This window comes from Leptosomus discolor, chromosome 5, assembly GCF_034619465.1.
Source record: "Leptosomus discolor isolate bLepDis1 chromosome 5, bLepDis1.hap2, whole genome shotgun sequence".
In the NCBI taxonomy this organism is placed as follows: Eukaryota; Metazoa; Chordata; class Aves; order Leptosomiformes; family Leptosomidae; genus Leptosomus; species Leptosomus discolor.
The window spans coordinates 35074176-35218354 of record NC_141395.1 but is presented as its reverse complement, the minus strand read 5'-3'; the positions used below and the strand labels follow the sequence as shown (position 1 = coordinate 35218354).

The 144179-nt window shown below is 39.7% G+C and overlaps 6 protein-coding genes across 7 annotated transcripts; 3 read left to right on the top strand and 3 right to left on the bottom strand.

The window, feature by feature from the left end:
* Window positions 1–8682: 8682 nt before the first annotated feature.
* Window positions 8683–26809, top strand: WDR75 (WD repeat domain 75). The gene is made up of 21 exons (XM_086465057.1): window positions 8683–8768; window positions 8941–9070; window positions 9862–9927; window positions 10622–10715; window positions 11407–11531; window positions 11858–11928; window positions 12459–12575; window positions 13130–13218; window positions 14086–14244; window positions 14590–14649; window positions 14739–14854; window positions 15309–15481; window positions 16308–16471; window positions 18651–18834; window positions 21072–21166; window positions 21599–21694; window positions 22288–22457; window positions 23054–23113; window positions 24203–24346; window positions 24427–24518; window positions 26518–26809. Exons 1-21 carry the CDS (start codon window positions 8683–8685, stop codon window positions 26723–26725), a joined length of 2499 nt encoding a protein of 832 aa, XP_086321183.1. The 3' UTR covers window positions 26726–26809.
* A 36897-nt stretch (window positions 26810–63706) lies between these two features.
* SLC40A1 (solute carrier family 40 member 1) lies at window positions 63707–80499 on the bottom strand. Its single transcript, XM_086465505.1, has 8 exons — window positions 80457–80499; window positions 80120–80187; window positions 75478–75637; window positions 74487–74602; window positions 74027–74153; window positions 70569–70811; window positions 68018–68683; window positions 63707–66905 (listed from the first exon to the last, which is right to left on the bottom strand). The coding sequence occupies exons 1-8, from the start codon at window positions 80497–80499 to the stop codon at window positions 66586–66588; spliced, it is 1743 nt and encodes a 580-aa protein (XP_086321631.1). The 3' UTR covers window positions 63707–66585.
* A 30632-nt stretch (window positions 80500–111131) lies between these two features.
* Window positions 111132–115311, top strand: ASDURF (ASNSD1 upstream open reading frame). Its single transcript, XM_086465186.1, has 4 exons — window positions 111132–111218; window positions 112743–112796; window positions 113334–113409; window positions 115241–115311. Exons 1-4 carry the CDS (start codon window positions 111132–111134, stop codon window positions 115309–115311), a joined length of 288 nt encoding a protein of 95 aa, XP_086321312.1.
* A 22-nt stretch (window positions 115312–115333) lies between these two features.
* ASNSD1 (asparagine synthetase domain containing 1) lies at window positions 115334–120090 on the top strand. Its single transcript, XM_009959766.2, has 3 exons — window positions 115334–116797; window positions 118415–118596; window positions 119731–120090. Exons 1-3 carry the CDS (start codon window positions 115334–115336, stop codon window positions 119984–119986), a joined length of 1902 nt encoding a protein of 633 aa, XP_009958068.1. The 3' UTR covers window positions 119987–120090.
* An 8337-nt stretch (window positions 120091–128427) lies between these two features.
* OSGEPL1 (O-sialoglycoprotein endopeptidase like 1) lies at window positions 128428–133269 on the bottom strand. Of its 2 annotated transcripts, none has more exons than XM_009959767.2 (7): window positions 132782–133269; window positions 131756–132143; window positions 130689–130893; window positions 130457–130605; window positions 129829–129959; window positions 129609–129680; window positions 128428–128585 (listed from the first exon to the last, which is right to left on the bottom strand). In XM_009959767.2, exons 1-7 carry the CDS (start codon window positions 132991–132993, stop codon window positions 128492–128494), a joined length of 1251 nt encoding a protein of 416 aa, XP_009958069.1. In that variant the 5' UTR covers window positions 132994–133269; the 3' UTR covers window positions 128428–128491. The 2 variants fall into 2 exon arrangements, with proteins under 2 accessions (XP_009958069.1, XP_086322311.1); XM_086466185.1 differs by having other exon boundaries at window positions 131756–132138; window positions 132782–132882.
* A 1383-nt stretch (window positions 133270–134652) lies between these two features.
* ORMDL1 (ORMDL sphingolipid biosynthesis regulator 1) lies at window positions 134653–140277 on the bottom strand. The gene is made up of 3 exons (XM_009960537.2): window positions 140084–140277; window positions 136976–137127; window positions 134653–135503 (listed from the first exon to the last, which is right to left on the bottom strand). The coding sequence occupies exons 1-3, from the start codon at window positions 140255–140257 to the stop codon at window positions 135368–135370; spliced, it is 462 nt and encodes a 153-aa protein (XP_009958839.1). The 5' UTR covers window positions 140258–140277; the 3' UTR covers window positions 134653–135367.
* Between the last annotated feature and the right edge of the window lie 3902 nt (window positions 140278–144179).

Genomic DNA, 144179 nt, shown 5'->3' with positions numbered 1-144179 from the left:
GAAGTTCATGCAAGTACTCATGCTAGGATCCTTCAATAAGACCTGCCATCATTTGAAGACAGGAAAGATGTTGCTACTTCTGCCTGCAAAAATATGGTGCTGTCCTTATTAGTTCATTGGAACAATACCTTCCTCCTAAGTCACAAATTCAGCTAGAGTTCATTACTATGAACGCTTTACTCTGCCAGTGCCCTGCAAGTACACTGTGTGGACCAGAAGCACACTGTGCCAATATAACATGCAGTCTCCAGAAAAACTAGGCCAATAAAAGCTACAAAACCTTAGCAACATGAACAAGAACAACAATTGCTCAAGGCAAAATGAACCTAAACCCAAAGACAATCTTTGGTCCACCAGCTATCAAGTTCTAGTAAACTTTGGGAAAGGGTTTGTAAAGTATGTAATGGATGAATATGTGCATTCTATTTTGTAAGATCCTTTAGTTAGAATTAGTGCCTATGAATTAAGACCGTGAAAAGAGCAGGCATGCAGCAGTACAACTGAACAACTTTGGTTTAGGCAGGAGAGAATTTGGAGGGTGTCATGTCTAAACCACACCTCACACATTGGCATAACCTGTTACTTCAACAGAAGCTAGGAGATACTATCCTGTTAACTTATGCTTGTCAGTCCAATAGACTTTAAAATACAAAGTTATTTCATGAGGACTGACTGTTGTATCTAATAGCTAAAAAGCCCCAGTTCAGAATACATCATGGTCTGAAGTGTTTATGTCGCTTTTCTCCTGCTACTTAAAGCAGCAGCATTTACTCACAATAATAAAAATGTGCATTAAAAGACACCACACAACTCTGAAACAAACAGTAAATTTGGACTCACTCCCTCAGAGATCATGGTAACAAACACTTGGCAACAAAAGTTTTCCCTCCTATGAAACTCAATACAACTGTTCAAAAAATCCACTCCACAGCTGCTGCAAGAGAAAAACCCAAACCTTACCAATAGGCATCTGGACTTGGCCCTTGGAAATAATTCAGGAAATGAGTTTTAACTCAACTTGAATACACTTACAAACTAGAGTTCTGTTGGCATTGTTTGTCTCAGAGGAGACCTGGATATAGGAAAGGGTACACACCCTTCAGCAAGCATCAGCCCATGTGCGTCAGACAAAAGCCAAGGCATGAAAGAAACATCAGTGTAAAATATAGGAAGAAAGCAGAAGATATATTTCTTATGAGAAATAGGTGTGTGAGGAAAAAAAAAAAAAAAAAAAAAGGTAAACTGTACTAGCTGCAACATTAGAAAAGGGGAAGTGGGTCATGACCCATTACACTACGTTACTTGGGACAGGACACACAGACCAGTTCTAAAGCATCACTCCCACGGATCTTATCTATGAACCTTTGAGGCCCCTCTCAGAGTTCTCTCCCATTAAAGTTAACCACCTCTCTTCAGTAATATTTTTTAAAGTAATTAACAAAAATACTGAAAAAATAAGAGTTCATGCTTGCCTTCTGAATTGCTTCTCAAATAGTGCAGACAGTTAAACCTAATGAACTACTGCAATCAAGCACCTTTCTTCTCCATGAGTTCCAAGTTTTTACAATGAGACTTTTCACAAAGACACTAAAAGCTGCATGAAGACCCCAGTTCTCTTTGGCCTGCTTCCTCACAGTCACTGGGCATGTGATCCACTGCTGGGCCCTGTTCTTGCTGGTTTCAACAGGAATGGGACAGGATTCAAAAAACTGAGTGATTATCAGCAGTAGGGAAGTAACACGAGTCAGATGAAAAGAGAACAGTAAAGCTTACAATCTGTTGCCTTGTGGTTGGAAACAGTAAGAGCAGGAGAACACTGTTTACACACAGCAATGCATAGTTACAGCTGGTTTATATCAGAGGAAAGGCCACGAACATTTGTTAGACTATAAGCACAGAGTTTCTCCAAGACTGAGAGTCTCTCTTTTTAATCCAGAATCTTTTTGTAAATACTGCAGTGCTCGCCTTCCCTAGCTGGACAAAGCTTGGCCTCCTTTGCTAGTGGTAAGGAAAAAAAAAAACCACAAACCAACCTTCAAAGACATTATGGAACAGGAAACACAAGAGATTCAGCAGCTGCTTGAAATAAACAAACTGAGGAGTCTCATTTGATCCCCACTCCTCTCAGACTGTACTCTTGCTTACTAACAGCCACTATTGAAAGAGAACAAAACCTTGAAGCAAGATCTTCACACAAAGAAATACATTCTTAAAGTATGTCTGTCTTTTTACAACAGACTCTGCACAGAACAGTTTCAGTTCATAAAGAAGTTAAAGATGCAGGCTCTATTTTGCTTACTGGAGTCAACACCTGGTAAGTTCGGAAGTTATTGCTCCATTTTCATTTTGTGGCAAGCCAGCAAGAAGCCAATGCCTCATCAATAAAGTAACTTAAAGTCATTTAGTGTCATGCCTAATTATGAAGTACTTATTCTCATTTATTTTAGAGCTTCTTTTCGTTACCAGAATAGTGGAGAGACAGCAGAACATAAAGCCAGCATTGCACCTCTACATCTGGCAGATAGTAATAAGCAGTTCACGGGATTTGACTGGCATCGCCATCACAGAAGTCTACAACACATCTCTTTTTCAATGAGCAAAAATGAGCTGTAAAATGCATGTGGATTAACACTCTGGCTCCACTCTATTGGGTCAATCTAGAAGATACTCCTGGCACTGTATCTACCAGGCACTTGCTTGCCCAGTTGAAGCCCTGACTCTTCTGATCGCACACGCAGATACAGTATAAGGCACAGGCAGATGCATAAAATGCAGATGATGCATTTAAAAACAGCTTTTAAAAACTGCCACATGGGACAACACATTCATAGGACCATACACAGGTCCCACGCACAGGCTAGCAGACTATTCACAACCTGCACACAGCAGCACACCTGTACTTGTATGGAGTTCAGCTGGTACCGCATCTCCACAGAATGTCCTTTCCAAAGGGAAATGCACAATCCAGTGAACGAAGAAAAGGTCAAGCACATCCGCACCACCATAAAAGGGAGCTTCTGTTGGCCTTTGACGTTAGGGTTTTTTTTCTATTTCCATAAAAGGAATATATTATTAAGTACTAGAAATGGCCAGAAAGCAAAGCCTATTCCCTTTTTCCCCTCCCATTTAACAAATAAATAAATATATCCAGAAATTCATGAAATGGAAAGAAGTTTCAGTGAAATCCATGCTGGCAAATTCTCACACAAATTCTCGATTTTGCTTACTTGCAAGGCTTCTCACCGTGTCATTACCTCCCTGCTAGGGAACTGGTATCTCCTTACCACAAAAGGTTCATAACAAAAATTCCAAACAGCTCCATTGTCAAACTAAATATACTTCAAAAATTTGCATACTTACTGGCCAACATTTCCAAGATGCTTAAAGAACTTATAAAATCAAACTATTACAGGATGACATTATAATCAAAAACTCTGCAGTAGTAAATATTCTTATAACCGCTGAAAGAGAACAGTACATTCAAAATTAACTATCTAAAATTAAACTGAAAGTATACTAATTACTGTTTCACAATATACCAGAGACTAAAGCATTCAAATAATTCCATTTTATTGTAAGGCCAACTGCAGAATCTCTATCAAAATTCAAAGTTCCATTTACAAAGCCTGCCTCTAACTCATTCTTGCCACGTGCTAACTTAATCTCTCAATTTAGAGATATCTCAAAACAAAACTTTTTGGAAAAAATTATTCGTTTAAATGATTTAGATACATTTAAATAAAAAATACCAGCTCAAATATTTTTATTATGATATTTTGCACCAGGAGGTGCCAGTCCATTATGATCTCAGTAAGAAAGGTTCTCAGACTTTGTAAATTAGGGTTTAAAATGCTATTTTTAAGGGCTAACATTATAAGGAGAGCACAGTACAGATAATCTTAGGTCCCTTTAGACAGTGGCAGTACAGCAGCAAACAGGCCTCCGGTCCCCATGCAGCATGCTGGGCAAACCTCCTCCGTAGAAGAGATTCTGCCTTTCCAGGCATGAAGATCCTACCACAGGATTTTCTTACAGGAAACCCACTCTGTTGGCCATTTCCACCATCAAACAGAAGGTTTGTTCACATGAGAACTTCTTGCTGCATTCTTAAAGACAAGGCCACGCAGGCAGCACAACCACAGGCACAGAGTGGGAGCTGCCTGCAGGCTCCTCTGTCACAAGCTGGCTGAGCCCCTCCCGTGCCCAAGGGACCTGTGCAGCCCAGCGCAGGCCCCGAGGCCAGGCTGCATACGCACCAGTGTGCCGCACAGCACAGGCCTGGGCACGCTGCTCAAGTGAACTGTGCCATGGATCACTGACTCCTCGATCTACATGGTCTTCCAGTCAGGACCACCACTACCTATGGCAACAGCTATTAAGATAAGCATTTACAGTTTAATTCTTCTTATGCTTTTACTTTTGATGACATGTTAGTGTTTTCATGGTCTCATACAAGATGCTATCCGCCTTCCCTCTGACTGTAGCAGATGCAGGAGCAGAACAGGAGTGTGTCATTTATGGCAAGACTGGGTTAAAACAGAGAGCTCTAAGGGACATCACAGCTCAAGCAAGTTCCACTTTCCTGGTATACTGGGCTTTAAATACCAAGTTCTGAACGTTGCAGTCATGCTTCTAGCACCCTCTCGTGTTCACAGCAGCTACAAATCATTGTTATAACAGGGATGTGATCGCATTGTAAACCAATCTTCCTCTCCAGGAAGAGCTGCTTTCCCAATTTGAAAAAGAAAACTACCGATGTGCCCCACTGTAGGAGCTTCCCATAGCAGCATGTATCGCTGTCACATACCAAGTTGTAATTTCTGTCATGCTAGATTTTCTTTCAATAATTAAATGAGATGCTAGTTTTCATGTACCACAGAACAGAAAACAAAAAAAAGTAATTTCCCTTCAAATAAATATATTCCTTAAACAGGAAATTAACATATGAATTCACTGCCTTTGCTTTAAGCAAGTTTACAGACAAAACAGTAATCAGTGATCTGAGTCAGTCACACCACCTCCTAAATGACAGAGTTATAAAAACGAGTAGCCTTTCTTACCTTTTATTTCATTACAGAAGACTGCAAGGCATAAATGTTAGAACCACCTTCCACTTTTTGCAACACACAAGCTAGTTGAGAAAAAAAAAATTAAAAATGTAAGATGTCACTATCAGTGATTTTTTTTCCTATTATTTTGATTTATAATAACAGAAAGACATTCAAGACCAACACTGGAGTTTACAACCAGACCAAACTTTGAAATACACCAGATATCTTGCCCTCATGCTGAAATTTCAGCTAGCTGGGATCTCCATGTTAAAGTCACATGCAGTGGACAGCAAGGGAGCTGACCACAGCTCTCTTTGAGCAGCCTTCAGAACAGACAGTCATAGCTGGATGTGCTATTAAGGCGCAAGGCTGAGATGAAATAAGGCCCAAGAAAGTAAGAAATCTGATTAAAAGGAAGTCGAACGTAAAATCTAATTAGCATTTCAAAACATTTTGTCCTAAATGGTGGTACTGACTTCATGAATTACAACGGTACAGTTGTGTATCACACCCTGCCTTAAGGGACTGTCATTCTGCTATGTCAGAGCTGTGGCTTTTTCCTGAGCACTCTCACTGTATTATGTGTGTCAGCTTTCACTAATGTTTTAACAGCTAAGAAACTCACAACCTAGACACACAGTACATAAACCTAACTAGTAATGCTTGTTTAGAAAGAACTCACCTCTTTGCCTGGAAGGACTTCCTTCTAAGATGGTAACATATTAAAAAGTCATTTTTAATGTTGTAGATTAAAATAGAATAAGTGTTTCAGAACTACAAATGCATTCTCCTCAACTAGTTTACCTAGAGTTACTTACACCATCAGTCACACAGTGAATTGTAAATGCAAACAAATCTTTAGCCAATACATGGACTTGATTCATTGCAATACATTAAAAAAAAAGTTGTAAAAATTGCACCTTGTCGTACTTACAATCACTTCTGAAAGAGTCACAAATTAATTCCTCCTAAATAACCATCAGGCTGAACGCACTAGAAATCTTACTGAATCAAAACATTACAAAGCATTACTTTGGGAGAGACAAAGGCAAATTTCTTCACAATCATATTAAATTCATATACTGGAAACGTAAATTTAAACAAATAAATCAGAAAACCATACAAATCCCCCACTTCAACTAACTGAAAACAAACAAGAGGTTAGATTAGCTTTGCTCTTCCTCATTTGAATACCACAAAACAGATACTTTCAGAATCTCCTCCTACCTCAACCCCCCAAAAACTGCTACAGGTTAAGTTTTGGTTCTTTATATACCTGTGCACCAGCCACATTTTCCCACTTAAAAATACAGGTTATGACACTGAACTAAAAGGCTAAGTGCATTTAAAAAAACAACATTTTTAAAATTTTTAATTTTTTTTTTTTTTTAAACACACACAGGACTGCTAGCAAATTTATGACAAACATTCTAACTTTGAATACAAAAATATTTTAGGCTTTTTTAAAAAGAAACTCTGGGAAAGTACTATCTGTTACTTTACAAAGTGAGACCTGACTGTAAGTTGTACACATAACCTTACATCCATTAAATATGAGAAAGTTTTCAGGATCAAATTTCTTTATTCATAACGTCGCAGTAGAAAGACACTCAAATGGATGAAAAATACAGCAGTACAAAGTTTAAATAAATAAATAAATAAGAGAGAAAGGAGTAGAAAAGGAAGATATACCATAGGGTAGAAGCAAAGACAGATAAAATAAAATATATGCCACCACTACCAGTGCAGAACATTGCTCCCCCACAGGAAAGTCGCTGCTTCCAGCAGCACAACTTAGTTCATATTTTCCTTCCCACACTTAAGCACTAGAACCCAGTAACGCAGCCACAATTGATGTGATTTCAGTAGCAAAAGACCATTTGGTAGTTACGGTATACAGCATTTTTTCATCTGTTGGTGCACTATCTGATTGTTCTAAGTAGTGCTGTCCAAAGATACTAGTAGTGCTACTATAAATACAGAACATTACAGTGAACTGGATGGTGTCACTATAACAGACCTAATATTTACCCTCCTAGTCTGGGGGGTAGTCTTGAGTTCTACATGGTTTATTATCTTCAAAGCTTATGACTGACTTCTTGAAATGATAAAATTAAATGTGCATTACAACAGCATAACAAAAAGATATACATTAAGATACACAAGGATTTGCCTTTCTCCATCAAGCAGAAAGCAAAGCAGGCCACATTTCTGGGTTTTAACTAATCTTGACTAGATTTAGTGTAGACTCGGATGAAAGGGATAATAAGACTCTTCCCAGCCACATAATTAATGGGGATTAAATTAAAGGGACTACCTTTTCCTAGAGACCTTGCTTTCTCCCCCATGACAGAATGCTGGCTTTACTCAGTATGTGTGGCTCACAACTTGGTCATGTTGTATGGTCCCACATAGGAAGAGCGTTAAGAGTGTGCCTGTCTTCACTTTCTAAAACACTCAACAGAATGCATGACACAGCTGTTAAGCCCAACAACTGCAATTACACAGAACTTGTAAATTCTGCTCTCAGCTCCAGAAAGTGCATACTGTTTAATTGTTAAAGCATTTGAGATGAGGAGCCAAGTTTCTGGATGCATTATGGTCTCACACTCACACCCAGCTCCCTATAACCACAACACTCTAATATGTGCACTGCTCTCCCTGTATGATCCTCACTTAACCTCCAAACTAGAATTAAGTCAGCAATTAAAAAAGGGACATAAGTTGTCCTACAGCAGGGTAATGAAACTAGCCCTCCAGAACGCACCTGTTACTGTTATTGTTATTTTTACTGGGACTGTTTAAAAAACAATCACAAGCATACCAGAGATTGCTTCGATAGTGTAAGCAGCAGCCAAAAACACACAGCTGTGCAAGAACTGTAACTACTATTCTAAAGCAGAAGCGAAGGGCCCAGACACCATAAATTACTTCTTATTCCAGGCATTCAGATCACTTCTGACAGATTTTCTTCAGACAGGAGAACATTATGTCCTTAGTAACTCAACAAACACACAATTCGCCCAAGTCGGTGAACAACTGGGGTTTTAACAAAACATGTCTATCTATTAGAAGGCTGCTCAGCCTTTCTGCCTACTGAAACAAGGGAGTTCGGCGCCTTTACCCCCTAGACGACGGCACCCGCGCACTTCCAGACCCAGCCAGAGCCCTTTCCCTGGCCGTCGCCTGGCAGCCTGTGCAACCCCCTGCGGCACCGGCTCAGCAGCCGCCCCTGGGGATCGTAACAGACCCGTGCCCTCAGGCGAGTCCGAGCGAACGGCAGGCGCCGCTCACCTGCAGGCTCCTCCCGGGCCGGCGGATGCCCGCGCAAGCGCTTCCCTCCGCCCCTCCAGCGCGGGAAGAGGGCGGGGCTGGACTCGCAGCCGGCCGGGCTCTCCGCCACGGCCGCCCCACTCACGGCCTCTGAGGGGAAGGTCCGGCGCAGCCGCTAACGGGCGGCGGACAGCCCGCCCTCGGTACGTCACAGCTGGGGAGCCAACCAGCTCCCGCGCGAGACTGCCCCAGCCGCCATGTCGGCGGCGGGCGGAACTTGATGAGGAGCCCGGGCACCATAGAGTCATGGAGGAGGGCGGGGCGAGGGGTGAAAGGTCGGCGGTTCCGCCGAGGGAAGATGGTGGCGCCCGCGACGCTACGCGTGGTGCGATGCGGCGGCAGCACCCTCCACGGTGCCAGGGCCGTCTTCTCCGCCGATTCTAGGCAAGAGGGGCCGGAGCCTGGGCCTTTCACCCTTGGGAGGGCTCCTGAGCTCGGCGGTGGCGGCAGCTGCCGGCAGCCACCGGCTGGTGTCACCGCGGCCTGCTGCTCCCCGGGGGGTACTAGGGTCCCCTGTCCCGCGGGAGGCGGGATGACGCCTTTCCTCCTCCTCCAGGTACCTGCTATGCGCCTCCGGAGACTTCGTGAAGATGTATAGCGTGGCCACCGAGGAGACGCTGCGGCTGATGGGGGGCCACGCCGACCTGGTGACGGGCATTCAGCTCAACCCTCACAACCACATGCAGGTTTGGGGCGGGAAGGTCTGGTTGCGGGGGTGCTCCTGCTCCCTCGGCCGAGCTTATGTGCCAGTGCGGGAGCTGTCCCGGGTGTTTGGGGGTTGGCTGGAACTTGGGAACGAGCTGTAAGCAATTATAGCATTTCTGAGCTAATGTTTCTTGCAAATCTGCCTGGAAGGGTAGACGTTAAATTCGTTTTCCACAAATAAAAATGTGAAACATCATATGGATTATGTTTGTTGAATGGAACGACAGCAGAATAGAAGTATCAGCAACGTTTGCTATGTTTGGTGTTTGCCCCTCTATCTGCTGATACAGATGCAGATTTGACTAAATCCTTTTAATTTATGGCTCTCTGCCTACTGGCAGCCTGCTTTCCCTGTTTGCTGCTCTGACCCTCAATTTGCTTGGGGTTTTTTGGTACGTATATATAAACGAGAATTATTTGTTAAGATGGACTGCATCTGCATATTATCTATGCAAATCTAATGGAAATGTTAATAGATGTTTACATAGTGGATATCTGTGCATACTCTAGTCTCAAGTGATTAAACAGAAGTACCTCTTGTTTCTTTCACGCTTCGTGAAAATGTACATTTCAAACTAGAATAATAGTGGTGTATTTCCATTGCACTTTCTTTAAAGGCAGCACAGAGCTGGTCTGCGTCCTGTGTGTTTGATGATTCAGCCACTCTGTATCGTGGTTCCGTTGCTTAGTCTTTCAATTTTTAAGCTATGATTTTATGTAAAAGCTGGCTTTGATATATTACTTCGACTTTTTTTTTTTTTTTTTTCCTCAGCTATATTCTTCCTCTCTTGATGGCAGCATTAAGCTGTGGGACTTCATGGATGGGATTCCCATTAAAGTATGTTGAGTTATTCCCGTTGAGCACATGTCAAAATTATTCTTGATCCGTTGATAACAGAATAAGGATTTCTGCAGCTGTTACTACAAATGGGCACTAATCAGTCTGAGATGTGTTGTTCTGCCATGGACACAGCCTGAAAACCATTTCTTTATGGCAGTAATAGAATGCGGTAGTGGACGTGCATGTCATTGCAGAAAGTCATGATGATGTAGAATCCTTTGGGGAAAAAGGTGGGATATGTACTGACAAACTAACTTTGCTCCTTGCTGCAGTTCAGAGTTCAGCGTAGCTCTTAGGGAGTGCGCTGTGGTTTCTGACATGCCAGTAGGAATTGATACAATGGTTTGAAAACGTGGGCTGCAAACTGTCCTGTTGCTCCTGTTTTCTTCTAAATAGAGGCACTTTCCTATAGATGGGCTTTCTGCTTTGAATTAGGGATAAGGTACCTCCAGGTTTTGCAGTAAATCTGATGTCTCATCTTTTATTAGTACTGTTTTAACATTTGTGTTAGTCCTTAGTAGAATAAAGGTCTTTTTATTTGTCTTAGAATTAGAAATTTTAATTAATACATCAAAGTTTCTTTAAAGCACATGTGTTTTCCTTACTGTAAAAACTTAGCATTATGCACTGTTGAAAACTATATGCACAAGTGTAATAACTGACCTCCTTCTTTTTTTTTTTTTTTCTTCAGACTTTCACTGTAGGATCCAAACTTCTGGCACTGTACGCGCTGGCTAGTTCTGAGGACTCAGTATTTGTTATAATTCCAAAGAGTGGTGAAAGAGGTACAGTATGATTAGCGTCATCCTTGTCATCTAAGTCATTCTATGTCTAATCTACTGTCCTGTCAGTGAACAGTATGCTGCAGGAATGTGCTTTAATATATTAATTTTGAAAACATTTCTTAAATCCCGTGACAGGTATCTGCAGTTCTGCATTTTGTACCTTTTTTCTGTTTTCATTTTATGACATCTATTTTTTTAGTATTTGTTTAGATGAGTGCTTATCTTCACTTTCGAAGCATATACTGCATGTGTCTGATGTTGTAGATGCAATAAATCTTTAAGCAGTGCTTCCCATGATACTGGGTATGCTACAGGACTTAGAGACTACTCTTCCACCTTAAGCAGTATTAACATAAATTGACTTACCCTATTTAACAGGTTGCTTAGATATTTTTTCCTAGAATTTTGTCTGAAATATAAATATAGCTTGACCTTACTCTTAACTATGTTGCTACAAAGGTCACTTCAAAGCAAGAGCAAATACTACACATTATACTCTTGTTTGAATCAAAATATATGGAACAATTATTTTTTGAAAGGCATTACAAATTTATTCAAACCTGCAAAAAATATTGGAAAGTACTAACTAAACAGGTTAGTTTTAAGGTAGAGGGGAGTAAATCCGTTTTGTAAGGGGTGTACATAAACTTTTCCGTAAAAGCCTTTTAATAACAGTTTTTTCTTTGGTCAGATACATTCCAGCTGGTCTCAGTTAAGCTGACAAAAGCAGCAGGCCAAGATGTGGAAGCCAAGGAATTGTCGGTGGTTTTGGATGGTGTGGATGTGTCCCCGAAGCATATTGCCTTTGGAAGAGAAGTATATTCATCTTTTGGAATTGCTTCTTCTGTTGGGTGTTGGTTGGGGCTTTTTTTGCCCCCTCTCAAGTGAACAATGTGCTGTTTAGGCTTTTGTACAAGCACAGCAGCACTGAAACAAAACTGAAGTTAAATACATCTGTGTAAGACCTGTGCTTTCTTTTATTAAAAAAAAGAAAGAACACTTAAAATAGGAAAATATTTACTTAACATCAGCTTATATGTCTCTCCAATTTTAAGTACTTTGTAGTGAAACATAGGGGGTTTTTTTGTTTCATGTGTAAGAACATAATCTGTATGTCCTAAGTTGTTGTTTTACTATAACAGGGTGAATATGTGGCATCAGTGAGGAAGGTTAATCTCCAAGTTTATTTTTTTAAACAGAAACAGTTGAACAGGTAAGAAGGAAAATGTCAGGTATTGATTCAGTTTGATATATAATAAATGTTTGTGAACTGGTGATGCATGCGCACGTGATTTTGTATTTGTCAGCAGCCATTTGGTTTTTGCTGGAGGGGATGTAGTCACTATATAAGAAACTTCCCATAGAGGCAAACGGTGAGGTGCTGCAGTGGCGTTGGTAGCTTATCTTTTCAGCTCAGGCATGTACTTTTCTCAGTTAAATGCTTAGGCTAATGTTGGACTGAAACAAGTGACATAGTTTGGTCAGGGCCAAAACAGGCAGGGGGTGGAAAAAGAGAGAGAGAGAAGAAAGGAAAACTTTTCAGCTTGGCTGAAGGCAAAGAACCTGTGAAATAAAGAGAAAAATAAGTCTGTCACTATTTTTTTGAGAGTACATGTAACTATGACAACTTGGAGATGTTTAATTTTGCTAGTCAGAATTATTTTTATGTGCATTAACTGATCCTTTTGAAGCTTTGTTTAAAAAAAACCCCCATAATTAAAGTTACTTTCTTAACTCTTCAAGGTTTTCTCTAAGTGCAACAAAGACAAAAGGTGGGAATAATCACTTCACTTGTATAGCATGCCATCCTACGGAGGACTGTATTGCAACTGGTCATGCTGATGGAAAGATTCGCCTCTGGTACGCACATTGTGATTCAGCTGTGTACCCCATAAACTGATGTGACAATGAAACCTGAGCAAAGCAGTCTAATGAGTCCTTAGCGATGCCATTTTCAGAAGTCCTAATGAGCAAAGAATTGCAAGCCCTGCGAAGCTGCGGTACTGACACTGACTTCAGGGCACAGCTTCCGTTTAATGTCAAGTAGGAAAATATTCCTGTTAAGCTGTGCTTCAGGAATCTAATCTGTATTCAAAAAAGGTAATGGGGGAACACCTGAAATAACTCTTTACAGGCAAGCAGAGCCCTAGGGAGAGCACACTAGTGGAACTGGATGGTTAAGTGCAATATGCTTTCCCAGTTGCTCTGCAGCGCTGAGTTGCTCAGTGTGTCTAAGATGTGCAGTGTGCACCAGGAAGCTAGCGTGGTTCCTTCCCTCCCTTTGCATCACTTGAGCATACCAGAAACTAGTCTAGAAGTGAAAGAGGATGGTATGCTCGATTCAGTTCAGTATTTCCTTTCATTTGCTCTATTGTTGTTGTGCTTAAAGAACTGTTGTATTCCTCCCCATGTAGGAGGAATTTCTACCACAAGAAAGAGTACACATTTTCCACACTGCACTGGCATCATGATACTGTCATGGATCTAGCTTTTTCTATGGAGGGTGAGTAAAAAAGGACAAAAAACCACCACCAAACAAACAAAAAACCTTTCAAAGCTGAAGAGTTGCAACAGGGAGGGAAAAATCAATAGAAGTTTGAGTTTGTCCACTTAGTAACAAATTAATTTCTAGAGTTTAAAGTATATCCAGGAAGGATCTGAAATAAAAATAGAAGCAGTTGTTGGTTTTTGATTTTGATTGGCATTCATAATGGTAAATATCTGCCACCTTTAGTAGAATGTAAAATCCAACTCCTCTTTTTTAACCTGCTTTAGCAGGGGGTTGGACTAGATGATCTCCAGAGGTCCCTTCCAACCCCTGCCATTCTGTGATTCTCTTACCTCTTCTTTTTCCCCCACCTCCACTCTCCGCCTCGCCTTTCATCAGTAATAATGATGAGTTCTTGCCAGAGTCTATTTGCACCCAGATAAAACAAGCCAGTCTTGTTCAAGCTCAAACATAGTGGGAAAAATATAGTTATCTTTTATCTGAACTCTGTGATCTGAACTGTTCTCCTTAGGATATTTCTTACTGCAAAGCACTTCTGATAGAAGGAGAACGATTCAGATATATTTTAACACAAAGCTGATTCAGAAAGTAATGGAATCTACTACTCCCAAAGCATTGTTTAAATTTTACTGTAGGCACAAGTTCTTGTTACTTAATCCAAGTTTCTCTAGCAATTTAATGTGGGATAATGAGAAACATATCTATGTGTGTTGCCCAGGCTAGATATGAGGAAAAACTGCTTTGTATGTGACAATTTAAGAAAGTATTTTGAGAAACCTGTTTGGCTGTCATTGCAAACATGTATGCTGATGATATTTTTTTTAAGCAAAATCTATAACGGCATTTTTATTACCGGAAAAGGAACCAGCTTGCTGAGTGGTGGAGTTGAATCTGTTCTAGTTCTGTGGCACAATGAATCAGACTGTCAGAAGGATTTCCTTCCTCGTTTGGGATCTGCTATTGAGTACATCTCCATGTCATCTGATGGCGCACTCTGTTGCACCTTGCATACAGACAACAGTAAGCCAAGACATATTTTAACTGTCACTTAATGCAAAATGGAATGCAAATCCGTATGACTTTTATTTTGTTAATTTAAGATGAATTAACTAGATATTACATAAAAGCTCAATATTGATCTGAAAGAACAGATGCTTGAAGTGATCCTTTGCTCTTTCATCAGTCCTGTGGATTTGCCTGGCGACTGCTGTAACTTGGCTTTCCACCTTCATGTAGGGGTGTCATAAATTGCGAAAAGATACATTTGTTGGACTAAGTACAGTTGGTTAAGGTCCCTTCCCCACCGTGAGAGGTGGTTACATTGCAGAAGCCTTTTGCAAGAATTTTATCTGGTTTTCCTTTCAGGAATTACAATAATCAACAGCAACCTAAGATTTTCCAAAAGTATTCAAGGGCTAATTAAAAGTAAGTACAATGAGATTTATCTTCCACTTAGAGGTCATAATGTGACGCTTCCCATCTTGGGTCATTTGTCATCTGATTTTTGTTTCCAGGTCCAGGTGTCAAGACTGGTCTAGTGGTTGATCCTAGAACCAAAGCTTTGGTCTTGAATGGAGAGCCTGGCCACTTGCAGTTCTATTGTCTCCAGAGTGACCAACAGCTGTTCAGTGTAAGTTGGATGGGCTTGCATGAAAACTTTTAGCTTAATCAAGTATGTTATGCGTCAGAATTTATTTGAAGACTTAATATGGCAAACAGGAAAAAAGCCAGCAGCTATACCGCGAGACTGGATTCCAAGCGGAGATATCTTCAGCTTTGTCACAAACTTCTTTTACTTGTTAAGCATAGATAAATATTGATAGTTGAACAAATGCTTCAAAACAGTGTGCTGCTCCTCTTAAATGTAAAAAATTTCTAGGTAAAATCCCTCTACTTTTTTTTTCCTTCTTTCCTACACTTCGCATTATTGTGGAATGTACATGCCCCACATTTTTTTTTTATGTCACAGCCCAGTCAGTTTTAATTGGTGCTTTCAGAACATCCTTTCTCCATGGTTTTATGAATGATATCTCTCAGTGTACACTTGAATTTTGAAATGTAATTTTGGCCTTGTTGTTTTGCAGTTGGATATTGTGCAACGACAATACATTCATCAGGCAGGTTTAAACCAAGCTGACTTGGTAAAAGTTGCATTTAGTGCACAAGGCAAGTGGTTGGCAACAGTAGAAGAGAGAGAAGAAGTAACTGACCCTGAGTTACAGCTGAAGCTGTGGTTTTATGATGAAGAAACACAAAGGTAATGATAATAGAGCTAGCCTTCTGGGTGTCAAAATCTAAAGTATCACACAAATACCTACACAGGCTTTGTCTTGCAAAGGTGGAGTTTTTCCAGATCAACTAATAAAATTCTAGGGAAGACCCTAAGGAGAGTTTACGATGCATGCTACACGCATCTGAAACAAAGCTGAAGTAAATACAGGTTGGAAATAATTGCTCTGAATCTAATTTACTTATATTAGCCAGACAGGCTATTTTAACCATGGGACTTCACATATTTACTTAGTATTAATCATGGACTTGATGGAATGGTTCTGCAGCTTGTTCAGTGTTCTCACTCCTGTCTAATCCATCATTAATTGATTAGTCCTTGTAGGGTACAGAAGATTATGACTTTATTGTTGGGTTTTTGTTTGTTTTTTTTTTCTTTAGCTGGCATACATCTGGTTCATACACTTTCCCTGATTTTCTTATTTACAAATAAAAATCTATTTTGACTATAAATTGTTGTTTTCTTAAATAAGAAAGCAAAATAAAGCTGATCTGTATAGTAGCTATGTGACTGGTTTTCTGAGTACTGGAAAGACTGCCCAGAGTTCAGGCTGGATGTTGGAGAGTGATGCTTGCTTAGAGACAATCCTTTCTCAGTGCTGGGCTGCAACCTTGCTATATGGAAGTGAGTAGAGGAATCTGATCTCTAAGCACGATACCATTTAGCTGTCTGACTAGACAGAAGTTTCTTTAATTCCTCTTCTCCCTGCTTCTTCCAGAATCATCTTAAACTGAAATCTTCCCCAAGTTCCAAATGAAATAAAATGACAAGCTTTTGTTTTCTTTTCCTATAGCTTTAAGCTGAATACTAGAATAAATACGCCCCATGAGGACCACATAACAGACCTGTGCTTTCGTGACATGGATGAGTTGGAAGATGACTCTCTGGTACTGGTAACAACTGGCAGAGACTGTGTGTTTAAAGTGTGGGTGATGGTAGAAGACACTGATCCGGAAGGTAAGTATGGTCAAAACGTGACTTACTCTTACTTGCCACCTTGTAACATGCTATAGAAATTCTGACCCTATCTTCAGCCTTTCAGAACTAGGCCCTTGAATCCCGTGCATTTATCTGTTTCTGCTGCTGCATGGATTACCGTGATCTCCTGAGCATTCTCTGTGATGGAGTTCTCTCACAGTTTTGCAGTATTATGGATTGATACAGAGGGTCCTGAAATAGCAAAGACTTTGCCGAGCCTGCTGCAGAAGGGAATGGCAGCCTGGGTTGATTGTGTAAACAATTGTTTGTGGTAATGATTTCTTGATGCTGGCAAAATGGATTTTTGTCGTTCCTCTGGTAGTCTTTTTATTTGAGATTTCTGCTCAAGGAAGTGGGATGCAGAAATGTGTTAGTCTGGTTTAGTTGACTTAGTAGTGTAAAATAATAGCACTCTGCCGTCCTGTATCTCCACCGCTTCAGAGTTCATTTTTTGAACATCCTTCTTTCCCATTAGAATCTAAATGTCACAGAATGGATATTTAGGATCCACTTCTAACATGCTTAAGTAACCAAACTTCACCTCTCAAAATGCATGCTGGTGTTCACCTGTTCCAAACACAACTCCTGAGGGATGTGTATTACCTTGTATGCCTTGGCATACAAATACAGAAGATTTCTTGCTTCTTAATTTCCTCTTACTCAAATGTTATTACGGTGCCAGGCACACTTAAGTGAGCTGGAACTTTCTTACCACTTGGGGGTCTTATCTTTTCGTGTTCCCAAATAGATGTGGTAGTGGTCTTGCTGAACTGCTTGCAGTTTGGTTTGTGTTTCACAGGCAGGTGAGAACACCTTTAAAAGTACTTTTGAACTACTAAGGTTTCCATTTGGCAAACTTTCTTTGCCAAATTGACTTTCCAAGCCGTTTGCTCCTCAACAGTGGCTGCTCATGAGAAAAAAAGCAAAGGCTTGTATCCATTTACTAGGATTTTTGTGTATGTTTACTTAATAGCAACTCCCTCAATGGTATCTGAAAAGGGGGGATTCTTTTGTTTGTTTGTTTGTTTGTAAATGATTCTAAGCCTGAATTACATCTTATTGAGCAGATACTTTGATCTTCGGTACAGTGTGGGCTGGGGATGAAACCTGGTGGAGTCTGTTCCCTTCAACGAGATAGTTTTGTACCTGCTGACTGGCCTTATCAGGGGTTTTTTGCGTGTATTTGGTTTTTAAGTGACTGTACAGAGTCCTGTTTCATGTCATGTATAAAAGTACAAATTAGTGCTGACTTCTGTGGTGTATTTGCCCAGCAGGGGCAGAGTAGGAATGCTCAGGTAGAAAGATTCAACATGCTGCAGCTTCTATGCAGCAAATATTAATTAGTTCGTAAGTAGACATACACTCTGGCATGTTTTTACTTGCAGCAGATCTCTCACTGTGCCTCTAGATGGTGCTGTGCAGTTCAAAGTAGGGAATTGTTTCTGGCTTCTTTACAGGCAGGTCTTTTAATCATCAACTCGTAGCCATTATATAAAGGCTATCTTAGCATAGGGTGACCTTGTTCTCCTTTTTTTCCTCATTCTACTCATATGTTTCAAAAGCATACTGTGTGAATTTTTTTTATACTGGGAAATGTGTGTTATGTGGTAAGTACATCACTTTGCTTCTGTTTATGTTGTGGTAATTACCAAGAGCGGGAAAGGTGTCCCAACTGAACGTGCTGTCAGGTTATCCACCACAAGGACGCATGCTGATGGGTCACTTTATGATCCTCAAATTTTATGTAAATGGACCACGAGCTTTGTTGGACTCAAATGCAAATGTTTTCAAATTCTTAGTAAGGCTCATGTTCTTGCTACAGTTTTGAAAGAACAATGTGTTTCAGAGCAGTAAATGTTGAATATACTTCAGTATCTTTATTTCTTTTATCTGACATCTGCCTGTTTGAGAGCACAGTTGATGTAGTTGGCAAAGTAAATGTAAATGTTGTGCCATGTCAAGTGCAAAACGGAGGAAAAAATGGAAAACCTACTAGATGTTTCCTGTACTAGAACAGGAAAGATTATCTGTGCTCTTCAAAAATGTAAACCTTCTGAAACAAAACTGTCTTGCTCTTGAGCCTATTTTACAGCCCTAATGCTCGAATTCTTCTTTCCTTGTGTATAGACTTGTTAACTAGCTTGTTTATTCAATGCAGCACAGCAAAGTGTGAACTGGAGCTGTGACTTCGTAGGCAGCTACCACAACTACCAAGCAACTAACTGCTGTTTCTCAGAAGATGGCTCTTTGCTTGCTGTTAGCTTTGAAGAAACTGTCACTGTATGGGATTCAGTTACTTGGGATCTTAAGTGTACGTTTTGCCATCCACCTGGAAAAATAAGGTACGTTTTTCATCTGGCTTATTTTATGTCTTACTTGAATTCTTGGAACAGAAGGAATCAATTCACATTAGTCCAAGACCTTGTATATGTTCATATAAACATTGAATTTAAACAGTCTTAAGTTCATATATAGAAAATACTCTAAAATAGCTTTAGGTGGTTGGTAACTTACTGTTAAAAATAAGATGATCAAGCTTTGCAGTTTCATCTTCTTGCTTATGATTCCTGTACCTCCCATACTCAAATATGTTTAATTGGGCACACAGTAGGATGTTAATAGCCCTCTTTTTTTTTTTCCCTATTAATTTAAGGATGAATCAAAGTACTGAAAAAGTATAAATATAAGAAGTTTGTTCTTTATTCGTGTACACATGCGTACAAGTAGAGATTATATATTCTTGTGGCCGAGAAGGCCAATGGCATCCTGCATTAAGAAGAGTGTTGGCAGCAGGTCAAGGGAGGTTCTCCTCCCCCTCTACTGTGCCCTGGTGAGGCCACATCTGCAGTACTGTGTCCAGTTCTGGGCCCCCCGTTTCAAGAGGGACAGGGAGCTACTGGGGAGAGTCCAGTGGAGGGCTGCGAAGATGATGAGGGGACTGGAGCATCTCTCCTACAAGGAAAGGCTGAGAGACCTGGGGCTCTTTAGCCTGAAGAAGAGAAGACTGAGAGGGGACCTTATCAATGCTTATAAATATCTAAAGGGAGGGTGGCAAGAGGATGGATCCAGGCTCTTCTCAGTGGTGCCCAGTGACAGGACAAGGGGCAACAGGCACAAACTGGAGCACAGGAAGCTCCACCTGAACATGAGGAAAAACTTCTTTACTCTGAGGTTGACAGAGCACTGGAACAGACTGCCCAGGGAGGTTGTGGAGTCTCCTTCCCTGGAGATATTCAAAACCCACCTGGACATAGTCCTGTGTGACTTGCTGTAGGTGAACCTGCTTTAGCAGGAGGGCTGGACTAGATAATCTCCAGAGGTCCCTTCCATCCCCTAACATTCTCTGATTCTGTGGTATCAATAAACCATAAAGGCATATTGACCTTATTATCTGTATTATAAAAGACATATCTTGATCCTTTCTAACCTTTGTGGGAAAATGCGTGTTTGCCTGGCAGACTATCCCACCCAGCATTGTGTGCTGTCATGATAAAAGAGATCCTGAAGGTCTAGATACTGTTCTGTTGTGTAAGGATAACGAGGAATGGCGTAAGTGGATTAGTAGAGATGAAAGTTAGAGATTTAAAGAATAGGACAGCCTTAATATTGAGCTTCCTGGACTGTACAAATACACAGCAGTATCTTATGCAGGTAAAGTATCATGTCTTATAATAGTCTTGAAAAAATAGGGCAATAAGTGACTTCACTGGTTCATCTACTTAATCTCTGTGCGAGATCTCTGTATCTAAACAATTGCTGAAACAGGAAGATGGTACAAACCTACTGTAGCATTCTCTTTCAGTGCTAATGCTTTTCTGACTGCTTCTCAAACTTGCTTTTCAAAGTCATTACTGCAGTAATGTTAGAGGTATTTCATATACCCGCTTCCAGGAAGCGCCTAAAATGGAAAGAAAAACATTGCATGGACACAATGTTTTGAAGACTGACAAAGAATCATAGAAAGATAAAGAGATTTCTCGCTTCGATGTTTTTGTGTGTATGTTTGTAAGCTTTTATTTTGTGTGATCAAGTCTGTTATGTTTATAATGGTCCTCTAAGATTAGAAGTTGAGAAACAGAATTCCAAAACTGGTGTGCAGGAAAATTGCGGGAGGCATGTAAGCCCCATCTTTACAGTATCTACGGAGAAAACTTCTCTTGACAGCTTGGTACAGTGGCAAGCTTTTCCCAGGCCAGCTGCTCCTTCTGTAGCATTTTCTATATGCTATATTAAAAGGAAATAAATTACTCTAGGACTATATTAAATGACTGTATTAATTGTATAAGTTCAAAGGACTACGTTTTAATAGAGAAATTCTGTCCCTTATTAGCTTTTTTGAAAATGTTCTATAGCGTTAGAAATCAAAAGGCTTTTCTATTATTCACAAACAAGAGAATGAGAGATTAAAATAAGTGAAAACAAATCACACACTTTCTTCAGTTGGAGCAGCCTATAAGAAAACTTTTTTTTTTTACTACTTCTCTCTTTCTAGTGCTTAGAGCAATAGTAAGAATTCTTTAAATACGGAATTTCTTGTTTTAAATACAGAATAACTTGTTTTGACTTTTTACTTCTTTAGGAACATCTGCTTTGGGAGACTAACATGTTCCAAGTACCTTATTGGTGCCACTGATCATGGCTTTCTGTGTTGCTGGAACCTGCTCAGTTGTGCATGTAAGATCAGCTTAAATGTGTGCTGGAGTGGTAACATTTAACACTTGAATTTACAATGAAACCTTAAAATAATTCTAGTTTGAATCCACATTGACCCACTACAAAATGTCCTGTGGAAGCGCAATGATTTTCATACTTCAGTCGAGATACTATCCTGTCCAGTGTGCATGTGCTTTGTGTTCATGTGCATAGTAAAGTCTGAGTTAGATGATTAGCTAATTCTAAGTTAGATAGCTAGTATTTCCTACATTTGTGTAGAAGTTGATAGTATTTGTGTATTTTTATTCATCTGGGAATAAGTGAAGTTACATGCCTCTTCCAGAGGTTAAAGCCCTGTGTGTCATTCCCATTTGACCTTTTGTTTGGCAGAGTAGTAGGACAGAACTGAATGCCGCCTTTTCATGTCTGGCTGTTGCTGTGTTTGCTTTTCAGTGGAATGGAGTGCCCACCTCAACGTCTTAGTTCTGCAACCTGATCCCCTTTCAGAACACATTGCTGCTGTCTCATGGCTCTCAAAAGAGTCCAGCTGTAAGTACAAAGGCTTCTTTGACAAGTAATAGTCAGTGGAATCTAAAACTGTGAAAGTGTAATTTCTAGAAAAGGTTTTCTTAGAATTCAGCCCCATGAAAGCCATAAGACAGACATGAGTCTGTGTTTGCTAGCTGTGGAAAACTGAGCCATGTCTGACAGCAGCAGTCAAGTAAAGTGTGTTGGCTCCCCATCTTCTCTTCCAGCAGTTTGTTTCTGCTCCAGGATATAGTACAACATTAACCATGCTCTCTGGGTGAGGGTCTCAAATGATCTTGACCCTCTCCTGTAAATGCAAAACTCTGGTTGAACTGTACAGCTACATTTTAGAGCTTTGACCATAAATTATGATTACTTTTTCCTAGAGCTATGGTTCTACAGAAATGTTAATTTCCAAGTATGTTCTCTGGATTGGAATACTGTGGAAAGTACCTTCTATTATGCAGTAAGGTTATCCAATTATAATTCCTGCAAACTAGTGTTTAAAGGCAATCCCCTCCAGCCCTTACTGGCTGTGATACGTAGGGCTTTGACAGTTATCGAGGAGGGTAAGAATGTCACGATTTAAAGACAAGATATTCTTGGTTTTGCAGTGTTTGTGTTTAAACCAAATGAGCCACTGCCAGTCTATATCCAGAGAAACCTTTGTAAAGAAAAGATCCAGCTTGCTGCCTTTGTTCCAAGAGACAAACCTGAAACGATTGGCTCGGAAAAATACCTTTGGCTAAGAAGATCCCAACTATTTTTTCTTACGGATGCACAAGTAAGAAGTAGTGATTGGCAGTGGTTCCTGGGGAAAAAGTATTTTCCGGAATGTGGATTGATATAAATTCAGAGTTCTGCTGTAGAGTGTAAGAGTTTCTTTTTGTGATTTCAAGGCAGTGTAAGCCATGCTTTGTTCTTTATCAAAAGCTTTCAACTGCTAAAACAGCTTAAGTTCAGAATTGATTTTTTACTGGTCTGCTGCTGCTAATAGTTTCTGCTGCCTCGTTCATACAGGAAACTAGATAGTTTGGGAACATTGCCTATACTGTTTAACTTAAAGAACCATTGTTCTTTAAGAACTGTGAAGCTGTATTATTGCTGATTATCCGAAGGTTTCATATAATACTCACTATTCCCTGTAATTTGTGGGTGGGTGGTTTTTTTTTTATTTTCCCAAAAAGTCTATATAGAGCCCTTAGGTCCATTCCTGCTTCCTTTCAGTTTCTTTATAAAATAAAGAGGAAAAGATGTGTTTGCCTCTTCTACTTTGCTGACAAAAGCTTTTGGCCAGTCAGGAGCCACTGCAGGGGAAGTATGGAAATAGGGAAAGCAGTTTCACATGCTATAATTCTGCTACATCACTCTGTATTTTAGGAGCTAATGACGCTTAGCATGAAGTCTCTAGAAGAAAGGCTTACGCCGTCAAGCAAACAGGTACCTCTTACAGAAGTTCTGACAGAGATGTACAGAGTAGTTCAAAATTCTGTTGGTATTCAGTTTGTCAGATTCAAATTTCCTTGTCGTGAAAATGCATGCCAGATGTTTAGATGGAGTCATAGGCACATAGCTGAAGGGGCAGTGATCTGTATTTGCTTATTTTTTTAACAGAGTTGCTGTTCTTAAAAAAAAAACTTTTTAAAAAGTAGTATTAGTAAGGTACTCCCTCCTTTTCTCATTTCCTCTGAAGAAAAAAATGATACTTTTCTAAGAGGATTCAGGTTATATGATGATGCAAAAACACTTTGTTTGAATAAGCTCTTTCCTTATCTTGGTTTCTGTAACTCTTGGAACCTTGAGTGTGGCCTGAACTGTGCTTTCTGATGAGGATGAACAGTTGTCAGTCATTTGTGACTTTTCAGCGAGAAGGAATTTCAAAATTACATTCCAGTAGGTACTTCTGTGGAGAAGTACTCTAGGAAATTCGATCTTTTAAATTCACATTGAAGAATAAACCAGTAGCACTTAATTGATTTGGTTGGTTAGATATGAGATCAAAGGAGAAGTTAGTATCTTTCTAATACAAAATCCAATGGAAATATCATTATAAGCATTCTGTTTCTTTGGAGGGTGGGGGAATAATTCAGTACTCAGATTCAAGTATATTCATCTAGGAAAATGCTAGAAGGGAAGTTGCCATGTTTTGCTTCCAGTTACGTAATTAAATCTCTCAGCAGATGATGCTGGGTATAAATGATCTTTTAGTCTTAAGTGAAATCTGAAAGCCATACTTAATTTTTCTGGCACACACACCAGCTTCTTTATTGGGAAGTTAACTGGTACATCCATCAGCCAACTAAAGTCTAGTGTTCTTGAATCCAGATCCTGGAGATTTTTACTGCCTCTGTGTAGGAGTCTCAGGATGCCCGACTGAAAATGAGTACGAAGAGCCATATGGCTCAGTTGAGTTAAATTTGAGCGTAGAGTTTGTCACCTAGGTTGATTTTGAATTTTGGTAACTCAAAATGAGGTAGAACTTAAACTTGTGACACTAAAATTCTACTTAAAACTTTCACCTTTTTCAAGCTGGCAGTAGAAGAAAGTCTTCCCGTGACCCCATTTAGCTTGCTATTGGGAAAGCACAGACATCAGCAATCACAAGAGGATATAGACCTTGGAAAACTTGTAGTTTGGAATAAGCATGAGGAAGATTCACCTGCTGTCAAAGAGGTAAGAGTAATTACAATAAGTGTACAAATAAAATCATGACAAATGAAAGCTTTCATAAAGCTTCTGTTTTATCTTTTCAGCTTTTGCACACTCCAGCACATGTTTTGCCGTCTGCTTCCTTTCTCTGTCCTATATTTATTAATTCATTGCTCATCTCCAAAGAGAACAAGAGGTAAGAAAAATTGAATAACTTTCCTTAGTCATTGACATTATTTTAAATCATGTGCATCTTTGTTTAAAGCACAAAAGCAGTTTTCCAACACTCTTCATTCTTCTGTTGACCCAAGTGGAACACTTTATTGTGACAAGATTTTTTTAGAACAAATCAGTTTTTGGGAGATATGCAGATGGGCTGTTTAGTCTATTGGCTCTTTTGTTGCTGTTATTCTTGCTGTTGTTCGGTGTAATGTGCTCCTAGGCAAAATAATGCCTTTGGTACTCAAATGTTCTGTATGAATTTAACTTTATGCCAGGGATTTAGTGGTTTTAGTGGTATTTTTGGATAAATGTTAGATTCGCAGCTTTATTGGATATTATGACGACTTCCTGCATAATTCCTGGTTTCAGTTTCTACATACACCAAGAAGTTAGTCCTTAGCTTTAATCTTAACGGTTTGTTTAGAACTCAGATTTCTTTAAGCTACAAAATGAGTGTATACTGTGAACACAGTTAGCTAAGCTTGTCTTACAATGCATTAATCCCAATTTAATGGAGTAGTTTGATAGGTACTTAAAATGTATTGTAGCTTGCTCCTCCAAGATCGATGTATGCTGCTGGAAGATGAATGCACAGGGGTTATGACTGTAGTCTTGTATTAGGATTAATGTCTTGTCACTTACACTGAAGCCAATTAAATGCTTCCATTTTTTTGTGCAATCTGTTCTTTGACGTGTTTAATGAAACTCTGCCAAGCCAGAGATGAAACCGTATCGTTGGTATCAGCTGCCATTCTGAATTTGCAAAGACCAGGGAGAGGATGGTTTACCCTGCCAGGCTTTGCCCAGGAAAAAACCCACCAGTTTGAGTAGTTCTTGCATGTGTGTTATATTCTGCCATAACCAGTATAATCGGTTCTGCTACGTGGTGTTGGCCAGCATTGCTAGCTTTCTCGATGGATGACACAAGTAAAAGCCTTTTTGCCACATCAGCAAAACACTGGCAAAAATCTAATACAAAGAATATGTAGAAACCTGCATGTAGTTTCAGTACTGAGGAATTTGGGAGTTCAGTGGCCTGTGTAAATATTTGCACATGTAGAGCTTGTACTTTGACACTGGTGATTAGTATGACTGTGCATTTAAGTCACATGTAAGGGCTGCAGGATTGGGCTCTTGAAGAATGATAAGAATATATCACGCTATAGATCAATTTTCTTATTAATGTAAATACTTTCATTTTCCCTGGCAATATAATATTAATGTATTATACGTATTTCGCCATGTACATTTTGTGAGTGATAAAGCATTTGTATTAGAACAGATGATTTTTAGACCAGTACTGTTCTGCCATGCAGGTCATTCCTAATGAGATACAAAATATTTATACAACAGACACTTGAATTAATACTATTAATTACCACATTATAAATGATAACTGTTCTATATAATTCTTTGGAAGTGTGCTTTCTACTGTAGCACAAGTTTAACTCTTGAAGTTAGAAGGGAGCAGCCACTTTAAGCACCACCCTATGTTTTTTTTTTAAAAAAAAAAGGCACCAAAAGACCCCAAACTCTTGTCTTTCCTAGTAACACGCTAGGTATTGTAGTAATTTTTAAGGCCAAGTGACCTTTTGCAGATTTGAAAGAGCAGAATGGCCGCCTTGAATATTGTCTCATCTTCCAGTTTATCCAATGTTTCTAATCCTGTAGGAGTGTGAGATTATAACTTTTTACATAACGATGATCTGCCTGTTCTGACATTATGTATTAGATTTGGAGAAAGAAAAATATCTTGTCAAGTTTACTTAAAACAGAGGACAGCTGTTTGGAAAATGACTTGTAATTGAGATGGCAAGAGAAGTATAGTCCATTTGTAAGTAGCCTGAGATGAAAAAAAATAAAGAAAATCTAATGTTTACTTAGTTATTTGCATGGTAACTTACTTCTATAGTATATGAAAGGACCCATTAATTTCATTAATTGGGTTGTTTCCAATCATCATACTCTTCTAGTGCTGAAGAAGTTGCTGATGAAGTAGAAATGGAAAGTGAAAGAACAGAGGATGATTCAGATGAGGAAAGAGATGTTACTGAAATGGAACAAGAAGATACAAGTCCTTTGGAATTATTAGGAGAGATGACATGTAAACTGTCTAAATCCCAGGAAAAAGAGCTACGAAAAATAAGAAAAATGGACTACAGTTGGATGTCAGCTTTCTAAATGAGGCATCTGGTTTTTATACTGTAAACTGAAGCTTTGTGGATTAAATATTCTTAAAAAAAGTCTTTCAAGTCCTTTGGCTGTAAATTTTAGCAGCCTCTATTTCCATAAAAAAGGAGAACTGGAGGGAGGGATTAAAGTTTGGAAAAGCTGGTTCTGGTCCTAGTTTATTACTGATTCTCTGTGACCTTAGAAAACGTTTAACTTGAGGGGGGGGCGGGGGGGGGGGGGCAGTTTCCCCTTTCGAAGTCTAATAGCAAAGCTGAGTTTGTTATCTGACTTGTGATCAGATAGCAAAGTGACAGCTAAGCTGCTGAAAATCTCCCCCACTGAGGCTGGGCTACTGCTGCCAAAGCAATGGCAGCAAACAGCTTCAGTTAATAAGATTCAAGATCTGGTACAGGAAGTCAGGATAGTTGTTAGTAGTGCTGTGTACAGGTAAGTAGCAAGTCTCCTCCTCAGAAGTTTTGCTTTAGCTGTTGAGACAGATGACAAATGGCTTAATATGCCTGATTCAAGAATATAGATACCTATGTGCTGGTGTTCATAGAGTATGGAGGTCCTTGGGCATAGGGTACTTATCGTTTATCAGAGCTTGATGAAACCTTTCCAAATACCAACAAAACTGCACCATATAGAAGGAGATGTGTCTGTTTTCCTGACAGCCATCTTAGGCCTCTCATGCATGAGCTATAGTTTCTATATATTACTTAACTGTACACTCTGAGATGTACAGTTAGTTTGGAGTAGTATATTTGAAGGCCTAAAAGTGAATACAGTTCCTGTGGTGTTGCAGTATGAAGGGGAGCTGATGGAAATTGCACAGGTCACTGAAAGCTCTGAGAAAGTAGTATATTGCTACAAGTGAGATTAAAAATGTTTGAAACTGCAATGATACTTCAACTCTTGTCAGTGAAAACCATGCTCCCCCAGCTTCATACTGCCTTGAAAACAAAGTGGAGAACCCTTTCCTCCCTTTCCTTTTCTGACATCATGTATTGGAAGGCAATTAGCAGCAACACATTCTACTCTTTTTGGGGGGTGTATCCTACAACAGGCAAAATCTATCCCTTCCATCCATGTATAGAAAACATTGAAATTCATCCTTAGGCATCAAAGAAAGCACCTCAGAATGATTTGGCTGGAAAGTTTAGTTCTCACATTCTAACATAAATGCAAATGTTTGTAGTAAGCAGTGCTGACCCTTGACATACTGGCAAGTCAACCATCCTTCACCTCTGTATTGAGCAGTTCACAGACTGAAAGATGAGTGTTGTAGCATTACCTGCAACATGACACAGCAATGACTTCATGTTTAGCAATAAGGTACTTTGTATGTTGCGGCAGCCATTGTCAGGGTGTGGGGCGAGTACTCTGCTCTGAACTCAGTTTTACTAAGAGGACAAACAAACTTTAAACATGCTAGTAACCAAGTACTGCGTAATGCATCTCCCACCTGTGCAGCCTCTCACAGAAGACGGGAAGGTAGAGCTATACCTGCAGCCACCCATCCTGCTCACAGGCAGACTGACCCCAGGTGAAGTCAGTCAGACACCCCCATGCACCCCAAGGTCTTAATCACAGAGAAATGGAAAACCCACTTTTTAGCCAGGGGCACTCCTTCCCCTGAGAGGACACAGGTTCTGTAAGGGTCAAAAGAAAGCTAGAGCCTCATGGTCCACCCCACTCCTGCACTGCTGGGTCAGGAGCAACAACGTAACCCCTCACTGTCAGCTGATGTACAGATATGGCTGTTCCCTGAACCCTGGCAAGCCTTGCATGCTGACTTTGATCTACTGAGCTTGTCTTTGTGACAGCGGAGGACCGAGCTATTAGCAAGACCATATGATCTTTGTGTATAATTGTCATGGGCAAGAAACTTCCAGAAATAAAGCACCTTATATGCATATCTACATACAGTAAATGAAGTAACACCTACCAAACAAAAACACAAACTTGAACAGGGACAGGGTGCTCATTTCAAAGCGGACGAAGACCACACACTCTAGAACACAGCAGTGGTTTGAAAATAGCCACTGCGCTGAAAAGAACTACTAAAAATAAGTATCAATAGGTCTGAGTGCTGGCTGAATCGAAGCCAAAAATTAGTTTAAAACTCATTATTATAGAAAAGTGGAAAAACGAGTGCACTTTTTTTTTTTCCTGTAAATTTAGAATCTGTTGGACGTCAATATATAAACACACTTCAACATGCATAGTTTTATGTAAAAGGCCTTACTTAGAATTTGTTCTACGCAACTTAGACTGAACCATCCAATGAAAGTGCATAGCACATTCTTTATATTTCCTTCTAATCAGGCATTAATATGAAAAAAACATAATTCATTGTTACCGTTTCAGACTAAACCAGATAAGGTTAACTTTGTTATTTGGCAGCCAAGGGCTTCTGCAGCTTCTCATACAATAGGTACATACTGTAGCTCTTCGGACTATTACTTATGACTGTGAGGGACAACATTTTCTTCTATTATAGATTACTTTCATAGGACTAATATTACTATGAAATTTTGAGGAAAGGGTTTCACATTTTAGGCAATTTCTTTTGTTGTTTATAGATCTTACGAAAGAAAAATAACATATTTTAAAACCTGTACAGTTTTTTTAAAATTTGTTTGCCTGAAAGGTCATGTATTTTTAATTTCTCTCTCTCAAACTTACAGGGAGAGAAGAACACAATAACAGTTGTAACTACAGCCAGTTTTCTGCTTTTGTAATTTTTTCCCATTTTATATCAGCTGTTTAGATACGCAGGTGAAAAGAAAAATCACAGCTCCCCAAATATTATGCAATTTTTACTTCCATCCTTCTTATCTACAGATCTAGAACTGATTAGCCTTTTCAGAACCTTGGACCCAGTAGATTTTTTTCCCCTAAATGAAAAGCTTCAACAGAAAAATTTGGGGAAATGTGTTAAGATTGTAACTGACAAATGACAGGTTTTGAAAATAGAGGTTTTAAAAAATAGGAAGCACAGGGGAAAAAAAAAAGAATCAGTAAACAGATTCCTCCCTCCCCCTCAAAACATGTACTACCCTAGGAAAGACATGCTGAAAGGCTTTTGTCTTTTTTTTCTTAAATAACATCAGACTTCAGCTCTGTGGAAAAACAAGTGCAACTTGAGTAGAGATCTATGTGCATGTTGTTTCAAAACCACGGGCTGCATCAAACCCTGTTACTGTGATATTGTGTCAGCAACATTTAAGTGCAGCTTTAAAGATAAGAAGGAAATCTCAGTATTTATTAACATGGGGTTTTTTTTACACTTCATGTGTTCTTGTGAAAGTAAAGTTCTTTACTGGAAAATAACCACGTATGAACAAGAGACAATTCAGATGCAATTCAGCATCTAAAGATGCAACTTAGTTTTGTGTTCAGGCAGTAGAGAAGCATGTTAGGGATCTTCATCAAGAAAAGGCTGAGTTGTTAGAGTTGTTTCCTAACCTTTGTCTTCACTATATTTGTTTTGCTTTGCACAGTAGATTGAACATACTGGGATAACAAAGAGAGTCCTCACTTTGTAGTTTTGGGTGTATGTTTTTTCTTCTCAAGAAGGAAATACATTTCTGGTTAGACTTATACTGCATCTAGTAGGCACACTTTTGACCAAACTTTTTGAAAACATATTCTGAAAGATGTTGCAATTACAACAATTGAGAATTCAGAGGCAGGGTTGCAACTCATCTGTCTGTCTGCTTTGGAATGCTTTATTTTTAAAACAGTTGTTTTCTGCTGTTCCTCAATATTTTATGGGGTTTTTTTAAACCTCATGTATCTCAGTGGCCATGAAAGCTCTCCATATTTACCACAATGCCCTAAGTAAAATTTTAATTTGATTTTTTGGCTTCTGCTTCTTCCTTCTAAAGGCTACTTTATAAGGATTTTTTTTTTTATTCGTTATCAGAAAGATGCAACACAAAAGACAATAGAGAAAGAGATTGAACTTCATCTCGTGATTCCGGTTGTGTGATAAATACAACAGGTAATAAAATACTCTGCAACATGTAGAGGTCAATGTTCAATAACTATGGGTGCCTCATGCATCACCACAGGACAGCGATTTTCACAGAAGCAGTTACAGCTTTATTTAGGCTGAGGGACAGACCATGCAAGGGCGGCAGGAGCCTAGAAGGGGAATTGCTTACTTCCTAAATTTTCCACTCAGAGAAGTGGTCAGATAAACATGAGGACCTGAAACCAGCAACTGTGGAAAGCATTGTAAAAAATAAGTAGATAGGCAAGGCCTTATGAAGTACAACATGGCAATGGGATTTCACTGCAATGCTGTTTCCCTGTGACACTGCTCAGATGCTGCTCTAAATGCAGAGGAGAGATGACCAGTAATTTTAACTCACTGGTTCCAGTCAAGTTTAGTTGCACAGAGACTGAAAATCACTGCTGTGCACTGGTATTTTGTGGCCCCAGACTGGTTACTAGTAAACAGCAGCTCCAAAACACACCCTGGTCCTTGGATGGGCCGACTTGGAAGGAAAGCTACATTAAAGGCTGGTATTACTTGACCTGGGCAAGCTTGAGAAGTGGGCCCAGGCCATACTCATGAGGTTCAACAGGCCAAGTGCAAGGTCCTGTACCTGGGTCGGGGCAATCCCAAGCACAAATACAGGCTGGGGGATGAAGGGATTGAGAGCAGCCCTGCGGAGAAGGGCTTGGGGGTGCTGGTGGATGAAAGACTGAGTGCAAGCCAGCAATGTGCGCTTGCAACCCAGGCGGCCAACCGTATCCTGGGCTGCATCAGAAGCAGCGTGGCCAGCAGGTCAAGGGAGGTAATTCTCCCCTTCTACACTGCTCTGGTGAGACCCCACCTGCAGTGCTGTGTCCAGCTCTGGGGCCCCCAGCACAAGAAAGACATGGACCAGTTGGAGCGGGTCCGGAGGAGGCCATGAAGATGATCAGAGGGCTGGAGCACCTCCCCTGTAAGGACAGGCTGAGAGGGTTGGGCTTCTTCAGCCTGGAGAAAAGAAGGCTCTGGGGAGACCTTAGAGCAGCCTTCCAGTACTTAAAGGGGGCCTGCAGGAAAGGTGGGGGCAATATTTTTAGCAGGGTCTGTTGTGATACAACAAGGGGTAATGGTTTTAAACTAAAATAGGGCAGATTTAGGCTAGATATAAGGAAGAAATTTTTTACAATGAGGGTGGAGAAACACTAGAACAGGCTGCCCAGAGAGGAAGCCCCATCCCTGGAGACATTGAAGGTCAGGTTGGATGGGGCTCTGAGCAACCTGATCCAGCTAAAGGTGTCCCTGCTCACTGCAGGGCCTTTAAGATTCCTTCCAACCCAAACTATTCTACAATTCTACGATTACTGAACAGTGCTGGCTATATTTTTCAGTTGTTCAAGAATAGGGAAAAAATAAGAACCGCAAATTGTGCAGCGTGTTTTAGGATCACCTGGATCTTTGTATTTCACATGTATTTCTGCCTAAATCACTTGGCTGTCTAACCTTGGGGGAGCCTCTTTCAGATACCTCAAATCTGTCAAATCCTAGTCTGCAAGGAGCCTTTTAAAGCATATGGTAACAGCTAGAATTAGATTCATCAGAGAATAGGACAGAGGAAGACAACTTGAAATATAACTCAGGCAGACTTCAATAGACCTTCTAAGCCTACTCTTCTGCCCTGAAGCAGAGTAACAGAGGTATACTTATGCCTGACAGATACTTGTCTAATTTCACAAACTTCAGATAAAAGTCATGCTATGATCTATGTAATCTGTTCAGTGCTTACCTATTCTGAGTTAGTCTTTTCTAATAAAAATAATCTTTCTTTCCTGTGAAATTTCTATTCTATTCTTCCATGTTTGTTCTAAACTTCTTTGATAATAATTAGAAAAAAAAATGAAAGCATGCTACTCTGCTTCCTTTAAACAAAAAATCATGTCCTTTAACCTTTCATTTTAGCTTTTTTCTAGGCCCTTAGAAGCATCAGAATTATCCTCCAGACCTTCTCTAGGCTAATTTCTTACAGGTCAAATATTGTTCTGACTAATTTAATGTAATTTCAAGGGTGAATTTTTTCAGGGTCATTTAATACTGGTAAATGTTTCTGGATAGTCCTAAAGCCTGTTCTTTCTCTGTTCTGGCTTGTATTCCTCAATGATTATCTTTAGTATCTGCCACAGCCTTTTTTGGTGATGTCAGCAGCAAAGGCAGCAATTTATACCTCAGCTAACACCACAGCATTACACAGCAAACACCACTTCAGATGGGGAATTTCTGCAGGGCACCATTCTCCGTGGATACCCCAGTTTGGATTGAATGGTGTGGGCATTAGGTTTGGCCTCTCCACAGCATTTCTTCAGGGAGTTAAGTAGTAGATTATAATTATGTAAACTGGAATTTAGCCAGGAGAGCAGGGTCACTCACCTCTAAGGTTGCAAAAGACATTTAAATAATACTCTGAACAGCTCAGGATTTTAACTACTTTACTAGCTTAGCATATAAAGGGGAGTACTTGTCACAACAGAGTATCTTCACAAGGAGAAATCATTATTGGATGGCAGAAATCATGAATGAAACGTGTGTTACTGTAAATCAACTCAGCATGAAATCCTGACTCTTCAGAAATCATTGACAAAGCACCCTCTGACTTTATAGTCCGGTGTCACAAAGACATAACACCAACAAGAAGATAAAGCACTACATCTTAAAATACTGCTATAAACAGTGTTCTGAGTGGTATCTTTGGTTTGAAAGTGAATGTAGTCCAAGCTACTTATAAAGAACTTCTTAATATTGCTCATAATACCAGATGAAGCCCTTTAGGTAAATAACACAATGTGGCTGTAAGGAAGAGTTACCACACAGCTCTTGAAACATGCATATCAGCAGTTTCTGAGGTTGCAGGTTTCTCAAATGCTTTGAACATGTAAGCAGCCACCATGGTAAGAAGCATTCCCACCTTCCAGCTAACATCTGCTGCTCCCTTCTGCATCACCTGGGCCAATACAAACTGCCATTGCCTTTGTGGGGAACTAGGCTGGGGGAAAAAAAATCTGGCTTACTAAGAAACCAGATAACACACAAATAAATAGTTTAAGATGTCCACAGAACTACAGCCAAGTTCCACGGCGAACAGGGAAGGACTTTTCTTCAAAAGGTTTTTGTATGCTCAGGAGATGTGATTTTTATGTCATATACCTAAAATCCCACTCTTTTCTCACAGAGCCTGACCCTTGCTCTAGGAGAGCTGCAACCACACCTACAGCATTCCTGAGAGGCATTTGTTTGATGTGCTGTACGAGACACCTCAGCTTTTATGCAGCAACTCCTGCTTTCCCCTTATACCCTCTTCTTCCTCTCCCAAACTAAGGGGCTAAATAAACAAACTTCAAATAAGGCAGTGGCCAGCAGTTCAAAGGAAATACTTTTAGGTTGATGCTAGCATAGAATTAAACTGTTGAGGGGGAATCTTTTCTTAGCTTCTAACATGAAATCAGTTAAAGAATTACAAGTTTTGTAACATTGTAATGAAGTATTATTGGAGCCATGACCTTCGTCCTCTGTTGACCTTCACAGATACAGCTGTGTTGCTAAGAATTAGGCTTATCTTTCAAGAACAGACACTGCAGCCATAAACTCGTCTAATTTTTTCATGAGAGCAGGAACAAAAGAATAGGTTTTTGAGACAGAAGGTACTACCCAGAAAAGCAAGATTTTTTTTTTTTTTGCTTTCTTATACTGCTAAATCCTTTCTTTTAAAATGGCACAGAATTTAAATTACCTCAGCCATAAAGCTGATTATCATTTCTGTTATTGATGCCTCAACTTCTGTTTGCAGTGCTACTTAGTTTATTATATTTTTAGATTTGAGATTGTCATCAAAGCTTCAGGTATCTTGGCTAATTTATTTCCTTTAGTGACCAAAGGAGTTTTTGTTTCTTCCTCAGACTGGAAAAACAAGCCAACAAACAAACAAACTCTCCAACATTATCTGAGATGTCATCTCTCTCATTTTTAGCCACCTACTTCACAAATAATAAAGAAAAAGTAAGTGGCACTCTTGTAAAGCTTGTTACTCAATTTCACCAAAGAAGTGGGACGCTTCTGCAATGAAAGGTTTTGTTCAAGTTTCCTCTGCACTTTGAGCTTCCCTGGGCCCTGTTCCTCTCCTGCTTTCGGTCATAGCTCTTCTAAGGAAGAAATACAGGGAAAAGCAGAGAGATCTTTCACAGCCCTCATACTTTTCCACTTTGAAAATTAAGCTTAATGTAGCAAGAAGTACAGAGCATTCATTAAAATTATGTTAAAGATGACTTTTCAGTATGAAATACAACTAAAAAACCAAAAATAATCAAAGTCTTGACTTGGAAGAAGAATCGGACTGGGTTTGTCACCTTCTTCTGTATGCACTGTGACTGACGAGGAGCACACATTCTGCTGCGATCATGACTGTGAAGACAATTAAGTGCAAGTCCCAAAGTGCATTGCTTTAGTCTCCTTATTTTTCACATGAACTGACAGAGGCTGCAGATTGCTCTGTTTCCCACATCATTTCAAAATCATAGAAGGAAAAGTACTAAAAAAATAAACAAAAGTAAAAAGCAGGTCATATACTCTTAGTACAAAGAGACTATTTGAACCCTGAAATATCTCATATTGAAAAGAGCACTTCTTTGCTTGGCATAGTGCAAACAAAAGCTGAATTTCTGAGAACTATCATATATGCTAGGAAAGGAAAATTTTCTTAGTGCTTGCCCCATCAGTCAGTACAGTATGTTATTTCTGGACTGCATCTTCTGTGAGTAGATTGAGGATACAGTGACAGTTTATCTTTCCTTTTCTATGTGAAATCCACTAGCTGATCTCAAGGATTAAATGGAAAGAAAAACTCACATCACTTGCAAAATAAAAAACCACTTCTAAATCAACTGGTTTAGATGAAGCCAGAAAACCACCCTCAATGCACATCAGCGCAAATCACCTGGAAGCAATAAATAATAGCTTTACAGTTAACCAGCAAAGAATGTTCAAAAAACATTTCAACTTTGAATAATGCATTGTAAGTAGAACTACTCACAAAGCAATTAAAGATGGGCTGAGATATACAATTAGTAGAGGTTTCCTGATGCCTTTCTCAGACCAGTAATAAATCAAGCCACTTACATAGTTGACATAAAACAATCCTGTAGACCCCACAACAATGCTGCAAATGTGTCTGTGTGTGTATATAATCACACACACATATGACACAACCACACTTGAGACCTCAACTTAAAGGTGGGTACCAGTTCAAACACAAACATTTCAAAAAAAGAGGGCTGCCTATTTACAATAAAATTTTTAAAAATTCAGAAACTCTCAAGCAGTTTTTCAGAGAAATATACAACTTTGTGATGTATAACGGCGAACACCTACATCCAGAGAAAAATATATCTTAAGCACGCTTAGCTCTTTGTTACTCGAGAAAGAATGAATCTGCAGAGACTCACAGGTACCTGCTCAGATTGCAAGAGTAGTGTCAGCAAGAAAAGGAACAGCAAAGGGGAACTGGCAAAAAAAAAAAAAAAAAAAAAAAAAGGAACATGCCTTAAAGCTTTAGGAAAAAGAAAACCAAAAAAGTTCTATGCACAGCTCAGTGTTGTTAGTTTTCCCATAATTTTGTGGCTTTGTGTTCCACTTGATCTCCAATGGCTACTTTACATCTGCCTGGAGCACTCAGGTCTTTTCCATCTGAATTCTCTGATGCCAAGCCACAGACTCTTCTTCAGCGGGATGCTCATGGCGACTCTCTCCTCTTACCAACTGCTCATCTCAATTAACTTTCTGTAGTGTAAGCTCTCAGTCCAACAGAGTTAAAACTGACCAACGGGTTCAAAAGTTATTTGGAAGGGGAGGGGAGGCAACGGAGACACACACAGAGACATTGAAGGAAGTTTTATTTTTCTAACGGAACCAACCTAGAAATCAATTCTCTCCTTTTGTGTAACTCTACTAGTCAATCATGCCAAGTCAGAGAGACAGCTGCTCTGCCTTTTCCCTGCACTCATGCACTTGGCCACCTGTGGTACTGGGTGATGGAAAGCGATCCAGGTGATCACACACCAGTGCACAGGGACCAGATCCCACATCAAGGCCCCACTGACCTACGGACTTTGAAATACATTCAACAAAAAGAAATTATAACAAATTCAGCCTAGATCATAGTTTCTAAGTAAGAATAATTAGAAAAAGCAGAAAGGTGGCTTCCTGCAGCTGTGCCACGTGGACTTGAAAAGTTACTAAAATTTTGTAATCATTTTATTACAGTAAATCAGATTAATATAAAGATGTTCAACCAGAGAAAACCCAAAAACTTTACAAGTGCAACTCAGCAGATCACATGATAGAAAACAACACTGTATAACAGATTACGTTTGGCTGTGAGCAACAATCACCCTTTCTTTTTTTAAAAAAAAAAGGAAAAATTCTATTGGTGAGGCTCTAGGTTCTGTGACTTTGGAGCAAGCCATTAAGAAGATAATTAAAATAACAACAACAGAGATCAAAACGGATGAAAGTAACTGGACAGTAGATGCTAAAGATCACTCTTACAGAAGAAATTCATGAGACTTCAGTAAATCTTCAGGAAATAACTGTCAGGTCTGTAATCCTCCAGCTCCGACAATCACAGGAATAAAAATGAAAACAAACAAGCTTCTTCAAAAAACGAAGAGCTCTACAGAGAAGTAAAGGTTCTCCAAAGGAAGAAATAGATAGCATCTGGGAACGGTTGTTTTTTGTTACTGTTTTAATTTCCTCAAATAATCAAGCTCTGGCCATCGTGTCTGTGCTACTCACAACTGAAGTGCAGTTTGCTTTTGCACAAGCAAAGCTCTGGTGGGAATAGTGTACTTGTGTTGTTTTCAGAGCACGCACACTTTTCCTATTCACAAGTACTTGCTGGTCAAACAAAATGCTATAGACATGATGCATTCACAGCTACTTGGTACTGGATATCCTCATGAAATGTGGACCAAGCAATTGTGCTCTGTTTAATCTGCTAAATATCCATTAACAAGAATGTAGGCTATTTTCATTAAGGAATCTAAACCATACCATTGTTTGAGACATGTTTTTAAAAAAGATTCAAGAGTTACTAAGAAACCACATCTAGACTAATGCAAACGTGGCTCTGATCTAAATAAGTTATAAAACATGAACAGCTTGACAGACGTCAGTAAACTAAATCTTTTTATGAGTCACTTGTTATATTTTTTTTCTCCATAGGAAAAAAAGTTCTGTCCACTTAACAATAGGGATTAGGTTAATTTTCTTAACATTTTACTGAAATAATCACTTTAATTGTCATTTTCTTTTAAGTTTCATAATAGCTGTAGGCTCAGATCTATACAATTTAGTAAGAATGAAATCAGCAGGGTTCCACAGAAATGATCTCAGAATCTTTAGGTGCTGTTATTTCTCAAGAAGTTAGAAGAATAAGGAATTTCATACTAAACATTTCATTTTAAATTATAAATTGAAAAGTCTACCTTTTTGTTAGATCCAGTCAACATTAATTATTTCTTAAGTAGAATCTCAGAGGTACAAAGCAGCTTTTTTTTAATCCTGTGTTCATTTTCCAAATTCAATTTGACTATTAATTAATGAGAACACACTGCAAAGAAAGAGATGTGAACCAACCCATTGTGCAAGTTTGCTAATCCTGTATTTACTACTTGCTCAAACTATCAAAAAGGTTAAGCGTTTCATGTTCCTAGAGAAAAAATAGCATAAAATGAAGGAAATATATATTTAAAGAAATAAAAACTAGAATATTAGAAATCTTTGGAATAACTTGAACAATTGGGAAATACTGAAGTGCCCTGTAGGAAGGTGTTATTGAGAAAGAGTGGAAAGAAGTGAGTATTTCTGGTGCTATTTTCTGCTAAGCAACAGTGAAATAGGGCTACACTGTGCACACTTCAGATCAGTGGGGTTGAAAGGCACAGATAAATACTATGTTGGTCCAAGTTTTTCCAGGGAAAAAGGTTGCCATTGCTTCTTCTGTCTAGATGACACCCGTCTCATGCTCTGGGGGTTGGCTGCTGCTTAAATACAGCCCAAATATCGCCTGGGGTGAAACAGGGTTTGTGCACGGTCACCAACACAAGCAGAGACAAGAGTCAAAAGCAAATTTGTTGGGGTTTCACACTCAGGTCCTGTAAGGCCAAATACATATTCCAGATACAGTGCTGATGGAACCCTGTGAACATATTTGTCTGTGCATTTTACTGTCACACTGACAAAGACAAGATCCATCTTAAAAGCAATTAGTGGAAGCTCAGTTTTGTTAGTTTCATGGCATCAAATCAGGAGGCAAAAACTTCAGGGAAAAAAACCAACCAAAACCCAAGCCAATTTCCCACCCATCTCCTTCCTCACCCCACACCCCCCGTTTGAAGACCAAGAATATTTGTCATTTGAGATTACGGGCTTTGAAGAACTAAAGTTTGTTAACCCAATGTATTTCATTTGCTCACTTCATGACTCTCATGAGAGGAGTAAAAACCAAACAAACATACGGAACAGCTGTGTTTACATTTAAACAAACATTAATTGATTGCAATAATGAGTAACCTCAAAAATAGTTTAGAAAGTTCATAGCATCCTTCAAATATTTGTAGACTATTAGAATTTAACTAATTTAATTATGCAAGTCATTTTTTGTTACAGCAGTATCTGGAAACAAGGAAGGGAAGGTGCACCACATTTGTACATCTAAGAATAATGGATAGAAATAAAAGACGAAATGTGAATTAAATACTTCAAAAAGTTGTCTTGACAGTAAGTCTACCTTCAGCCTCAAGTTTCCAGAGGACACAGGTCAGTTTTAGTTACACTTCTGGTCTTTCAAGAGAAAAGAGAGGAAAAATATTGTAGAAGTAACCTGACAGCTGTGCCTCTGACTTACTCCATTACTCCACCTCCTGCAAATCTACCAATACATTCAATAGATATGTGAGCAGATGTTACTATTTACAGCATATTCTCATTAGAGAAACATGAAAAGTCCTAACCAATAGCTTAGAGAAGGTATGCACTGTCTGGAGCCCCAACAATGGTTGAGAAGAAAACACAGCACCCATTACTGTTATAATACTACCCCATGGCTGTGCTCAACTGGAGAAAATGAAAAGATTCAAAGAAAGAACACATTTTAGACCCGTATAGTACCTCTTTAAAGGAATTTGACAAATCAATGGTTTATTCCATAGAACAAGACAATAATTTCTTACCATATCCTTTATCAAGTGTCATTCCTGGGATGTCAGATATCACTGCTTAGACAGATTTTCATAGAATAGTTTAGGCTGGAAGGGTTCTTTAAAGGTCACCTAGTCCAACTCCCCTGCAGGGAGCAGGGACACTTTTAGCTGGATCAGGTTGCTCAGAGCCCCGTCCAACCTGACCTTCAATGTCTCCAGGGATGGGGCTTTTACCACCTCTCTGGGCAGCCTGTGCCAGTGTTTCACCATCCTCACTGCAAAAAATTTCTTCCTTGTATCTAATCTAAATCTACCCTCTTTTAGTTTAAAACCATTACCTCTTGTCCTATTGCAAGAGGTCCTGCTAAAAAGATTGCCCCCACCTTTCCTGCAGGCCCCCTTTAAGTACTGGAAGGCCTTTATAAGGTCTCCCCAGAGCCTTCTCTTCTCCAGGCTGAACAACCCCAACTCTCTCAGCCTGTCCTCATCGGGGAGGTGCTGCAGCCCCCTGATCATTTTCGTCGCCCTTTTTTCACTAACCACTTGTTCCATAAAACTCTTTCAATAGCATACACTGTTGCACTCTGAGAACCACTGGTCATTTTGAAAGAGGTAATGCAACTTTTAGGACTTTTTTTTAAAAATTCATCTACTTTTCTGAACACGTTAGCCAAAAGAAGTTACTAGGAAACTGTCTTCTATTTATTTACCTTAAATTTCATGCCTATAATTAATTTATATTCCTGTAATACTTGAGCTGCTTATTTCTGAGTTCCTTCTACAGAAATCATAATTAATATAAAAGGATCCTTTAAGCACTGCACAAATACAATACAGGGCACTGTTCCATAGCAAAGAATCTATTTCCTTTCAGTATTTTGCCTTGTCTGTAGTTTAAGCAATATCAACTCCCAACTGTGTGCTAACAGGAAAGATCAGGGAACTCTCTGTAGTGCACCAATATGCCCAGAAACCACTGAGCTATATGGCAGGCAGATCCAAAACACGTATGTCATTAAACAATACCATGTTTCGGGACGGTACACTTATTTGCTAAATAAGTTCCACTGCTATTTAGAAAACAAATCAGAACCAGATATAGACAAAAAATTAGATTTTTTTAAAAATTATTTTTTCTAACTCTAGAGCAGATGCTGTTATTTAAAAGGATAAAAAGAAAGCAATCCTAATCAACTTAGCTTGCAGTGATGGTAGTTTAGCACACTAAATAAACCCCACAAATCAAGCCTTGACTGTAGACACAAAGCTGTACATGCAAGGAATGCACAGCAGTAGACTGAGGGACATTGCAAATTAACTAAATCTAGGCAGAGAAACTAGTCACTTTGCCAGACATTTAAAGTTGTTCCTACAATACTAGATGCAGATCTAGTGCGTTGATTTTTATCAATCCAAATAAGATCTAAAGCTTTCTCAGTCTGTCTCTGTTCAGAACTTTAATATCATTAAAGTTACAAAAGACCTGGTCCTTCCACATGAGTTAGAGCACATAAAGTTAGACTAATTTAATTCATTGGGACAATTCAGATGTATTAGAAATAACTTACATGTTTGTGAAAATCACGGACTTCTAGAGCCCTTCAGAGAGTGAGAAATGGAGGTAGGAGAGGAGGCAGAAATTTCATGTCAAGGAAGTAGGCTCCACATCCTCTTAACGAGCTTCTGGTTTTCCAACACCACTTAAGTTAAAGAGGTTCCAAAAGATTAAGCATGTGCTACCAGACTATTAAGTTTAATGACATTCTTTATCTCCCCACAGACCTGAGTTCCTAGATCTACAAAAAAAAAAAAAAAAAAAAAGCTTACTTGGACAGCAGTTCAGCTACTTGTGCATACCTTAATGTTTAAGATTACAAACGAACCCCATTGTAGCCCATAAGGTCAATCAGATGGAAAAGTTGGGCAGATAGTACCCTTTTGCTAAGCAAAAGTCTCAACTGAACAAACACATAGATGATCTTTCTCTGTTCATGCTTGTAGCCTATAATAGCAATTCAAGGTAATCAGGCATGTAATTATATTTGCACTTTGTGTCTTTGTATTTCCTAAGGTTGCGTGGCTTAAAAGAATTTACAGCTTTGAGATAACACTGCATATCTATAGATGCTTTGTCACATTTTCCATTATAAGTACACCTCTCTGTCTCTATGCATATCAAATAAGTCCTGGTGTGGTAACATTTAAAGCCAGTTCTGAGAGTCATGAAAGATACAGCTTACCTCATGTCCCTGGGCTGCACTATCTCCAAATAACATGCACGTTATCTAACATCCTCACTCAGCACGAACAGTTACCTACTGCAGCAGTTCCTAACAAGGAGCTAAGACCTGTAAATGCAGTGGGAAACCCAAACCATTTAATTCTAAGAGGGGGCTCATACCCAGAAATGATATCATGTGTCCACAAACCCAGAAGTGAGGTAGCCACCGAAAGCATGAGGACTCCTGTTCCATGTCAATGAAACCGTGTGTAATTTGGTATTAACTTGCTTCATCCTTAGGGAGCGAGTGCAAGATGTCACTAGACAATATTTCATCAGTCAAGGAATTTGTGAAATATGAGCAGTTATGAATGATTAAAACAACAAACCTTTCAGTAAAGTCTCAGTTTGTGCCAGTGACTTACTAAAGGCTCATTGCTTGGAATCATTTGGGAAACCATCAAAGTTACTGCATAACTTGAGGCTTCTCTGCTACAAAAGCTAAAGATTCTGCTGAGAAACTTGTTTCATGTGTAATACCTTTAAAAAACTTATAAACCTACAGCCTTTTAAGAAAGATGGTGATGCGGAAGAGTGTTTTAGATCACCTAAAGAATCACCATCAAAGGTATTAGCAAAAGTGCTAATTTTAATATGAATTTGTAAAGGTGTGACTTAACAGAGTTCAATGGAAGATTCACTCTATTACTTACTACATGGAAGAAACATACAAAGGAAAACTGAGTTAGAATCAATTTAGAACGATTTACACAGAGGCCGGAGATGCAAAAAGGTAAGGGAGACCCTGCTGTTGAGTTATGAAGTTCAGAATGGACCCCCTTGCTTTCTAAACTCCTTCTCAGATAGGAGTCTAGGTGTGGCTGGATCCAGGCTTAGTCTCAGACTTGGTCAATGGTTTATGGTTAATGGAATTAGCTACATGGATTTCATTAGACATTCATTCAGCATGCTGTCAGTCACTTCCTGAGGATCTGCTGTAAATAAGCAGTCTCTCTGCCTTAGATAAGGAAGGATTTCTTAGTCTCGGGTAAGGAATCTCAAACCATAAAGCACCTTCCATCCAGACATCCGGTGTTAGTTCACTCTGAAGCTTGAATCCTAGGTTTCCCAATGCAGAATCTCAGGCATCAGATCTTATAAAAATAAATAATTTAACAGAGTGATACAGCAGTGGGATCAGCTTGAGCTGGGTGCCTCTGGAGAAGGAACACCAAGCAGAGAAATCCCTGGGCAATTATACATCTACAGGCTGTTCATCTGCCCTTCACACACTCTTCATGTGCCTTCCATGCACCCATCTCACAGAGGACTCTGTCATTTCTACAGAATAAAGTGATTGGCTCATAATCAAATTGCATACAATGGGCGAGGTATGCATGAGACTCCTTGTAACCAAAGCTTTCTTTGTTCCTTGAGAAGTGAGCCTTGGAAAAAACACCCGCTATTCACATGCTAATAGCATGATCTGTGTTCCAAGCTCATGCACATTGGTGCTGATTGTGCTCTCCTCCTTTGTGGGCGTCCCAGAGGAGTTCTTGGCCCAGCTACGGCTCAGGCCTTTACCTCCTTTGGAGCTTGTACCAAACTGCTGCGAGGCTGGTTAAGGGGGCCCGAGTGCATCTGTCACACCCCGTGACTACAGCCAATCCACTGTATCAACTCACAGAGCGGTAGTACCATTACCTCCACGTCATAAATACAGGGCGTATTGCAGATCAGTAGTAAGAGTCCAATTATTTGATAAACTGGTTTAAACGACATTTATATGCTATGTTGGCACACTTGCACATCCACAGTAAGCAAATAGCTTTTAGTATAACATACTGCTATTAATTATTGGGGGATTCCTCATCATGAACAGGTAGTATTTGCTTACTTATGTACCAAACCCTTATACATAAAATTATTATAAGTAATAAGCAGAATATTGTTAGAGCTAACAAAATCACAATTAGATGAAGCATTAGATTCAAAGTTCCTGTTGCTGCGGGTGACCATCCGAAAAAAAATAATTCTGTATTTATGCAACAGATTAGGGAAACATGTAATGAAAAATGCATCTTGTAATGAGTGACAAAGGCCTCTTACTACATATCCAGTTGGAGGTACCTACATTCAAAAAAAGCAGTAATATCTCCAAGTACACTAGTGATGTTTCAATATATACATTTTTCACTTTCACTTCTGGAGAAACTAAAGCAAACCAGTTTATGATCACAGACTCAGAAAACATAAAAATAGTGCCAGAATCGAATTATCATGTGAAATTAGGCTGTTTTGAGCCCTGATAGATCCCAAAGATTAAAGCTAAAAGCATGATCCACAACTATTTACACTACCAAGAATGCTGATCTCACATGGGAACAACAATATTACTGTGGACAGTACACCAAAGCCACTTAAAGTCTACTTTAATATTTTGTAGTTTTTAATTTCTCACACATGGTTTTAAAATTTATATTTTTCCATACGAAAGAATTTTTTTTTTTTAGTAAATCAAAGCTGAAAATGATGTCAAACTTTGCCTCAATCCCCAAAATATATTCCCCAGATCAAAATCACATGATTTAAGGGTCATTTTTATTCCTTAACTGTTATTTCAGAAACATCTGGTCATTGAACCAGTCACAAGTCACAGCCCTTCTCTCCTGCTACCAGTACCTAAACCGATGAGAAAGCTGACACAGCAACTATACTGTGGCTTGGATCATTTACAAAAGGGGATCTTTCATGCTTAGCAATCTTCACAGTTGTGCAGAGAAAGGACAGTTTGACTAACCACAAAAAACTAAACAACTATTGAGTAATGCACTGTCTTCCTTTTAGCGCCCTCATTCCGCCCAGTTTGAAAGATGTTTTTCAGCTTTTCCTTTTAAGTTTTCATATACCGTTTATTTATTTTAAGTATTCTGCCAAAGAACGGATGACCCAGCAGAAAAGGAAGGGAACCATTTTTGTAGTTTCACTGGAATATATTCCCACAAAGATCTCCAGGGCCACAGAAAGGACCAAAACAAGAAACAAAACCAATCCTTAATCATTTTCTTCCCACTGTGTGGCCTCATTTTGCTGAAGCATCTTTTAGACTGCCTCAAAGTACAACTTTTGTTCTAGATAAAATCTGTTTTTAGAAAAGAACTATAAAATATCTGAGATGGAGGTAGCATGAGGTACGCCTCTCACTGAGTGCCTTTATTTTCCATTTCTGATCTATGGCCAACTATATGACCGAAGGAAAAATATACCGTTGTTTCTATTAAAAAAATATGCCTGTACCAATTATTTTATACCATGTTTGAGTTCCAAAAAGGAAAGACATTCAGAGATCAGCAATATACACATCTCTCTTCATACTGACAAACTGCAACTTAGTTAGATTAATCACAAAAGTTGCTTAAGAGTCTTTGGGGCTAATATGAAACAGGAAAAGTATTTCCTTCCTCTAGTTCCTGAAAGCTGACTTCCTTCATGAGACAAAATGTATTTCAAACAGCTGGGCATGGAAGCAGCTCTCCTGCCCTCAGCCACACCACATAGACATCCTGACAGAAAATACATTGTGGAAGAGAAAAGGAAAAAACAAACAAACAAACAAAACCAACCAAAAACCAGAACATGCAAATTCACCCTGTCCATTGCTGATGGGGAATAAGGCAGTGATGACATCCATTAGGTTCTTGTGCTAGAAAAAATGTTTAATTTTCAAGTTTTTCTGACCCTTAATATGCAAATTAGCCACGAAGGAGTTTGACACGTGGGAGGCTCAGACTATGCATAAGGGTTAATGGAGTTCATGTTACTCCCCTCAGGTTTGACTCCAGCAAGTCTGGCAGTCTGAACAAACAGGTCAATCTGAAGGCAGGCAGAAATGTCTAAGAGCAACTGGAGAGATAAGAAAAAGCACAATGTCTAAATCAGACTCCATACTCCATAGACACTTTGTTTTATTTCTCTTTCCAAGACTCCTCTCTTGGGCTTGCCTGGAAAGAAACGCATCTTGCTGAAGAATTGAGGGTCTATACGCAGAAAAAGAAAACATGGAGGTTTAAAGTGAAAATAGAGATGCTAACAGCACTGTGTAACAAGTAGTTACACACTAAGAAGAGATATTTAGTTGTTACTTCTGACTGGGCTTCTGCCCGAGATGGAGGTTTGGGGCCGACAGGCGAGGTTTCCCTGTTCTGAGAGGAGCCTTTGCCCATCTAAGTCACACAGTCAGGAAGACAAAGTTACTTATCTGCAATAGCATGCATCCCTGCTGTTGCTGTTACCAGTGTAACAGCAGCCAGGAAAGCAAAATACTTTTGCTACCTCAGCTCCTGACCACAATGAACAGGAGTATGAAAGAAAGCAATTTTGATCTTAGTTTTGTTCTTGAATGTAACCAGAACCCAACCCCATTTAAAAAACTTAAAGTCTTACCAGCATTTTAATAAAGAGTTATAACAGAGGTCAATATAATATTGAAAAAAACTTACACTCATCTCTTTCCCCATGGAGGCATATAGCTTCTTGAGCAAACTACAAATGTAATGGCTCAAATGGATAGTTTAGTGTGAACGCATTACAAAAGTGAAGCCATTTTAACCTTTTCAGAAAACACGAACAATCCAGTTCACACAAGTTTTGGACTGAGTGTGTATTTCAAAAGCAAAACATGCACAACTGCCTTTCTGCAAATAATCTGCAGAACCAGCGATTTTCACTGACAGAAACGAGTCCCGCAGTACAGGACAGTTATATCACCACAATAGTAAATGCTGTACACAGTTACACCAAGTGATCACAGGCAAGGCTTTGAGCTATTCTACGATTCAATCAGCACAAAGGCAATAATATTACTGTCCACATTTTTTACTAGTTAACACTGAACTCTTGAGGATGAAATAAATTGTCTAATACCAGGATCAAAAATGGGGGTTATCATGGAATATTGTTCATGTTCAACAGCTGTCTATGTTGATAGACTCTTCCAGTACAATATGCGGAATATGTAGATTTTTAGTGTTGAGTAATCTCATTTCTGTTTTTATTTCATTTTTTCCCAAGTGTTTTAGTTGCATTGTAAGCATTGTTAAATCACCTGTTTTGTCAGCAGTTTAATCCATTAAGCATAATACAACAGGCCTGGGTTGTTTTTTGTGGTTTGTTTTTTTTTTTTTAAAACTCTTACCCATAGGAACAACGCAAGCAGCAACAAGGGTATGATCCTGAGAGGCAAAATTCTGGGAGATTTAGACCACCCAGATTCTTAAATACTTGTAGATATATCAGACTATAATCACACTACAATCACACAGCAGGTAAGGTGTGGAGATGACTGCTTATAATGATGACTTATAATTCTTTGCAAAAGTAAAAGGAAGTAGCAGTGGTCCTTATTCTGAAACAGCAAGCCACCTGAATTATTAATGTTTGTAAAGTGTACCAAGATCTATCAATAGAAAGTGTATTAGGAGTGGAAAACACATCACCACCCATGTGTTATACTGACCTGCATTAATTTTACTCCTTTGAAACCTAGTTTGAAATAAGAGCTACATAAAACTTTGATGTAAAGCAAATAATTGTCCTGCTCAAAACACAAGCTGTTTTTGTGCTTTGAAGATGTGTGGCAGTAAAGAGCGGGAAGTCACAAATGATTTCCATGGGAAACATATGACTCCACAGTGCTCCTATCATTGCTCAGACATCTACTCCTGGGCCTTCTGATTACGTTGTGAAAGGATGTGAAACCTCAGAAGTATTTTTTCTTGTATATTTTTACATGTCATGATCACAATGAATGTGATTGCTCCCAGGGGCAAATCACAGAGCATGCTTATTGCTAGAACCAGAATGCACTAAACTCAGGTTTTGATCTATTAAAATAGACTATTTACAGCTAAGGTTTCCTTTTTGAAGAAACTTCCCCTTCTGAAATCTCAATTTTTTTGCACATTTAGAGTTTAGATAGTACACATATGCTTACATGAGGATGCACCGTTATGCATGGTGCACATATTACGGTTTTAGTAATAAATAGCAAAAGCTGATATAGCATAATCTGTTTTCCCTTGAACATGTAGTACTCCATCAGAGAGGACCACCAAAACTTATCGGAGAAACCCATCTTCCCTGTTTGTAGAGGCCCGAGTATTTTCAGGACTCATTAAAAAAGAAAACAAATTGATTTCTGATGCTGTAGTAAATAAATTGAATGAAAAATAACTTCCATTTACCAAAAGCAGAAACACCTGACTAACTTCAGCAGATGACATGTGGGAAAATGTATTCTCACAGCCTTACAGTCAGACAGACTATATGCTCTTACGTAACTAAAATAGGATAAAATCCAGTAAAGTAAGTTTTCATCACGCATCTCTCAGTGTCTGAGTATCTTTGTGACATCTTCCTGCTCAGTGCCTCTTACCAATATGCAGCCATTTCGTAGTTGCTGCCCATCATCCCTGCATCTCTGGCAAGTGTCTGATGTCACAAACGACTTTTGGCCCATAATACCAACTCTACAAAAAGCACTTTTTAATTAAAATGTCATTTAAGAATCCCTTCTTATCCTACCATCTGAAATTACTTGAAACTAATGTTATACATATATTTATAACTCATAAAATATTTACCTTCAGTTTTAAGTTTACTTTTCTTTTTTTTTAACTTATAGCTGCTTAAGGAAAAAAAAAAAGTAACTTCTCTGAAAGTGTAAACAGGAGTTAGGGGTTCATTCTAGACCATATACAAGGTGAAAGAACACATTAGCTCTTTTCAAGGCAAAAATAAATATCATGTGAGGAATGTGACAACCTTCCACAGACAACCAATAGACAGCAGTTTGACTTCCTAATTGCATTTCTGTTTTTCCAAGGGCAGAGGAAAAAGAAGAGCTTCAAGGAAATGAAACTCCCTAATTACAAGTATCAGCATGATTGCATTTGCTATATCTATGCTGAGAAACATGACTTTTTCTTTCTAAGTACAGAAATAACAGCAAATATTCTAACAAGTGACCCTGAGGTAAGGGGTACCACATGAATTTTCTGGTTCACATGGACATGATGTTTTGAAGTTGACAGATCCTTGTATTAAAAGTCATAGTAAGATGTTGAATAGGCACTGGAGCAGGCTCTTCAAAGGCTAACGCATCCTTGTTATTCACAGCCTCTGAACAAGCATATCAATCTGCTCTCCAGCACAACATCTCTTCTGTATTAGTGGCTGCGTGGAAGACAAATATTTCATGGCTGAGGTGAAGTTCATTGTATAAAATCAAGCATAGACTTGGTACACTGCAGATGGTGTTTTCTACATATCCATATGGAGATCTCATATCCATATCTTTATAACATGCATAGAAACATTTCACTGTACCCTGCATCTCTCTTTAAGGAAGTATTTCCACTATTTTGCCAATAAGTTAGTATTTGAAGCCTAACAAAATATAATGAAGATCACTGAATTTCCATCAAAAGTAGCTTAAAAATTGCCAGTAATAGATCCACTATGACAGTCTACCTAAACACACTGTGGCATAAGATCTGAGCCCTGTGTCACAGCGTGTTCCCTGTGTCACAGTGTGTTTAGAGATGCAGTGTTCCAGGGAGGATGGAGGGGAAAACAACGAAGGTGTGGACAGGAGCCCCAAGCCATTTCATAATGAATCCTTTCAACGTGCTACCACTTAGGTGGAAGCTCAGGGGAGGAACACACTCAAGCTAGGATATCAAGCTAAAGATGATCAGCAGGTCTGAATTTTAGAATAACCTCTACAGTTGTTCGACTGCTAATTCATAGAGAACCTTTGTATTCGCTCTGTTAGAGAGCAGGACAGCTGAAATTTCCACTTTGTTGGCAGTTAAGCAGAAGTTTTCCAGAATCTTCACAATTTTTTGTTGCTTTTCTGCAATGGGTGATGAACAACAATCTGTTATCAAAACATGACAGCTTCTTTTAGAGTGTTGGTTACCACAGATAATTTTTTTCTTGTGTCCACTCCTACATCTCAACCAGTCAACAGAACCTAGGCTGTTTTGAAAAACTTCTTCTATGCATAGTTTTCACTTGTAGTCTCTCAACTTAAACTGCATAGTTTTCCTGCCTTCTGTTTAACTCAGGAAATAGAACCAATAACAAGCACTATTACAGGCAAAGCAAGAAATAATTATTTGAGCTGGAGTGCCATTAGGTTCATAAAGCTTAAATCATTCCTTGTATGTGAAGCCTAACTTAAAAGAGAAACTTGTACTTGCAAAAAAAATTAAAAATCCCAACAACTGGATTATAACTATTTTACCTCAAAGCAATGAATTGTTTCCTACATAAGGAGATATGTTACTGTGTTCCACAACAGCTGTTTTGTGACTTGATAATCAGAATTCAGGTTTGTCATTTAATGAAATTGAAAATATATATTAGTAGTAATAAACCTGTCCTATTGGCAGACAACACACATTTCCTGACCCTGTGAGTAGAACTTCTACTCACGTCAGTAAAGAATCAAAGGCTGCAGTCAGAAAAGCAGATTGTTATTCTGTGATCAGTTGTAATTGTCATTCTGATAATACTTTACTAGGAAAACAAGCAATGAACGCTTTTAGTTCCTTCTCATTCCTAAAGGCAACAGTCCATGCAGGGAATCTATTTCGGTAAAGTCCTTGATGCAATAGTTTAAAATGAAAGTTTACTTGAAAAATAAAGGTTTAGAATCATAGAATCATTAAGGCTGGAAATGATCTCTAAGATCATCAAGTCCAACCCGACCTCTAAGATCATCAAGTCCAACCCAACACCACCACACTGCCTAAACCATGTCCTGAAGTGCCACATCAACACATTTTTTTAACATCTCCAGGGATGATGACTCCACTAACTCCTTGGGCAGCCTGTACAGGAGAGTACAGGGGCACAATCGCCTCCCTACTCCTGCTGGCCACACTATTTCTCATACAAGCCAGGATGCTGTTGGCCTTCTTGGCCACCTGGACACACTGCCGGCTCATGTTCAGCTGGCCACCAGTCAGCACCCCCAGGTCTTTTTCCACCAGGCATCTTTCCAGCTACTCATCCCCAAGCCTGTAGCACTGCATGGGGTGGTTGTGGCCCAAGTGCAGGACCCAGCACTTGGCCTTGTTAAACCTCATACAATTGGCCTCGGCCCATAGATCGGGCCTGTCCAGGTCCCTCTGCAGAGCCTTCCTACCCTCGAGCAGATCAACACTCCCCCCCAATTTAGTGTCATCTGCAAACTTACTGCGGGAGCACTCCATCCCCTCTTCCAGATCATTGATAAAGACGTTAAACAAGCCTAGTCCCAGTACTGAGCCCTGGGGAACACCACTTGTGACCGGGCACCAGCTGGATTTAACTCCATTCACCAGCACTCTCTGTGTTCAGCCCGCCAGCCATATTTTTATCCAGCAAAGACTTCACCTGTCTAGCCCATGAGCCACCGGCTTTCCTAGGAGAATAGCTTTACCAGATTTGTGGCATCCAACCTTTATGTTTCTATCCTTCACATTCTAATAATAAACATTTTCAGAATCTGAAATGAAAGAGAAGTGGTAAAGGCAATATTGTTTTCTTTTAAATGATGGAATGTCCTGTACAGATTTCTCTCTGTTTTGGTTAAATACTGTTACCCAGGTGAAGTGATTTCAGAGCCTACTTTGAAAGGGTGTTTGGTTTTGCAGGCATACAGAACACTGGCATGTACAGTTTGAGCAGTGTGATGTTCTACATAGAATAAAGCTAAAACAGGTAAAAGCAAGTCATATCTCCATCCAGAAGCACAATATGTGTTGGTAAGGGACTTTCTTATGGAGGAAAAAAAAAAAAAAAGAAAACGCTGTCACCACCTCGGAATTTCACAAGCACCTTTGCTAAAAGAATCTGAAATAAGTGCAAGATGCTGTAAAATCATTACCTTTACCAATGCTCTGGACTGCCACAGATTTCTGTCTAATAGAAGCATCTGTTTGAGGTATCTGGAACTTCCAATCAAATTTCAATACTTTAAGAATTTCTTAAGGAAAAAACACAGCAGCTTCAAGGGTCAATTCTAGTTTTTTCCCCCACAAAAAAAAAGACACAGGTACAGTGTCAAATGTCCTCTGTCAGCTTCTCAGAGACTAAAATAGGGAGACATTCAAAACAGCCGTGGCAAGGGGCCAGCAGTGGTAGGAGGAAAGCTTTGTCATGCCTGCCAAGAATCTCAGGGATGGAGAGCAGAGCGCTGAACTTTGCCTTACATAGTGGCTGACAGGCCCAGAGGTCTGTAAGGCTTTCATATTTTCTTTTGGCTTTACTTGCTTACAAAATGTAAACTCCGTGGGAATCCAGAGATATAAAAAGCTTTCATTTTACGTTACTAATTCATACTGTGTTAATCTTGTAGTTACAGGTCAGCTTTTGCTACGGTATCCAGCTACTACAGATTTTTTTTTACGTACTTCCTTGTAAACACTTTTTTCCCCAACTATATTGACTGATACAGTGGCTTTATTCATCTCCATCTAAAGGGCCCTGCTTTGCCAGAAACAGCCAAGAGAAAACCTCACATGACATGCCTCATATTTGCATTTCATTGCCAAAGTGTTTAATCTTGCTCGTGAACAGCTGAGTGAACACAGGAGCCCCAAAACATTCAATAGCCATTTTCTTAAGTTATCTTTGCCGAAGGACAACTGACCTATTCTTGGAGGGGTTTTATTTTCTTGATTCACTGATTTGTTGCTATTCTGGTGCCTTGATGTGACATAACATTCTTTCTTACCATTTCATTGTCATACATCTTGTACCCCCCAAAATACAAATCAGCAGGCTGGGACTATAGCATTAAGGAAGTTTTGTTGTGGATTCAATTTAACTCACAGAAGAACTTCAATCAAAATAAATAGATTTTTATCTTCACTCGGGTAAAAAAATCAAATAAGTTGTTTGGGGTTTGACATTTAAAAACATTTTAATGTTCTACTTTGCAGAGTTACTTTTGTTTAGAGAATGTTGCTTTTTAGATCATTCTTTGGATAAGGCTCAATATTTTGGCTTTCTCAAAATATATTTTGGAGTGCATGTTCTTTTGTTGTTAATTTTTTGTTGTTTTTGCCAAGAACATTCAAGCATTTGAGGCTGAGATGCATGGGTTGGTTTGTTTTCCTTCTCAAGAAATCTCTTTTCCCCTCAGTTCAGTCACCAAAACAGTATCTAGTTTTATTGCCTAGATGGAAACTTCACTTTAGTTCTAGACCATGGACTGAATCTGGAACAGCATTTAGGTGCCTAATGCCTATATGAACAACAGGAATCACTAAGTTCCGCTGAGAACTGTGCTAATTATTCTTCCCTTTCTCAGCAAGCACTGTGCTATCAGGTCAGATTCCTTCCACCTCTTATTCCCTGCCCCTCCCTGCAAAGGAAATACCATGAAATTTTTCTCCAGAGGAACATGTTTGATTTCACAGATACTGGAAGTTGCCCTTTACAATCCCACTAATCTTCATGCCCCACAGAATGCAAATAGGCTGGGCAGTCCCTGGCAGGGTCGTTTCTGTGGGGAGCTGGAAGCCCACTTGTTGGGCCCAGGCCACCTCACAACTCTGTAGACTGTAGTGGCTCCCAAGGGCAGCATCTTACACACAGGCTTTTCCTTTCCGTGCATGGAATGGGGCGAACATACCAAGGAGGATCAGATGTTTTGCATCCTACTTTCTGCATCTTAATTTCTGAAAATTGAGGGGGAGATGTGTAAACTAAGTTTACAAGACAAATGGGCTACTGTATCAAGGAGGCCAAAGTGCTTTCCCACAGTAAAGCACCACATCAGGATTTTTCCCAGAGAAGCTGAAGGAGATACTCCTGCACATGTTACTAGCCAGCTACCGGCAAGATGGCAGGGCAGTGTGGAGAGGGTGTCTGTGCAAAGTGTTCCTGTGTGAATAAAGAAAGGGGATTTATAAACTGCTGAAGTGTCCATCACATGAGTTTTGCTTCCTTTTTAGTCCTAATCAAGATTTTTACGGCAAAGGCAGCGAGAGCATTGCTTGCTGCTCACGATGGTTTATTTCTGCTATACAGAATGAACTCTCACCGCATGACAGTCACAATAATGCACACCTGACTGGCGATTAAACATGGGCATATCATACACACATCCCATATTTTAAGACAGTTGAATCCTACCTTTTTCATTATGCTTATGTTCACACTCAGACTGTCAGTTCAAATTTCCAGCCTTACAGCTGACCTCCAATCATTGTATTTTTTTCTTGTCAACATCAAATGAACAATTGCAACCAGAAGCCAAATCCAGGAAATATATACAGAGGAAGAAACTTGTATTAGTAGCCTCAAGACGGTTACTAATCCTCTTACCTGTGTGCAACTTACATAAAAGTAATATGGCACAATACAAACAAGTTACCCTGCCATGGTTATATTTCAGGGATTTCAGGTCTCTTTAGTTCAAAATTAAGTTTCCTCACCAGAACTGAAGTATCTTAAAGAGCACCAAACTTATATTCAATGGGAATACCCGTAGTGATCACTGTATCCATTTGACTGATTCCTCTCACTATATTGTGTTTTCCAATGTGCACCTAGACTTATTAATGAGTGACACATCAATAGATTTACCATATAATCACAGATAAAGTAAGAAAGGAAAACTGTTACTAAAAACATGCTGATAGCAAGTCTTAAAATATGCCGGGATACATCTGAACTGCTTGCTGGCTAGGAAACTGCTGAATCATGCCCTTAGGCTCATACCAAAAATAGCATTTCATTTGGCAAAGCACATCCAAGCTATTAATGTTCCCTGTTGTTGAAAGTTTGCTGAATAGCTGCTGATCACTAAGGATGAAGAAGCATTCTCCTAACTTCTCTTACTCCTTGAAAGAAAGAGAATAGCATGTGTGTGTTCTCCTACAGTAGTTCTCCCTTTCACAACGTTAGCTTTTAACAGAACAAGAAAGTCTAGAAAACATTTTCAAAGTATTCTGTGAGCCTTCTGAGTTTAAGACACCTTTGAAGAAACTTTACTTGCCTTTTTACATACATAGCATCGATGGGTAGCAGATATCACTCGTCTCTCAGTTGTAATCCTCTCTGGGGAGACTGTGACATTCTCAGTACATGGTCTGTAAGTTGTTTCTTAGACCTAAGAGCAGAAAGAGCCTTTCTTGATCATTTAAAGATGACTGAATTAACATGAGACAAGTGGTTCTCTCTGAGGTCTTGGAAAAGGTGACTGCTTAATGCCCTTAACAAGGAGGGAGAAGTCTTAAAAAATTGAGTTCAAAAGCTCCAGCTGGAGTTAATTATGTTCTTTAACAGGCTTTGTAATGACTGTGTTTCTCGGCCTTTGGCATCCCACAAGTAGAATGAGAGACAAGAGTTGCCCTCTGAGTTTCTCTGGGTGCCTTGTTACCTCTTCCCTTGTTCCTTCTGCCCTTATGTGATGGAGCCCTGGACTGAAGTCCTGGGTTTATCAGCAGAAAGGGTGCAACGCAGGCTGCTGGTATGAACTTGGCAAAGTGCGTCTAAGGTAGCTGACCGCCCCACTTGCAGCAGCACAAGTTTCATTCTCTTTCTGGCCCCTGTGCCAGTGTGCAGAGCCTCTTTTTTTGGCCTTGATGCACCATGGCTGCTGCTGGCCTCCACCCTGCGATAGGTCACGCAGAGTAGTCCCTTCATCAGAGCTGCCAGGGGACAGGCACTGAGAAATTGTAGAAAAAAGCTTAAGAAGGGAAGAAATATTATTGCAGTTTTCTCTGCTCAATCTGGGAGTTACTTCCCATCCCTCTGGTTGACTTGACCTCTCCACAGTGCCTGACTGCCACCCCGTAGTATCTGACCATTTAAAACATGCTGGTGTTTTTTAAAAGAAAGTGTATTACCCTTTAACCATCTGCCCTGTAACCTGTATACAAGAGTCTGGGTATCACATAATGAAACATTCTCATGTGCTTTTTATTATAGGAGGGGTAAGAAAAACGTCTGCGGTGACACAGCCACTTGAAGTTGCAGCTCTTGCATTTTGTCTGTAATTTACACATAATCATGTAATTTTTCTTGCAAATAAAATCTATCTTTGAAAAGCAAAACATCTCTAGGCAGGAAGCATGAGCAGCCCAGCTGCCCAGTCTCCGTGGAGGGCAGTTTACTCAGAAAGCAGAGGATGGTATTTCCAGAGTTTCCCTTATGGAACTTTACATTGTGGTAGGTTAGACACATGAGGTCTGTTGAAGAGACACGCAGAGTTAATTTGCTGCTTTAGCAAAGCTGCCTGGCACACTGCATAGTAAGTTATAGGTACTTTGTGCTATGTATTTCTACTATACAGAATGAACCCTCCACACATGATAATCAGTTACCTTTGTGCTATGTTTTTCTCACAAGTTCATGAGTAATTCACTGAACTCTTCAGCACAGATGTAATTAGGTAATTCCTCTTGGTCTCTGCCCAATAGGTTACTCTTTTCGCTGAAATCCACAAACACATTTTGCTTCTTGGTCTTACTTTTTTAGATTTCAACAGCAAACGACGGAGGCTATTGGAGTCCAGAAATGGCAGTCCCCTGCATTCACTAAGCCCAAGACACGAACAACATGTATTAATTAACCTTCAGTCAGTATCATTAGGATGGCAGACAACCATGTCACTCCAGGTGACTTCAGAGACAGAAGTAAGATCTAGAGGTGGTTTACCGTGGTGTGACAAGTGATGCTTCAGGGCAAGGCAACAGGGAAAGCTGGGAACATCCACTGAATAAATTAAAGGTCTGAAGGGTGCAGGGATTTAAATAATGACTAGAAGAGAGGTAATCATGTAAAATCAATGAAACTCATCATTCTGCAGTATCTGTGTGTCCTCTGTCAGGTGCTCCTGGTGGGCTGCCATACTTCCCGCTTCCTTAATATTTTATGCACTTTTCTCATCCCAGTCTGAGCTCTCCAATATCTTTTCTACAGGCGCTGGACAAATATTCCTCCACAGAAACTGCTTTCTCCCACGCCTCTCTTGCTATCAGCCACACTTTGCTATTCTATGAAACTCAGTCAGAACTGTCTTGTCCATTCCTAACCAATGTTTGTACTTAAGGCTTCCAGAATTGGTTTACTTTTCCCATCCTATTGTTTTGTGATCCTAGCCAAACTGCTAGTACAATTTATTTAGCATGATATAAGAATTGCTGACTCAGCCTCAAAAACATCTAATAATGCCTTGTATCACTTCCTCAGGATGGTCTTGCAAAACGTCTTTCACTTTTTTGAACAGTGTTATTCATAGATGTAAGCAAAGTTAGCTGAATAAAAATGCATTGTAGGAATTGCATTAAATACTGCTGAGGTGAGCTATTCCTACCGATTTTATCGCTTAAACTTTTACTCAGTAACAGTTTTCACAGGCAGCAATATATAATGACTTGATTGTTTTTAATGCATCTAATAAGAAGCAGGATAACATACTGATATCTTTCTATTCTGAAGTGTTAACAAGGAGGTCTGTGTTTTAATGAAGAGAATTAGAAGACAAAAATAGCCATAGAGAAATCATTCTCTGAATATCTGTCTTCATTATTTTGGTACAACATTTGCTTGTTGTCCTTTCCAAAGGTGAATTGGAATTTATAGCAGTGCATGGAGGCCTGCACAGAATGACCTCAAGTTATGCTTAAGCATGATCCCAAGTAATGCTGCACACATTCAGTAAACTACAAAAATGAAAGCTGCTGCTGCCTCGGTCATCTCGTTTGGCACTAGGCTGTAAGGCCTGGACCCTGAAGCTTAGTCCATGAAAACAACTGATAACCTTGCTGAAGTGCCACTGACTGGGTGGCTCCTCTAGATCCCTCTTTTCTGGTGCCAAATTTGTCAACGACTGCAAAATTATTTTCAGTAAATAGGTGATTCATGGGAAATGTATAGATCCAGAAATGAGCACCTACCCTGAACACACTTCTACGGTTTGGAGCTCTGTGGACGTGGAGGTACATGGCTAGGGTTGAGGAGAATGCTGATCTGTACTTCAATTCCTTTATCACATTTAAGAAGACTTACAATTGCCAGAAAGCACTGAGGTTATTAATGTGATCTTCTAGCACTTCTGTTGCCATGCTCTGATACTCATCTCACCTATGTCCTCTGTGGCCAAGTGGGGAATGCCAACTAGACAGAAGATGCAACATGGGAAAGAGGTATAAAATCAGTCTGAAGTTACAGATTTCTGCTCAACATCCAGCTATCAGCCTTGGTCTCTTCTGTTTGCTCTGTTCTATTTAGATAAGACAACATTTTGATAAGATTTTACCATAGCTAAGCAGATAACATGAAAACGGTACGTTCCTCTATAGCCCTGAACTTCAACTGGTAACCTATGTTAATAACCCAAGTAAGTCAGTCCAATTACCATTTTGTTACCGAAAATCTAGTCTCAGCAAAGCAGAAACGGGTAAGAATTCATTATTTGTGGAGGTAGTACATACCTAAGCATTCATTTTAAGAAAAAAAAAAAAAAAAACTCTATTATTGTCTAATCAGGCTGCTTTTGCTGTGAATCCAAGATCATCCTCAGGTCTGATTCCTCTATTCACTGAACTTCTCTACTCAGAAAATCTATTCCTTGTGTCCACATAGTCACACAAAATTAAGAAATAGCAGGAACAAACAGTGGGAGAACAGTTTCTTTTCTCTCTTTTGGCTAAGCATGAGCCTAATGACACATTCAGGGGAAGGAATTAAAGGTGATGAGACATGTTTTATTATTTTGTAGATAGATATTGTGGATTTTGTACGGAGGCTAGGGGTAACTGCCAGCTTCAGGCAGTAATTAGAGCAAGCAAGCCAGTAGAAAACAAAAGTCAAAGCATGACTCTACTTTGACAACTGAAAATCCCTGGAAAGGCTATCCTGGGACAGTAAAGGCAGGAAAAAGCCTGTAAAGATAAAGGTCCTTGAAGTACGCACGACAAAAATGGCTGTTGCTTTATAATAAGACATATAAAAAGAGAAGCATTCTGTCTTAAATGTAAGTAAATAAAGGCTTCCTGACACATATAAAGTTTCTTGGTATTTCAGAAGAAACTTTTCAAAAGAGAGTCAGCGACTTCCTTGTGCAAAACTTTTCTCCCAGGAGAAGCATTTAACTTTTTTATACATTCCTTCCACGGGCATATACTAACTCTAGTGCAATTTTGAGTGTTTCTCTGCAGGAACTGGTTGTATTCCAACTGCCCCACTGTGTGCAGGGGTTGTGGGAGAGTTTGCTCCTGATGCCATCCACTGAGTCCACTGATACCTTGAGATTACGCTACTGAAATTTGCAGGGGGTTTCTGCAAAGCAGCTCTGTCTGTGCTCAGACATCCACTGAGGATGCTCTGCAGCTCTGATGGGCTGTTAAGTGTTCTTTGGTCCCCGGCTGTGTCACAGTTTGCTCCTTTTGGGCATGGCTGAACAATGCCAAGGTCAGAACAGGATGACAGGAATTTGCAACTAAGCAAATAAAAAAAAAAGCTCCTAAAGTTTCAAGTAAGTAATTTTTATTCCTATTGAACTTTTGTCAAAACTGTCCCAAAGAATGGATTCTTTATTTTGTTTCGTTATCTTTAGAAGACAAATGGACTGCAGCACACTTCATACTGTAAACAGCATCTTTGACTGGCCTTACTCCAGTAGCAGCTGAACAAATATTTCTAACATGGACAACTCCTCCTCCCTCTTTCTCAGCTGGACAGATCACATATTTTTATAACTCCCTGCCAGTTCTAATGTCTAATGTGGTCAGCCAGGGGAAGGAAGCTCCCAGAAATAAAGGAATTCAAACATTGCATTTACCTTTTCAGCAGTCTTAGAACGAAAATGTGCCTTTCTAGGAGCAGCTCCAGAAAACACACTGTCCAAATTCTCCAAGTTAAGGTGTGCAGCTCTTACTTAAATCAGCAGGCTACAGACAGTTAAAAAAGCTCAAATAAGCAAACTGTATGGGATATGTATACATACAATGCAGGCAGGTTCCGCACAGAATATTACATGTGAGCACTCTGGAAAAGTTTGGCAAGTCTGCTTAATGAAAACAGGAATATTGGTACTGTGGTACCAAAATAACTTCAGGGAAAATCTAATATCCTAACTGTTGTGCTAAGTAACTCAGAAGACCTTGTTTAGTTAAAGAAGATTCTCTGCTGAACTTATATGAACATTAACCAAGAGGCATCAGTTTGAGTCCTTTAGTTCAAGATAAAATATCTGAAAAGGTTTGAAAGATATTGAAAATGTTAATGTGAGGAACGTGTGTTTTCTTCACTTTAGGTGTCCTACTTAAAAAGGATCCTTAGATGAAAAGGTGCTGAAGCCGCTTTACTTGTACTTTCTAAGCATAAAGCACACTAACCATTTTGTTCTTTCAACACGTATTTCAGCTTTCTGTCTTCAGCCATGCCCCTTTAAAGATCTTCTGTAGCATTGCTCTATGAAATCTGACTGTGGTAATTGCAGAGTTTTGACAGTACTCAGGAAAAAAGCTTTCATTCTTATAAAAGATGCCTGAAGACTTCAATAAACCTGAAGAATGGCTTGTAATAGTGAATTCAGAGATTGCTCATAAACTGAAAGCAAACATTAAGACATTAAATGAAAAGATATTTATTGATGGACAAGCTATCCATTGGACACATCTCTGGAGGGCAATTAACTGGTGGTTAGCTGGTGTGAAAAGTCAGTGTGAACTAGTCTACTTTCTCAGCAGTGGTTCTAGATGAAATACTGAACTAGAAGAACTGCAGAAATACAGTACATGCAATTAGAGAAAAACAGCTGGAAAAACAGTACCTGCCCTGAAAGATACTCAGGATTAGAAACTCCACAATTTCTAGGGTTTCAAGCATGCTGTAATCTGACTTTGTCAATGCTTGTCTTCTCAAGCAAGATTACACATTATCCCCTTTTACACAGTCAGGTATTGTTAGCACATCACCTCTCAGTCTCTAAATGACCCAAATTCTTTCACTTTTGTCTCTTTTCCTAGAGCTCTGATTACAACTGTTGCAATTCCTGGTTTCTCTCCAGTTAGCACTGCTGTTCAAGACAGACATGAAGAAGGAAAAACCGGATGCAGTACTCCATTTTTCCTAACTCCAAAGAGAACAGCAGGCTGTACGATTCAATTCATGAAACATACATGCTATATACCATTTATTTTTCTACGTTACTTATGTTTGGCCTTTGTTGTGCTATAACCTGGTGTTCCCTAGCCACTATTTGAGCAGGCAGTTGGTCCTACCTAAATGCAGTGCCTTGCACTTGTCTACATTGGATTTCATTGTATTTTTTTCTGGACCACTTTATCAGTTTGTTAAGATGTGCTGTTGACAATAGAAATACAGCTATATCACACACCACATTACAGGCATAACATGTTTTTACCCACTTTTTCTAAGGACACAGGACTTACGCAATCACACTGTTTCTCTGTCACCTCCATCACTTCCTAACAAACAGCTTTTGAACCACTTGGTCAATTCCATCTAAATATGATGAAAGGTCTCAAAGATTGACACTAACAGTTTTATGAGAATCAGCAGCTGAGTGAAGGAGAAGCCTGCAACAGTTGCCCTTCTCTAAGGGAAAAGCCTGCAGCACGAGCACAAGACTCACGTGCGCTGTCTGTCCTATCTGCTGGCTAATCAGTCCCCAAGTACTCCTGGGCCCATTGCACACTCCTCACTCCCAAGGACCAGGTAGAGCACATGCTCTGCTTTGCTCTGCTGATAGAACAGGGCAAGGAGATCTCACGGAAGACCTAGGTTTACACAAGACAGAGGTAGAAGCTAGTTATTGCAGCTGCAGGCATGTAGGGACCGAGGACAAAGAGAGAAAACCATGCTTTGTTAGTTTTGCTGCTCAAGGAAGAGCTTATTTTCAGACTCTGGTACGGTACCATTGGGATGTGGGTATCCTGTTTATTGTCTTTTCCCTAACTGAAATGGACATGGCTTACCATGAACAAGTGTGTGTGTTTTCTGAGCCGATCTGTACAGATTCAACAGGTGTTTTGCTGTTTTGTTTTTTTTTTTTTGACTTAAGTTATGCTTAGATAACTACTGAAGTTCTAACACCAGTGTCTACTGCACATTGTTTCCCTTATCTGCCAAAGGAGGAAAATCAGATTTTCTAAACATAAGACAAGTAAATTCCCATGCATTTACAAAGGATTAAGAACTCAACTCTGCATGTGTGAGAACAGATGGCTCCATCAATCTATACCTAGATTGGAAAGCACATGGTTGCATGCTTCTCTTGTGACCAAATCCAATAAAGTTTAACTAGAAAGAAATATTGACCCTCACAAGGACAAGCTGAAGTATTTGAAAAAGCATTATTGAACAGCATGCACTTTGTTCATGCACTTTGCAAGCCTTTAAACAAACATCCTTGTGCAGTTTTTTCTGCCCTTTGAAGTTGCAAAATACAGGTCAACAGAACTTGGTCCTTACAGGTGACTGCAACTTCCCAGACATCTGTTAGAAGAACAATACAGCAGCTCACACGTCATCCACCAAGCTCCTGGAATACATAAAGGACTGCCTCCTCATACAAACGTTAGATGTGCCAACCAGGAATGCGGTACTGCTGGACTTGCTACTCAAAGCTAAGAAAACCTGCTTTGTAATATCCCAGCTAGTGATAGACTTGGCTGCAGTGATCACAATATTGTGGAGTCTGGGGTCCTACTGAGCCCACTGAAGGTTAGTACCAACTCCAACACATGCAACAAAGCCTGTAGTTTTAACTCACTACATTCTAATTCCCACATAGGAATTAATTAGTAATAATAATAATAATTCTAATTCCCCTAGGGGAATAACATGGTAATAACATACTTGGGGACAACCCATAAAGCTATTTTTCTAGGAAAACCTCTACTTCAAAGAGGAATCTGTTCAGGGAAGTCCTACTGAACGAGTACAGCATCCTCCCAAGGACCGATTCATCACACAAGCATATCCTAAATATATGTAACAAGAAGCAGGCCTGCATAAAATACTCAACTGAAATACTTTAAGACTAAAACCAGAATATTAAAAGTGTCACATTTATTTGTGACCACTGTTATGCCCAGTGATCTCACCTACAGGTTGCTGCTACAGAAGGTCATCTCTCAAATTCAATATGGTAAAAAGGTAACTGGGAAGGTAAAAATCATTTGCTTTCCATTGCTCAGCAAACCAATGCACAAGACTGCTATATCACCAATGCTGATCCTGGGCTGAGGTTGTAAGACCACAACTTCACCTTCAGCTGTCATGTCTGCTTTTATTTACCACTGTTGATGGTAAATAAAAATCAGTTCACTAAAGACAGAGCTATAGAGTCACTGAAAGGCTTTTACTATACTTATTTGCTTCCTCCTCACTGCTGTTTGTGCTTCATGGCCGTTTCCATCCCATCACTACAGAAAACCTTCATTTACAGGATCCATGGTAAATGCAGCATACCAAGACGCCCACAAACTGAATGATACAGGACAAAGTTTTTTATGCAAATTTATTCATTAGCTTTAACAATAGTAATACATAAATCAATACTATGTCCAGCATAAGGTTGTATAATAAAATACGCTATTCTGGTAAGATCGATTTTAGTGCGTACATTTTAAGGGCAGTTTTCATCCAAATTGGACACATTTAAAAAAATAAATAAATACAAGGCCAAAAATGCTTACTTAATGAAAGTCCTGCTAAGTAAGACTTCAGGCTCCACATTGCTCCAAAGCACTGATCAGTACAGGTGTCTATGTACATCTCAGACTTACACACAAATGGACTGTGCTCAAGCAGCATACATTTTTTGACATCTGACTCAGACCAGTACACACAAGATTTCCAATTGAGACCTTATTAGTCTTAAAGCTGGCATCCACTTTTCTTCTTTTGCTTTCAGGATTGTCTTGACTTCCACCTATGCATCTGCACATACAAATCCTAGCAACATTATGTCTACAAAATACAAGGGTCCAGTCCCCTCTCAATACTGCTTTTTTGGCTTGAGATCCAGGCTGCACTATCTAGTGGAACTATTTATGAAAAATTGCTACTCAACTCCACTGCTCTTGCAAAAAAGAAGACTTTGGGAACAGATGGGAACATGGTACACTCCCAGCTCTGTTATGTTTTTGGAGCTCTCTAGACTTCAGGAATGCTACAGCACTAAGCTTCAGGCACACTGGGTTCTGTAGGCTATAGACAGCCCCGAAGAAGCTGCATTTTCAGCTTCGTTTCCCTAATGGTCAGTGAGTCCAATATATTCAGTGGCACTCATGTTCAAAGTGCAGTATAGAGGCATTCACTGGCATTTGGGCTACCTTTATATTCAACAATATAAAAATCTGGTCCCAATTTATATTAGATACAAATGAGAAAACATATTAGGCAAATCAGAGGTATTTTATCTACTACTGTACTTATCACATACTGTATAGGCTATCCTTTGGGCATATTTATTCTACAAATCTAGATAAGCTTGCTTTATTTGTCTTCTGACTTTTAAATTCTGCTGACAGCAAAATTCCCTTTTCCTTAAGAAGTTACACTCAGGATTGAGTCACAAATTTTAAAACTACTCTAATTTACATATTTTACTTTACCGTATCAAAATGAAACTGAAAAGCTCGGTCAAAGTATAAACGCTTATAAACCTAGTGAAAACATCCCTGAGAAACTTTCGGTAACATAGCAGAAATTATTATTTTTGGTCCATTAAAGGAGAAAAAATGTTACATCCAGTTATTGAATACTGAGGGGTACAAGTACATTGGTTGTACATTGGATTCCCATTCATCCACTTTCACTCCCCTTACAACATTTTGTACAAGACAAAAGCTACTAGAGGTTTTTTTACATTCTATTTAGTTTGATATATAATGTAATCATTACAGTTTTTAATATGTATGGCCTAGATTCAGCCCTGGTGTAACACCTTTAATGTCAACGGAGTTCACACACATTCCAGGGTTGAAGTCTGGCAACACAGATTACTGTGAAGGACAGTACCTAAAATTAAAAAAACACCTTAAAAGTTAACAGACAACACTTTTCACAAGTTGTTGACATATGTTTTTGAATACTACTTATTTTGCAAACATTTTACAAAGATTTAAGTTTAGAAGTCATACTGTCATGCCACAGGAAAACTCAGAACACTACGGGGTTCACCTCTACTGAGAAAGCAAAGTGCATAGAGTAGTTTCCACAAAAGTGCACATATGGTTAATGACGATGGAAGTACTGTGTTAGTATACATGCAGGGTGAAAAAAAAAAGCCAGAATGTCTTGAAAATCAGAGGGGTGTATCATTCTTCACTGCTCTGAAGTTGCTTTAGAGGGCCACACAGTCCAACATCTCATTGTTTTAGCCATATTTTAGAACAAAGTCAAAATTCACATACATATAAACACAAAAATGCAAGTAATTGAACTTTTTGACTTTTTGCCTACAACACTAGTGATTTTTCTAATACATCAGGCTTTAATAGGGCTTCTAAAAACAATAGCATTTAAAAATAAAGCTGCTTGTACTCTGAGGCAAAAACTAAGGTAGCCCTAGACTTTATCTCTCTGTACCAGTACTACTGACCTTAGCACTTAGCAGACCTGTCATTTGCAATTTAAAAAGCCATGCTTTATAATGTTACATCAATAGCTTCTGATAAAATGAGGCTATGTTTTACTTTACGAAGTGCAACAAAAGTGTAATACAATCCTGTACCTAGCACTCGTCTAACTTGTAAGGAAACATGCAAAAAAACTTCAAAGGTGTTCCTGTACAGTTAAACCAAAATAGACAGAATATTAAAAAGGTATTTTTGGAAAACATCAGAACTTAAAAGTCCGCTTCAGCAACCCAAGAAGGACGTTTAGGTCAATCTGAGAAGATAGGGGCACAGAACTGTTCATGGAAAGGGAAGACCAAAAAAAACTCCACAAAACCAAATACTGTGTATCAAGTTATTCTGAAGCAACTAAAAGAAACCTCTGGTTTTGCTCAGTGAGCACAAGAATTGTTCAGAATTCACAAACAGACTGAGTATGTATAACCACTAAACAGTGTCACCGTGGGGGTCAGCAGCAGAAATTCAGTATTATTTTTGTGACCAAATACTAGATGTAAGACTTGTGGGCACCCTTTGAAACACCAGCTGTCAAGATCCAACTAGGCTGGCCTCTGCCAAACACAATATATTTTTACAGGGTCACTGTAAGACAAATTTTAGCTCTCTTGGGACAGCTTCCTTAACAGCTAAGTTATGCATTCAACTCTAGAGAAACACCTAAGACAGGGTCACAAAAGGCAGTATATGTGTTTAACTGTAATATTTATGTAGCAAGTTAGTAAGAGAAGTGGATCCTTTCAGACAGTAGATGTATTACCAGGTGGTGAACTGTCAGTGACTGCCTTGGGATCAGGAGTGCAACAAACAAACAGTTGTTTTCCCAAGCTTTTTTGGGCAAATCTGAAGTACATTATGTGGCCCATTGCAACAAAAGACACAGAAATAAGCACCAATAAGCCAAAAGCTTCAGGATTTGGGGCCAAGATGACCATGATGAAGTGCAGCAAATCAAGAAGATAATTCATGGAGTTTTGGACACCGTTTATGATGCCTCTTTCAGATTCTACCACATTTTCTTGGAGCAACTGTGTGACAGTCAAATCAAAGGACCAAAGGCCTATGGAGAGAAAAAACAGTTATCCATACAACTGGACTTCTCACAGTAAGCTTTCATTACTGGCACAATTCATACTTCCAAACACTCTGTCAAAGATGTGCAGAACAAGCTAGCCTCTTGTCAGACTAAAATGGATTTCACACTGTCAAGGGCAATCTATTTTCCCTTCACTAATATTTCCTCAAATACTACATACAGCTTGACACATTAATTTGCCTGTCACACGTTGCTTCAACATGTCTATCAAGCTAACCATGTTTTGCTCATCTGTTCCTTATTCAAATCACTGGTTTACAGCTATTTAGAATGTATTTGTGCTAGCTACAATTGCTAAGTTTCGCATAAGATGCAAGAAATCAAACATTTTAATATGCAGAATACTTAATTTACAACAGTCTCAGCTGACACTAACTTCTATACTGGTTTAGTTCATTGATGATTCAGTTTCAAAAGTTATTGTGAATAATACATGTGAATCAGTATTTTATTCCTCCAAATTTCTGCATGTTTTGCTGAATTTAGAGTACAAAAATTCTACAGATGAGAATTACTGTTCATTGTATTTATGTATTTGACTGCCTCTTCTCTTGACAGACAGTAATACTACATTAACCAATCAGTCAAAAAAACTAAGCTGTCATCCAAATCAAAGTTTCTGTCCTAAATTCCTTTCTGGGGCACAAGTTTAAAGCTTAGACAATCTATTTAATGGGTTAATTTAGTAAACTGCCAAGTTTGAAGGCTTTCATAGCAGATGGGGTTCAGTTCTGTTTCGTAATATCAAATGGTTTTCTTTGGTTGTGAAGGAAGATCATTTAGAGATGAGCATTCCAAAAACTAAGTTATATTCATCTTCAAATGTGGTAACTTTTCTTCTATTAGTGGCACATGGTATGCAAGAAATTAGTACTGCAGCTTCTCCGCTGGCAATACTATTGCAAGATCATTTCATTTTTATGTGAAGTGTAATGAATTAGCCTTAGAAATCTGATACAACACTTAAACTGTACCCTATAATTCTAAACTCGAATTTGTATTTAGTTGACAGGCACTGTAATTTTTAGAATTAAAAGCAGTCAATAGATCAGATTTTAAAGAGACATAATACTTACCAACTCTAGCAGCAATGACTCCTGCAAACAGGAGACTAACAGAGATTAAAGGCACAGGCTCAGGACTCATCTCTGGATCACTGTTAGCAGGAATAGTAGACCCGTTTAACAAGTTGGGCATTCCAGTTGCAAAAACCATTTCAGGCTTATCTTCTGGAGATGCTATAGTAGGTAATGGTTCACTTTCAAACAGCCTGGCACTTATGTCAGCAAATGGGGAAACAGTCAAATCCAGAGGACTTCCAGGCATGAATACAGAGACAGCACATAAGACCAGGCAAGTAAGTTGCGCAATTCCAGAAATAAGGCCTGTGCGAACCAGGCCACATTTGCGACGAAGCCAAGTGAAAGCTACTGTTCCCATGATTCCAGTGATTGCTGAGGCACCCATGAGGAGGCTTAGCACAGAGCCACTCAAACCCTGAGTGTATGCATAGCCTGTAGTAATACAATCAAAGCCCAGAACAGTCATATACAGAAATGCAAGACCCATGCCTGCAAGAAACACTGGCTGCTTGTAATATGCAACCCATCCATCACGGAATGTGATGAAAGGTTCAGCAATCCGTGTAGCACAGCTGATTTCCTTCTCCTGTTGGGGCTCAAAGCCAGTTACATCTTTCTCAACAATTAACTGAACTCCTTCAGCAGGTTTCATGTCACCCTCTGTAAACAGAAATGCAACTGTTAGACACACTCCTGCCTGGAAGGTGCTGAGTTAAACTGCAGGACAACTGTTTGCAGTTACTAAGTTCACGGCTGCAGAAGTGCATCAGTTAAATTCTGCAACCAACCTTCTTCTGACTACTTAAACGTTTTACAGTGTCCTTAAATCCCACCTGTATAGTAACATCAAGTAAAGTTTATCCCTATCAATTTAAACCCCTGCTTATTTAATTAAACTGTGGTTGGAGAAAACATAGCCTGCTTCTTTTCAATAGACTTCTGACTGAATGCTCTATTTCCATAAAGAAATTATTTGCTTAATGAATGCCAATGTTAGTTGGCATTTTAACGTAGCTTTGTATGTTTAAATGCGGTAACCACAGACAGTAGGGAATACTTAAAACATCTGTCAGTACCTCACGTCATAGTAGAAGAACCAAGGCAGAGACACTTGAAGCATACTAAAGCCAAAAGTTTTCAAAACTTCACTTAAAAAAAATCTCAGACCATGCTTTTCTACAATTCCATTTTTACTCTAACACAGGAGAAAGGCACTTCCACTGGTCACAAAAATCAAAAAACCAAACCCACAGCAGTATTTATATTAGTAATGTAGATAGAAACTATCAAATGTTTGGATGCCCGAGCAGTGTTTTTACACTACCAAGTTTGAAACAAACTCCGCAAACAGCAAGTGAGACACATGAAGTATTTCAGCAACTTTTAAAAACACAAGTCTTCTACTGAAATCAGAATACTGCAATAGTGAAAAGATGTTTCCAACAGACTGCCATTTGCTAAAGGATTCATTCTTCAGGAGCATTCAAGAGCCAATTCCAAAGCTACACAACCTTCTACACTCTTTACCTTGCTCCCCTATCCTAGGCTGCCATCAGCCTAGTCCAATAGCTTACCAGGCCAGCTATTACCACAATGGATCTGCTGGCTGGGAAGAAGGTATGTCTCTTCAGCACTTTTAAATAGCAGCCTCCTATCTCCCTATATATTGAGCAAAGAACATATTGCTCGCTAGCTTCTAAAGGAAAACCAGGAATTCTTTATAATCTTTCTCTAAAAAAAAAAAAAAACAACTCACAACATGTTGTAGTTGGGAGCCCACAGCATGACCTTTCAGTAGTATTCATACTGCTATCTTAAAAATGGAAAAATGCTTAAGTTTCATGTTCCAGTATCTGACATTTCAAATATTTCATAACAAAAAGTCTGCTTCTGAAGCAATTTTAATTCCTTATACTAAGACTATCTAAAGTAATTTTAGTATTAATTTTAAGGTTGCTTATAGTCAGTCATCTAGACTGCAAATCCCAGTTGTTCAGCTTGTCCAAGGAAGCAGAGTAGAAGGTCAAAGAATTTTTTTTTCTTCTCCACCATTTCCTGTAGCATGTAAACTCAAAGCATGCTGGACTAGAAATATTACCACCTATTCTACAACTTCCTGAAAACCTGTTAGTACCATGCGTAAGTGGAGATGATTTAGCAAGAGTCCTATGCAGGCTATTTTGCTTGTAGACACTACAGAGGGAAGGGCTTTGTTCAGTTTATTAGCTAGAGTATAGATGGATAGGAGCATTCCTCACAACCAGACCTAAATAACAAGGCAGACTTACTCTAAAGGAATAACTCATGCAGGAGAGAATTCATTCTTTGGCTGCATTTTATGGGGTTCCTCAAATAGCTGCACAAAGTATTGTTGCTTAGATTAGAGTCTCTGGTATCTAGATCCAAAACCTGAAACCTCCATGCTACCAGCAGAAAGCTATATAGCCTCAAAGCAGTGTCTGTAGAAGACAAAAGTCAACATGTAGTTTGACTGATACAGGGAATATGCTGTGAATCTGAACAGTTATTTTTGTGTTTTCAATACCTTTTTTTACATTCAGCTGTTTCAGTTCTGACTCTTCAACTTTTGCAGACTTGAGAGCCAGAGTAGGGGTTTTCTGATAAACCTTCCAGAGCAGCAGATATTCCACACACATCGACATCAGGTTCCAGCCAGAAATGAATCCACAGCCAATCACCGGGGAGCCAAATGTCATTATCTGACCAACTGCCATTGGAGCCAAGATATTGGTCAATTGATCGATTCTTCTTATTGTGGCATTCATATCTGTCAGAAATTGATTATATGAATTGCTGCACACTTAACAGTGAAATATTCACTAACATAACTGAGGCTTGCACACGCATACACATTGAGCTAAGAAGTCTTGCTCCAACTCTAAGTGGTTCCAGCAGGAGCAGGAGTTAAGACTGCTAACCAGAGGTGCCTTTAGAATGTCCAATGTTTAGGTTTACTGTGACCAACCAAGCTGCTTGTAAGCCAAATCCCTACTCCTGACAGGTTTGCCTGCATGAGATCTTCCCAGTTTAGCATGCTGTGTTTACAGTGGAAGTGTACTCCAGCAGGTAAAACTCTTATCCCTGAGACCAGACTAGCCTTACATCCTAGTGACATTATGGACTCCTAAGCCCATCTCTTAACATTCAAACCTAGCGTGCACAACGCCAGACATTAACAGGCATCTCATACGGTAGAATTCTTTCCTGTAAAGATAATTTTTGTAACTATTATCTCCCAATACTGGACCATGTATTTCTTAATCTCCTCCATTTACTTCTAATAACTGGTGACCACAGTACCCACTGTGATAGCAGCAGACCTTTGAAATGGTTTTGAATTTCCTTATTGAGTCACACTGGTTGATGGCAGTTGTCGATATTCTCAGAACTGACTGAGCAAAGTCCTCACTCCTTTTTGTTCCACACTTTGACATTTACAGTCAAAACAAGCAGCCCATTCTTAGCATAAATGCATCTTCCATTTGTTGGTAGGGGATCTCTCACCCTCCCCAATCTTATCTGCTTCAGTGTCATTACACCCTTTGGGCTCCTGTAAGTTTCCAATTAATAGTGCTTGTTCCACCCCAAAATGTTGCTAGACGCTCAATGGTTTTGCACAGTTAGATCTCAGGCTGCTTAGAAGTACACCTCAAACCCATTTTAGAGTCCTATTACGAAATCAGAGCTTTTGAACAGCAAGCGAAGCTGTATACCAGTACAAAGCTGCTTTTCTGAATCTGTAGAGAATTACTCCTCACCATTATAAGAAATGTTTAGATTATTCTTTTCAGAAATCAGTGTAAACTATTTGCTGATGGTTAACTGAGATCAGGAAGTTAGTTACTTGCATAACATTTAGCTTTAGGAATTCCAAGAACTAAGCTTTGTTTTTTTGAGTTGAGGAAGGTGAATACTTCCACTCAGGAAAGGTACAAAGTAAGAGTGAATGGAAAAATTAAGGCCAATGAAGGGGAAGCCAAGGCAAGTTTTTATTTCCCTATTCCACTAACTTACTTAACTAAGGCTCCTCTTTGAAAAAGCCTAACAGTGCAGAGATGGACAACGGCATTTGCTGCTAAGTCAATACTGGTGTTTAATTTTTTTAAGCTAAGGAATTTCAACAGTCTCCAAGTTACATCATGACTGAACACACAACAACCCTATTTAGCCTGGAAGAAATCATTTAGATAGTTCTGTTGAATTAAGGTGCTTAGTTCAGTGGGGTTTCTTTTGTTTTTCAATTCAGTTGCATGAGTAACCTCTTGCCTCATTTCTCAGTACAGAATGTAAGTGGTCATATAACTCTGATGTCATGAAGCCGTACAGATGCAGCACTGTTTCCCACACAGCAGTTCTCTGCAGGTGTGGTCTGTACCTTATCTCATGTGTGGTAAGTAGTACAGGGACTGGGGAGACGATGTGCTGAACAAGATCTGACACAAGAAGAAAGGTTAATGAGAACCATTAGAACGTTAAGGCTTTCACAGATAGGTGGTATTTTTCTACTTGTGATCCACTCACAAAGTTAACCTGTACTGCTGCTCTACAAAAGGTATGACCTAGAAAGGCACTGCAAGGTCAAAATAAAAGACTATGGTGGAAAAATCTGTATACTGGGAAATGAAAGCAAGATACTTTTAATGCCTTTAAGAACTAGCGCCTCATGGATGAGATGGGCAAATTAAGGTTCCTTCACCGCAGATAAACATCATGAATAAATTTGCAATATGGGATTCAAATCCCTAAAAGGATTCTGGCATGTAAACTGAACTTTATGGGCCATTTAGGCAGCTTCATACAAAATTAAGAGTCTAGAGGCTGAAATGCTTTCTAGGCCTGGAGGTATCTAAATTCCAGAAGTGTCAGGCTTAAAACTTTGGTCCCACAATTACTTTAGTGAGCTATAAATGCCTCGGCAATGTTAAGCTGCTCTGTGCCTTGTTTGCACTTCAGTATCAGTTCCTCTATCCGGGAGCATTTAAGTCCCCTTACGAAGTTGATTCAGAGTCCACATAGCCTGCCCAAGTTCATTGCCAAAAATGCTGCTTCCCACACTGTCTGTTATGATGAGAGCAGCAGCATAACCAAAGACCAATCGTACACCCCTTGGTGTGAACAGCCTTGCAGCTATGAGCACCTGCCAGTAAAGGAGAGTCAAGTTCTATGCATCCTTGGGGGAGGATCCCAAACCATCTCTTGCATCCCAGCAGAGTCATTACGATCAAGCTGCAGAAGAATTTGAATGGGAACTCATCCTCTATCCTAATAATACCATGACACTGTGCAAGAAAGGGGAAAAAGGAAAATATTTACTAGGCAAAAAAGATTTAAGTCTGTCGTCTAATACCAAAGGTATCCGATGTCAAAGGAAGACAGAGCTTTCAGTTCCAACTCAAGAAAAGCGTTCACAGCTCTGACTTAGACAACTAATGCTAGAGAAGTGCAACATTCCAAATATATCTGCATGCACAGCATTTCCTACTGGCAATTTCCTGATCCACCTAGTTGACTGTTCTGGACTTCATTCTCATGTATCTCTCTCTGAATCCTATGTGAAAAGCCCAGTTATGCAACAGTTTTCTGTTTCATTACAGTGACCTAAAAATAAAGTATTGCAACACTTGGCTTTAAGTGCCTCATAGTTAAATAGCTTTCCTATTAAACACTGGTTATTTGATTTAGGAGTGTGGTGTATGTTTATTTGTTCAGCAAGAATGAAGTTTTCCCAGCAATGCTGCGGTAGGACTAAAAGGAGGACAAAACAAGTTCAGGGATGCCTAACTGAATTGTAATCACAACAGTAATTCCTAATCTCGGTAAGTGTAGTCCAGAGCACGGAAGAGGAAAATAAAGGCTGCCCTTTTTACCCACTGTTTTCTCATAATATCTGGAACTCAAAGATGTGCTGACCTCTGTAAAACTGTAGTCTAAAAATCAAGCTTGGAAAGACATTTAAGGTATTGAAAAAGCAACATATTTCACCTGCCAGTTTGCTTCTGTCTTCCCCTGCAACCACAACAATCCAGTCCCTCTGAATTGTGATCGCTGTGGCAGTGCTGGCCAAATTGGCAATATTTGCTATTGTGATAACCAGGATATAGCACATCGTCTAGAGAAATGGAGGGAGAAAGTTACAATGTGAGAAAATTGATGAAGGGAAATCTCTACTCCTACCTTGTATAACCAGAAAAGACACTTTTACATTTGAATGCATACATTTTAAGAGCTATTCTTCAGACAAAACAAGACCAAGTCTGCTTTACAATTCCTGACAGAAAACAATCACCTCTGTTTACCCAACTATCTCAAAGTCTCATTTGCCAGTTTTATCTCCAGGGAATGTCTAAACAGACTAGAGACAAAAATAAAAATCCATCTGTCTCCCATGCTCCCCAAAGTTTCTTTGTAAGTGAATTCCTTATTAACAAGTTCAGGCACTCACAAGAAGCCATCCATGGTATAAGGTCAAAAGCTGTGTCTTAAACAAGAAGATAATCATCAGGATAACACCACACAGGATGACAGATGCATTCTGTACAACCAAGGATGTCTGGGCCACTGTTTTAAATCAAAACAGAGAGCAATAGTTATGAACTTAAGAATGAGCTAACTATAAGCTTAAGGAGGTTACAGTTAAGGAACACGTACAGATTCTTTAAATACGTTTATTTTAAATTTTGAAAATAATTTTAATTTATTTTCCTATTAAAAATGTAAGTGGTAAAACTATGCTTCATATTAGGTTTTGAATCTTCTATTGTCTTACAGAAACAAATTAATGTCTGATGTAACTTCATAGCTTTTAACAGTTTACAGTCCAAGTAGGCCTCTTCTCAATCAAAAACCAAACTGTACCTGGTTTAAATGCTGGCACTATTTTTAAAGGGGTAAACCCAAATCTTAGCTTGAGTCTCTAAAATTCATCTTCAGCATACCACGGAAGTGATGCTATTTTGACAACTCTTGGAAAGCAAAAATGTGTATTAAGAACTTGATGCCATGCTATTTATAAAACAGACCAGAAGACACATTTAAAATATGTAGAATGCAAATGCAGTGCACAATTACACTGAAGTGGAAGACGTTTGTATCTAGACAGAGGACATCAAATAATGCAAGTGTATGTTAGCATTAGACTGTAAAGAACTTGGTCAGTAGTCCTTAAAGTTATGTACTTTTTACCTTTCGCATTTCCACTCATCTGTACATATCGTACAGGTTTAGCCTGAGTAGTGCACATATCGTGACAAAACTATTTTCATCCAGTCTTTGACACTATCTTTGCATAATCATTACCACCCTGAAACACTACCCTTGAAAAACTGAGCAAGTCCCTTTTTCATATTTGACTTGAGGAGTTAACTCCAGTAGCTTTATCTTTTTACATTAATTTGATCCATCCTTAAGTAAATAACCTGCTCTGGACATCTAACCTTTGAGCCTGGAGTTCTTGTCCACCCAGTCTCCAATAATGGCTCCCAGGAGAAGAACTGATCCCGCCACAACCAGTCCATAGACTGCAGTCAGGAGTAGGCTGTTTCCGTAAAGTTCAACCAGGAATACAGACACAGCAAAATGCCACATACGATCTCCCTTTAAAAGTAACAGAGAATACATACACAACATTACTATTTGCACTTTGCAAGTACACAAGTTGACTATCTTACTAACACCCTGACAAAAGGCTGTATTAAAATAAGGGTTTGTTACACATGCAGGGGTGGGGTGTGGGGGTTTTAGTTTGTTTGGGGGGTTTTATTTGTTTTGGGGGGGTGGGGTGGGGTGGGTGGGTGTTTGGTTTCGTTGGGGTTTTTTTCCTTAATTTTGGGGGGTTGGTTTTTTTGGATGACTACATCTTGTCACCATTGATTTTATTCCAGTATCACCAAGATCATCTGTCCTAATGAAGCACAACATTACAGCTTGTACTAACATGTCAAACACCCCAGACATTTTCTATTATAATATTACAGGACAAAGTCTGTTACCAGCCACATCCAACAAGTCTCATAAAGTTTAAACAGATCCTCCAGCAGAGACTAAATATTAATTTATTGATTACCAGTACTATTTAAATAACTTTAAGACAGCAGTTTGCTCTGAAGATGATCAAAGCTTAAATGGTGCTTTAAAATACAAGAGCCAGTCAAGCCAAAGCAAGTCATAATACAATTCAGGATAGACATGGGCATATGAAGGAAGGCGTAGGAAGGTGTTGTCCTACACATTAACTGAAGTTTCTGGAGTCAATGGATTTAAGCTCTTTTTAACAATGTTAAGGCATTGGCCTACTACCAAGAGGTAGAATATCAGACTTCACTTAACCTATTGCAAACTCATTGCTAGTTCACCCTATTTAGCCTATTGCTAGTTTAACCTAGTGCTTAGAATACAAAGTTTTCATGTTCTGATACCACTTCCTACAGGTAAAAAAGACAGACAACCAAAATGCTAAATATATCCGAGTGAAGTGATTTTCATACTATTCAAAACATTTTTAGGTTTGCTACCAACAGACCTGTCGCTTGCTAATGACTACATTGAGGTTTTTATGTTGTCACATGACTGGAGTCACAACTTGCTTTATTTTTAAATATATTGCAAGAAATGTAATGTAGAAAATGCTTCATGTAATCAATAACAAAGCAGATGAATAGAAAACATTCATACTATTCTAGGGCACATAGTTCATTTAATAATGGTCCCTAATGTTAGTCTTTTATAAACCAAACATGAAACTGTTTTCTTCTGCTGCCATAAGCAATCGCTATGTGATATAGCAAATAGTACAGACTTCTAAGGACCTCAAATGTTCTGAAGGGCTGGGGGAGGTGTAACATAAAAAGCACTTTTAAAAAGCTACATCTGCCAAATCTGACAGATCATGTAACACAGCCATCACGAGATACATAGCATATCATTTAGAGGGTCAATATAATTGCAAAGTTTCATTAAAACCTTCAATGTAGCATAGATGCACAAAAAGAATTTGCCTTTTAATGTTACTGAAGTTGTCTGAAGGACATTTCTTCAAACATTGTAATGTCTACACATTCATATTTGTTTCCTTAACCACAGGCAGAAAAAAATACATCCCAATCATCTGTGAAGAATTATTTCACCTGCTCAAGAGAAAACTCTTGTTATTTTCTATGTTTTCTAACTAAAACCAATGAAAAAATGCAAATACAACCATGATCAGCTTAGGTGTGCCCTTCCATGTCTAATAAATCAACACACACCCTCCAGAGACTCCTGAAGTCTTCTGTAAAATACAGTCCACTTTCATTCCATGGTTAGTAGCAGTACATAGAAAGTATTCCAGCAATGAATCAGGGGTATAACTTCCCAAGTCTAGGATTCTCAAACTTCATATGACCTGAGGTACCTCTTCTCTGAATTTCACTTAAAATACATGCAGGTGGATTAATAAAGTTTTGATTAGCCTGGGTAACTGTTCATTAAACTAGAAAAATGAGCAGAAACAGTACTTTCACATTAAAATTTTGTAACAGAGGTTTCATGGGTTTTTTCTTTGTGCAGATATGTTTCAGTTACCGAATTCTGACAAGATGAAAAAGGTATTTTTTAAAAAAAAAAGTAAGTATGTGAAAGTCAGTACCAGCCACTCGTGTCAGAGTGAAAAACCTGACCTCACTTGAAACTCACAGAAAGATCAATTTGACTCCAGTGAGATCATCATTTTGCTACATAATTCATTTAAGGAGCCTGTGAACTCTGTTCAACCCTATTCAACACATTTACCCAGAGTATTTTGATCAGGCCAATCCACAGGGATAATTTTTTGGGTAACGAAAGCTGTTCCAATCTGGAAGCATTAATTTCTTTCAAGAATTAGAAGTCAGAAAGAGCAAGCAAAGGTAAATTAGTGTCACAGGAGAACAACATTAGAGAATCATAGAGGTTTGAAGCAGGCATGTAATCCCAAGCTAAGATCTATTGAAATTTAAACAGTAAATATTGTCTTCAGAAACAGGCAAAGCCTTGATTATATGTATTTAATCCCACTTTAAAGTGTCTCAAAATGTGGATATTTCAACTCTTAAAAAATAATTACAGTGGTTTAGCCTCACCATCCTTTTAAAGATGGTTCTTGCTCTTCTGTCATTATAATTATCCTTATAGTCATCTCTGACCGAATGTGTACAATCCCATCTCAGCACTTAAGCCAACAAGTTAAGCAGTAGCCAGGCTACCACCTACTGACAGGCCTCCTGAGGTCTGAGTGGCACAGATAAGGCTGGGCAATCGCAACTGATCTCCTGGCAAGCATTAGGCCTGGCACCAACAATGCGAACCCCATTTCATTCTGCTCGCTCTTTAATGTTGAAGCACAGACAGTAATAAATTAAATTAAAACCATAAAAGCAATACCTGCAATTTAGCTCAGCCTATTAAGATCACTGAGGCCAAGCACACATTTACTGAACAAGAGCCCAAGACATAGTCTAGACTTTGTTCAAATCTGAACATCTGTGGAGATGTGACATGTTTAATCATTTACAGCTTCTCTCTTTATTTGGGACTTTCTTAGTAACACAGAAACCAAATTAGGTCTCTCAATTACAGCAAAACCACATTTCTATCAGGTTTTGCATTGTGGACGTAGCCATTTTAGAACAAAGATGTTCTGTTACTTTGAGCTCAGAAGATGAAGGTGCTTGCTTGTTGTTCCTGTTAGCAAAAACATTCAGACTACAAGAACACTAAAGTTCAGGGAACAAAAAAGGTGCAGCCCCGTGCCCAGTTCTGGCAAAATAAGCTGTATTTCTGTTGTTTCAGCAGGTTTGGTTGTGAGGTTTTTTTGAGTCGAGATTTTCAGCACAAAAGAAAACACACTGGAACAAGGAGTATACTATTAATAATGCTAAACACCTGAACAGACATGTTGCAGTTATATGTCTGTTACAGCGTGCAACATTGTTTTCAAACAATGCTCTGTTGCCTTTACTCATGTACTCTGAGAGCAGTCCCACTGCTGAGCTCTGAAGTACTCATCACAGTAAACAGGGCTGGCCAAATTGCCAGTTAGGTGTTTTGTGGGCATTACTGACAAAAACTGTTGCAGGAATAATCCTGGCCTGTGAAAAGTGGTGAGCCAAACAAACATCATCACTCAGCTCCTCCAACAATATTAATGATTGCTAGAATATTGCACTTGTTTAAAGAAGCATTTGATACCACTCTAAGCCTTCTTCCATTAACAGAAACACCAATATGACCTTTCAGGTTAGTGAACGCAAGGAGCTGCCCGTTAGGCATGTAGTGTTGTAACCATCTAGCAGACATTTGTTCAATGCTACACAAAGCACACAGTAAACCAGTCCAAATCCAGGACTAAAGAGAAAACAGGGAATATTAGAGAGGAAACTTTCCACTTCTTTTTCAATCAAGCCACTGGATGGAGACTTAAGACTGTCTTCTAAGATACATATAGGCCTGATTTTATTATATGGAATAGAACCAGACTGTCTTAATTTTGATGCATATTTTAAGGGTTTGTTGTTTTTTTTTTTTTAAGTATCCTTCAAATGATTAAGAACTGGTGCAGTAACTTAGTTTAGTACAGAAGGAAAGCGTTTCAGAAGGTAAACATTTTGACAGAAAAAGAAAAAAAGACATCTGACTCAACAGGTTTGCTAACTAGTGGCAGTAATGGGTCTATCACAAACATTGATTATTTCCCATCAATAAGTATACAAATTGCAATGGACTGTCTTGCATTCTAGTACGGACTATGCTTCATTTCTCTCACTCAGAACTTACTTTGTAAGGAGTCTCACTGCTCCTGCAGTTACTTAAAAGCATGAGAAGGTACCAAACCAAGCCCTCAGGAAACCAAGTACTGCACTATTCTGTTCTAATGAAAACTGAATCTACTACTACTATGTAAAGATGACGAAGACTTTTGATGGAAAGATGTCATAATGCGACCTCTGTCTTTGCGATGGTGTGCTATTTTGTGAAGACTTTTTGGAATGCGTCAGTAATGCTCAGCTAAGTCATAGCTAGATTAATCAAATCCTACTTCTACCAGGCCAATATTTTACTTACCCAAGTGGACAGTGCATGTCCAAGATAAAGAAGAAACTTTGCCGACGTAAAATAGGCAACCACAGATCCTGAATGAGAGATAAGAAACAAACGCTAAAGGAGATTCGGGCAGACGTACCGCATTTCGGTACACGCCGGTGCTGTTCGCTGCCGTGGAGGAACCCAACCCCGTTCTCCGAGCGAAGCCGTCGCCGGGACCCACCGCGCTCCGCGGCTGCGGCTACCGCGCCGGAGCCCCGCGCAGCAGCCCCGGCGGGGCCCCTCGCCCCCCGCTCCGCCACCCGCACCGCGCCCGGCAACTGAGCGAGGAGCGCCGCCTCCGCCGCCGCGCACTGACCGCAGCGCCGCCGCTCGCCCGCCGGCTCCGCTCCCCGCGCCATGCCGGCCCGCTCAGCCGCTGCCAGAGCCTGACGCCGAGAGGAGGCGGTGGGACGCGCGGCTTCGCTCCGTGTTGCCTTCCCCGACTTAGCCAGCACTGTAGCTGAAGTCGGAAAGCCTTGGCCTTATGCGCCGCGGGCGGCTGGCGACGCTCCGCCGCGGAGAGGCCGAGCACCCTGCGACGCCCGGCTCAGACCCTGGCTCCGCGGCTGCCGGGGGCGCGGAAGCTCTGGGCCCCGCCGCACGCCGCCCTTTGTAGGCGGCTGCGGGCACCGCCCCGCCCGGCCCGCCCCGGGGGCGGCCCCCGGCCCGCCCCCGCCCCCGCCGCGCCCAGCTCGGCTGGACTCGGCTCAGCTCGGTGCAGAGCCCCGCGGTGGCACAGCCCGGCGCACCGGCGGGGGCCTGGGCTCCGTGCGGTTGTGCGTGGGACCCCGAGCAACGGCGAGACCCGCTTAGAGAGCGGCAGAGCGTACCTCCGGCATTGCGGGCCGCCAGCGCCCTTCGCTCGGTTTGGTTCTTTTTCGTTGCCTTTCTGCTTTCTGTCATTTTAAAAAATGTGACATTCTTGAATATTCAAATACGTCAAGACGTTGGAGTTGTAAGATAAGCGCCAAATGGCACAAGGATATGGCTGAAACACCTGCAAGTGTGCTCCAAATTCGTAGCTTTAAAAAAAAACGTAAGAAAGCAAGGTACCAAAATTTAGGCTATTTAACTGAAATAACCTGTTGTGATGAAGATGGTGCAGAATTCGCTCATTTGGTGCTGGCTCAGGCTGTCTGCTCCAGATCAACCATCCCAGTTCCTACTGCAGATACCTTTTTTTGCACCCTATGTGACCTATTTTTGGTATTGACCACCAGCAAAACCTAAATTTTTATAGAATTTGAAAAACAGTCCAAATGTACAATAGGCTATTTTTTTCAGGATACTATGAAAATAATTAAGTATCTGCCCTTGTGCTTCAGGAAACATAATGATTGCTCGTGGCTGCCAGGGCCGAGATAATTTTTTCATTGTGTAATACTGCAAAGTTCCCTCCTGTATGTGTAAAATTGCTTTTGGCTTGTGTTTTTCGTTTGTTTTTTTTTTTCCCCCCAAGTATATAGGCCATCCCAGAAACAAATGCCTGACGAAATAGACCAATAATCTGTTCTGGTTTTGCCACTCCTGTGATCTTGTTCAAAGTATTTCTTGTATTAATTAGATGACTTTCTATGCATGAATCATGGTTTATCCTTTGCATAAAGGGAACTATACCTTGGGAAAAAATAATACAGAAATAAAAGAATCATATAAACATAGGAAGCCTAAAATTACTATTTTAATGGGATTGGTTATCCTAGGTGAGTTACATGATTTTTCTTATGGTATGTCCCTTAGAAAATGCACAAAATTTTTCTCAGATTGGCATCAAAAGTAGAGGAAATTTTCTGGATGGCTCATCTTATAAAGCCTTACTGCTTTAACTATTCTTCCTTACTAACAGATAAAAAAAATATTTTTCCTAAAACAGCATTTTTAATATTATTAGCCCATATGAAACAAATAACCTACAGCATATAAAAAATCAACTCATACTTAGTTGGTTTTAAGTCTATAAATTGTCAGTGTTTGCACCTTTACTGACAATTTTGGTGTATTCCACAAGCAGATGCACTGAAATAAGTGAGGTTTCTTTCACAGTGAGGCCCCAATTGGTGTCTAAGTTACTGCTGCCTTAGACAATACAGCAAGGCAGGATCTCGACAAGCACTCGGAGATCCCTGTAGTGCTCCATTACAGGCCAACACATTTGACTTGCATCTTTCCCACCCCTGTCCCTAGCGGCACTTCTGGTCACTGTTACAGCTCGGTTATGGGACTAGATGGATCTGGGGTCTGATCGAGACTGTCAGGTACCGCACATAATACAGCAGTAGCAGAACTGGATCCTAAAGAGATTTACTCTCCATACGGTAACACTAGGAACACTTACCAGAAAAGCACTGCTGGTTAGACCTCTTTTTTGTTACCAGAGAACAATTTGGACAAATTAAGAGTTCAAATAATGATTTCTGATTGAATGCTCACTGTACTTTATACATGTGCATCAGTTATACAGGTGAAATCATCAACTTCATTATTTTTTCCCACTGGGTAATGAATCTTCTTTGCGATATTTAAGGCATGAGAAAAGCCCAAGAGAACATACCTACCATCCATTGAAATTTAAAAAGCAATGGTTCCTATACCTCTCTGGGATTTCTTGATTTGAGGATATGTATAATCTGTCTGGTATGTACACAGTGATTCCAACGTGTCTATGAAATACTGAACATACCGGCTGTCAGTGAAAGACTGTATCGCGTGCAGCACGGAGCTGATCTGCACACAGTACAGTCAGCCCGTCCGTAGCGCACAATGTACAATGCATACGATTTGCGTAGTGCAAATAGACCACACAGTTCGTACGCCGTAGGTCACACGTGTCCCAGACATACTGGAGTCACTGCACATGTGATACAGGGTACCTACCACCAACAGGTATGGTAGGTACCATCCAGAATTTGTTATATCTGAGGCAGTAACAGCACCTTTTCTAACAGTTTGCCTGCTGAATGTCCAGAGGTCCTAGACATATAGCTAAAAGGCCACAGCTGATTTATGAAGCATTTGTCTGCTTCCAAAAGCAGTGGAGTTGGCAGGTAGGGAAAATCCATAGTTTTTCTCCTGAATTTGCCACTACTTTGCTCCACGATCTTTCCCCAGATGCTTATTTTAATAAGTCTTGTGCTCAGGTTTCTTTCCCTGTCAAACAGGGAATAACAGAACATTCCTTACAACACCAACGTTAAACCTCATGCAGTAGCTTGAGCACTTTGATTTTTAACATCTAAGATGCTGCTAAAAAATATTCTTATTAATACTGCACTAAATCCAAATTTTATTAGATTGCTTTGTGAAGCCCTTGTAAATATTTTTAAAGATGTGGCTCTTGCTTCAGGTTGGCTGGCTTACTGGAGTCGGAGTCTTTTCACCACAATATTTACAGATTTCTGATGCATTTAGGGAGGTGTTTAATAGCTGGGAGCTGTATGAGAGGAGTTACCAGTTTTACTTGGTACAGACCCAACTCAGCAGTCTTACAGCAGCAATTTACATAATGGGACAGCATACCAGCTGCGGATTCGAGCCCAGGTCTGACTAATTATCACTGGCGGAGTGGAAGTGAAGACAAAAAAGTGGGATTTTGGAGACACCAGATACTTCTTTTGTCTGAACACAGGTGCCAGAAGATGTCAGAAAATCTGCTTTCGTATCAATATTTAGTTTTGCAAATAACAGCTCCTGAGTTTTCAGAGGTAATAGTCTCAACAGGATTTGTATCTTTCTTTATGGCAAGGGCAACCAGTATGTGCAGAAGCCCTGGATTATGTTAGCAAGTGTTGACCAAAACAGAAAGACAACTTTGCTAGGCAGATAACCCTGGCTTTCCACCACTCTCTGGAACATACGTGTTTGTGGGCAGCTCCTTAGCTCTTCTATCGCAAGGCCAGCCCTAACCTCCTACTTCATAAAGCGATGATTCCTGTTCTCACCTGCATCTCTGCTTTTCGTATGGGAAGCCTTAATAATTTCTTTTATTACTGCATTTCCGGATCATCAGATCGCACAATTTATCTTTGTTTTGTTTCTTTTTTCATGTGAGGAAAAGCCTTTCAGAATTTATATTTACTGCTATTGCAGCTGTCACAAAGGCATTTTATTCTCAATAGAAGTCTCTGAATTCTTTACAGCCCATCACTGGAGATGCACAGGAATTAACAAGACGTATTTACGTCTTCCTAGCCAAAGTTTTTCAGTGGATCGGTTCCTCATGCTTTATTAAAAATATATTATTAATGTCATCTCTCTAGTTATTGCATGAAGAAATTAAACTACTGGATTGGTTTTTAGAATTTTTAAGTTTCAGATTAAAATATAAAAATAATTTCATTCAAAAGACAGAAACATTTTTCAAAATGTTTCTAATGAGACAGCTGTTTAGAACTGAAAAAAGTTATAGGGTATTTAACTTGTCTGGCAACAAGAGCAACAATTCAACTACAAGATGTAAACAGTTGAAAATGCTTTAATTACTGGTAAGTGCACAACTATGATGCCAAGACTAATCAAAGATATACTTCCAGGAAAGACATGTCTTGAAAAATAAGAGAGGATGTATTTTCGCTTTAAACAACTGCCCACATCAGTGGCAGCTTCTTTAAGCACTGTGCTTGTAACAGAGCTGCTGAATCTAGAGCAATAGCAATTTTACAAAATAACACCACCAGTGTCATCATGGTTTAACCAGAGGTGTGAATAATAGTGAGAGACTTCATGTAAGCTCAGATCTTACACTCAGCTGAGAGGTTTCCTGAAGTTTAATTACCATGACGTTACCATTCTTCATTAAGACACCCCTCTTGGTGTGCAAAGTGGTTTTTTACTCAATTAGCTTACACAAGGCCTAGCAAAACTGGAACAATATATCTATATAATCTGTGTCTTTTGAAGCATAGAAACCTTTACTGAACTGACCCCTGCTATGACTCAGGCATGGAAAGCTGTGGCTCTGTTGCTCATAACCCCAGACAGTCAGCTAGCAGAACTACCATCTCTGTTTCAGCTGTCAGAGTTCAGAGTTCCCAATGCACTTGCACAGGGAAACAGGCAGAGGCGGGGTAGAGAAAAGTCTCCCAGGGTTTTTAGGATTCTTGCTTCCTTGCAAATGAGATGCTTTTTACTCCAAAACTGTTCATTTCACTTACAGGTAAGTAATCTGAATATCTATACCTACTAATCCTCATTAAGTAAATGTCTACTTCCTCCCACTTTCTATGAGATCCATTGTGTGATGCTCCTATTGGATTTGTTTCTCTCAGACTTCAAAGTGACAGCTCCTGTCTCTCAGGGCTAGATGACAGACTGCAGTCATTTTAACCTGAAACAATCATCATTTCATAGAATACCAGCTTGGAAGGGACCTCAAGGATCATCTAGTCCCACCTTTCAAGGTAAAAATACAGTTTAAATTATATGGCCCAGCACCCTGTCAAGCTGAGTTAAAACTGTCCAATGTAGGGGAACCCTTTGCTTCCCTTGGGAGATTATTCCAATGTCTAATTGTCCTCATGGTGAAAAAGTTTCATCTGGAGTCTAATCGGAATCTCCCCAGGAGGAGCTTGTACCCATTACCCCTTGTCTTTTCCATGTGACTCACTGTAAAAAGGGAGTCTCCATCTTCTTGGTAGCCACCCTTTATGTACTGGTACATGGTAACAAGGTCTCCCCTGAGCCTTCTCTTCTCAAGGCTGAACAAACCCAGTTTTCTCAGCCTGTCTTCATACGGCAGGTCTTCCAGTCCTCTGATTGTCTCTGTGGCCCTTCTCCAGACCCTTTCTGGCTTGTCCACATCTTTTTTGTATAGCAGGGACCAAAACTGAAGGCAGTACTCCAGGTGTGGTCTGACAGCGCTGAGTAGAGTGGGATAATGTCTTCTTTATCTCTGCTGGTGATGCCCTTGTTAATGCAACCCAGCGCCCTCTTGGCTTTCTTTGCTGCTGCAGCACACTGTTCACTCGTGTTGAGCTTGTCGTCCACCAAGACTACCAGGTCCCTTTCTACAGGGCTGCTCTCCATTCCTGGGTTATGTATTCCCAGGTGCAAGACCTTACACTTGTCCACATTGAACTTCATAAGATTCTTGCTAGCCCACTCCTCCAGCCTGTCCAGGTCTTCCCGGAGGGGGGCTCTCCCTTCTGGAGCGTCAACTACCCCACTCATTTTGGTGTCATCTGCAAACTTGATCAGGGTGCTCTTGATCCCAACATCCAAATCACTTGTGAAGATATTAAACAGCATCGGGCCCAATATTGATCGCTGGGGAACCCCACTTGTGACTGGTTGCCAGTTTGAGAATGAATGAGTTTTCATGACCAGAGCTACACTCTTGTGACACTCTTGTGGGAAAACCATCCAGAAGCTCTAGCAAATTCAGAATTCAGAGGTTTATTTGGAGAGGCTAGAATTATCTAGCTTATACAAAACTCCAGCTCAGGGGGCTGAACCAGCTCAGTGCTCACATGCCCAAACTAAGATGTTCATAACTTTGTAACTGAAAAGTGAGAGCCCAACTAGTGAGCAAAACAACTTGCTTAAAATCCTACGTTGTATGTCAGAACTTGTTTCAGTAAGAGACTCTTTTGTCCAATCTTTCTCAGTCATAAGAAAACACTGTACCCAAAACACAAATAAGGAAAGCATCTTGTACCAAATGAGAAAAAAGTAATTAAAAAAAAAGGAAAACACCACATCTACTAGGAACAAGTGGATGTTTTACACCCAAACGTCAACAGTAGCATTTCTGCAAACTCCCTATATCATACTAAACACTCAGTCTCAAGAGTGGGAATTATTGACTTGAATTGGAACACTGTGTTGATGAAGAAACTGAAATGTGTCTGGAGGGTAAGATAACAGCCTATCTGCAATTTAAGCTCATTTTATTTGTTTTCTTCATTAGAATTTACTGCAGTTTGTCTCCTACAGGGTGTCATTGTTCTGTTACTAAACAATATAACAGTGCTTAATAAACAGTATTTTGTTTCCTGTCTGTATTTTACTTTGCAGTATGAAAACATTGGGATTTGTTATTTTCCCCACAGCCTTCTAGTGCCTATGAATTTTGCCTTTATTTCTTAATTCAGTGGTCAGGAATTTTACATACAGTAAAATAAAATGTGAAAGCAAGTCAGACAGTGTTCGTATCCCTTAAAAAAGAAACCCTGTTATAAGTAGAAGGCATTCTTCTCTTGAACAACTCCTGTTGAAGATTATAGTTGACCTGTTTAAGACAGTCAGATTTTGACATCCCTGTTCACTTTTCTGCAATACTTTATTCTGATTCTATGCCAAGGAAATACTTAAAAACTCATTTTTAACTTCAGGCACATGTTTAGTGTCCACCGTTTTCAATGAAATAAAAAAAAATAATTTCTAGATTTAAGACAATGCTGAAAGACTTTTTGGAACAGAGGTGAATCAGGGAATAAAAAGCTTCTTTTGACCTGCCATTAGTTTGAACTGAACAATCTGTAGTATCAGTGATCCCACAGCAGAAAAAGGGAAATCCCTTAGAAGAGCTTCAGTTGCGCTATCAATTTCTGTTTCTGGGTGTCTCCCAGAACAGACTTTATAAAAACATGTTTGTCTTTGGAGACCAAATATTCACTTGCGTTCAAATTAGCCACAACTATAAAGTAATTTTTTGAAAGACAAAGCATCAGGTAAAAGAATTACTTAGAATTAGATGATTAAATAAGTATATGTCAGCAAATAAAATCATTAATGTGAACTTTTCTGCAGTTACACAAATAACATTTGCCTCGACAGCCATCAATTTTGTAGGCATCAGTTTTGCAGGTGAATGAATACGGGTGGAGCCCTTCGCCCATATACAGCACACTATGTGAACACGGCTCTGCAGTGGGGCATGAGACTTAGCCAAATAAATCTTTAGCAAAACCTGTATTCTGGCATGCATTTATACGTATGAGAAAAACCTTGTACTACCATCTGACAGTACTTGATGTTAGGCAGTGATCAACTGAGTTGCCATATCTTATTAAGAATTAATAATCCAGTCTTTTCCCTTTTTGCAGTATCATTAATATAATCCTTTGGTGTTAGCACTGTATTGATTATTCATAATAACCCATCTAGTAATTAGCCATCATTCTACAATTACTTAGCTTTCAATTCGCAAAAATTCTAGCCTTAACTTCCAAAGAGTAGTTTACCCATCAAACTCAACCTGATACCTTCTTGTCACTGATGGTATATGACTTCACTAACACTAGTAAACGTCAACTAACTATTGTTTCAGTCAGGTAATGCTGTTCCCATGGAAAGCTTTGTCCATCTTCAGGCTTTTTTATTAAAAGGTGTTTAGCATTAACATGAGATTGACAAATTAAAAAGAAAACCTGAAAATGTAAGTTTGCTCTAAAATTTCTTTTACAGTGGCTCTAACACAACATTCATATTACTATTATGTTAATTTCACATTAATATTGTTATGTTAATTTTCTATTTTATCTGAAGTGAAAGTTAAGGTAATACCAAGGGAAGCACTCCCTCTCTGTTCTGTTCATGACACCTGTGGTCTGAACCATATTACAGAGATACTGCTGGGAATATCCAAAATGGTATGTGAAACGTGTTGGCACCAGTATATATTTGTAGCTGTGCTCAGGGACAAGATACAAACCCCTCTATCTCAGGATATTTTTCAAAGAGATAGTCTTTGGCCACAATGGTGACCTTAGCCCTCAGTTTCAGCTTTGTCCAAGCACTGCTCTATCAGAGCTGAAAATGTGGCTTACAGTATTTGCAGAGATTTTTTTCTTTTTTTTCAGTATCTTAAGCACAAATCTACTCACTAGCGTAAATCAAGCTAACAAGAAAACACAAACATAACAGATAGCTTGCTGTTATCTTGCTATAATACTTCTCCACCCTATTATTATGGCAAGCACTCCCAAATGGATGGAATGACCTGTTATCCTAACCCAGATAGCTGGCTAAAGCACAATTTTTTTCTGGAACAATTAAGCTGTATGGCCCAAACTGTGACACATTTAAAGAATTAGGGAAATCAAGTCTCAATATAAGTGCCCACTGAAAATTTGAAAAACAAGTATGGTCAACATTTCAACAAAAAGTTCATTGGAAGCAAATGCAAAGTCTTGTATCTGGGATATGCTCCATGGGAATAACTCCATTCAACAGTATAGGCTGAGGGACAACCGTATAAGAAGCGGCTCTGAAGAAATGGTGAACAAGTTGAACGTGATCAGTTGAACATGAAGCACTGCGTCCTTACAGTAAAGGAGGCCAACTGCGTCCTGAGCTGTTTTAACAAAAATGTAGTCAACAGGCCCCAGGGAATTGATCCCTTCCCCTGTTTGGCACCTGTGAGACTGCATCTGAAGTACCGTGACTGAGTTTTGATTCCTTTGGACAAGACAGATATTGACATACCGGAGTGAGTTCAGCAAAGAGCCATCAAGATGGTTGGGGGACTGGAGCACACCACGTAAGAGGAGAGGCTGAGGCAGCAGGGCCTGTTCACACTAGAGAAAAGAACGTTCAGGGCACATCTTTATACTGTCAGAGGATACAGACAAGATGGAGCCAGACTTTTCTTGGAGGTGCACAGTAACAGGACAAGAGGCAAGAGACACAAGTTGGAACATGAGAAATTCCAATAGCTACAAGAATTTTTTATTAGTTTTTTACCACAAAGGTGGTTAAATACTGGAATAGATTACCCAGAAAGGCTGGGAAATCCCCATCCTGGAGGTGTCTAATACACAACTGGACAAGTCCCTGAGTAACATGTTCTGGGACCTACTTTGAACAGAGTGTTGGACTCGACCTCCAGTGGTCATTTGCAACCTCAATGATTCTATGATCATGGAAATTTCAGCACCTTCAGCACTCAATTTCTCAAACTGCAGGCTGTGAACCTCTCTTTTGGAGGAACTGTAAATAAATCCCATTACAGATCCACCAAGTAGAGTCATGTATGTGAAGAAGAAATGGTCAAAAACTGATCCTGTTTGTTTGAAAAGGCAATGTTGATTTGAATTTGGGGAAAGGTTTTATGTAACTAGATATTACCAGAAGAACTGCTCATGAAAAATAAGTTTGTATTCAGTGCTCAGGAATCAATTCAATTTAAATCAAGGTTAAAGTAATATAATAAACATAATCAGATCTTTAAAATTTTGCACATCAGGAGATCAAACATTAATGAATTAAGGGAACCGATACAGAAAGTTAGCAACATCACAGGAGTCCTGGTCATATGAAGCCTGGCATGCGAGTCAAATGTGAGTTAGCAAGAATCCTTTCCTGCCCTATCTGTGTCAGGAAAAAGAGCAAATATTTTCAAACAACTTGAAACAACTACGAGAAGAAAAAAAATCTAACAAAGTCTGTATATTACTGGTACTGCAAAGAACAGCTGTATATTAGCTATATACTAGCTATAAACTACACTGCATGGGTTCGCACATGGAAAAAGTGAAACAGCAGCAAGATCAATGGATTTGAAATTCTCTCTTAAGACAGTATATCGATATTTTTTTTCTGACCTCAGCTGGGGCTGAGGCAGGGCTCTTGCTCCACTGCAAAAGAGATTGACTTAAGTTGCTTTTCAAGGTAAATTTCAAGTAAGTAGTTTTTTAATTTATGGGCTGCTCACTAATCATGTCTTCAGTCCTATAAAAACACATAATTGCCCATTACTGTATTCAGTAGAAATAGTCAAGTATTTATTATGCACGTGCTTCCAAGTGTTTTCAGGATGAGAATCCATGCCAAAGTCAATTAAGTATAGGGCTCCAAAGTGGTTGGGAAATTATATGGGATAAACAGGCAGAGGATGTTTCTTAAGTGAAGGTGCAATTCTGGATGTCAGACATGGTCAGAAGCATTGTTGTGATGTATTTAACCTTGCGAACAGAAGAGTTGTTGTAACATATAATTATTAAAGAAAACATTGACACAATTAAACCTCTAACTAATGTCTATTTACACAATATTCACATCCATCCTGAGGAGCACAGGCTTTTCATTTGTGAATTCCTTTCTTCTGTAGTCTTTCTGTTTTGACCACATTCTTATTGTCAGCCATTGATTTCGTACCTCCCATTGCAAAACAGGTATTTTGTTTATGCTGCTGTGCATAACAAGTTTCAAAATAGTGATTAATTTAGCTGAAAAACTGCACAGTGACTACATGCTACACAGGGCAAGAAGAAGCTGCCTAAATGTAGGCATCTAGTTTGAGAGACCCCTGTGTATCTGAAACAACCAAATGGCAAAGACAATATAGATCCTCTAAGAGACCAGTGCTCTTCTGGTCTATTAACTGGGTGGTAGATAGGATACCCTCTGTCATCTCAGATGATAACAGATGTATAAATTTAGAAAAACAGATCAAACTCTTACTCTCTAACAAAACTTACTGAGGCTGTTGGAGACATACTAAATCTTTAGGCCAGCATGTGGTTATTAATATGTTATGGTTTTGGCTTATGTTATCCTCAGACTACTTTGCTAATATTTCTATGTTGAGACTCAGCAGCGCTTCTGCACTAGTTATTACAGCTACACTGTGGAAGAACTGAGGTTTAGGGAGACTGAGAGCCACATTCAGTTTTCCCAGCGTCTTCTTCAGTCTTTGTGTCCAGCATTCACCACGGGAAAAGCCTACAGCCAACCAATTGAAACGCTATCACTTAGTTGCAATTTGGATGAATGAGTCTAGCCTTACACAACTTCCTCCAGGATGATCGCTTGGAGCCATCAGAACCCTTGGATGCAGTCTTAGGGGAACTTGTCCTGACTGATCTTTAGAATGCAGTCTGAAGGAGAACATGAGGGCTTTACAATACATGAGCTTGTGCTGTTTTAGTGAATCGCAGGTTGCAGTAATAACTGAAGGAGGTACTCACTAGGAAGGTGAGAATCATTACAAATTGTCCAGGGGAACATGCCTGTTTTCACAAGTATTATTCCTTAGATAATTAAATACATAGAAATTGGCTGTAGGAATCACTGTTTGGAAAAAAATGGATCAGTTCCTTAACATTTTGTATAGGTGCCTAGACTTACAGATTTAAAATGAAGCCATCAAAAGAAGTATTTCATTAACTAATTCAAGACATGAGATTCATTCTTGTGATTGAAGGTGCAGCCATTTAATTAGCAAAATTACATAATTATGCTCTGATATATCAAATTAACAAATGCAAGATACATTCAATTTAAGGTTTATTAGTTTCTCTGAAACGCACAGGCCAAAGACAGGACTTAAGAGAACAAGAAGGCTGGACATTTACTTAAGTAGGAAAGGATGGGGGAAGAAAGAAAATTCAAGACTGTACCTGCCAACGTGGGCACAATCTGATCTCCAGTGGGGCTTGCAGGAAATAGAAGGCAAATGGGAAGAAAGCAAGGGAAAAAAAAAATTAAAATGAGGCTTTGGGATACAGGAAGACAGGACTGAGAAAAAGACTAAATCCAGCGACTGACCAACAGGCTGGGTGCCAGGCACTTCTGGATTCTGATCTTAGATTCATTGCTGACTCACCATGCAGCCGTGAACAAATGACTCCACCTTTATGTTTCAGTTTCTCATAAGCAGGGTGCTATTTATCTACTAGTCTCATGGAATGTTGTAAAGATAATTAATAAATGTTTGGAAAGTTTGAAGATGAAAGGCCAAATTCACAGTAATGGCTAGAAGGGCATCAAACTGACTTGCTCGTTCCTTTCCAGCAAAATCTGTCTATACTTACAAAAAGCATGCAAAAAAAATGCCAGCATAGATTTGTAACTGCTGTCTACTCTCTCCTCTACCTATTTTCACCTATGATTACACTCTGTATTTAGCTAATGTTTGATTCCAGCAAATCATGTGTACAACTGTTCATCAGCTAAAGCTAATCATGTGCTCAACTGATTGTCAGATTATATTCCAAGACTAAATGATGTCTAGAGGGCTGTCTTATCGAATATCTACAGAAACATCTGATAAACACTTTTTCAAATGCAAATAATAATAGCTGGTAAGATAAAAAAAGTGACAAATACATTTAGCATTGGTCATCAGCTCCCTGAAGTTGGGACCATTTTTAAGGTCTATTTTTGTGCCTTAGCATCAAGGTACACTGTTGATGGCGGGTGTTCATTAGTATTTTATATTATTTAAAGTATTTTTAAAAAATCACCACAAACTATAGATGCATTTATTATTTCATCTAATGTCAAAAGTCTACTACATCTTAGGCAGCTTTGTGTTTATTTGGTCACAATCAGACCAGAAGCAGACTGGTATTTTGGGACGGTAAAATTCTGATTACTTACTTTTCCCTAGTGATTCCTCTACTCAAGGCTGAGGTCTTTCAGGAAGGCAAAACAGTCTTAGCTGTCAGGCTATTAGTGTCTTATGGGTGCCATAAGTCAACTGTAATTTCTATCCAACTTAATATGCCTGTCCTTTCTATAAGTCTATTTAACATTTTGTGTGTCAGGCTTTAGATAGGCAACTCTCTATGAAATCACAACAGCTTGACCCAGTTTGGTAATGTTGAGTAACAGAAGAAAGCTCAGTCGAGAAAGTTCACTAGCCATCCCTAAAGTTTGTTTGTAAACAACTCAAATTATTTAATAAATATTTGTAAACTATATTTTTAGTTTGTTGCCAATTAAGATTTGCTTAGTCATGTATTGCTGCTGACTTAAGTAAATGATCATAATCTAACATGGCAATAGAAAAGACCGCTATTTGGTGTGAATTAGTACATGAAGTACCAGACATGCTGTAATAAATTAGTCCACTCCTTCTTCTCCTGTACCTAATCAGTGAGTACACCATTTATTCAATCTAAGGAGAACATGAAAACCTGCTGAAAGACCAAAATATTATTAAATGCTGAGACAAAATTTGCTTTTATGGCCTCATACAGTTTTAGTTTTGGGCAACCCAGTGAAAACTAATTTATCATCTCTGCAAGGTAGGAAGCAGGGGTCTGTGCTTACATTGCCAAACAGAAAGCAAACTAGGCTGTCCAGTCCATTTTCAAGTGGAAGCACAACCAAGCACACACACAGATTTTGTAAAAAGAGACAGCAAGTTATAATTATTTAGCAAACAAAATAACAGCTAGTTTAAAAAAAAAAAAAAACAAAGGCTGTAGCTCCAAACCATAGCACACAATTTCTAGTTTTCAAGAACACCATGTATAAGATCACTTGAGAAGCTGCAAAAACTGACACTACATCTAAATATTCACATGTGAATCTGAAAGAAAAACAATATTTTTGTGGCTTAACTGAAAATTGCATGGAACCACTGATAATTCACTGCTTGCTTTCTCCCTAAAGATACCAAAATGAAATGGTACAGCAGCTTGCTAATCAGTAATCTTGGATTCGTCCTGTCTCAGGCTCTGTCGCTGATACAGGGTGCATCTATACTGCAGTCTCTAATACCCATCTAGTTATGGCAGCACTGAGCTGAGCAGAAGCTACACAGCCTGTCTAGGAAATGGGGTATGTGCTCAGACAGTTAGTCCATGTCAAGCTTTATGCTGTGTACCTACTGGTACTGATACCAAACTGATCCCACACGTGCTACTGACTTCAAGAAAAGCATATCAATAGTGTGCCACATTTTCCTTTATGCTTTATTAGCAGCTTGATAGCTGTAGAGTGGCAATCTACAGTGGTCAAAATCTAGTTTTGGTTCTATCACAGGTCTTTTGTGTATTCCTGAATAAGTGCATATTTTGTCTTAGTTTCCTGTACTGTAAAGAGAGAGAGATTTTCTAAAGTCTTTTTAAAATTTGTGGATGCATGGCATCCTGCACAGTAAATTCAGAGTGCTGTCATATGCAGTCATGTCTACTTCATATCCTCCCATTTCCTCATCTATAGAATGAGGATTAGTTTATGTCTTATAATTAACGGGTCACTAAGAGGTTAAATTCATGAATGTCGGTCAAGTATTCTGAAAACGGAGGCAGTATTCAAGGAATATTATTATTAGTTTCACCACATGCATATTACATAAAGCTTAACTCTACAGGGAGGCCAGGGAGCAGGAGACAGGGAACAGTGATGTTATTGTGCCCAGAGTGATATTAGAACAATGACCATTATAAGTTGATGATACTTTATCAACTGAACGGAGCAATGGCCGAGGCTTAGCACCCAGTACTCTACTAGTTGTGACATTATAAATCAGAGAGATCATAAAAAATTATGAGATCTCTGGGCTAATCGTGTTTGGCTGTTTGTTGAGAATTATTTATGTAGAAAAAAATGTATAGTTCAGTTTACAAATCTACTGTACTCAAAAATGAGAAATTTGTTCTTTGGGAGGAAAAGTCACACTGTTAACACCCAAAATGTATGTTTCCACACTGTCCACAGTACTGGGTGATCCTCAGGGAACAATGCAGTTCGTCAAAGCTACGTATTGGGGCTACCGCTGTATTTTTCCCCACCTACTCAGTTACTAGAGATATATAGATAGATTTTATACTAGATGTTTGGGTAATTTAACCACCATTATTTTTACATATATAAATACAGCTAACAGCACTGGACTTGTCACACTGAAAACTATTGACCAGCTAATAGCCAGTGCATCTAACCTTACTCTAGTTCTCTCAAGGAAAGATCATCCTTACATAGTCAGTAAAGAGGTGCTGAAGTTCAGACACCACCTTCCTTGAAGGTCTTCAGAGCCCTCTCACCACTGCATGCCTTTCCAATGCATTCAGGGCTTTCTGATGTGAAACAGCTTTATGGTGACCCATCTGAACAAGAATCGTGGGATAAAGTACAGTCATTACAGCAGTGACTGTGCTGCAGTACAGCAAAGAATATAGCTGCAGGAGCAAAGAATGCTTATCTGTTGAACGGAGGAGACAAGAGGGGAAGTGGAACTAGTAAAAGTAAAATCTGAAATGCAAGGTGTGATTAATTTATTTTAGGTGTTAGAAAAAACATGGGAATTAAAGAACAGCTAGAGTAAAAGGATGAAAGTGGCTTGACTGCCCAGGTCAAAAAGTTTATTCTATCGCAAACACTGTGATAAAAGCATGAAAGGCAGGAAAACAGGTTAATTGATCATATATAGTACTATTATCAGCACGAAAGATGGAAGGAAATTAACTTCAGTAGTTGAGCACACAAAAGAAAATAAGACTACCTGCAAATATAATGAATATGGTAGACACTGTTCTTGTCCTCTCCTCTCTCCAGTATAACTTCAGGGAAGTTAAACAGTAATTCCATTGCAGCCTTGAGGACAACTGATCAGTACAATCTTTGTACTGGAGTCTGGGGCGGATCAGTGGATATGGGAAATGGGTTTTAGGCAGCATTCCACACAGATGCAGGTCATCTAACAGAAGCAGGAAATGTGAGCAGCCTCACTGGAAAGAAGGGCAATCAATTAAAGGAAGATGTTGCAGGTAAACATCAGGCAGATGGTGGCACGTTTTATGGGCCTTGTGAGATGCTAGACACCTTCAAGCTTTGCTTGATCTCAAAGATTTGAATAATAGGACAATTCAGGTTGAAAAGGACCTCAGAATGTCTCTTGTCTAATCTTCTGCTCCAAGCAAGGTCAGCTATGAGATCAGGTTACTGAAAGCTTTAGCCAATCTGGTCTTGAAAACCTCCAAGGTTGGAGACTGCAAAACCTCTCTGGACAACCTGTTCCACTGCTTCACTGTCCTCATCTGCATCTTCTTTTATCTCATCTGAAAAATTACTTAATGCTTCCAGTTGCAAGATATCTCCTGTATCTGTTCCTGCTTCATCCTCCTTGATACTGGCACCCTGGAATTGCTTTTATTCTGCTAAGGAGGCATAACTAGCTGCAATTTTTTTGTTGTTGTTTTGGGATTTTTAGAGAGTTCACACAGCATGAGCTGTGGCAATGTGACAAGAATAAACTACAAGGGAGATGAAGCTGCACTACAAACTTAGAAAACCCCACTTTTGTTCAGGGGATTGTAAAGCATTAGCAGGTGGCACTGCTGTGTTATGAACAGTCTCACAGTTGGTATATTTAAATTCTGTAGGCTAAAAGACTCTAGTGTGGTGATTTTAGGAACTCGCACCTAACTTCAGTACAAGCTGAAAACATTTTCACTGTCATCAGAACAAGGATTTCAGTCCCCACGGATATTTTATGAAAGAAGAGAAACAGCTGTGCAAGGATTCCTGCCAAAATAATCAACAAAACAGTAACTAACAGTAACTGGAGTAAGTGGCTGTATATTTTGCACCCTGAGAACCACAGAGTCAAAGTGAGAGCAGCAGCTGTGGAAGTAGTTGGGGAAATAGAAAAGGACAGCAAGACACTCCATGATACGGCCTTTTATTCCTTCCGAGGCGGGCATGTGTGCCATCTGAGACAGGGGCCAGGACGCTCATCACCTCAGGGAATTAAAAATCAGCAACGTCCTTTGTGTCCCAGACAAAGCAATGATAGATGTTCTTCCCACGCCTATGCACAGAGGTGTGGCACTCCGATCTTTCATCAAATCTCTATTTGCAGGAAAACAGCTTGCTAGATAAAGCTACTGCATAGTAAGAGCCTTTCACAATGCACACTCTAAACCCGGCTGGGTTACCCAGGAAATTTCCTTCAATTAATAATCCTTCCTGTTCAAAGATGGCTTTTTTGGATAAATCTGTAGAGACCACAGCGTGCTCAAGGGCAGAATATTGGCCAATTAAACCTCACTCCCTCCTTAGACAAAGTGCAAAATTTTCAGTCAGGATGTTGCAGCTGTTCCACTGCTGTGCACAGTGGTACTATGCAATAATTTAGGCCAGGAAATGGAGAATACTTCATACTAATGAAGAGCTGGTGATGATTTTTAAAAATTCTCAGAGGTAAATTGTTATTTCACAATAAAACAAAAAGTAAATAAATAGAAGCAATGGCACCAAAGTCAAGCAGGAAGCCTGCTTAATAACTTTCAAAGATGAAGGACTAAAAGACCAGTCTAACATAAAATGACAGTAACACATGGAACAAAAAAATATCCTCAACCTATTCACCTCAGCTGCTGAGTTTACCAAAAATATTTAGCCTGCTGTTGGATCATACAGAAGCTGCTCCACAGGCAGTAAGAACTACTTGATCCAAGCATGCACTACACTTTGTCTGATGAGAAACAAACTATGAAGAATTAAATAATGAAACGCTGCTAAATCATTTTTCTGTGCATGAGGTCAGTACTATTTGAAAACAACTGCCATCTATTCTGCTAATCAGAACTTGACAGACATATCATAAATCCTTGCAAAAAGACCTATTTACTACTACAGCTATATTATAAAGTCTCACTTTAAAGATGAACTAGTTAGAAAATAATTAAAAATTAATCATATTAATGCCTAATCAGAATTCCCTTTTGTTGTGTTTCTCAGTAATAACTGTAGCAAATACTTCAGTCGAAAAACAAATAAAAATTCTAATGCTAAAATGCACATGCAAAGAACTTCAGTAAATCCAGCTATTTTTAATTAATCATGCTAATGAGCATAGTAACACCCTCAAAATTGAAGATGATAACCAAAGGCTAGCATTGCCAACTGCCTATCTTCCCACACGAGAAGACAACTCAAACTACACTTGCATTTATGAAATTGTTTTATTACTTAACAGCTAGCGGTAGTCAGGTACAGCACAAGATACTGTGCCATTTTGTTGCTGTTTTTGTTGACTTCTTAAAAGGAACATTTGATACTGGAGCATAAGATCTATCACATTCACCTAAGAGTCTGACATTCTGCCCTTGCTCTGACCAACAGCCAGCACTACAGAGCAGATTTCAGTAGATGTGCAATTCACTGTTGTATTTGCACACACTAGTGCAGAAGGAGACTTAAGGGCTTAAACCAATTCCTTTGACACCTGCTTATATGCTGAAGCATGAGATTTGGTTCTCCTTGTTTTACTGTACCCTATGACAGAAAATATCACTAGTGCTCATAAAATTAGCCTATCAAAAAAAAAAAACAACCCAGCATTTTAAACTAGGAATTTCTGTGGCATTACATTTCACCCACCGTGTGCAATATGAATATTTTGAGTTCTAAATATATTACAACCCCACCACCCATCACTGCTCTTTCTGTTATAAAATTAAACAGAGGCAACAATCCCTACTATTCGGATGTCTCATTCAACCACTTTTCCAGTTCTAATACAATTGTAAATAAATTCTCCCACACACCAACTATATAGTACAGTGAAGTGTTAGATCAGAAAGATAATTAATGTCAACGCTGTCAGCAATCATCTTGCCAATCATCTAGCAAGTATTTCCTCATTGTTGTTCTGTGTCGGGCCAGATACGTAGGCAGAACAGATGTCACAACCTGTTATTAGAAGCTCTGCTGGGAAGAGGCTGAATACTACAAACCTTCTCCTCCCCCACTCCCCAAAATCACTTCCCTGTCTAGGTATTAGACCAGAAAATCTTTACCATCAATATCCTCAGCTTTGTCCTCAGTGCCAGAACATGAGACACCCTCACAATTTTGCAGTGGCTAGAAATTGAACTGTCCAGTAACTGGAGTCAAACCTTCAGCTTTCTTCATCAGCCACATGCATGATGCACGCGTTCTACCTTGTCAAACAAAAATACCTTCAGTTTTGACAATCTAAAAGCATCTTGAATAAGACTGAATATATTATCAAGGTACATATGGAATACTGAATACATTTATCAAGATAAATACTAAGACATTCTGCATGATTTTGGAATGGAGTAGTGCCTGAAAAAATAGTAAGTTGTAGTGATCTTAGATGGGTATTCAGGTCTGATTCATGACCTGTGCTAAGAAAACTGCCTCTTCTGCTGTTCCATTTCTATTAGTGTTTAGGTTTTAACGAGTTCTGTAAACTTGAAAAAAAATTAGTTATCCATGATGATTTAAACATCCTTTTCGAAACAGGATCTGGCATCCTCAGAGGTCATCAAGACTAAGAAAAAAATTTTATTGGCAGGCAAGGCAGATCAAGAGTGGAGTCAGAACAGCATCTATTAAGGTATAAAAGTATTTAAAACTCTTCCTATTCTCCATAAGTGTTTTTTGGTTTGTTTTGGCTTTTTAAAAGTATTTAGTATCACCTAATTGCCTTCTTTAACTTCTAATTAATTGTTAAATATTTCAAACAATGTTGGTCCACTAAAAATCCAGACTCTTTTCATAAGTAACTTCTAGATTTTTCATCCTGAGAGCAGGTATTCTTGTCACTTAGGGCTTCATCCTGAAATGAGTTTACGCTCTAGGATAAGTCTGACCATGTCACCTACGCAGAGGACCAATTATTTCTATGTATTCCACCACTCATACAATATTTTATAAACAGTTTACAGAAGTTTTGCTTTTTATACATATGTATCAACAGAATCTGATCAAGTCCAAACTTATTCTGAAACTTGTACGAGTTGCAACACAAGAGCTTGCTGAAACTTGTGAGCACTTTTCTACAGATTCCTAGTGATTTATACCTGGACCTAACTGAAAATTCACAAAGATCTAGAACTATTTAAGTACAGCAGCTGTTTCACAAACCAAATCAGCATCTGTATTGCATCATCATCTCTGCCTTGCTATGCAAAGAGTCTCCCAATCTCTTCTTAGTGTATAATTTTAATACAGTTCTCAACTTCCAAACTGTTTTCAGCCCTTGCCAATTTCCCCACATTATTCTTGTCTGATTTTCACTAACAATTTCTTAAGCATTTCTGTCTACACTTCCAATATTTTATCTCTGCTTTGCTCTTTCCTAAGAATGACACTGACTTGGAAATATTTTTTTAGTTTAACCTCAAACTCCTTTTTTGACACCATACATGCATGAAACACAGTATTCTACAATATAAAGAAATGATATTAACAAAAATTAGAATATCTAGGATGATTGTTATCTAATACATTATGCTTATGTGCATATATATGAACTTGTATTTCTGTACTCACACACAAACTTGCACACAAATTTATACAAATGAGACATGAAGTTCCATTAAAGCTGATGGAAATCCTCCAGCAGCAAGACTTTCAAGACTGTGTTGCTTATATTCCCTACAGAAAGAATGCAGCTACCCAAACAGTTCTTTACCAGCTAAATCTTGCTCACCTCGCTTTGTAATCAACAGTCATTCAATTCAAATTACCTACAAGAGGAAGGCAGCAGAATTTGGCTTTGTGGACTACTATTCATCTAAACAAGTAAGATGCAGATCACCTGTCCAAGTTCTTATATAATAAGATGATTATGACTTTTATTACAATTAAAAATACCAAATATGATTGCAAATTAAAAATAATTTTTTATTATTACATTAAATGCTTTTTATTTCCCAATACATGTATGAACCATATTGTCCAATTTTTCAGTAATACAAATATGTATTTTATTCTCCAAGGTGTTAGCTGTTAGTTCTTTTATTAAAAAAATAAAAGTAGAGCACTAAAGGAGGAAGCACACAATGCAGGAGTCTATTCTAGTGCAAGATTGAAAATAAGCATGGTAAAGTCTCCTGGCAACACTTTGTGTAAAGACGCAGTAAACAAATAAGTGTAAGTACATGCACAGTAACTGAATGCTAGAACGTTCATTTCTTATCCAAAAATATTTTGAATGGTTCTGTGTACTGTAAAGGAGCTGTTGCACTCATCTCTGTAGCAAACAATCCATGTAAGACTATATTTAGTGGACTTGCTTAACAGAGGATTAAAAGTCAATTAAGTACTTCAGATAAAAAGTAAAATGCAAATAAAAGAAAGAGTAATAACCATCTTCCTCTGTTTTTTCAAAATATCACGACCTCCTTCTAATTAATCAGATTTTTTAATGTAAGTTCTGCAGTAGCTGTTTAACCAATAGAGTAAATCTGATAGTTTCGAGGGCTGGCTACAAGGCCTTTTCAGCAGGTATTTGTCAAACCTGTTTGTTCTGCTTTCATTGTGCTGAATGCAGTGTAAATTCTTTAACGGTTGTGACAAACATCACTTAAAACATCACCCTGCTCACCAATAAGCCAGGCACAGCCTGTGACACTGCTGTTCAGGAGCCTGGCTGTGGTGTTTTTTTCCCGCTGGGACAGATATCTCAAGAATCCTTGCAGTCCGACTGTCAACATCTTAACCATACTCTTTATGCCTAAGGATTGCTTTAAGTTTTGAATTGCCTTTTGAGGTTTGAACACTGTTCATAAGAGGGTTTTGACCACACTTGGCAGACTACAAAACATGAAGTCTGAACATTTCCTCAAGAGGAAGTAGCAGTCTTGTGTATTCTATGTAGCAATAAACCAGGGACTAAATTGTAATCCTGACATTGGCATGAACAGTGAGAATGGGGCAGATCAATTTACCACAGTCCTCTATTTAACCTACGTTATGTGCAAATTAAAATGATCTCCAACAGCCATTTGGAGGGTTAATCCCCCATCACTTACTACTTTCTGCGTACTATAAACAGACATTAATACTGCAATACAACTTTTTGCAGATTATTACTAAAAGAAAATGTAGCTTGCTTTTCATTTTTGCCTGCATTTGTGCTAGAAAACTGTATATCTCCTAGTCTAATAAGTTAAAAGAAGCAATGAAACATTTATTCTTTAAAATTGCCTCCCAAATGCTTAGCTGTCCACCTGTAACAACTGAGAAACAAGCTCCGAAGAGATTGTTACACACTGCGCTTCCTTCCTCTGCTCTGAGATAGTACGTGCCCAACTCCTCCTTGACCAGCAAACAGTAGGAGACAAATCCATCTCCTTAAAGAAGGCAGCACGATTTCATAAAACAGAAGAACTTCTGCCACGTAGATCACCTTTTTTGAGTGTAATCAGCATTTGAAACAAATTGGTTTTTCTTGTTTATACTTCTTTGCATGTTCTTTCCTGGGCTTCATTTCTCAAATACAGATGGAGACAGACTGTGAAGCTAGATGGACCTTTGACCTGACTCCATGCAGCCACTTGTGTGTTATCTTATGTTCTAACCTACTTTCCCCCCACCCTCTAGCCCTGAGTGCCAGGTACCAGAAGTAGCAGAATTTTCATTGTACCAGTTTGGTCCTGTAATTCAGATACAAGTATACTGACATAGTTTTATGACTCAGGTAACATTAGTGACTATTTTTGGTGCATTACAAGGAAGAGCCATATACTTTACAAGGAAGAGCTATACTGATGTAACATACACATAGTCCACACTAGAAAAATCTACCACATTCCTCAAATACCTATTTTCAGCTTCCATATCAAGGACGGAAATTCATTATCCCCCAATAATCTTTTTTAAACAGTTCATTGAGGATGGAAACCCGCTGAGAAGGCTAAGAAGATACAAAGAGTGAAAAGCAGTTGCCAGTTTCCCTTTTTTTTGAGAGAACTTTCATCCTTTTGGACTGGAATAATTCTAGAAATGTATGTTCCTTCATTCCAATTCATTGTCATGCCTCTTTTTTGTTCTGGTCTGGGAAGAATTAAATGTAGTCACTTGCTTATGTTACTTGCAATTCTATCAAGAAAGGGTAGCCCCATAGTCTAGTTTCATACACTACTACTGCTAGGCCACTCTAAGTTTTCCCCCTTTATGCCCATGTAAGCTGATACTGACATTACTGTCACCTATTAAGACTGTAAACAAAATTTGGCAAAGGTTGTTTATTCTAAATTCAGTATTCTTATTTCTGACTTGCACTGCTAACCAAGCTCACTATTTCTGAGTATGTCTGTCAACTTACACTGATACTCTCATATTCTTTTGACAAAGTTCTAAAAGTTTGCTCTAACAGTATTAACTGAACTCACAATGTGTGTAGGTTGAGATTTTAACTTACAGGTATCTAACATTAGTTTTGTGTTGTGGGTTTTTTTCCCGACAGCTACCTTACTGTCTTGATTTCCGAAGTGCTAAATACCAGTATCTTTCATAAAAGAAATGTTGGAATATTCATAAAAATGGTATGTTATTCAAATGTTCAATGTTGCAAAATTGTATGATTTATCTAGGCTACCCCTTTCACATATGCTAATGTACGTCACTGGCAGAAAGACGTTTTTTAAGCTCTCTGTTACCTCAACTACTGTTGAATTCTGAGCCATAGTCAATGTTTTGCTAAACATCCACCAGTTAAAATATATGCCAGGAATTATGTAGCGATGCCTCTCCCTCCCTTGCGGTTATTCTTGCTCCAAATGATGAATTATCATATTAAAAAATTAGCACTGTGAATACTAGGAACACAACCATTACTGCATTTCAAGTAACTGTACCAGCTACAGATAACACTATTAACATTCAAAGCCTACCAACATTTACATTGCTGGTTTCTTAGCTTCTAGTGGTTCTGCCTTGGAAGAGAAGGAAACCTTTTGAGTGCTATTATGCTATCTAAAAGTTGAGGTTCTTACACCTCACATTAGTTACAGCCCTTTTGTATTACTCCTATACGTCCTTCTTCCTTAATTGTAACAGCTGTAATTACTCCAAAAATTGTGATGGAAGTGGGAAAGAGTGTAGAATCAGTGATAGTGTTTCACAGGAGGACAGTTCAGGAGAACAGTTAAATCTCAGTGATGTTTAGACTTTAAGTAAGATGACAATCATAGTAATGCATACAAAACAGCAACTTGCTACTACTGAATTTTGCCTTTCTTCAGGTTTTTTGTCACCATGACAAATGGAAGATGTGTTTGTCCTATGATATTCCAAAATAAATATTTTGCGAGATCTATTCTGTGAGCTTTTCTGTCAGAGCTTACCTAGCTGTGGAATCCTTAGTCCAGTGCCCCATGAGAAGTTGATCAGAATACTTTCCTTCCAGCTACTGAGATAAAATGTCTAGGTTGCCAAGCAATTATGATGGTTTAAAATAGCCAACATAAAAACCGCGATAAAATTAAAATAGATACAAATTCACCATTCAGTGCAGTGATTTTTTTTTTTTACTGAGTAGTTTTCTGTGACTTCATAAAGCAAAAATAGCTGTTTTAAACATGGAAATAGTAATCTTCTGAAGGGGAACATGTGAAGAAAAGCCAGACCTCAAAGTTCTGTTCCTTGCTCTGCTAACTCACACAACTTTGGCTTAGATTTCCTCTCTGTATTTATCTAACTCAGTCAGGCATTTTGAGTTCTATGGACCCTTAAAGCATTCAAAGCACCAAGATCATATTCATCATGAAATGATGGTGAACAAGTATAAACCTCAAGACTGAAAGCTCTGATAGGATTTCAGGTCTTTGGGTCCCAGGTTGTTTTGCTATGTGTGCAGGCTGACATGTATCAAAGCTTCAAGTAGAGAAAAAAAAAGGCTAGAAAGGAATAAGGACAATGGGTAAATGGGAAGCTCTCAGCACAGCCTAAGACACAAAGAATGATGTATAAAAATAAGCGAAGCTCCACAAACTGTCTGATAATATGCCCTCTGGCACATTAGAATTTGAATTAAGAGTTCGTTTCAAATAACTTCCCTCTCAAACCTGGAAAAACTACAGTTTCTTTCCTTGGTGTCCAAGTGGCTATATTTGCTCACTAGCAAGCGCTAAGTCCAACTGCCTGTAAGATGAAAAATGAAGGTACAAAAAGCACTTGAGAGCAACATATTTAATAAATCAATCTAGATAAGAACCTAATCCAGCTGGGTGTCTTAGAAACAGCCTTACCTTCACTCTTGCCTCAGAGAACCTTGCAAAGGTATTAGGCATTTCCCCCTTTCTCCAGCTCAGACATGTTCTGGCCTGCCCAAGCTCCCACTTAGGCAGGTCCATTTTGTGTGTATGGGAACATGCTTCATGGGGCTGTAAACCCTCTCAGCCGAAATGACCAAGTCCCTGATTCTGGAGACCCATACTAGAGTAACACAAGCAGCCTGTTACTTCTGTACCTTCAGCCCATCCTGCTCAGGCCTGCCTAGTCCTTCAAAGCAATCTAATCTGTGTTTCATCTTCAAGAAAATATCAGTTGGACATAGTATTAAACACGGTACTTACTGTCAGGGAGGCACTCCCAATAGGAAATAGATGCAAGCACATAATTATCCCTCTAGTTTTCTCCAGGCTTCCTAGCTGAGCTTGCAAAAAAGCAGACTTACTGGGCAGGCTGACTCTTCACTCAGACTGTATTTGGTGCAGTTCTCTTTTCCTTTTCTCACCAGGCAGAAATGTTAGCACTGATCTGATTTTGCATCAAGATGGCCCACCCCAAGGTAACCCAGATAAGGCACAGGTCCATCCAGTGTTCCCAAGCAGTCCTAAGCCACTCATACCCCTGCTCCTTAGTGGCCATCAACAGAAGGGCTTTCATCTTCCAGCCATCAGGCTTCCAGCTTCATACTGCAAACAAAATGTTTACTGTTGTAAGACAGAGCACTTGATTTGTTTTTAAGATCCCTGAACATTCACTGCTCAAAATATACATCTGGAAATCTGATCCCATATTCAAACTAGACTGTTACTACAGTAAACCTGTGTGTTGGTTATACAAAGCATGTGAGGGACTGCTGTGCCAGGTTATGAACTCTCTATTAACAAAAGAGAGTTCATAATCAAGAGACAAAACCAAATCTTCTAGTTCTACCTTTCTAACTCAAACTACCACTCACATGAACTTCTCAACTCTCTTTTAAAGAGTGCACAACAAGGTGTTCTGCACTAAGGAAAGAAAGACTATGAGAATTAAAGGTCAAACTGTGTTCTTAGCTACAGCAACATAAGACCTGGAGAAAGGCCCTTGTATTCATTAAAGTTACTTCAGTATTACACTGAAGAGCACAGCATGGACTTTGAAAAGTCCATTTTTAAACCCTCTTTTATTTAAATCATCAGACAAGACTACGCTGGGAGTATTTTACAAACAAGCTGCTTGGTCCAGCACTTTCAGAAGCTTTAAGGAATGCAATCAGATTGTAAAAAATGATAGACTGATGCTATGCAAGTTCTCAGCAATTTTCACAACAGCTTTAAAAATCTTCCATGTGAAAGTGATAAAATTCTGCATTTAATTAAAAATTAAGAATTTTATGCATCTGAACCATGCAGAAGTTTTGTGCAAAGGAGTTCTTAGATTGCTTTAACAGTGTATCAGAAGTAAATACTTAAAAAACTGACTGTACTTCAAGCTCATAAAAGTGCTCAGACTCATTGTTTTGTTTGCAGTAATAACTTTTAAAGTAGAATGATTAGAGGGTTTGAAGGTTTCTTGTGCAATTGATCACCTAGATCCTTAACCTAGAGAAACAAACCATGGCTTTACATAGATTCCAGTACATAGATCCAGATCCCTGATTGTGTAAACTACCCTAACACCTTCAAGTCCTAATATATCAATCAAATTAGCAGAAGGATTACCATAAAGTAAACCCAACTAATTTCAACAATTTTAGTTTTCTTAGACTGGTATTAGTTAGTAAGTTACTAAAATATAGGTTCAACTGAGAAATTTATGTAGAGATCAACGTTACATCTCAGAATTTACTCACATGGATTCTGATGTTACAACATCTGATTACAAAATAACCCAGGATCACAACTGAAAATGTTCCAAAAAAGACAAAAAGCCATAAATGCAAATACCCTCTGACCATGCTTGCTCCCCCTTCTAGAGACCTAACCTGCCAGTCTTATATCCCAGGCCCCATTCTTTTGTTGACTATCTCTGGATTCACCAAACAGACAGCACAGTTTCAGCTTGCTCCCTTGTGGCCAACATTAGAGCTACAATTGTCCTGGCACTGTTCAGTTCCAAGGACCTTCACAAGTGGCTCTTCTAAAGCATGACAGGTTTCCTCAGGTTGCAGTCACTTAGAGCTGAACCTAGAAAATGACTCAAGTCTGAACCCACAATCAAGTTATCGTGGCTTAACATGTTACCAAGCATCAGCTTAGATACAGAGTACATGCAGATTCTAGCCCACAGCAAAGCCTGGAAACTTGGCACTGCTAAGCCCCCAAGGCATTATCAGTGCTACCCTATGCCTCTCACATCCATAAAATCATCTGACACAAATGTACTGATAACATCTTGAAAAGAGGTTTTCAAGTCTGATATCAGCTTTCAGAAGGATGGCCTAGCATTTTCAGCGTGCTTTTAACAACAGTCTGTCAGAGCTTGAGCTTGGTTATTTAAGAATACTGTTTTGGTCATGTGTTTGCTAACAAATGATAGGAACTTCAAACATTTTCTGGCATCAGTAACTACTGCCTGTTTTGTAACTGTTTATATCGTGTGTTGGCTAATTTGTGTTATTTTGTATATTTTTTAAGATTCCATATGCTGAAATGTGAGGACTTTAAGACTCTGAAATATTCCTTGATACTTTATTAACATTGTTTCAGGCATTATTAACCTCCCCAAAATAGTTTTATGCTAGAAATAGTTCAGAGCACCAGAGGTGGCATGAGAGATGTGCACAGACACAAGCAGATTGACCAGAGATGTATCACTGAACTACATTGCCCACTTAGTCGTCTGCCAGATCAGCTCCTGAGGCACCACACCACTGCCTAATGAACAGCACAAGCACATCGCAAACAACAGAATGACAGCCGCCCTGAAACAAGGTTGAATTAAGATGTCACCGCTCTGCACGGGAAGATAAACATGCTCTGCACGTTTTCCTTTGTTGAGTTTTAAACACAGCTGCTCTTATTGTGGATATGAATGTGGGCAATTTCAGGAGTAACGATGTCGTAGGAATCCCTTCATTTTAAAAAGGACATATCAAAAGCATGTTCTGTATGAGTAGAAGAATCATCAATTTGTGGTAAGACCAGAAGTTGGAAACATTCCACATTCACTATTATGCCTCAAGACCATTATCAACACTGTTATGAACCACCCAATGAAACATTCCCAGGAGCAGAGTGATGAATTTTTGATTAATAAATATTAACTGTATTTATTACTGAACATGAAAAGGATCATCAGTACAGAAACTGTACTTTGATCATTGGGTTATTTGGTCATCAACCTTCGTAACACATCATCAGCAAATAAAATACTCAGGCAGCAGAGGGTTGGGAGGTACTCAGGTTAAACAAATTACTCCACAGAACAAGAGTGACAAACTACAAAGCACACTGAGCAACAGCATCAAAACTGTTGTATACGTATTTCTTCTAGAATTCGAAGAAGCAGCCCCAGAACCTCTCAGACCCTAGGCAACTGCTCCCCAGAAGCTTCAGTTAATCTGCTTTAGGACTGCCAGAATAACATAAGCACAGGTACGCTGCAGAGAAAGTCGGATCAGCTACCTAACTTGTCTCACCACACAATCCCACAAGCAGCCATGTTCATGCAAGGGTGGAGGCAGAAGTGTGTGGCTGCAGATGGACGGAAAAGGAAGACTAACCTTTTATGAAACTCTAATCTCAGTTTCTCTTTCTATTTAAGGCAAATAAGCATAACATTTGCAAGTTACTGTATTGTTAAATATTCTTATAGCCAAATTGTCTTTTTTCATGCTTCCACGAGAAGCCAAAATCCTTATTCCCCCTGTACCACTGCCAAAAATTCCAATCAACACCATGGCCATTCCATCCAAGTTCATGGACACTACCAAATCCAGATGTAATCTTGCTCACAAGCTCTAAGTATTATCAAAATACATAACACATGATTATGTGAGACACAAATCACAAAGCAGCAAAGTCAACACTCCTACCTCACTTACTATAGTCCCAAATATTTCGAATACGAAATTTTCATGAAGGTTTGCACAAGATCTGCAGTGCAACCAGTAGCACAATGGATTAGATGAGATTTCTATCCCATCTGAGCTATCGGTAGCAGTCTAAGTTTGGAATCAGAGAATGGCAAGGGTTGGAAGGGACCTCTGGAGATCATCCAGTCCAACCCCGCCCCCCGCTAAAGCAGGTTCACCTACAGCAGGTCGCACAGGACTGCGTCCAGGTGGATTTTGAATATCTCCAGAGGAGACTCCACAACCTCCCTAAGCAGCCTGTTCCAGTGCTCTGTCACCCTCAGAGTAAAGAAGTTTTTCCTCATGTTGAGGTGGAATGACTCTTGAGTCTTTAAAATAATTGGACAATATTTAAAATGAGGGAAAGAGATAACATGAGACAAAAAATAACTGTAATGTTCCTACATCAACTGCCTTGACAGTGTCTTACCCAAAGTTCCCACCGACATCCACTAATACTCATAAATAAGCATATTTTCCATGAAAATCAGCAGACTTCCATTTACCTAATACACAGATCATTCACCAGTTAACTTAACGATTGGAGTGTGTAGTTCCTTTGTAAGTCAAACTCCATCTTAAATTATTTTTTTTTGTTCCTCATTGGTGCTACTGGAAGAAATTTTCAAAACCTTCTCATCACAGTAATTGGTTCCTTCTACCATTTCTCAGCCTAAGTTTATGTACGATAGTAAATCATAATATTATTTGTCCTTGGGCTACCATCACTATACTACTCAAACAACTTCTTCCCCAGTCTATAAAAACAGATGCATCGCTGTGACCTACCTACAGCAGAATGGAAAAGAGAGAGAAATATTAAGACCATCCTACCAAAGAGGAAACGATGTAATTTTAATATCGGTAAATATTGTGCAATCCGTATCTCCTCTGGAACACCTTTAAGCAAGCTGCCTGACGGCAGCCCAGGCTCACCGCACACCAAACAGCTCCAAAGCAAAGCGCTTCCTTTTTGGTGTTTATTTGCGGGGGGAATTTATTTTCCTTCTCGCCCTGCAAGGCCCTCATTCCAGAAAGCACTTTCACCAGCGCCCTCAAGGGCGAGCTACTATCCGCGACCGTGCGATTCCCGTGCGCCCTTTCCCGGGGCCGGACCTCCACCTCAGTTACGCCTGCTGATTGGGCCTCCTAGCCGCCCTGTCGCACGCATGCGCGCTCGCCCTCGCCGCGCTCTTTGCGCATGCGCACATTGGGAAGTGAGGCGCGTGGAGCTGCTGGTGCCGCCGCCGGTGGGGTGCGCTCTGCTGGGGGATGTCGGGCCGCGCGCCGCGGCAGGAGGAGGAGGATGGGGAGGGCGCGAGCGCGAGGCTGCGCCGCAAGGAGGAGTTGAGCTGGAGGGTGAGCCGGGGGGGGGGGTGGCGGCAGTTGGCGGCGCCGTCTGAGGCCTCGGCCCTGAGTGTCCCCCCCCCGCGGATCCCCGGGGTGCCCTTGGCCGGGGTGGGGGCCCCCAGAAGCCTGTGAGCTCGGGTGTGATCGGCGTGAAGCGGAGGAGGGCGAGGCCCGCCGGGAAGGCGGCGCTCCCGTGGTGCGGGGCTTTCGTGGTAGGGCTCGGAGGAGAGGGGCTGTCGCGTAGCGACATCATGTCGGCGTCGCTGTTAGCTCTCTTGTCAGATCGGTTTTTTGGTGCTCGCTGCTCCAGGCTGAACTTGGAGTGTCCCGTGAGGCGCAGAGAGGTTTTTTTTCTGTAGTATCTGCTTCAGCCCTGTGTGCTCAAAAAGTCCCGGGGGATTTCAGTCGCAGAGGCTGGCACTTCTCGTGCATCTGCTCTGTTTTCCGCGGCGCTAATAACTTGCTTTAGTATGAAATCTATCAAGTCCTATGGAACTGCTTTCCCTCAGAAAGTAACTTCCTGGCCATATTGCATCCAGTCGGTGGTATTTTTGATTGCTGGGGAAGCTGTAAAGCTGGGACAACGGTATTGCGGGTTGTCATTTCTGGTATGCTTAAGTGGTTGGGTTTGTCCGTAGCAGAAGATGACACTGCTGTTTTGTCTCTTGGAATTGTAAAAATAAGGCATTGATGTAGCTGCTGGAAAAGTTGTGCTTTCTGTATGCCGCGTTCAGTTTAACAGAATTACAGAATGGCAGGGGTTGGAAACCATCTAGTCCGGCTCCCCCACCAAAGCAGGTTAGCCTAGAGCAGGTCACACATAGAACATCCCTGAGGCAGCTTTCTGCTGTTGCACCAATTCCAGGCGACACAAAGGAAGAGCAAAGAAAACCATATTGGCTGTTTCTAACGGGAAGCATTAAGTGCCTGCTGACCAGATTTTGCTCTGTTTTGGCTTTTCTGGTGATGCTTCCGATTGCTGTTTAGCACTCACAGCAGTTGTAAAATGGCAATACCTGCCACCTCTGCCAGCACAGTTGAACAGAGTGGTAAATCTCACTAGTTTGTGCAAAACTGCAGAGCAATAAAAAGGCTTCCATTGCTCTTAATACAGTTTTAGGGGGGGTGGGTTTTTATTGGTTTCGTTTTGAAGCTGGAGAATACCTGTGATTATAAAGTAGATATTATGCTAATTTTTTTTTCTAAAGTTATTTGATATTTTCTTTTCTTCTGAGGGAAAAATGTGATCTCTACTTATAAATAGCTAGAGGTACTCTGGCTTCCCAGTAGTGATTGCTTTTGAGAGTAGGAGAAATATCAATCCATGGAAGGTAACCTGTTTCTAGAGCAGTTATTTTAAGTATTTCATTTTTATATCTTACTTTCACTTTGCCTGCAGCAGTCGATTTGGAGAACAGCAATTATATATGCATGTAGCTGTCTTAAAATATCAGTAAGCGTGTTCACCACCAGGATTATAATACAGTGGTTTGTTTTCGATAAGTAAATTGAACTGCATCTTTTGCCTTTCAGATTAAAGAGCAGAAGGTTGTAGTTGATGAGCTTTCTAATTTGAAGAAGAACCGGGTAAGTATTTCCAAATTTGCTTTTATCTGTTTCATTTTAGCATCAGGGAAGTAAGCGGAGAGACAAGAGGGGAAATAAAATCGGACCACACTGTCTTTAATTTATTTTAATACAGATGTGGTCCTCTGTTCTCAGAATAATTTATCCTCCAAATTATTTGATTGTGTGTGCTTGTGCAGTGTAACACAGTACACTTTGGTTTTTTTTCTTTTTTTTTATGTTTTATTTGACTTATTTCATTAAGATGCTTAAGTTAACCAGAAGATTTCCTGAAGTATTCTTATTTTTCATGTGTGTGTGTTTGAAAATAGAATATAATCCGTCATGTGTGAGCAAAAGAGAAATGCAGACAAGTCATGAGTTGACCATGAAATGCTTTTGATGGTACAACATTAGAATGTTGGTGGTCAAGGCAGAACTTTCCCTTCTGGCATAAAAGTGAAGGGGTATCTTGGTGCACTGAGATCAGCTTCTGCTGCATTGTGGTTGCCAGAGTTTGTTGCTTTCACTTAACGCAGTGGTGTTTTTATTTTACAGAAAGTTTATAGGCAGCAACCCAATAGCAACATATTCTTCCTTGTGGACCGAACAGAAACGCTATCTCAATGCAAAAGTAAGTTTGCAGTGTAAAAGTTGACCAAGTAGTTACTATGTAAAAGCAATATTTGTAGCTGTTAATGATTTCAGAGTTTGTTAAAATGAAAAACTGGCAACTGTATTTCAAACACAAAGTAGACACACTTGGCCCATGCTTGTTTTTCTGGATTGGATAAATGTGAAAGTGTTTGCACTTGATATACAGATGTGGTAAAAGAGCAAGTGCCAAAGATGTAGGAAGAATGTCAGCCCCACAGAGGAGTCACTGTTCTCAGTGACCTTTGGGAAGCTGTATAGCACTTTGTCCCTTAAAAAAAAAATAAAATGTAAAAATTGCATGGGGTGAGTAGGAAGAAAATAATGACAAGTTAAACTGGAGGTGAAGCCAGAAATCTTTAGGTAGTTGAAAGAATGGGTCTGTGGAATTACAAAGATAGGAGAATGGATGATACAGAGAGTTGATGATTGAACAAATGTTAGAAATGTATAAATTTATTTTCTGGAATGAACAATTGCTACTTTCATTTTCTTTCCTTTGATATGAGTTAGTAGTGTTGGCATTTTAATTGACAGGTTACTTTTCTCATTATTACAAATGTGTAAATCGTATCATGTAGGCAATAGTTGGCTGTTACCCTAATTCTTATACTTGTAGTGTGGCTTTCTTTGGGAAAAAAAAATAATACTCATTATATAATTAAAGAGGAATAAGCTACAGTGAGCTACAGAATCACAGCATTGTTTGGGTTGGGAAGGACCTTAAAGATCATGTCATTGCAACCCCCCTTGCCATGGGCAGGGACACCTTCCACCAGACCAGGTTGCTCCAAGCCCCATCCAGCCTGGCCTTGAATACTGCCAAGGAGGGGGCAGCCACAGCTTCTCTGGGCAACCTGTGCCAGTGCCTCACCACCCTCACAGTAGAGAATTTCTTCCTAATATCTCATCTAAATCTCCCCTCTTTCAGTTTGAAACTGTTACCCCTCATCCTGTCACTACACTCTCTGATCAAGAGTCCCTCCCCACCTTTCCTGCGGGCCCACTTTAAGCACTGGAAGGCCGCTCTAAGGTCTCCCCAGAGCCTTCTTTTCTCCAGGCTGAACAACTCCAACTCTCTCAGCCTGTCCTCACAGAGGAGGGGCTCCGGCCCCCTGGTCATCTTTGTGGCCTCCTCTGGACCCGCTCCAACAGGTCCATGTCTTTCTTGTGCTGGGGGCCCCAGAGCTGGACACAGCACTGCAGGTGGGGTCTCACCAGGGCAGAGTAGAGGGAGAGAATCCCTTCTCTCAACCTGCTGGCTGTGCTGCTTATGATGCAGCCCAGGATGTGATTTGCTTTCTGGGTTGCAAGCGCACATTGCTGGCTTATTTCAATTTTTCATCCACCCACACCCCCAAGCCCTTCTCCGCAGGGCTGCTCTCAATCCCTTCATCCCCCAGCCTGTATTTGTGCTTGGGATTGCCCCAACCCAGGTACAGGACCTTGCACTTGGCTTTGTTGGACTTTATGAGCTTTGCACAGGCCCACCTCTCCAGCTTGTCCAGGTCCCTCTGGATGGCTTCCCATCCCTCCAGCGTGTCGACTGCACCACACAGCTTGGTGTTGTCAGCAAACTTGCTGAGGGTGCGCTCAATCCCACTGTCCATGTCACCAACAAAGATGTTATTGTAGTATTGATGTAACACAAACATAGCACTTTTGTTGCTTAGTGTTTCATGTTTATCTTTTTAATTGAACAAGTGGCAGGAGTTACTTATTTCTTGGATATGCTCTTAAAGTTAGCTACTCATAAACTCAAACTTCGCAGTTTGTGAAATTGATTATTCATGTGTTTTTCTCTTATGCAGGTACATTAGATGAATTAAAGAAGGCACATCAGGAGATGGAGAATTCAGAAAAGACGAAAATCAAGAAATAGTGCATCTGAATAGAGAGTCACAATGTGTGGTATTTGTTGCGCTGTTACCCTGAGTGGCCAGCATGCCATTCGTGGTTTCTTTAACGAAGACATACTTTGCCGTCTTAAAAGAAGAGGGCCAGACAGTAGCCAGCAGTTGATAAAAACTGCGTCTGATCTCTCTTATGAGTGTCTGTTTTCTGGTCATGTGCTTCACTTGAGGGGACTGGTGACTCCTCAGCCTCTGGAAGATGCCAATAACAATGTTTTTCTCTGGAACGGAGAAATTTTCAATGGAGTGCATGTAGGAAATCTAGAGAATGACACTGAAGTAATGTTTCATCATCTTACGTTATGCAGTAGCGAAGCAGACATTTTATCTCTCTTTTCATTGCTTCAGGGTCCGTGGTCTTTTATTTATTATCAAGCCTCTAGACACAGCTTATGGTTTGGTAGAGATTATTTTGGTCGGCGTAGTTTGCTTTGGCAATTCAGTAATGAGGTTGACAGCGCTTTCTGTCTCACATCTGTAAGTGTTTATTCCGAATCAGGTAACCAATGGCAAGAAGTCCCAGCATCTGGAATTTTCAAAATTGATCTCAAAGCTTGTACAACAACTAAATCTTTATCTTTAACATTGTTTCCGTGGAAGTACAGCTGCACAGAGAAACCAGTAGAAGAAATAATCATTAATGTTCTGGATGAGGTTTCAAAAGACTTACCAAACCACATACGTCTTGTGATGAATGAATCAAAACTATGTCTCAGAGCACCAGTTGTCCCCTTAAATAAAACAATTTCTGAAGCTTCAGGCGAATGTCCGGGTACTGTTAGCAACTTCATCCCTATGGTTTCTGTAGAAACCCTTGAAGGATTTCTTGCAGAGGAACACAAGAAAAACTTAGTCTGTCAGTTTATTGATGTTTTAAGTGAAGCGGTGAAGAGACGTGTTTTATCTCTCTTTAGAGATGAAAATCAGAAAACAAGAGAAGTTCCAAGCGTGTCTAATAGGAAAGCACATGTTGCGGTGCTCTTTTCGGGTGGCATTGATTCCATGGTTATTGCAGCCCTTGCTGATAAACATGTGCCTTTAGGGGAACCCATTGATCTTCTCAATGTAGCTTTCATGATAAAAGAACGAGCTAAGCAAAAGGATACCACTGAGGAAGTACAGCTTGATTGGCTTTGGCTTCAAGAAAGTTGTCAAGATCTTGATGCTAAAACTGGTGCTCATTTATCTTACTTTGATGTTCCTGACAGAATCACTGGTAGGGCAGGACTGAAAGAATTGGAAGCCATTAACCCTTCAAGAACCTGGAACTTTGTGGAAATTAATGTTACACCAGAGGAATTGAACAAAATGAGACGACAATGCATCAATCACTTAATTTATCCACTGGATACAGTCTTGGATGACAGCATTGGCTGTGCAATTTGGTTTGCTTCCAGAGGGGAGGGTTTTATTAGTAACCAAGGAGAACTGAAACCCTATAAAAGCCCTGCAAAGGTGCTGATGTTTTTTGTTTTCTGCCTTACGTTTGACCTGTGAATGTAACAACGGTTCTGTTGTTTGAGAAATCAGCAGGGGTTTTCAATATTCATAAGGCTTCTGAAATTCAGTGGCAGAGTGTAGAATAATTCTGTAATTACAATCTGTGTAATTCTGGAGTTGGAGCTTTGTTCAGTTCTTATGTAATGTGTATGGCTTTTTATTGAGCTTGAACAAGTGGCAGTATGAACAGGAAAAAAATAATAACCATCATCTATCATGTTTGTTGTTTCAGCTCCAGTAGTGAGTAACAGCTATTCAGTCCAAACTGAATAGGTTAACAACTTTAGAGATAAATGTTAATGAATTATTAAATAATATTGTTTTGTGCCAGCATCCCAGCCCTTGTAAAGTTACTAGCTTCTTATTTAGGCATTTTGATGTGACAAAATAGAAAATAATAATGGCAAAGATGACCACTTGGAATTTTTTGTAATTGGGAGTCCAATTGAATGGCAGAACGACAAAAAGTAGTTCTTTCCTTTTTGTAACTTATTTTCATGTATGTAGTAGGATGAAGTAAAACCTTTTTAGTAACTGGATGATTTTCTTGGGAATTTCATTCTTCCTTATCACTTCCCAATTTCCTGATGGTTTGTGTAGGGAAGAGTAAACTGTTTGCAGTTTCAGGAGTTTGCACTTCACTGCTGCCTTTGCTTTTTGAGGCTGCTATTACTTTTCTACTATTTGCTAGATCGTAAAGCCACCACCAGCAAAAACCCTAACAAATGCAGTAGTTTGTTTAAAAACTACTGCTGTGCAACACAGTTGGTTTAATTGACTGATCTACTTAAGGATGTGCATCTCAGATTTGCAAAACATACAAATTTGTCTTAAGTCCAGAATGTGTTGTAATGGGTGATGAGTTAATAAAACATGAAGTGCCATTTTCCTATCAGTTAGTTACTAGTGTGCACAGGTAAAAAAAATTAGTTGACCACTAGCAGGTGTCAGATTAGTAAAACATACTTGGCTCTTCATAGTGAATTGCTGTTGAAGGCACAGCAGTGGATGAGATGTAGTAGCGTTTTTTCTCTTGATAACATTTTATGTACTTATTGAGTACACAGAACAATATGAGACATTTTTACTTTGCATCATGCAGCTGTAACTAAGCCAGTAGCTGGTAAATTAATAGTAATCCGGGTGTACGTTCAGGTAACTGTTTATAATGTGGGACATATCACAGAATCTGTGGCAACAATTTTTTTGATAAAGGTTAATGTTCAACAAATGCTGTTTATTGCAATAGAAACTAACAAATACATTGTTCAAAGATACAGGTGTATTTGTGATGCATACAGCATTATTTTGATGTTTTTTCCTTGCATTGGTAGAAATGTTTGTCTGTACTTATAGGTCTGATTGTGAATCTACCTCAAGTTCCCAGTGACTTTATTGGGAACTGTTTCAGGCTCTGTAAATATGTAAGGCACATCCCATCGTGATAGGTAATATATTTAGAAGATATGTATTAAAGTTATGCTCCTTAAGATGTAGTTAAACACTTAAGATGTTACATATTATTGTCTTGCATAGATAGTAAGAAAGATTTCTGTTACTCTGTTTTCTTAGGTCGTGCTCTCAGGAATTGGAGCAGATGAACAGCTTGCTGGGTATTCTCGACATCGCGTTTGCTTCAAAAAATACGGCTTAAAGGGTCTGAATAAAGAACTTGAAATGGAGTTAGGTCGCATTTCTTCTAGAAATCTTGGTAGAGATGACAGGATTATTGGTGATCACGGAAAAGAAGCCAGGTATTACTGTTTCAACATGAAGCAGAACTGGTTTTGCCAGTTAGATTCTGCTTTTAACACTCCAGCAGAAAGCTTAACTGAAACTTCTGTGCATTTTATTGTCTCTTAAGTTCTGTTGCAGTTTCGTTAATGTGTGCAGTATTGTGGATTTTTTTTCTTTTTTAAAAAGTGGTCTGTGGTACTGTGGAAGAGTTAGTTAATGAAATTCAGCAACTTGAACATTAGATTTCCATCTAGAAGCAGCAACAGATGTTGAAATAGGCAAAATCAAGTTGGTTTTATTATTTTAAGTGGAACAGTCTTCTGCACAACTTTGAAGTGTTCCAGTGTAGTCATTTGGGGAGTGACTTAGGAGGATGACAGCATAACAGAGAAGCCACATATTCCTGTCCATGTAGTAAAGGGGTGATCAATATCCGCTGCATTTCCTGGTTGTTAAGTCAGAATAGTTAAATAATTTTATTAGTGTTTACTTCCTACATGCTACCACCAACTTGCAAAAAATTATGTGTTGTCTGGTAGCAGAGGCCACTCAGGTGCACGAAAGGTCTTTTCACGTGATCTTTGTGCCAGCGTTTTTCCAAATCTGTTCTTAATTGCACATCTTTGGTTTAGCAAAAAAAAACAGTTAAAGTGGTGGACAGGCAATGCTGTTAATCATGCATGTGATTAGATATGAATGCCTGGAATTTGGAATGTTGCCAGAATTTGTTGTGTAAATATTTTTGTTTTGTTTCAGTGTAACTTCATACTGTATTTTTAGCTATTTAGAACTTATCTTGAGAAGTGTTACTTTAAAATTTGTCTTGCTCTTCCATTGTATTTTCTGATTTTCTTCATAATTTTTATTTGTATAAACCAACATTCCTGGTGCTTGTTCTTACTCTTTTCTTTGCTTGACTTTTGAAAACTTCCACGCTTCTGAGTTTAAACATGTATATTATGTTGTCGTTCTCCAAGATGGTGTAACTGCTTTGGAGACTTGCCTCAGTACTGTGACACTAACATTTAGGGTACATCTATAGTTACAAATTGACACAGACTCCAAAGTCTTCGCATGTGGTAAAGGGGAAAATCATGACTATTTGTGTGAACTTTTTAAAGGGTCTTTCCCTTTGTATACCTTTCCTTCAGGTTTCCTTTTCTTGACGAAGATGTTGTTTCATTCCTCAATTCTCTGCCCATCTCCGAAAAAGCTGACTTGAATTTACCTCGAGGAATTGGTGAGAAATTGATTCTGCGCCTTGCAGCCAGGGAGTTTGGCCTTACAGCCTCAACCATTTTGCCAAAAAGGGCTGTACAGTTTGGGTCTCGGATTGCAAAACTGGAGAGCAGCAGTGAAAAAGCATCTGACACATGCAGCAGACTGAAGTTACCTTCTGTAGATTAATTATAAAGCTACATCTTGAGATGTTGCATTTATCCTATATGTGAATTCAGTAAATAGTTGGTGTTTTCTTAGAATGTTTGGTCTGGTCTTTTTACACATTTGGACATTATTATTAATCATCAAAGTAATATGTGTAGATGTGTGCTTGTACTAGAGACTCACTGAATGCATCCTCGGGGAGGAAGGGAATACTGGGTTCTGGGGAAGAGAGGATAGACAGGTTGGCTTTCCCATCCTTCGTAACCAATGTCAGTGTCGCAAAAGGTGTATTGAACCTGTCCAGTCTGTCACGTATATGGAATTCAGTACAGTAGATTTTCCTCTGTTGTACGACAGGGCTGGTCTTGCAGCTGTGCTTTAGGAGAGGGTTTGGGTTATGGTTTTAGAAGGGAGTGGCACGGTGAGGAGCTGGTCTGGGTTGCCAGAGCCAAAAAGAGCTGAGGGGCTCGGGCCTTGTCTCATCTTGGAGATCTGCCCTCCAAGCATCATGCTTGCCCTTTCATTACTTAAGCAGACACCCCACACACACCCCCTGGGTGTTTTGGGGCCATTCTGAGCAGCCTGCCCGTCCTTGGCCTGTTCTGCAGGCCTGGGTTTACTGGTGGTCCCCAGCCTGCAGCTCCTGCTCCCAGAGAAACTGGGAAGCTCTCTGCAGGCTGTTCTTTGTCCCTCGTTGGCTCCTAGTTTGCTGCCTTTCCTTTAGCTTTAGCTCTTCTGCTTTTACTTCTGAAGTTGCAAAGCATCCATTGTGTACTTAGGAAGATCGCTTTTAAACAAAACAAAAAAATAAAGGTGTCTCAAAAAAAGCACTCTGGGTGAGTGAGTGTGTGGCTGCAATCATGGGGCTCAGATAGCAGTATGAATGGACCTCCTCTGAAGGGAAGCTTGAGTTAGCTTGTTTTTCTAATTGTGCATGGAAGGATTGCAAAGTTAACGTAAGAAAAACTGGATACATGCTCTCCAGTGGTTTTGGTAAGATTGGAGCTTAGTACTCAACATGCTACTTTACAGTTCTACTTGTTATGTTTGTCCAGTTAAGTAGAGAAAGGAAAAATTATACCAGGGAAAAAAATAATTTTCGTACCAACCATAATGTATCTATTCCTACAAAGTATCTCTAAGGGTGTAAGCAGATTTTCAAAATAACTTGTCAAGTCTGTAAAGAAATACTTATTACAAAAACTGTTTCAGAGCACTGGCAGGTTTCTTACTGGCACTCTGGGGAAAATTGACTCCCTAGTACCTTACCCTGGGATGTTTGCAAGAGTTCTTTGATCATGCTCTAAACCAGGTGGAGGTTGGACCAAGAGGAACATTACGCTGATGACATGCAACTATTGTCCATTATTATCACTGCAGTAGTGTTGCAGTATTCCTAGAAGTTATGTGTCACCTAGGACCCTAAGAAAAAAAGTTGTGCTTTTTATACCTTGGTATATAGCTTCTTTTCCAAACTAAGAGGCCTCTGATATTAAGAGAAACATAAGAAATAATTTTGGAAGGCTTCTAAAAAGTTTTAGGTAGTAGAAACAAACCATATAATTTTGTGTTGGCAAACTTTTCCATTTATCCAGTTACTCGTAAGAAATTAATTTATTGTTATTATTTATGGTATACGTTATTACTTATAGAGTTTCTTGACCAAGTGTTTGGTTCCAAGGGACAGAAGACTTTTTAAAATACTTGATGTATTGAAATCACGTTCTGTAATATTTTAGAGCAACCTACAGGAATGTTACTGTCTTTTAGTCTTGTCCTTAAGAGCTTTATTGTTTTCTTGCAAATACTAGTATAGTTCTTGATTAAGTAAGATTCTCTGTCTTTTTTTGTGAGCCTTTCTAAGTGTTGTATTTTAGAAAACAGAGAATGTTCTTGAAGAGTGCACAGGCCTCGTAAAAGCATTCCCTAGAGCTGAATGAGCTGATGAGACAACCTGCTCGTCAAACTTAGTAGCACAGAAAAATACTGGTGCATTGTTTGTGAAGTCTGACAGAAGTAAGTAGCAAGAATTACGTGCCACCATGTCTTCTAGTTGGCTGGCTTCAGAAGATGCAATAGCACTCAGTAGAGATTACCAGTGGACTGCTGAGCCAGTTAAAAAATGTATGTACCCAGAGAGCAACTTTGCTAGCCCTGATGGATTCAGATATGCCCTTGTATTATTAAGAAGTCCATCAGGTTTTGAGAGAATTGGCTGTTGGAATTTGCTATTTACACTTTCCATTGGTTCAGATGCAAATTATCATCACAATGTTTCTTGTCAACTTCCTCCAGCTTACATTGACACAAAAATTGGACAGATTTTGATCAGTGTTTGTTACATGGCGGAAAGTTTGGGGCATACATACCTAAAGAGAAATTTGTCAGGTTCTTTGAGTTCTGGTGCTCTGAAATGACCATGGATACTGATGGGAAACCCAAACAGATGGAAATATTTTTTGAGTTTTTGTTCAGAAGGCGAGTACAAAAACATTCCTATTTAACAAATACCTCATCTTGCATGTAGTTTAAACGTGGCATTCCTAAAAGCTGGGATTATTACTCAGAAAAATACAGATCATTTGATCTCATGCAAAATTTTAAGCAGATATGAAATACTGTACATTAACACATTTCCAAAAGAGCTCCGCTTCCACTGCGGTATTTAAATGGTTGGTCAGATTTTTAAAAGTCCTCGGTACTCTGAAGCACTCTCTAAGAATAACAAGAGCTCCAGGCTTCTGAATTGTTCAAAATAAATCTCTAAAGACACATGTGTATATTTTTACTAACATTTTACATAGGTTTGTTTATATTATTTCTCCTGTCTGTATAATTAATATTTAAAATTAGTTGCCTTGCTATATAATAAAGTGGTGTTAGAGACAAAAGAATCTTATAACTTTCTAACGTATAACTAATAAATCCCAGTGTATTAATATAAATACTGTCGGGTTATATGTGCAACAGCAAAGTACATCTAACAAATACATTTTTAAAACTGAAGAGTAATGTTTACATTTAAGTGGAGCAAATGTATTTTTATGGCAGGAAACAGTAGTGTTCTAAAAGGTTTCATTTGACCTTGTAGAATTTTGTACTTATTCCTGATTTGCAGGTCTAATTGATATTTTCACTAACATGATTTTGAGGGAACCTGCAATGAAAATATAAATGAAGATCCAACTTACAATCCAAACAGTACAGGGGGAAATAACAAAGTGTGTCTTTTATGCAATATGCTGGTAATATCCTATTTAAATTGACACTTGGCACTACAGAAGTAGAGCTACATGAAAATGTATTTAGGTTGGATGTGGTGAATAGGTTCACCAATGTGATAAGATCAGCAGAGGCCTATTGAGATACAGTAACATCCCAGACCGCAGTAAAGGTTAGCTCTTCAGCGAAAGCTGCTGAAGAAACAATTGGAAAAAATCATAGCTATCTGCAGGAATACAGAGTACCTCAAGTTAATGAACTTCGATTCTGTTTTTACTGGAGTTTAAAGAAGGTAGAAATCCCAAATTTAAGTAAATGTCTTCAGCCATATTCTCATAAGAAAATTATACATTTACTAAATTTTAATTCAAATTTGACATTTTTATATCTTCTAGATACCATATCTTGTAGATTTTTATATGTTTAAATTATAATGTATTTATATATTTTATATATTAAATACTAAAATAACTAGTGTTTTAAGCTGTTGTATTGCTACTTCTAAAAAAATAAAAAAACCCAAACACATATTTTCTTACACCTTGTGGAGTTAAAACTGAAAGAGAACTGCCACTGTTTTGTGTTTGGTTGATTTTTTTTTTTTGACCACCTTTTCAGTGTCAACGCTTTCACTAAGAGGGGAATGAGTATTTTTATGTCCATGGAGGAACTGAGTTTGATGTTGGTACTCCGTCAGTAAAGGATATGTCATTAAAGATTGTGATTCTAGTTTGCTATCTGTCTTGTAATGTACGCATGTGTATGCCTTTACAGCTAATAAAGCAGGACAGAACACTGTACTTAGTTAAAGTTAGCATCAGAGATAGGGAAAAAACATGCTTGCTGCAGGAGTTAATAGCTTTGTCTAGACTGTGCTGTTGCTCGGTTCTCTAAGTAGTTCTTACAGGCCAGGCTAATGCAGAGTTCAGCACTTATTTCTCAAATGAGTATGCGGTAAGAATATTTGCTGCTAATACCGAACTGTACAAGCTGGCACAAAATACCTTAATCAGGACAGCATTGCCCTAAAAACAGCACAGCCTTTAGGTGGCATTTCTGAATGGCACAACAGCAGCCTGAGGAATGATCAAAACGGATTCACCTGAGAAGGTGTAAACTATTCCCTGAGGGATGCTTCTCATTAGATATGGGTTTAATTTGCTGTGACGTGTGCAAATGATCTGTATTAAGAGGCAAAGCACTTTTAAACATGAAGTGAAATAAAAATTGTACTTCAGTTCCATTTCTGCTGATTGTTGATAAGGCTTGTGAAGCTGCAATTCTGTCATTTTATTGATGTAAGCAGTTCGGTATTGATGCAAACAATCCTTACAGCTGTTTTAGTAACTGTTTTCTCATAGGCTGCCTGCCTCTTGTGCATCAGGCTGCAAGGCTCCGTTGTTTGACATGGATATGCCAGGTAGAGAACATTACCCCATGCCAGTGATGGAATTTGATGGTAGGACGTAAGGAATGTGCACAGTAATACAGATACTACGGTATAGTCTTTAAAATAATAGACATCCTTTCTGATTTCAGATTGGCATTTACTTAACTGAAATTGCTGGTTATAATATGAAAGTTGAGAGGAATAAAGATTTTCATAGCTTGAGACAGAATGTATTTTGATTCCAGTTTGACATTTTTTACAGATTAAACAACAGTCACTGTCCAAATGCTGTTTAAAGTTCTGTACATGTAGTACCCTTGCTGGTAACATACAGGGTTGATGGCTAAATACTGTGCAACCATTTATTTTGTATAATGCATTTCCTTTTTCTGGAAATAGTGAAACAAAAATTTTATAGAAACAAATGAAAAACAGCGTTGTTCATCAAAATAACAACTTGGGGGTTTCGATGCTTTAAATTCAAGCATGTGAAAATACCCTTACAGAAGCACTATAAAACTAAGGTTTAAATTGTAAACAAGCAGACAAGGGAGGGGGTTTTTCCCTCATTTGAGGAGTGTAAAACTTAAAAATGTCCTGTAGGAGGCAGTGGTTGTATTATTTCGTGTAAGAAACATGCTCATCTTGCTACAGGTATATTAAATTCCAAGTAAATGTTTTCAATTGTACTAACTATTTTAAAACTTATTAAAACATATTTCCTGCAGATAGAACTTCAGGTTGAAATTTGTTTTAGGTTTAAAATCTTACCAATTGTTTGACTGTTATGGTTACTCAATATACTTTAAAAACAAAATGGCTCCTAAGGTGATAGAAAATTATTACATTCTATGGGTTTTAATAATATCCAGAAGGTTAACACACAGTGAGGACAAGGTGTACATGCTGTGTACATTATAGCAGTGTAGGCCTGCAGGGGATCTCCAGAGGTCATCTAGTTTCCAGCCTTGTTCCAAGTGAAGAATGAGGTATTTGCAGAGCATCCTAACAGTTACTTTAATACATAACGTGCAGTGACTGAGGAACACATTTCAATAGTTAACACGCTCCATTACTTCCCTTCCTTAAAATAGAAAGCTTTTCCTAACAGCTATTAAGCATTTTCTGCAAATCAAGCTAAATACTTTAATCCTTCCTGCAGTGAAGAACAACTGAATGCTGGTTTTATAAAACATTTTAATAGACTGAGAGTTCTTCAGTGTATCACCTTCATTGTTTTAGTCAGCCTCTTACTGCAGTAAAAAAAACCAACCCTGTATTTGTTTCTTAAGTGTTACTCCTATAATAAAGACCAAATATATGCCTCTTTTAACATTATATTGTTGATTAATATTAGATATGATTCCATTACAGTCCTACAACCCTTAGCTCATTGTTCCTAGTTGGTATTTTGTATTTGCTTAAGTGTACTAGTCGACTGAATTTTTTGTTGATTTTTTTAAAAAACCCAAAGATCATTGTGTTTCTAAGTAGGTTTTCAGAAGTGTTAGCAGCTGCTTTCAAAACGGTATAAGCTGCAATTTCACCACTTCCTTTTGTGCTTTCAATTTTCAGCCACAAATAAAAAAAAATACAGAATGAGACCTTGAAGAAAACCTTTCAAGACCTTGTGTGCTCTGTAATCAGAGTTCCTCAAAAGGCCATCAGTAACTACTTGTTGAGCACAGATTTTCAACCAGCTATGTAATCTATTTTATTTGATTTACTGAGATAAGCCAGGAAAATGTCGTGATAGCAATTCTAATCCCTTGTTATAAGGCATATCCACTTAAATATTTCAAAAAGTCTTTAATATAATTACTTTGGGTATGTTCCCATGTACTTGTTTTGGAAAAACTTTAAGGTGTTTTTTTTTTTAATTAAATAATCATTTTTGCTGTGTAAACTCTTTGACACTTAATTGACATGAGATGAACATAATAGTGATCAATTAACTGTATTTGTAGTATCATGCAAGGAAGTCAGTGTGGTGCTGGAATCAACCTCTCCGGTCCAAACAGCACTAGTTTTGGGAGGCTTGGGGCATACTGGAACTACTCTACCTCCAGTTCTTAACTCTTTGTCCCCAGTGGGAAAGCTGTATTGGATTTTATCAGCATTTATTGTACCACAGAACACAGCTATTTAGGAATTTCTTCCTCCTTGATATTCAGAAAGTTTGGAAGCGGGGAGAGATGTTTGAGCAGCCAGACTGACTGGCTTGTTGATCCCAAGGAAGGTACAACCAGCATTAAAAACTGGGATAAGTGAGAGATCAGCTGTAATACGGAGGAAAAAAGGTTTTGATCACTGTTAGTTTCACAAATTCTAGTCTTTCATCTATGTTGAAATCAGTGAGCTGGATGTATAAACATACTGATGGATAGGGCCTGTGAAATGGGATAGTTAAATTTATTAAATGAAGCAGATAAATTACCAAAAGATAAACTACTTGTAGTTGGAATCCCATGAAAATAAGACTCCAAAATTCTCTGTAACAAAATGTAAATGCTATGTATGCTTCCAATGCTTTCTGTTCCATGAGGGATCTTAACCTTCTTCCAAAAATTAAAGTATTAGAGAAAAAAATAATGCATGTACCTTGTTAATTTGTTACATCTTGCCCTCAAGTTAAAAAGAATTTAAAAAATTTAATCTGGGCAACTTGTTTGTCTGTTTATAACTGTCCCACAAATCCCAGTTACTTGTTCGTATTTAAATAGAGGCAATTTTAAACATATGGATTATGAATTAGAAAATGCTTATTGAAGAGGTGTGCAATACTTGAAGTATTTATTCCAGTAAATTCCATGGCAATGAATAATAATGTAAAAGCACATTACACTGATTATCAAAAGGCAAGGTCAAATAACCCATTATTCACGTTGAAACTCAGAACTTGTATCTTAACAGCTCACACTCTGATTAGCTTTACTGAGCTATTTATAAAAAAAAAAAAAAAAAAAAGGAGAAAATTCAAAGGAACTAGCCCGATATCCCAAAATTTTAATGTTGTGTAAGTAAGAATAGGTTTCTCACATCAGCAGCAGAACATTAGGTACTGTAGAAGTTAATTGCACCAGCACAGTTAACATGTGGGGATCTTCTTGAAAATCTGTGCTCTCCCATGTTCACTTTCTGTAACTTTTCAATCATGGAAGGTATGGACTTTAACATGCAGTGTAAATTACAGACGTCATATGAATTATGTATTATATTGTTAAGTTAGAATGTGGTATATATTATAAATACATAAACCTTAAAAAAAATTATAAAGTGTAAACAAGGGAGATATTTTCATTGGTGTAAGTTTATATTTATTAGAAACTGCACGTTTAATTTTTTTGTATTGTTTTAATACCTAGAATGCTTAAGACCGTTATGGAACACTAGCTGGAATCATTTTGGTGATACCACACTGCGGAGACGGGAGTTGGAGAATCCACAAAAGACTCAATATGAGTTATATCAGGAAACTCGTTTTATAGTGCAGATGCACTTTCTTATATAGCATAGTTTTCCAAAGTCATCATGACTTGCAGTTTTTCATAAACTCTAATTACATAAATACATCAGTCATCTGCTTCTACCTATCACTTTACTATTAATACTAATGCGTTCCGCCTCATACGGATGTTAGCTTCTAATTCTTCTATTCTGACCCTCAAGGCCGAAGCGTCCTTGAGGCCTACTATATTAGTTTAGACAAACTGTTCAACAGAGTTTTCCCTGTGCAGGCCCTCTAGCATTCCATGCCTGTTTTCAGCGAGCTACGCTCCCACACCACACAGCATTTATTTCTCCGACATGTGATTTTCAACACTCGTAAACCAAGTACTGTCAGTAAATGTAACAGCATTGAAACAGTTTTTATTGAATAATTGATAGTTGCATTTACTTTACTAAGTTACTTTTTAAGATGCCGACCACCATATCTTCTTTTTCAGTTTTGGCACCTTGATGGAATCTTCTTCAACTCTTTTTGAAATATCAATCCCAAGGGGAGCTCTAGAAAATAATAAAATTATGTATGTTAAAAATAAACAACATTATTGCTGTATCACACACACATGCAGGTTCAGAGACCTTTTTTACAATGAGCATGGGAGTCACAGCATTTTTGCAGATTCCCTGCTCTCTAAGACTGTGTGACCATTAAAATCGAGCCATACCTAGAAACATCTTTACATTGAGGGAATGTTTGCACTTGTAGCCATTCCAAACTCTGGAAACACAGATGGGTGTTTGGTCCAAAAAAACCCAAAACTAAACAACATCCCCAAAAGATGGCTTTGAAATCACAGCTGCGATAATCTTTAAGAATGTATAGTCTACAGCAAATAAAACAGTATTTTATTCACTGAGATATATAAAGCAAGTTATTTTTGAAGAAGAGTATTTTATAATTTTTCAGTTGAAAATGATAAAACTTTTTTTTTTTGTCCCAAGACCTTTCAAGTCTCTTTTCCTGGAAATGGAAAAACCTGAAAAAAAATTCAAGTCTGAGACCAGCTCATACTTTTGAAATACTAGAATTTTGCTTGGCCATAAGCCTAGGATCTACTTAAATCCATAGAACAAGTCTTACCTAACAAGTCACTAAAAAAAAAAAAGAATCAGTATTATATGTAAAATTCTTTTTTATTCTTTTTTTTTAATTGATTACTCATTACGAATACACAGTTTAACTTGGAGCATTTTATGTCTACAGTAACAGAGAAGCTCAGGGGAGTGTATTACAGCTTAACTTGCTTTGGTTTTCCCACACCACAGTGGTAATAGGAAAATGCATGGAACTGTCATGTAGGATAATTTAAGTTTGAGCCAAAACAAAGATAAATGCCAGACGTCATCATTTGTATTTCACAGCTACATTGAAAAGGAAGCGTTGGTAACTTTTAAAGCTTACATGCACTGCAAAGACGCTCCTCATCAGCTTCTGCTACTCTTTTTAGCTTACCCCTCCTTCCACTTTCATTGACCACAGTGAACAAGTGAAGAAACAGACTGGGAATGAACTGAGTCACTTACTTCGGTTCATAGCGGATGCCGTCAGTACTATGTAGAACACCGAGTCCTGCCCGTAACCTTTCGATGCCATTCCTGAGCAAGAAAGCAGTATGTAAAAATGTACGTCGTAACTATCTGAATGCGTGTATGTTGTGCAGTCACTATAAACAGAAGTTCTGGACTCTGATGTCAGCTTTTAAAGAACATTCTAGAAACACATGCAAAGAGAAACAACTCTTACCATGCAATCATAACACCATTATCAGTGCACAGTCTGGGAGGAGGACATAGAAAAGCAAAGTCATTTGCATCCGCCAAAGTCTGTAAACCTTTTCGGATATACTGATTGCTTGCAACTCCTCCTGATACAACCTGACAGCAGTTTCAAAAAGAAAAAGGGCATTAACTCGAAAGTATTGATGGGCCACACTCAACTAACATCCTATTATAAAAAAAGGTTATCAGATGAAGTTCTGAAGACAGCAATAAATAATGCATTTGAAGATTAAAACGTATCTTTGAAGATGAAATGTATCAGAAAAGAGTATAAGTGAGCTCCTTATGCTAAAAGAGATTCCTGACTAAAAGCATGTTGTAACCAGAACAGCAGTCAAGTACTGGGGAGTACTAGGTCAAGTTATGTGGCCTGAATTGTTACAGATCAGATCAGATGGTATGAAAATCTCTTTCTAGCTTAAAACCAAAACTACAAAAGACTTTTAAATATTTACATGACAATTACTTTAATCCTGGTATTTTAACATACTGACATCTTCCTCGCCTGTCAAGGGAGAAAGTACAAGGCATCTGCATCTTCAAATGATGTTAAACAGTCAAATATAAAAAGGAGAAAAAAAATGTATACCCACCAACGTTGCATCTTTGGATGATAATATGCTGGTTTTTATGCAGAACAGCATGGCTCGATATGTCCGCTGGATGATATGAACAGCCACTGCATGCTGTACAGCAGCAGCAATATCCTTAACACAGGACAGGATCTCACCTTCTTGAATACCTATAAAAATGTGTGATCAGATGGGTTTTCCTGACTATAGATCATCAAAAACATGGCTTATATCTCACTTTGTTTAAAAATACCTTCTTCCTTCTCTTTTTGTATAATGGCTTTATTGACAAGGTTCTGAAGTCCAGAAAAAGAAAAATCACAGTTACGGTACTGCTGCATGGGAAGTCTGAACGTGTGCTGTTGCCGGTTCCCAGTTTGAGCCAAGTGCTCTATCGCCTTCCCTCCAGCCATGCTGTGGCACTCCGGGTGCTTTCTTAAAGAGAGTCTTCTTGCTACCTACGGAGATAACGAACAACTGACTCGCAATCACTACATTAATTCCTCCTGTAACTGCATCACTGTATTGTAGTCAGCGGAGTAACACTGGATACCACAAAATCCAATCCGATGTGAAATTACGTACAGTAAGGGCACAGTAAGGAGAAGGCATACGCCAGCTGGATTTTTTTTTTTTTTCCTGGAGTATTAGAAATGCAATTCTAGAACAATCTGGGCAAACATGAGGATCAGTGAATTTTGCAGGAAACATTAACTACCCAAATTTTATGCTACAGGAAACACAAACGGACTGCCATACTGCATTACCAGATAAACAGAAACAAAGTTGGTTTCCACTTTCAACAATCCACTTTCTGACTCCACTCACACCCCCACTTTTTTAATTAATACACACAAATACTGTTTAAAAAGTCTGCTTGTGTTTGAGAACAATACTGACCTAGAAAACTTAGATTCTGAAAGCCAAAGCAGGCTTTTCAAACTGTACAAAAAAAACTGGTAATGTTTTAATATGTATTGTTTTAAACCTGACAGCATCATTTAAAACACCACTATCAATCTTCTCTATTTCATACAACTCGTTTGTACAATGGGTGTCAACAAAACTTCCACCACCAGTTTTGGTTGTGTTGTCTCTTTGCTAAAGATATAATTAATTTACATATGTTACAACTGATGCTATGCATAGATTTTTAACAGCCTCTTGCATCTTAAATCTATGGTATTTCAAAATAGAAAAGTTAAGTAAGGCCCACATTGCGCTGTATTACTGTCCTTGGGCTGATGACAATACTACCATTATGTAGTATAACTGCAATAAAAAGAAAATACTAGATTCACTTATGTAAGGGAACATTACCTTATCCAGCATGTCACCCGGTGCTATATCTATGGACTGTCCAAGCAGAAGGAAATCCGAAACTCCTCGTGCTACTGCCAAAAGGCAGTGGCCTCCAGAGAGTAAAAGAACTAAGAAGGGAAACTCCACGCGATGAGTCAGTCTGATGGTCAGCGCGTGAGCCTCCATGTGATGAATGGGTATGAACGGCTTCTGGTACTTGTTCACCAAGTTCAAGCTGTACTGCAGCCCCACTTCAAGGCTTAGTGCTAGTCCTGGTTTTACTGTAGTTGCAATAGCTGCAAGTTCATGTACAGAAACTCCACTGACACTAAGTGCCTCATTTACTACTTGCTTGATGTTTTCTCTGTGAAGCTGCTGTGCCACCACAGGAATTATTCCACCTGTTCTAGTAAAAACAAAGAATTACAATATGTTTGATTTCACATCAGATAGAATGGCATAAAACCAGATTTCAAACACCTCTTAACCTTGCCATACCCCGCCTGTTTCCTTAAGTACATTCTCAAATGCCTTGTTTAGTGTAAATGCTCTCTGAAGAGAGCCTAATTATCACTGGGAGGTCAGAAAAGGATGTTAACTTGCCTTTTTGCTACACGTACCTCTTAAATCTATCTCAACACTGTTCTAAAACAACGTCTGTAACTTCACATTCACAAGCCCTTCACTTGTCAATTCACGTACTTTGCCACCAATGCCTGTATTTGATTAATTTTCCCTTTAATAAATTGAGCCATTTGGTGGTTTTAACAGTAATAATGATTTAATCTTTAATTCAAGCTAGGTAAGTAATCTGGTTTTTTTGAAAGAAAATACCAGAGGAAGCTTGTTAAATGCACAGCATTTCTCTCCTCACCCTTAGTAATATCTGAAGCAGAATGTGCTGGGGCCCAAGGGACAGGTCCTTACACGCACCCACTTCTTACCGAGTTTTCTGGAGACGACTTTTATACGGATGCTATTACAAGTAAGAATAACAATAATATCATTACTAAGGCGAAAGCCCCGAAAGAAGTGCATCCCTACTGTAAATGGACTTCCTTCTGAGAGTGCAGCGCCTCTCCCAGGACGCTGCCGGCCTCATCCACCACAGCCGCCCCGGTGTCGTCGCAGCTCGTCTCGATTCCCAGAACGAGTTTCTGAAGACGCTGTTCTCCCGCGTGGGCAGAGCTGCTTCTCAGCCACGCAGTTCGGCCGCGTCTAACCGATTTCAGAAGGCTTGCGGCAATGCTGTTCATCGCTAAAAACCCATCTGGTCCTTGTGTCTAAGAAAGGACTGTACAGGTTATTCTTGCGGGAGGGTTTTCAAGCCTCTGCTCTGGTCCGCTTTGCTGAAGAGAGGGGCATTACTTTTCAAGTTACGAATGACCACACGTGGTTTTTAAGACCCTAAGAAAAAAAAAAAACAATCCAGGAGGTGGGCGCTGAGCTTTGTTTTACCCCCGGCAGGGCCCTTCACCCAGCTCGCCGCGCAGGGCGCCTCCGGTGGCCCCGGGGGAGGGAGGCGAACCGCAGAGCAATCCCATGAGCCACAGCCCCGCGGCCTCCCCCGCGCTCGGCCCGGTGCCCGGCCGCCCTCTTCGCCGCTCCACCGCCCCAGCCCCACTCCCAGCCGCACCAGGCCGGCGGGCCCCCCTCACGCCGGCGCTCGCAAAGGCGGAAGCCGCGCCCCGGCCCCCCGCTGCGCCGGGGCTGCACCGGCCGCCCGGTCCCACCGTGGCGCTCGTCCCTCAGCTGCCCCGCCGGGCGCGGCCACCGCGCAGTGCCGCTGTGCCCTTCTACCACGACTTGTCGCCACCTCATGCCCCTCGCCGTGCTCTGTTCCCAGCGCGGCGCTGACGGCCGCGGAGGTCCGCCCTCCCGCGCAGGGACAAGGTACCTCCGCGGCGCGGCCCGGGCAGCGGCGCTCTCCCGCCCACCGGGGCCGGCGCAGGCGCGGGGCGGGCGGCGGCGGAAGCAGCAGCTGCGGGCTCTGCTGCCGCACCCCTGCCCGGCCGGAAAGAAAAAGTGGGCGTCTGAGGGCAAGCCAGCTGAATTACGCAAGCCGAGAGCTCCCTACGCTGCCCTGAGGCGTCCCTGCCCCGGTACCTGCGCTCCCGGCCCTGCCAAGCGCCCGCCACCACCGCTCTGCCTCGGTAAGTTCGGTCCGTGCCTTAAAGCCCTTATCACTTGCACCCAGACCGGTGATTTTCAAAGCGCTGGCACAGCCCTGTGAGGGACATTATTTAAAAATTAGCCGCCAGTTACCAATTTCTGTACAGATAACACCATGACTTCCAACTGCTAAAAAAAAAAAATCATAACTCATTACTTTTTTATTTATTATTTTTAAAATTTTTTGCCAGCTCACTGGCTGTCACTGCAACCAAAATGTAAATCAAGTCTTAAATGGAGTCTTCTGTTAATTCTGAGCCGGTTTTGGCTGCCAGAAAGACTTTAAATTAATCCTTTTTCCAACATAGAGAAATAAATGCTCAGAGCTGTACAAGTACCTCCTTCACTGCAGTTCCAGAGTTGATTATATACAGCATTACTCGGTGCTACACAGTACCCCCACAACACAGCATTCCTCCACAGTTCCAAGACATGCAAATTATCTGTACCTTTTTCTGCAAAAGCATACCATTAGCCCATGTGATTTGCCTAGTCACCTACTTCCAGCTCGGCTTCTACTCTAACTTACAACCTACAGTTTCTCTTACGTGTTCTCACATTGCTGCTCTATAATGGAGCTGCTTCTTTAACAGCAGCGACACTTTTCCTCCACCATTACAGGCCTCTCAACCACCGAAAAATAACCCACCAGTCAAGTATCAAAGAAAACGGTGAAAAATCCACACCTTAGAAGAAACTTCAATTTTTCAGGATGTCACATTTACACATGGAAAAGTCAGTATCCTGGTAAGCAAAATGAAATAAACACAACAGTGGCAACTTGTAAAAGCGTACATAAACTGAGCTATCGAGTTGATGTAGAAATCCCCTGAGCTGACAGTTAAGGACTTTCTTCAGTCTTTATGACAAAATAAATCACAAGAACAGATAAGGCATGAATTATACCATCAGTTTATACTAGCTGTAACAGTACGTACTGCGAGACAAACTTTTACCATGCAATAACGAGCACAACCACCTTCAATTCCATACAGCAGAAACTAGCTACTTTCACTTAACCTAAGAATGTGGCCTCGCCAGTCCTTGGCATCAAGGACCCGAGATTTGTATGTGAAGTTACCACTTGCGTTATGGTTGACTGGGTAGTTGTGAAGCGCTGCTCTCCGTTTCAGCTGCTACTCGCACCTTCCTCACAAGTCACTTGCACCAGCCAGGCATATGTACAGTCTTAGATTACGCTTTGGAGCTGGGCCTGCCCAGTTCTTCAAGGAAATCTTTCTTCTAGAGGTTTCCGATTCATGTTTAAGTATTTGAAGGCATCTTCTTATAAACTCGGCTTTCATCCCAGACAGCGCTGCAGAAGTGGGAACTGTATCTCGGATGGAAAAGCATCTCTCGTTGAATACAATCGGATACACGGCACAGTAGGCTGCTTGTTTCCTTCACCTGGGAAGCAGCAGTAGCCATGTCAGGGGTGGTCAGCGTCAAACCTTCTGCTTAATATTTATTGATGCCAAAGATTCGAACGCCGTGCAACTGTGGCAGCTTGGGGATAAGCACGGTCAGGAGAGAGGTTGTGTTGAGGATAAAGTGTGTTGGATCATACTTTGTGTAGAAACTCGCCAGGAAGTACCTGCAGGAGAAAACAGAGCAAGCTTAGCTGATGACACCCTTGTCTAAAAAATAAACAAAGCACAACTGAAAAAAGTGCTTTAGTAATCAGTAGTATTTTACTGCTTAAGAACTGATCTATTCCTGTATTAAATATCTCGCCTGAGGTTCTAGAATATCTACAGTAAAGTGATGGACTAAGTCTCTTCCCATACTTCCCAAGGTGCTAAAAAGCACCTCCCAGCTAGTGTTTTCCTCCAGCACTTCTCCCCGCCCCTCAAGCCGGAGTCTCTTGACTTCTGCAGCTACAAGCCTGATTTATGATACACTTTTAAATAGTGTAAGATCTGTTACCAAAATATTCACAGTTCTGCTACCCTAGCAAGCTCAATGACCAAGCATTTGACATTTTTCAGTGCAAAAATCATTTATGCTGAGCACATCTGTGACTGGCATGACTTCAAAATGCTTCCTATCTGCCAGATGTTTCCAGCATGTTTTTATTTTAAGGTAGTCCACAACCTGTTTGACTGCAAGAATAAGGAAACGTGCCTCAGAAAATCCAATTCACTACTAACTTTTTTACACTTTGAGCCAATACTTTCATCTTGTTATTTGCAAAAACTAGTCACTGAAACGAGGCTATCAGATTGTTGGGTTTTGGGGTTTTCTTCCCAGCAAAACAGAGATGTTTATTCAGCTACTTATGCATTATTAGTAAAGTGCTACAAATACAAGTGGAAAGTGGGAAGTTTGAAGAAAGAGGATTTTTTGAGGAGTTATATATATTTTTTCAGTTTCTATCCTTTGAGAACAGACTTTATAAAAATGACACAGGATTTTATCAGCCCGCCACCATGCAAGTGTCAACTTCCTTCAGGGAAAACCAGACTTTTTAGACTTGGATATTAAATATGCATCTGATTTCCTTTAGTTACACAACCATACCTTTGTTAACAGAGACAGGCAGTGTAGAATTTCTAATCTATTTACGTAACTAGTGTAAACAGAAGACAATCTATACAAAGCAAAACCGACATGCAAAATCCTGGACCCTATTCAGTGATGACTGCCACAGTCCTCGTACCTCCCAACTTGCAAAATGGTTAAGAAATGCTGCCATGTGCTAAAGGCAATTAGTTTAGATTTTCAGTATTTATGACTTCACAGCCTCTTGAAGAAATTCAAGAGTTAACAGTAAGTTTTCCTCCCAAAGTTTCTGATCTTTAAAACCTGCCCCATTAAAAACTGTTTACAAACTTCGACTTCAGTATGTGAACTGGAGTGTCAGGAGCTGCAGGAAGACTGTTGATGATACAGCCTGTAAATATGTACTCCCTACCTCGCTGATACAGAAACAAACAAGAAAAAAAAAAAAAAAAAAAAAAAAAGAGATAAAATGCTCTTAGAATGTAAATTTCAACACATTTTGTTGCAGCTTTTGAAATAATGGGTTTATGATTCAATTAATCCATAATATAGTTTTGAACTCACAGAATTATAGGAGAGATTGTGAAGAATTTTCTTGAGGATGTAAATTGTACTCCATAATCCAGTTGTTCCCAGTGTGTTAGTAGCCTAGCCTTCCCCTGATCGGGTGTTTCAAAAGGAGTCCCCTTTACTGCATGTAAAAACACATACATTCCCTGGGAAAAATAAAAAGAGAATACAGTGGTACTTTTAGCTATATTTTTTTTATAATTGTTACATTGTTCAATGCATTGTAAAAACAGAGAGTAAATGAAGTCTCACCCAGAAGAGCTGCTAACCTGTAATGACAAATTATCAAAGAGAAAGGAAGAGACAAGAAGCAATTCGCCTGAGGTTGTGTAGTCAGTGGCACAGTCAGAATTAAAGCCAAAGTCTCTGTGACATCCGATCCACTGCCTCATCTTCTACATTAGATGGCAAAAATTGCATGAAGTAACATAATTTTAAGGAGCTCTCTAACAAGTTCAGGGCTGACAATTTATATCATCCCTTTCCTAACACAGTGTTGAGTTATGAGGTAGAGTCTTCACAAAGCAAAAATCTACGAATACTGGCAATATTACAAGAACTTTTGAAAGATTTCTCAGCCCCCTCACCAGCTTCAAATACTTGGAAGCTGACTACCAGCAACCTGCTGAATACCATCTGTCCACCTCTTTGCTGCTTCTGCATAACCACACTGGACTGTCTTTGTGATTGTTTCTGTTCGATGGGAGCATGCCATATCTGGTCTGTTCTGAAAAATCAGTCTGGGACCACTGACTTCAGATGGGGGAGGCCGCCCTCTTCCAGCTTTAACAAACATTTACGTTCTATCAAAGTGAGCACACCAACTCCAAGCAAGAGTCTTTATCAGAAAATACCAAAGACTTCTTTCTCTTTCTTTCAGGTTCTTTCTTATGCACATACAGAAATTGTTATAGAAAGCTTTATATAGAAATATCAAATTTCTTCCAAATTCTTATAAAGGAGGTGAAATTTGAGCAAGTCACTTCACATTTTCTTCCACATTTTTTTTTGGAACAGCCCCCTGATCAGAGGCCTGTTAACCTAAGAGAATTAATTTGCTTAATTAATTCTTTGATTCATGATGTTTACAGCATCTCAGGTTTAATAACTTAACCAAAAAGGCACTGTTAGGACAGATCCAAATGCCTACTATGCATTTTATTTCACACTGGTACTTGCAGAAAGGACCACTAAAAATGCTTTCAAGGTCAGCAAAGAGTTTTCCATTAGTGGGAATCCAAGATTTTGTTTGTCAAACCATTGAATCATCTTGTTTCCAAAAAAGTGCCATTTAAATGCTGAAATAGCCAAAAGCGCAGTTTACACTTATCTTCTAGTGCTCCACTTGCCAGTGAATGCTTTCACCCCTGCTGTCATTGTAGCTACTTGCCATGAATTTGGTAAGGCATTTGGGAAAGAATTAGTAATACTTGTCTCTGCCAGCATCTTCCAAAGTCAGGCATGTCTGATGCTGTCGAAGATAATTATGAAACGCAATCCCACTATTAGTTTTAAACTTATCTATAAAAAGCTCGAATGAAAAAAAAAAAATTATTTTTTTTTTTTACAGAATTCAAGAGGGTTTTATCCAACCTCAGTCTTTAAGTGAACTGTCATTTTCCTAAATAAGGAAGAAGCTATGTTTTTGTCAAGAATTCTTTGCTGTTAATCTTGGAAAGCTGAGTTAGCAAACCTCAAGTATGATGTAAATTGCTGGATTATGGCCCTCTTTTTTGTAAGCTTGGCAGACCAATATACATACTTTCAGTAGTTTAAATGAAGAAAAGTGTTGGCAGCAGGTCAAGGGAGGTTCTCCTCCCCCTCTACTCTGCACTGGTGAGGCCACATCTGCAGTACTGTGTCCAGTTCTGGGCCTCACAGTTCAAGAGGGACAGGGAGCTACTAGGGAGAGTCCAGCGGAGGGCTGCAAAGATGACGAGGGGACTGGAGCATCTCTTCTACAAGGAAAGGCTGAGAGACCTGGGGCTCTTTAGCCTGAAGAAGAGAAGACTGAGAGGGGACCTTATCAATGCTTATAAATGTCTACAGGGCAGGCGTCAAGAGGATGGGTCTAGGCTCTTCTCAGTGGTACCCAGCAACAGGACAAGCGGCAACGGGCACAAGCTGGAGCACAGGAAGTTCCACCTGAACATGAGGAAAAACTTCTTTACGTTAAGGGTGACAGAGCACTGGAACAGACTGCCCAGAGAGGTTGTGGGGTCTCCTTCCCTGGAGATGTTCAAAACCCGCCTGGACATAGTCCTGTCTGACCTGCTGATGGTGAACCTGGTTTAGCAGGGGAGTTGGACTGGATGATCTCCAGAGGTGCCTTCCAACCCCTGCCATTCTCTGATTCTGTGATGACAACATTATAGCATCCTGCGGAGAGGAGGCAGAAAGATTCTTAAGGTCTTCAGCTTCCAAATCCTTTTGCATACAAAAGTCATCACACAAATCGCCACCCACTGAATAACAAATGATTTGAGGGCTTGGGTCAGGGTAGTCCAGTTTTTCCCACTGCTTCAAGGAAGATTCTTCTTATGTCATGTATAGTGACAAAGTTGTATGCTGAAATAATTTTGAGCTAAAATTTTTGGGGCTTGAGCAGAAATCAAAGCAAGAAGAAAAAGAACACATATGTTTCTGTCCAAGGAAACAGGTAAAGTGCTAAAATAAAACATTTTGGGATACTAACAGATTTATCTAAGAAACATTAGTAGATAATATCCAAGAATCAAAAATGTGATATATTTTATGGATTCAGCACAGCTCTCTAATAATATACAAACACTGTAAAAGTTTGTTGGCGTGATGATTTTATGTTTGCAAGACTCTAGCACAATTAAATTCCTTTTAAAAGAATACATAAACTATGTAAGTAATATTCCACGTCTTTTGTGCTTAAACCCAAAGTGATTACCTGTCACTCTTCCTCCCAAAACCAGCCAACTTGTTTAACAGTGGATAAGCCAAGCAGAGGTGGTGTTTTGGCCAGCTGGATTTCATTATCCATACAGCCTGGCTATTTTTCTCTTCTCCTGCTACTAAAACCAAATACGTATAAACTACTTTTCAAATTTTGTTACAAGAGAGGGTACTTACCAGGTTATGAATCACATTTGTTAAAGTCCAGGCAACAGGGACACTAAAGAAAGGAATGCTGAGCAAGACAATGTGCAGCATGCCAACTCCAAGTGCATACGTCAGCCACATTCCACGACTGTTCATCACCCGTGTGTTTGGATTTACCTCGCTGTGGGCAACTCCTACATTCATTTTTACCCTATAAAACAGATCTGTTTGAAAATTGAGACTACTGTTATAGAGATAACACAGGCAATATTTGAATTTGGGAAAAGGCTGTTTTGAATAAGCAGGTCTGGAAGGAACATAGTGCATAAGCCAAGATGTACCTCAAGATCTTCAAAGTATGGTTTATAGAGAAGTCAGTACAAAGGGGCTCTTGAGTACTGTTTGTTTAGAAAAAGCCTAAACAAATAAAACCCACAAGCCACTACAGAAGTAACATTTAAATAAAACAGTAACCTGAGCTGTTAGAAGCTGAAGTTGCAAACCTGTAAGAAACCAAACTTTGTAACTTTTGTCCTCTAAATTCTTTTCTCCATCCCCAACAATATCTTCAGTTCTTTTCCGCTTCCCATATCAGACATTTTCCTCCCATTTCTTTCTCATGTAATTGCTAGTGAAGAATCCTGCATATACCAATTGCCCAGCCACCTACTGCTAGAATGAACAAACAAGGACTAATTTATGCCTCCTTTTCTTGCAGCAGAGTGCAGATTTCAGATTTTCCTCCTCTCCCCATCTGTTGTTTGCAGACAGACATTTCCATCTTTCAAATCTGGCTGAAATTAGCCAACAGGTTCAGAAGCTTTCTAAGTGACAGTCATACGCAGAGATACACAGAACAATTTCATAACGCTGATTTCTTCAGGAGATTGGCAGAACTTACTCAAGGTGACACTCTTGTCCTATTGTACTAAAATGTGTAATGACGATTAAAAAAAAAATTCAATGCGTACTTTGTACTCATGTGAGACTATTTATATTCACTTATGGGATTGCGATGGAGACTTCTTAACTTCCTTCTAAATCGCTCTACAAAAGCATTGTTTAACCAGCAAAAATAGTTTGCTTTTCATGGTAAGTTTGTTTCTTATACTTGCTTAGTGCTGTAAAGCAGTGTAATACTTAATTATTTTACAATATCAACAGTAGGCTGCAGAATAAAAATGGATGCGATGAACCTGAAACTAAACCGGGGCAGTACTGATTTTAATCAATATTTCTTGCAAACTATTTCAAAACGTGGCCAGGGAATAGTACCTGAGCTAGGTGAAGTGTGATCGTTCCTCCCGCCCTGGGATGCGGCACCGCCGGTGAGCGAGTACCTAGGCACACACCTTGACACAACCTACCATCTCTTCCTGTATTTCCCTCATGTTTCTTGTCTCGTCAGACAAGAGACCTCATCAGACAAGACCTCCTCGCAGCCCGCTGTATCCCCGTGTTTCCTCTCGCTCCGCCAGATGCCCAGCTGCACGGGAGAAGCGGGATGCTCTCCCCACAGGCCCGCCACGGGTCGCCCCCGCAAGAGCCGGGCCCTCCCCCGGGGAGCCGCCTCCCTTCTCGGCCACGACCCTGCGGGCTCCCCGGCAGAACCCCCTCCCGCCGCCCCAGCCGCTGCCGCAGGGCCAGGCCTAGCGGCAGCCGCCGCTGAACACCCCGGGGCCTACTTCGCAAGCACCGGCGCGCAGGCGGTACCGGTGGCCCAGCCCGCCTTCCTGTCCTCCACCTCCCGAGCGCGGCCTCACCTTTCCAGGGACCCACCGGCTCAAGTGCCGCCAGCCGCCCTGTGACCGCGGCCGCCGAGGAGCAGGAGCGGAACGCTAGACCGCCGGCCGCAGGTAGAGCCCGCCGGCTGCCCTGTGGGCAGGGCTGCCGGCCAGGGGCGGGGCTAGGCCGCCCGTGCCGCCCACAGGAGCGGTGGTGCCGCAGACGTGCAGGTAGCGCACACCTGGGGCGCTGCGGGGGGCGGGCGCCTGGGGTAGGCGGAGGGGTGAGGGGTGGTGTGGGGCAGCTGCCTGCCTGCTCACCTGCCGCGTCTTCTGAGGCCCCGGTCGGGGCGAGGAGGCTGCTTCTCCGGGCAGCTGGCGGCACCGCGGCGGGAACTGCTGCCGCCCTGGGCTGCGCGGGACGGGCCTGGGTCCGGGCCTGGGTCCGGGCCCGGGTCCGGCCTGGATCCGGGCCCGGGTCCGGCCTGGGTCCGGGCCCGGGTCCGGGCCTGGGCCCGGGCCCGGGCCCGGGCCTGGTGCGGCGGCCCCCGAAGCGGGGACGGGCCTGCCGGGGAGCGAGGCCCGCCGGCCGAGTCGGGAGCCGCGCGTCCCTCGCGGCGGTGGCTGCCGTGCCCTGCCCTCCCCTCGCCTCCCCGAGGGGCGCGGCACCCTGTGCTTTTCTTAGTGAAAAGCAGAACCGGGAACTGGGGACCGTTTGTGTGGTTTTAAGTGAGGTCAAGGGTGACCGTCCTCAGGTTTTATCTGCAGTTTTTCTCCATTTTTTTTTTTTTCCTCATAAACCGAAGAATTACCTGAGTACAGGTCAGGTGGGCTCTTAAGAAAGATGTCTGTTGGAAGGGGGTTTGGGTGCTGCTGTAGAAATCTGTGAGGCTGCAGCTATGAAGTTTAACGAGGATTTTGTTAGCAGTTTACCTGATGGCGTGCGGTATTACAGATGTTTAGAGAGCCCCGGTTGCTGGGGTGTCTGACTTGGTTTAGAGGGGTAAGAGGATTGCATCAGTGATGGTGCTCAAACAGAAAATACTATGCTTTCCCACTGAGCACAGGTTATAATATGTCTGGTCAGTGAGGAGCTGTAGTAGTACTGTGGCCTGAGCTGACATAAGTCTCTTTTAGCTAAAAGTAGTTGGGCTGGATGCATTTCCATAGGCAGCAAGTACCAAAGGTCCCTCCCTCCCAGCAGGTGCCCCCGAGAGATGTGGCCAGCATGGCTGTACGACCACGCGTGTCCTCCCTCTGCGATCCAGTGGGAGATCATCTGAGATCCTGCAGCCCTGTGTGGAGTGCTTTGGGTCCAGGGCAGGGGAGGGCACACCAGGAGCTGGTTCCTCTCCCAAGCCACCTGCATCAGTCACACCTCACAGAAAACTTGCTTTTGGGGCCTGCGACGTTTCTGTTTTAAGACCCTCCCTTGTCTCAGTCAGTGTCTTTTGATAAAGATACCCAGCTCCGATCTGACACTATTAAATCATGAATGAAGCACATGTATAGCTTTGACTGAATCGATGGGGAAGCCAGGACTGCTGGGATTGTTCGCCTTTCAATGTAAACAACATTACGTAACGTAACCCAGTATAGTGCTGCTGTGGAGAGAAGAAACCCAAGTCTGAACCATTCTTGAGGTGCAAAGACCTGTCTAGCAATGCTCTTTTCCCCTCCTTTCTCATACGCATGAAAAACTGTGGTTGAGTTCTTTGTCAGGCTGCAAGGATGGACAAAAGATTATTTTTTTTGTGGAGCTTGGTTAATTGTGTCTACTTGGGTACTTAAACAGAAATGAATGCAAAAATTTGCAGATTCGCTTACAGTCTCTTCATGTTAGAGAGTCTCTATAATGCAACAGGAATTTTATAACCCTTTGTAAGTGCTTTCAGTGATTAAAAAAAAAAATCTCCATTGGCTTGTAATAGAAGGTATCTCCATTTTCAAGGGGAAGATACAGAGACACAGAAATAAACTGACCTGCCTGAGGACACACAGCAAGTCAGATCAGGAAGGCAAGGTTATAATTCAGAAGTTTTTTGGTTTTGTTTTATTCTTCATTATTACCAGCAGATTACATTGCCATTGAAGATGACGTTTGCATCAGCACCACTGTGCTTCCTCCCCACTTCTTTCTCAGCCCCAAAATTGTTACCTTCAAGTCGTATTTCTTTCATGAATTTTTAGGTACTGGAAATCATACACACAACACAGCAGTTCTGAGCTCAGAAATTTTAAATTTGGGTGGGGGAAAATTCCATGAGGAGTTTTAAAAAAAAAAAAAAATTAATAAAAGATTCAAAAGTTCTATTTTTTTGTATCAGTGCTGGAATTAGTCGTGATGCTGGGTAAATATCTTGGCTGAAGAGGTTTCTGACTAGCACTCTGCTTTACCACCT

Coding starts and splice junctions, on each gene's coding strand:
- ASDURF (XM_086465186.1), top strand. CDS start 111,132: ATGTCGGGCCGCGCGCCGCGGCAGGAGGAGGAGGATGGGGAGGGCGCG. Junction 111,219..112,742: donor AGGAGGAGTTGAGCTGGAGG/GTGAGCCGGGGG, acceptor TTTGCCTTTCAG/ATTAAAGAGCAGAAGGTTGT. Junction 113,410..115,240: donor AACGCTATCTCAATGCAAAA/GTAAGTTTGCAG, acceptor TCTCTTATGCAG/GTACATTAGATGAATTAAAG.
- SLC40A1 (XM_086465505.1), bottom strand. CDS start 80,499: ATGGCGCGGGGAGCGGAGCCGGCGGGCGAGCGGCGGCGCTGCG. Junction 68,684..70,568: donor ACAGCTGAATGTAAAAAAAG/GTATTGAAAACA, acceptor TTCTGTTTACAG/AGGGTGACATGAAACCTGCT. Junction 66,906..68,017: donor AGTCATTGCTGCTAGAGTTG/GTAAGTATTATG, acceptor TTCTCTCCATAG/GCCTTTGGTCCTTTGATTTG.
- ASNSD1 (XM_009959766.2), top strand. CDS start 115,334: ATGTGTGGTATTTGTTGCGCTGTTACCCTGAGTGGCCAGCATGCCATT. Junction 116,798..118,414: donor CCTATAAAAGCCCTGCAAAG/GTGCTGATGTTT, acceptor CTGTTTTCTTAG/GTCGTGCTCTCAGGAATTGG. Junction 118,597..119,730: donor GATCACGGAAAAGAAGCCAG/GTATTACTGTTT, acceptor CCTTTCCTTCAG/GTTTCCTTTTCTTGACGAAG.
- WDR75 (XM_086465057.1), top strand. CDS start 8,683: ATGGTGGCGCCCGCGACGCTACGCGTGGTGCGATGCGGCGGCAGCACC. Junction 18,835..21,071: donor CATCCACCTGGAAAAATAAG/GTACGTTTTTCA, acceptor TTACTTCTTTAG/GAACATCTGCTTTGGGAGAC. Junction 21,167..21,598: donor GAACCTGCTCAGTTGTGCAT/GTAAGATCAGCT, acceptor TTTGCTTTTCAG/TGGAATGGAGTGCCCACCTC.
- OSGEPL1 (XM_009959767.2), bottom strand. CDS start 132,993: ATGAACAGCATTGCCGCAAGCCTTCTGAAATCGGTTAGACGCGGCCGA. Junction 129,960..130,456: donor CATCCAAAGATGCAACGTTG/GTGGGTATACAT, acceptor AACTGCTGTCAG/GTTGTATCAGGAGGAGTTGC. Junction 129,681..129,828: donor AATGGTGTTATGATTGCATG/GTAAGAGTTGTT, acceptor TTTCTTGCTCAG/GAATGGCATCGAAAGGTTAC.
- ORMDL1 (XM_009960537.2), bottom strand. CDS start 140,257: ATGAATGTAGGAGTTGCCCACAGCGAGGTAAATCCAAACACACGGGTG. Junction 137,128..140,083: donor CAAATGTGATTCATAACCTG/GTAAGTACCCTC, acceptor TATTTTTCCCAG/GGAATGTATGTGTTTTTACA. Junction 135,504..136,975: donor ACAATCTCTCCTATAATTCT/GTGAGTTCAAAA, acceptor TTTCTCCTGCAG/GTACTTCCTGGCGAGTTTCT.